The sequence below is a fragment of the Lissotriton helveticus genome, chromosome 4_1 (assembly GCF_964261635.1).
Source record: "Lissotriton helveticus chromosome 4_1, aLisHel1.1, whole genome shotgun sequence".
NCBI classification, from domain to species: Eukaryota; Metazoa; Chordata; class Amphibia; order Caudata; family Salamandridae; genus Lissotriton; species Lissotriton helveticus.
The window spans coordinates 1,384,255,658-1,384,399,836 of NC_136063.1; positions in this window are offsets into that span (position 1 = coordinate 1,384,255,658).

Sequence of the window (144,179 nt, forward strand, 5' to 3'; positions counted from 1 at the left end):
AACAATACAGTGGTTGCTCAAATGTTTAAATCTGAAAAAGCACATAATGTTAAAATATCCATTGTAACAATGAACCTAGTGCATAATAATTTACATATGCTACCTTTTAACAACATAATGTTAATAAAAAGACGGTTCTAATAGTGCTATACAGAGTTTGATTTAACCACGTTAATCTCGTACCCCATATGCAGTCTGTATATCATTGAAAAGAAGAATTAAGCCCAAGCACTGCAAATAGGCAACCTGTATCCAAAAATTCAGTGGTCGAATGCATCAACTACAAAGGTGCCAATGGCATAGATTGTATAATGCATAACATAAAAAGTGTATTACAAATAGTGAACCCAGTGTTGGATCCAAAATTAAACTATACCAGTGTAAACAAAGTTTATAAGTATGTGAAATATGTTGTTAAAAACAAATGCATAGATTCATATTAAAAGGAAAGGCGCTTCATCTCAATTCATTTGATAATGTGTTAAATGCTTGGCAAATCGTTTCCAAAATGTGTAAGATGGCAAATAGCAGATAAACATTAACACATGTATATTTTGCAAACAGTTGACACTCTGTCATGGGTTACTTGGGAATCTCCAACCAAACATAATGTATACAAGGAGTTGATTCATATACATGTGTGTAAGTCTTCCGTTGCATTCAGGCCCATCGGAGACTTGGTGTTCAGTTCCAGGATATATTTAGTTTCCAACATGCGTAAGGCACTTTCTCTGTCCCCACCCTTAAGTGTCGGCAATATACAGTCAATAGCAAAGTAGGAAAGAAGAGTATTGTCACTACCATGCTTGGTTTCAAAATGCCTGGCAACCGGATATGATTGATCTTTATTCGTGATTGCCCTGAGGTGTTGTAAAATCCTCATATGTACAGGTAACTTTGTGCTACCGATGTATCGGAGTGCACATGGGCATTCCAAAACGTAAACAACGTATTCAGTTTTACATGTAATACGCCGTTTGATTTTGACTGGCCGGGGCAGGAACGGAGTGGTGTATTCCTTAGTGTTTTTAGCATGTTTGCATGCTTTGCAAACAAAGCATTTGTAGAAACCCTTTTGTTTTGAAAGCCAGTTGGAAGGCTGCCTGATTTCAGAATTACTTTTTACTAAACAATTGCCCATGGATCTAGCTTTCCGAAAGGTCATTTGAGGAGTGCGATTGCTCTTGATTAATTCACCCCCAATGACCGGGTCCTTTAGCAATAGATCCCAGTGTTTCCTTAATATCTTCCTAATTGCACCTTGTTGTTTGCTGTAAGTGACAATGACTCTCACTTTGTTGGAAATGTCACTGGGTACAGTAGGGATTTTAAGGGTCAATGTGGTGTCACGAGTCAAGGACTCAGTTTTATGAATAGCTCTCTCAATAATGGAGTTGCTATAACCCCTTTGGAGAAATCTCTCCTTGCAGCTTTGCTGTGCTAGCTTACATTCCTCCCCATTGCTACAAATACGTTTGATCCTCAACATCTCCCCGATGCTGTTGATCAGATGTTGGGGATGGTGGCTGGATGCATGCAATATATGTAACCAAGTTGGGTTTTTGCCGAGTTCTGTCCCGTAGCCAGTTGGCGCGTGGAAGTGCCGGTAACCCAAACCGCACGTTTAGATTACAATCCAAAAGTCAATAAACAAGCACTCTCAGGTGTCCAAGAAACAAACCAGGAGTTTATTCAACCGTTACGCGTTTCGACACACGAAGTGCCTTGATTACACAATTAGGTTACTTCCTTACGACGTGTATATGTACAAATAGTAGACATAGAAGATTACGTTAGTGTCACTTGTTCACCACAGTGAATGTAGCGGCCATTTTGTAACATTGGATTATATCCTAAGGTAATGGGCACAATGAAAATAAATACCATCTGTATGAACACACTAGCAGCAAAGATTGTGTTCCAGTTACACATATCTCTAATTGATTCATGCTTAGTGCTGTGTTGCTCCTTTTATTGATAGGCCACACTACGATGAATACTCGCAAAATTTTCACAAACTTAGGCCCCCTCCTGTCTTGAAAGTTTTGGGATGATTCGTCAAGTGCGGGCCGAGAAAAAAAGGGGGATCCCAAAACGCGTTTTCCCCATGTTAATTTCCATAGGAAATTTTAGACAAAGCTACAGCCCGAACTGCTAAACAGAATTACACCACATTTGGCAAAAAGGCAGGTCTGGGTCCAGAAAGAGCCCTTTTCTTAATTGGTGTAAAACCGTTCAATAGTTCCTGAGAAATTACAAAAAGAAAAATATCGATATCTGAGCTCCGAGGAGGAGTCTCGACTCCTCCCGAGCACGAGCTGCACTCTAAGTGGCTGCCAACACTCCAAACCAGGAAGTGTTGGCAGCCATCTTGTGACTCGATAACCAAGTTACAAGAAAACAGTGAAATCAACATTAAAAAACAAGAAAAGGGGGCAGGGTAGAAACACCCTGACCCCGTAAGCCTGCAGAGGGGGTCCCACAGGGACCTGTAGGGCCAAAAAAGCATTATTATTTTTAAACAGCAGAATTCGCGCTGGGTGCGTGAATCCTGCCGATAAACTTTTTTTTAAATGAAGTGCAGGCTCCCGTGCTTCGTTATTATTGAGCCCCCGGGTGGGCGAGGTCCCGAGGGCATGCACAAAAGTAATAGCGGGGCCTGTGGGGGCCCCCGCAGCCCTGGGGACCGCCACCTCCCCGGGGCTTTATTTATGTTTTGTGCGGGGGCAATCAGCCCCCCCGCCGCCCCAGGGACCACCACCTCCCCGGGGCTCTCCTTTTTAAAAAAAACAAACCTGTGTGGGGGCTCAAGCCCCCCCACACCCCAGAAACCGCCACCTCCCTGGGGCTTTATTTATGTTTTGCGGGGGCACGCAGCCCCCCTCCCGCAGCCCCGGGGACCACCATCTCCCCGGGGCTCTCATTTAAAAAAAAAAACCTGTATGGGGGCTAGCTCCAAAGAGGTGCTACATTGCAGGGAGGTGTTCCGAAGCCATGCCCCTTTTTACACCGCTCTGCAAACGCGGCTTCTGGTGCACTGCTGGTGGGAAGATTAGGTCCTCTTGAGCTCTGAGGACCTCAGGACACAAGTGGCCTATATCGTCCGAGCAGCAGTGCACCAGAAGCTATGTTTGCAGAGTGGTATAAAAAGGGGCATGGCCTTGGCACACCTATCTGCAACACAGCTCTGTGGCACCTACTGGAGGCACCTGGTGGGTAGTTGTCCCCCAGGGAACCTTAGGATTCAAGGGGACTTAATCCCCCAACTTACAACGCGCCAGGGGGCACTTTTGCACAGTGGTGCAGGGAGGGGGCAGGCCTGGTATAACAAGTTAGCTATCCTGCTGTGTAAGACTTACTGGAGGTAACAAAAGGGGTAGTTGGCCCCCAAGGTTGACATTGGGGGCAAACTACCCCTGCTGTTACTTCCAGTAAATCCCACACAGTGGGATTGCTAAAAGGTGTTTGGAGCCACGCTCACCTTTCTCCACCACTCTGCAAACGAGACTGCTATGTTATAGTTGTTAGAAATTAGCATTTAAAAAAAAAAAATGAAATTCACTGAAAAAAACACAGGTTTCAGGGACAATATAGTTAGAAATTAGTATTTAAAAAACCTTACAAATTCACTGAAAAAAACACATGTTTCAGGGACGTTATAGTTAGTTGGACATTTCATTCATACAAAACCAGAGAAATTCCGCCATTATAGTTACTTCGGCTAACTATAACTCGTGCCCCCGCAATGCACTGCTGATGATGTCATATATTACATCTCTCATTACTTGGTCAGTGACATCACTGATGATATTACTGGTGACATCTCAAGTGACATCACTGATGACATCACTGATGACATAATCCATGTGATCAACTGATGCACCTCCTTACACCCTAATATAATCTTTGATACACCCACTCTAAAATACAGACTACCATTCTCGATACCATAGACACACTGATTCAAGTTAGTACATACACACTCACTGATTCCTAGGTCTACACACACATCCACTCACTCATCAATACAGCCTCTATCATATGCACTGATACACCCATACAGACACTCACGCACCGCCACTCACCCATAGATTTTCTCAAACACCTAGTCAGTCATGCAAAGAATCAATCACACTCCGATTTACTCACCTATACAGTTATACACACACCACCTCACTTATTCATACATATACTAACACATACTTACTCTCTTATACAATCAGTGACACAAGCACATACTCATCTATACAGCCACTCTCACAATCACTCACTCACTCTAACATATAGTCATGTATATACTCCAACACTCACATGTACTGTCTTTCACATATGTAGTTACTCCCACATATACCAATGAGACATTCAGTCAATCAGCAACACAGCCATGCACACAATCGCCCACCCATACAGCCTCTCACAGATGCAATCATGAACGCATACACCCAGGGATTCACCCACTCATACATCCATGCAGGAAGTCACATAGCCCCTCACCCACAACACACATAAACTCAGGCACCCATACAGGTACTCAGACAACCAATCACAAACCCATATAGACATTCACGTAGCTACTCAGGAACCCATGCAGCCACTTACACACCAAATGACAGACTGAAACAGACATTCACACAGATTAGTCACTAACCCATACATTCAGAAAGACATGTTTAATCACTCATTTATAGTCAGTCATGCACCTACTAAATCATCCATTCAGACACTCATACACCCACTCATTCTTCAATAAACCTTGCAATAGATATATATGAAACATATTCAAATTTTTCAGAAACACATAGTCACTGGATGATGACATCAGTGATGTCACTGACCATGTCATGAGTGATGTAATATTTTACATCATCGCATTTTAGGGGCGTGAGTTATAGTTAGCTGAACTAACTATAACGGCAACATTTTTCTGGTTTTGTACGAGTGAAATGTCCAACTTACTATAGCGTCCCTGAAACCTGTTTTTTTTCAGTGAATGTATATATATATATATATATAGTCCACCAAATTGCCCTGAAGCATTCCGAGATCACTCGACAAACATTCTGCCGTCCGGCTTAGATTCGTAGCATGCCTTCACACTTCACATTTCTTTAAAATTGCCGACGCGTTTCAGGGCTTTCACGCCCCTTCTTCTTGGGCTGCACAAAAGAAAACGGATGCACGCATTATTCTGTTTGCAGTTCCTTTTATTCATTTTCAAGCCCCTCAGTGGGCGTTAGCTAAGTGCACAGTCCATCTGGAGCATTGTGGGACTTAAAGTCTATAATGCGCATATATTTTCACTTTAAGTAAGCTCCGTTTGTCTTTTGTTATTTTCATGCTTTTACCTTTACCTTAAGTAGGTTGTTTTGTGTTCTGGCAGGCTTATAAGATGAGAAAGTTGTGCTAAGGAGCCCTACATGGTTGCGGACTCAAGCCTCGCCCCGCTGGAAGTCACGCTTCGCTTCCTGCATGCGATGGTGCTTCTCGGCACGGCCAGGCTGCCGTGTGTAAGTATAGTCCACCAAATTGCCCTGAAGCATTCCGAGATCACTCGACAAACATTCTGCCGTCCGGCTTAGATTCGTAGCATGCCTTCACACTTCACATTTCTTTAAAATTGCCGACGCGTTTCAGGGCTTTCACGCCCCTTCTTCTTGGGCTGCACAAAAGAAAACGGATGCACGCATTATTCTGTTTGCAGTTCCTTTTATTCATTTTCAAGCCCCTCAGTGGGCGTTAGCTAAGTGCACAGTCCATCTGGAGCATTGTGGGACTTGAAGTCTATAATGCGCATATATTTTCACTTTAAGTAAGCTCCGTTTGTCTTTTGTTATTTTCATGCTTTTACCTTTACCTTAAGTAGGTTGTTTTGTGTTCTGGCAGGCTTATAAGATGAGAAAGTTGTGCTAAGGAGCCCTACATGGTTGCGGACTCAAGCCTCGCCCCGCTGGAAGTCACGCTTCGCTTCCTGCATGCGATGGTGCTTCTCGGCACGGCCAGGCTGCCGTGTGTAAGTATAGTCCACCAAATTGCCCTGAAGCATTCCGAGATCACTCGACAAACATTCTGCCGTCCGGCTTAGATTCGTAGCATGCCTTCACACTTCACATTTCTTTAAAATTGCCGTCGCGTTTCAGGGCTTTCACGCCCTTTCTTCTTGGGCTGCACAAAAGAAAACGGATGCACTCATTATTCTGTTTGCAGTTCCTTTTATTCATTTTCAAGCCCCTCAGTGGGCGTTAGCTAAGTGCACAGTCCATCTTTCAGATGTGTGCCTTCCTGAAAGCTTTTGGGCATTTGGTGAACAATTTCTAACGGCGGCCTTCGTCGTAGGAGGAGCACCACCTCATTAATGTTCCAAGAGGGGCCGTGCCGCGGAACTGGTCGGCGGCAGTACGGCGCTGAAAGCCAAGTACGGAAAATCTCCGAGATATGCCAAATCCTACCAAGGACAATTTATGCTTTTAATTAAATACATTTCCAATAGAAACCCACTTAGGGAAGATATTTTGGCTCAGGAGTGGACTTCATCTCCCAGCGTGCAACACAATCCTAGCACTGTGCGGACAACGCATGCGTAAAATAGAAATAAAAGAGAGCCTATTCTAAGGAAGTGTAACAAGCAAGCCTCTGATGAGATGCTGATGGCATCGAAACGCGTCAGGCGACAACGGATAACTGAGGCACATCGCGGAGATCCGTCATTGCAGACTGGATGGTCGGCTTTCAGATGTGTGCCTTCCTGAAAGCTTTTGGGCATTTGGTGAACAATTTCTAACGGCGGCCTTCGTCGTAGGAGGAGCACCACCTCATTGTTGTTCCAAGAGGGGCCGTGCCGCGGAACTGGTCGGCGGCAGTACGGCGCTGAAAGCCAAGTACGGAAAATCTCCGAGATATGCCAAATCCTACCAAGGACAATTTATGCTTTTAATTAAATACATTTCCAATAGAAACCCACTTAGGGAAGATATTTTGGCTCAGGAGTGGACTTCATCTCCCAGCGTGCAACACAATCCTAGCACTGTGCGGACAATGCATGCGTAAAATAGAAATAAAAGAGAGCCTATTCTAAGGAAGTGTAACAAGCAAGCCTCTGATGAGATGCTGATGGCATCGAAACGCGTCAGGCGACAACGGATAACTGAGGCACATCGCGGAGATCCGTCATTGCAGACTGGATGGTCGGCTTTCAGATGTGTGCCTTCCTGAAAGCTTTTGGGCATTTGGTGAACAATTTCTAACGGCGGCCTTCGTCGTAGGAGGAGCACCACCTCATTGTTGTTCCAAGAGGGGCCGTGCCGCGGAACTGGTCGGCGGCAGTACGGCGCTGAAAGCCAAGTACGGAAAATCTCCGAGATATGCCAAATCCTACCAAGGACAATTTATGCTTTTAATTAAATACATTTCCAATAGAAACCCACTTAGGGAAGATATTTTGGCTCAGGAGTGGACTTCATCTCCCAGCGTGCAACACAATCCTAGCACTGTGCGGACAACGCATGCGTAAAATAGAAATAAAAGAGAGCCTATTCTAAGGAAGTGTAACAAGCAAGCCTCTGATGAGATGCTGATGGCATCGAAACGCGTCAGGCGACAACGGATAACTGAGGCACATCGCGGAGATCCGTCATTGCAGACTGGATGGTCGGCTTTCAGATGTGTGCCTTCCTGAAAGCTTTTGGGCATTTGGTGAACAATTTCTAACGGCGGCCTTCGTCGTAGGAGGAGCACCACCTCATTGTTGTTCCAAGAGGGGCCGTGCCGCGGAACTGGTCGGCGGCAGTACGGCGCTGAAAGCCAAGTACGGAAAATCTCCGAGATATGCCAAATCCTACCAAGGACAATTTATGCTTTTAATTAAATACATTTCCAATAGAAACCCACTTAGGGAAGATATTTTGGCTCAGGAGTGGACTTCATCTCCCAGCGTGCAACACAATCCTAGCACTGTGCCGACAACGCATGCGTAAAATAGAAATAAAAGAAAGCCTATTCTAAGGAAGTGTAACAAGCAAGCTTCTGATGAGATGCTGATGGCATCGAAACGCGTCAGGCGACAACGGATAACTGAGGCACATCGCGGAGATCCGTCATTGCAGACTGGATGGTCGGCTTTCAGATGTGTGCCTTCCTGAAAGCTTTTGGGCATTTGGTGAACAATATATATATATATATATATATATATATATATATATATGATAGCTCCAAAGTCCTTCGAAAAATACCCAGCCGGGCCAAACGAAGAAGAAATAGCACTCACGGGATTCAAACAGCTTAACAGCACGGATTATTTATTAGACAAACGCGTTTCAGGAAAACAAGTTCCCTTCGTCAGTGTCAACCTCAGAACGCTCATTCGCGGCAAAGTTTTATAATTGCATGCTGGGTAGTCAGAAATAAAGATAGGACCAAAGAGCCTAGACATAACAAGCCTTTATACGTGTATAGATCATGAACAGGGTATAAAGGCAGTGGAATATTTCCTGAATAAAAAACCGCTAAAAAATGCAATGCATAACAGAATGTTAATAGAACTAATCGACTACTGTTTGCATAACAACCTGTTTCTATTTCAGGAAGAGATTTATAGACAGCTAACGGGCACGGCGATGGGTTCCTGCTTCGCCCCCAGCTACGCGAATCTTTTCGTGGGCTGGTGGGAGGAGCAGGTAGCCTGGGCCCCGGAAAATTCCACATGGAACAACAAACTGATAACCTGGAGCAGGTACATTGATGACCTGTTCCTGGTCTGGGATGGGCCGATGTCAGAGGCCAAAGAGTACATAGAGTTGCTAAACAGGAACAACTGTAATTTGAAATTCACAGGGGAGATAAGTCAAGAAAAAGTTAACTATCTGGACCTAGAGGTAAAAGTACTAGATGGTAAAATTTGTACATCACTTTACCGTAAGCCCACAGCGGGGAATAGTGTTTTACACGCCTCCAGCAGCCACCCCAAGAAATTAATTAATAGCATCCCCTATGGGGAACTATTAAGATTAAGACGCAACTGTACCCAGGATGAGGAATTTGAAAGAGTGGCGAAGGAAAGCATAGCCAGATTCTCTGAGAGGGGCTACAAAGATGGTCTCCTCTATGAGACATTGAAGAAAGTTAAGAAATTGCCCCGTAAGACTCTTTTTGAAAAGAAAACACGTCCAGATAAGAATGGAAAGTTTCGCATGATCACGACATATTCCTCAGACTCTTCAAAGTTAAGGTCAATTTTGACTAAACATTGGCAGATTCTGAAAACAGATCAGATTGTTGGTCCCGACATTCCTGCCAGGCCTCTTATAACATTTAGGAAGGCGAGATCATTAAGAGATCATATAGTTCAGAGTCATTTGCAGCCAATAGTGAGAACGAAAGGCACACTGAAGGAGGCCAAAGGCTTTTTCCCATGTGGGAGATGCAAGGCCTGCATAAACAGTAAACGAACCTTAACTTATGAAGTACGAGGTTGTAAGACAGGAAGAAAAATAAATAAATTCATGTCCTGTCAGACGGATCATGCGGTGTACTGTCTGATGTGCCCATGCCAACAGAGATATGTAGGCAGCACAATTAATCCTGTCAAGTTGAGGGTGTTGGAACATATGCGGGCAATCGCTAATAAGGATTTTTCCTATCCGGTTGCCCGACATTTTGCCATCAAGCATCACAGCAACAGGGATCTTCTCAGGTTTTTCTGTTTAGATCATGTCCCAGAAAATCCACGAGGTGGGAACAGATTACAGACCCTGAGGAAACTTGAATCCAGGTATATTATAGACCTAGAAACGAAAGCACCTGGAGGATTAAATATGGGGGAAGAACTTGCCTCACATTTGACTTAATGTATATAGCTGTGACACATTATAATGCTTGGTTACAAAAATTCTGTATAACATCGGACTCTGGTGAGATCATGAAATGTCTGTGAAAAGTCTGGTAAATGAGTATTGAATATTTGGTGTAATATAATTTTGTAAATATCATTAGATTTTTGTATAATTTTTGGGTGTCTAGAATATATTGTAATTTCTCTGAAATTGGACAGTTGTTGCTTGTTTAGGCGGCCAATTGGGCCGCAATTGCCGATACACGGCAAGATTAAGAAATTAAGATAATATGAAATAAGAATGATCTTCGTTCCAATATAGGTCTATGTAAGTACACATGGACTAAGGCACAACTGTTCACAGTAGAATGTATCAATGGTGATTAATAGAGGGCTTATGTGCATGGAAGGCCGATTCACGGCATCAAAATTGTGTTAATACAAAGATGTGGGCTAAAATATCCGCTTTTGCCAATTTAAGGCTTAAATGTATAAATGAATTTAATATGTTATATGTATTCACATTGCACATTTCAAAATGGCGCGTAATTGCACAGCTCTTTGGTCCTATCTTTATTTCTGACTACCCAGCATGCAATTATAAAACTTTGCCGCGAATGAGCGTTCTGAGGTTGACACTGACGAAGGGAACTTGTTTTCCTGAAACGCGTTTGTCTAATAAATAATCCGTGCTGTTAAGCTGTTTGAATCCCGTGAGTGCTATTTCTTCTTCGTTTGGCCCGGCTGGGTATTTTTCGAAGGACTTTGGAGCTATCATTTATATCGCGGGACACCGCCGCGTTTGAAGCACCCGCTGTGGGAGTGACTCGTGTTACTGGTGTAAAGGAGTTGGATATATATATATATATATATATATATATATATATATATATATATATATATATATGTATATATATATATATATATATATATATATATATATTTACAACGAAAAGGTAGCCCCAAAGAGAGAAGCCAGCCGGCAGACCAGATAATTCCATTTATTGAGGCAGCATGCTTGCACGCAGGTAACACTGTGAACGACCGCTTCCCAAATATATATATGCAAATATATATATATATATATATATATATATATATATATATATATATATATATATGCACGACGACCTTTCCCGGCTGGTCCCAGTCTCAAATTACGGCGAGTCTGTGTGGGTGCCGGACACCCTATTTATGAAAGCGACTATTTCTTCCCACTTGCAGAGAAAATATCACAGACTACTCACGATGCTTCAAAAGTTTATTAGCACGAAATCAGCAGCTCACTGGTAGTGAGCTGCTGATTTCGTGCTAATAAACTTTTGAAGCATCGTGAGTAGTCTGTGATATTTTCTCTGCAAGTGGGAAGAAATAGTCGCTTTCATATATATATATATATATATATATATATATATATATATATATATATATATATATATATATATACATATATTACCTACTGGCGGTCGCCAGTAGGTATATATAGTTAGGATTTTTTCTCTATGGGATTTTTGAAAATTCTATGTCTAATAACTTTGCCGTTTGTGGACGGAATTGGCTGAAATTTTCAGGAAAATGGCACATTTTGTTTCTGAGCAGCCTTTGAAAATTTGGGGGGGGTTAGTCAAGGGGGGGCCGAGAAAAAAGGGGGGTCCCAAAACGCGTTTTTCCCATGTTAATTTCCATAGGGCGGTTGGCCTCACTTTTAGCCCGAACGGCTGAATGGATTTGCACGAAACTTGGCAAAATTGTAGGGACTGGTAGCCCGATGTGCCTTTTGTAGGTCTCAATATATGTGCTCCAGTGGATTTTGAGAAATTAACGTTTAAAAAAAGATATATATCTGTAACAGCGGACCGGGCAGCGGCCTAGGACGCGTACTTTTCGCGCAACGGAGCTTTGTGAAGCGAAGCTGATTGGTTCTCCGGCGTCTGTCAACATTCCAAACAGTCCGTAGTGGCCGCAAACAGTCCGTAGTGGCCGCCATCTTGTCTCTCGGTAGGATCGAGAGACAAGAGGAGGCCAAAGCGAAGGGGCAAATGACCATAAGGGGGAATAGTAGATCCTCGCTGACCCCCTAGGTTTGATGTGGAGGTTTTAAAAGGGCCCCGCGGGGCAAAAAAAAAAAATTATAATAATAATCTTACGGCTGAATGGATTTGCACGAAACTTGGCAAAATTGTAGGGACTGGTAGCCCGATGTGCCTTTGCTAGGTCTCAATATATGTGCTTCAGTGGATTTTGAGAAATTAACGTTCAAAAAAAGATATATATCTGTAACAGCGCACCGCTTCGCGTACTTTTCGCGTTACGGAGCTTTGCGAAGCGAAGCTGATTGGCTCTCCGGTGTCTGTAAACATTCCAAACAGTCCGTAGCGGCCGCCATCTTGTCTCTCGGTAGGATCGAGAGACAAGAGGAGGCCAAAGCGAAGGGGCAAATGACCATAAGGGGGCATAGTAGATCCTCGCTGATCCCCTAGGTTTGATGTGGAGGTTTTAAAAGGGCCCCGCGGGGCAAAAAAAATAAATAATAATAATAATCGAACGGCTGAATGGATTTGCACGAAACTTGGTAAAGTATTAGGGACTGGTAGCCCGATGTGCCTTTGCTAGGTCTCAAAATATGTGCTTCAGTGCATTTTGAGAAATTAACGTTCAAAAACAAGATATATATCTGTAACAGCGCTCCGCTTCGCGGAGGTAAAATTATATCTGTATTACCTAGCTGTTGCTAACACCAGTTAGCGACGGCTAGTAGGAGATAGCGACCATCTTGGGCCCCACTTTGCATGTGAGTGATATTTATCACTAATGACATGCAAAGTGGGCATGCCAAGATGTTAGCGACTGGAAACAGTCGCTAACATCGCTATCTCCTATTATCAACTTTTGGAAATATTCGAGATAAGCGCGAATATCTCCAAAAAGTAACAGCTGCCCTGAGCAGTTCTTAGCCATGTTATCCTATGGGAGGTGGATAACATGGCTAAGAGGATTAGCTCGGTAATGCATGAATATCGCTGAGTTTTCAGCGATATTAATGCATTGCGGTCGGTTTTTATCGTATTTGCGATAAACTTTGATAATAGCAAGGTTTATCTGCGATAATTTCTGACGGTAAAAAAATCTTTGCAATGCATCGTTAGGGATAAATATCGCTTAACTTTGGTAATATGCCCCAACGTCTGTTAACGTTCGATTCGAAGGAAATCAGGAAGTGTTGAAAAACATTGTCTGCGCCATCTTGTCTTTTTTCAAATGCCACACTTTTGTCGTGCACGGCAGCCATTTTAGATGCCTTGACCAGACCCACTCTGTGCACGCTGTCGATCCTTAGCATGGCTCCCCACCCTCGCAAGCATCTCCCCCAGGCAGTGGTCACCCCCGCTCTCTGTCTTATGCATGGGTAATAAACCTCCCCCCATCTGCGCTGCTCTTTCCTGAGAATCACACCCTGTGCCCGCCCGACACCTCCCTTTCGCCCTATTCACTACTGCACCCTCTGACACTCCTTTTCCTCTGTGTCCGATTGTCCAGGCTGGTCCTAGGGTATCAGCTAGCCCTGCAGATGTAGTTTATGGCCACAGCTGTAAAGATTCACCCCTCTTCAAAGGAGTTATAGTAGATCAAGGCCCACACTCGATGAGATCCGTCACAGCAGAAGCGTTGCTATTATCTGAAAACCATCCTGTATTGTGATTGGGGAGGGGACCGAGCGTGAAGCGGAAGATTCCAGGGATGACTCTTTGTACATCAAAGTTTTTACAATTATGTGTCACATTAAAAATATATAGCACTCCGACAAAGTAGTAAGATTATAAAACTTTAATAATTTATAAATATATACAAGAAAACAAAAATAGTAATAACATATAAACATTTTTAGGGAAAAACAACGAAGTAGCGGTCGGCTGTGCGAATAGTCCCAACGCAGCACAACGTCCAGATTTCCGGCGTGGGGTGGGTCATCAGTAACAAACTGTTGTGCGAATAGTTCCAAGGCAGCAGAACGCGCTGAAATCTAGATGACACGAAAGTGATGTCTAGTAAGTTGCCACCCAGCAAATAACGGCGTGGGGCGTCGCGGGGGTGGGTCTTCAGTAGCAAACTGTTGTGCGAATAGTTCCAAGGCAGCAGAACGATGGCACCAAGGTGATGTCCAGTAAGTTGCCGCACTGGTTTTGGTATCCTACAATGCTGCTCCGAATAACGGCGTGGGGCGCCCCGGGGGAGGCGGCGTGAACGGGCCTCTCCAGGTGGAGTGTCATCTGTTGTAGTGGGGCGCCCCTTTACCGTTTCAGTTGCCATTCCGTCCGTTTTTGGTCCACTGTGTCAAAAGCCGCAATTCAGCTGAGTTGCGCCCACTCTTGCGGTGCAGCGATAGGCGGCTGTCACAGGACTCTCAAAATGGCGGCAGGCTCTTTCCTTTTTGGGCCTGGTCCACTGAAATGGCCCTGGGACACCTTGGAAATCGGACGCTTGTCTGCTAGGTCTTGGACCCCATTCTCGAAAGCGTCCCCTCCGCCTTGAGAATTCATCAAAAGTTTTGGGGGCCCCGACTCCTGCAGGCTTCTGGTGGGGAGCGGCTGCCATGATTGCTCGCGGAATGACCACGACGGAGCTACGAGATGGTGGTGCTCTCATGCTGACGCCAGCTTCAGTCTGAAACATCCAGAAACAAGGTGGGGCTTTCATCGTTTGGAAAAAAAAAAAGTTTTCATCCAATGAAAAGTGTTGTTTTTAGGTCATATGATCAAGCCTTCCATCATTAGGAAACCAAAAGTAAAATGAACCAATGAAAAGTTTTATAAACAAGTCACATGACCTGTTATGCGGCATAGGGTATAAAATGCGGAGAAAATACGTTGGCACGTGAGGCGGCGTCAGTAGCGGACCGATGTGCGAATAGGCCGAAGGCAACACAGCGCGCCAAGATCCGGATGGCACCGAGGTGGTGTCCAGCAAGTTGCAGCACTGGTGTGGCCATCCTACAATGTTGAAAGTCGGCGTGGGGCGCCCCGTTGGCCTGTGAGTTTGCGTCAGTAGCGGACCGATGTGCGAATAGGCCGAAGGCAGCACAACGCGCCAAGATCCGGATGGCACCGAGGTGGTGTCTAGTAAGTTGCCGCACTGGTGTGGCCATCCTACAATGCTGAAAGTCGGCGTGGGGCGCCCTGTTGGCCTGTGAGATGGTGTCAGTAGCGGACTGATGTGCGAATGGGGCCAAAGGCAGCGCAACAATATTTTCTGACTGACACCACAAGGCGCTGAGATGCCAAGATCCGGATGGCACCGAGGTGATGTCTAAGTTGCGGACTGATGTGCGAATGGGGCCAAAGGTAGCGTAACAATATTTTCTGTATGGAAGATACCACTAGGCGTTGAGATGCCAAGATTCGGATGGCACCGAGGTGATGTCTAGCAAGTTGCTGCACTGGTGTGGTCATCCTACAATGCTGAAACTCGGCGTGGGTCGCCCCATTAGCCTGTGAGATGGCGTCAGTAGCGGACCGATGTGCGAATAGGCCGAAGGCAGCACAACGCGCCAAGATCCGGATGTCACAGTGGTGGTTTCATAGTTGAGAGGCACTTCATCTGCAGTGGGGCGCCGAGATCCGGATGGCACCGAGGTGATGTCTAGCAAGTTGCTGTACTGGTGTGGTCATCCTACAATGCTGAAAGTCGGCGTGGGGCGCCCCATTAGCCTGTGAGATGGCGTCAGTAGCGGACTGATGTGCGAATGGGGCCAAAGGCAGCACAACGCGCCAAGATCCGGATGGCACCGAGGTGGTGTCCAACAACTTGCCGCACTGGTGTGGCCATCCTACAATGCTGCGCCGAAAGTCGGCGTGGGGCGCCCCGTTGGCCTGTGAGTTCGCGTCAGTCAGTGGGGGCTGTTTGAGGATCTGACTGCATTGGAAAGCAATGTGATGCTGTGCGTCGCCCCCAAGATGGAGGTTCCTCGGCTGCAGTGGGGCGCCCCTTGGTGTTTCACTCGCTATGCAGCTGAGTTGCGTGCGCACTTGTGGCGAATAGGCCGAAGGCAGCACAACGCGCCGAGATCTGGATGGCACCGAGGTGGTGTCCAGCAATTTGCCGCACTGGTGTGGCCATCCTACAATGCTGCGCCGAAAGTCGGCGTGGGGTGCCCCGTTGGCCTGTGAGGTGGCGTCAGTAGCGGACCGATGTGTGAATAGGCCGGAACCAGCACAAGGCGCCAAGATCCGGATGGCACCGAGGTGGTGTCATAGTTGAGAGTTCTGAGCAGCGCTTGTAACACTGTCTGAAGCTTATTTGCACCTGCTGCAGCTTCACTATTGCCCTGGTGTGGCCTAAGATCGCCCATGACATAGGCGGCCACCTCCCGGGGTCCGGCGGAACTTTTTTCCTTTTCCTTTGTGCATCTTGTCCCACAATCCGTTTGACCTGAAGACACGATCAGGTCCCTGAATGTGTGCAGGGGGACGCTATTGATTGAATCAAAATGGCGGCTTCACACAAAGCTGACTCAAGCGTTGCTGCTGATGCTATACAGACAAAAACTGGTTTTCAGTTTGTACATTCTTCAGGATTTTTCCATCCAAGGCTGGTTGAGAGTTTGTATAACAATGGCTTCAGATTTTCAACATACTACTCTTCAACATTCTTCCTAAATGTAACAATGTGAGACTCACTAGGAGAACGGTGTAGTGAGGGCCACAAACGGCTGTTTGTCTTTCCTTTCAAAATGCTGCCAACAATATTTTCGGAATGGAAGACAACACAAGGCGCTGAGATTCGGTTGGCACCGAGGTGGTGTCCAGCAAGTTGCCGCACTGGTGTGGCCATCCTACAATGCTGCGCCGAAAGTCGGCGTGGGGTGCCCGAAGGGGGGGGGGAGGCGGCGCAAACGAGCCTCTCCCGCTTCTCCATGTGGAGGCAGTTCATCTGCAGTGGGGCGCCGAGATCCGGATGGCACCGAGGTGGTGTCTAGCAAGTTGCCGCACTGGTGTGGCCATCCTACAATGCTGCGCCGAAAGACGGCGTGGGGTGCCCGAAGGAAGTGTCCTTATCCAGGGCATTATCGCTGTATCATGTCCTCCACTAAAATGGCCCTGGGACACCTTAGAACTCGGACGCTCGATTTTTTTTTCCTTTCCTGTACATGCAAAAAAAGGTAAATGCCCGGTACGTTACACGCTTCATCTGCCACGATGAACTCTCCAGAGGAACCGAAAAAAAATATAGTTGTGGTAACTATACCATGCATCGTCATATGGAGAGGTGGCACCAATTAATTATAGTGCTGCATAAAAGAGAGATTTGGAGGAGAACCCCTGACCTGCTAGTACATTCATCAAAGAAGTGGCACTGAGAGCTTCAGAGGCAAGGGAAACGGTCCCAAATATTTAGAAGAACTTTGGAAAGATTAAAATGACATGTTTAGATTGTGGCAAATTAATTTCATGTGGACAGATGAGTGTTACTCTAATAAATACAGCATATGAACATCATCATAGTCGATGGTTGGTAGAGACATTTTGACTATATCCTGGACCTGCCCGTCCTCGCCCAAAATGGCGCCGGAATAAATGGGACTCGTAACTCCTTGTTGTGTACTGGTTGCAGAACCTTGAAATCACGAGATACGTATGCAGTTTTGAAGCACATGGCGGGCGGGGACGAGAATTGATTGAATATTTCGACATCCCTATTGATATTAAGTTCTGATGTGTTATTGATTACTGTACTGTTGAAAGTTCGAATTAACGTCACCCATGGTACTTGCCCGCAAATGTATATCTAGATAATTTTATTGTAACTGGCCCTGTCGTATTTTAATTATAAAATGTACGTCCACCGATTCCGTAACTGTTAGACACCTTAGTTCTTGCAACCTAATGGCCCGCCCGTTACGTTCCTCTACAGTGTAAATGTCTACTCATCACATACGATTACAGTTTGCTCCGTGGCCGGCCCACGTGGTTATAGGCTCGTATTTGTATAATGAAATTTTCACAATAAAGGTTTTTAAAAGAAAACATGGTAGTAGTATATACATTGGTAAAGTTTGTAATAATAGTCACTGTTTTAGAATCATTAAAAGGCAAGTGAAATAAAGCAGACCAATTACATGAAGGGTAAAAGGTATAATACGAAGGAACGCAGTAAAGATAAATGGTCAAGGGCTGTTGTGTTTTCTATTCCTGCAACATAAAGTGATCGATAAGAATCTCATATTCAGGCGTATCGGCGACTAAGACAGCAGGTCGACCCTCTTTTGCTCAACGGCTCCATCATGGGACGAAGAAACGCTCTTTTTCTCGAAAAAAGAATATATTTTACTTGCAGGACAGTTGTAAAATTTCCGGGAAAGTACATTAGCCTGGAACATTATAACATATATTTAAGAAAAAATAATGTTCGGAAGTAATGAAAAGCGTAATTTTTAGGTCATATGACCAAGCCTTTCATCATTACAATAAGAAAAGTAAAATGAACCAATGAAAAGTTTTATTAACAAGTCACATGACTTGTTATGCTTACGTTACGCGCTGCGCGCCCCGGATGACTGCCGGATGCGCTAACGCGGCGCGTCATATGACGCATTACGCGACAACGCAGGTCCAGAATATAGTCAAAATGTCTCCACCAACCAGCGGTCGGAACACAACCCCTTTCAGCAGGCTAAATAGTTCTGTTAAATGAGAACAGAAGGGACAGGCAACAAGAACCATCAGTCAAAGAGGGGAGGGCTAGTTCTTCTCTACCGGGTTACATTGGGGCGCTACCGGAACTGATCGAATTGGTAGTCTACAGTGTTTCTGGATGTTTCAGACTGAAGCTGGGGTTAGCATGAGAGCAGCATCATTTCGTAGCTCCGTCGTGGCCATTCCGCAACCAATCATGGCAGCCGCTCTTTATCGTTATTTTGGGCGGGGTGGGTGGCGGAGCCGAGCTGTTTTGCAGCCATCATTGTGTGGAGTTCAGTTCATCTCACTAGTTTTGTATTTGTCATGAGGGGTTGTTCCTAATGTTTCTATTTTAGCGAGGTCAAAAAGAGATCCCATTAGTGGCCTACTGATTTTGCTCGATTCCTTTTCTTTTTTTTTACACGATTTTTCGTTATCTGCAAAGACTAAACAGAGTATTGCGACTCTGTGTTTGTTTGTAAATAGAGAATGAACCAAAGAGAACTAATTCTAAAACAGTAAATACTTGGATAACAATCAATCAAATGGAGAGAGAAGCAGGCACGACGGATTACAACGGGGGCAAAGGCCTGCGTTAACTACCTTTCACTATCTGCAAAGAGAGAGTACTCCTAATAGAAATGAGGGGGGGGGGCACCATTCAAAGCAGATCAGTGTGCATAAACACGAAAAAATTTTCACTTACCACGTACTTGACATTCGACAGCTTATGATATTTGCTATTAAAAAACCATTGAAATTCACTGAAAAAACCATAGGTTATAGACCATATATAGTTAGGAATTAGCATTTACAAAACCTTGAAAATTCACTGAAAAAACCATAGGTTATAGACCATATATAGTTAGGAATTAGCATTTAAAAAACCTTATTTTACTCACACAAAACCAATGAAATTCCATATATAGTTAGTTGCACTAACTATATATCGCGCACCCGCAATCCACTGCTGATGATGTCACATATTACATCATTCATGACATGGTCAGTGACATCACTGATGACATCACTGATGACATCTCAAATGACATCACTGATGACATCACTGATGACATCAGTGATGACATCATCCAGTGACTGTGTGTTTCTGTAAAGTTTAAATATGTTTGATATATTGAAGAATGAGTGGATGTATAAGTGTCTGGATGAAGGATTTAGTAGGTGCGTGACTGACTGTATGAGTGAGTGAATAAATGTGTCGTACTAAATGCATGGGTTAGTGACTAAACTGTCTGAATGTGTGCATCAGTATGTCTGTTGTGATGTAAACTGCTGCATGTGTTGATCATTAGCTATACGAGAGGCTATATGTGTTATTGATTGGTTGCCCAAGTATTTGCATGGGAGATTGAGTTTGTGTGGGGGTGGCTGGGAGGTGTGTGACTCTGTGCATAGATGTGTGAGCAGTTGATTTACTAGGTGTATGAGTTCAAGAGTGCATGTGGAAACAGCTACATGGGTGGTTGACTGTGTGCATGAGTGTATTGATGAGTGAATGGATATCTGAATGCTACATGTCATAGTAAGTACATATGTAAAACACAGTACATGTGAGAGTTGGCATATATAAATAACTGTGCATGAGAGCCACTGAATGTGTGAGTGGCTGTATGGATCATTGTGAACTTGTATCAGGGATTGTATAAGAGAGTAAATATGTGTTAGTATATGTTTGAATAAGTAAGGTGTGTATAACTGTATAGTTGAGGAAATGGAGGTGAGATTGTTTCTTTGCATGACTGACTAGGTGTGTGAGTAACTCCATGGATGAGTGACAGTGTGTGAGTGTCTGTATACACTGAGTGTATCTAAGGTTATATTAGAGTCTGAAGAGGTTCATCGTATTAGCACAAGAATGATGTCAAATGAGATGTCATCAGTGATGTCATTTGAGATGTCATCAGTGATGTCATCAGTGATGTCACTGACCATGTCATGAATGATGTAATATGTGACATCATCAGCAGTGGATTGCGGGTGCGCGATATATAGTTAGTGCAACTAACTATATATGGAATTTCATTGGTTTTGTGTGAGTAAAATAAGGTTTTTTAAATGCTAATTCCTAACTATATATGGTCTATAACCTATGGTTTTTTCAGTGAATATATATATATATATACATATATATATATATATATATATATATATATATATATATATATATATATATATATATATATATATATATATATATATATATATATTTACGGGATGGTGGTCCCCCGGCATGCGGGAGGGCTACTTGCCCCCGCATTTTTATCATCAAAGCCCCGGGGAGGTGGTGGGCTTGAGCCCCCACACACAGATGTTTTTTTTTTTAAATAGAGCCCCGGGGGGTGGCGGCCCCTGGGGCTGCGTGGGGCTGCATGCCCTCCACAAAATATAAATGAAGGACGGGGGAGGTAGCGGTCCCTGGGGCTTTAGGGGCCCCCGCTATACATTTTCTGCATGCCCTCCAGGGGGCTTAAAAATAATGACGTGCAGGAGCCCGCACTTCGTTTATTTTTTTGGACCCGATTTGCGCACCCAGCACGAATTCAGCTAGTTTGGTTTTTTTTAAATGCTTTCTTTGTCACTGGGGGTCACTGGGATGTCTGTACCCTGCCCCCTTTTCTTGTTTTTCATCCTTATTTCTCTGTTTTCTTGTGACTCGGTTACCGAGTCACAAGATGGCTGCCAACACTTCCTGGTTTGGAGTGTTGGCAGCCAATCAGAATGAAGCTTGTGCTTGGGAGGGTTTGTGAACCCACCACGGCCGTAGATATTGAAACATTATCTTTTTCTAATTACTCAGGAACTACTTAATGGATTTACACCATTTAGGAAAAGGGGATCTTTCTGAACCAAGACCTACCTTTTTGCCAAATTTGGTGTAATTTCGTTCAGCAGTTCGGGCTGGACCTTTGTCTAAAGTTTCCTATTGAAAATAACATGGGGAAAACGCGTTTAGGGACCCCAGTTTTTTCTCTGCCCCCGCTTGATGATTCACCCTGATATTTTCACGGCAGTAGCTGACCAAAGCCTCCACTAGTTTTGAAAATTTTGCGAAGATTCGTCAACCGGCGCCAAAGTTATTGGGAAAAGAAAAAAACACTTTTTGAAAAGAAACAAGGTCCTAAATACAACTACATACTGGCGACCGCCAAAAAGTAATACATATATATTCTGATCAAGGCTGCAGGTCGGTGGCCGAAACGCGTGATGTGGACCTGTTTATGCATTAAATAAACCTACAATTGTACCTGCTGCTGTGGTCTGTGCCTGTGTGCTTCTTGCTGCCTGCATCTGCTACAGGATTTGTTGCTGATGTATATATATATATATATATATATATATATATATATATATATATATATATATATATATATATATATATATATTTACATATTTACATCGCACACAACCTCCTCAAAAGAAGAGGCAGAGGCCGCAGTAGGGGAACCATGGGGGCATCTTTATTTCCAACTTGTACATAACGGCGAATGCATTTCGGCTAATTGTAGCCTTCTTCAGGGCCAGGGTTTAACAGGAGGTATAAACGCCATCATTAATTTGAAGGTCCTGCTACATTTCAATAGGTTGTGGTCCGTTCCGCCCCCAAATTTGTGCCTTCGCTCACCAATTGCTTTCCACTGGTTGCATGTGGACTGCAAGTCCCAGAATGCTGAGTTTTCTCTGGTACGTATTGCGGGGGTGGCCAAGTGGTTTTGCGGGATTCAGGGCACTATGATGACGCTGCCACCACTTTCCTGTATTGTACTGAAACTCCGGCGCCCCCTCAGGTCCCCAGACCGCATCAACCCCCAAAAGTTCTGGAATATTATCGGCGGGGGCAAGTTTGGAAATCCGACTCGCCCAACGTGTAGCCAATGGCTTCAACACCGCTCCTTGTCCTCCCGAAGTTGGTGGTGAGCCTTGGTCCATCCAATTACTTGGAACAACAAAAATCCGCAGCAGCAGATACCAGTGACAGCCAGGCCAACTTGATGATGCGGGGGCCTCTGTTTGCGCATCTCTGGCTGACGTGCTGGAATATCACACACAACCTCCTCAAAAGAACAGGCAGAGGCCGCAGTAGGGGAACCATGGGGGGATCTTTATTTCCAACTTGTACATAACGGCGAATGCATTTCGGCTAATTGTAGCCTTCTTCGGTGCCAGGGATTAACAGGAGGTAAGAACGCCATCATTAATTTGAAGGTCCTGCCACATTTCAATATGTTGGGGTCCGCTCCGCCCCCAAATTTGTGCCTTCGCTCACCAATTGCTGTCCACTTGTTGCATGTGGACTGCAAGTCCCAGAATGTAGAGTTTTCTCTGGCAGGTACTGCGGGGGTGGCCCTGTGGTTTTGCGGGATTCAGGGCACTATGATGACGCTGCTACCACTTTCCTGTATTGTACTGAAACTCCGGCGCCCCCTCAGGTCCCCAGACCGCATCAACCCCCAAAAGTTCTGGAATATTATCGGCGGGGGCAAGTTTGGAAATCTGACTCGCCCAACGTGTAGCCAATGGCTTCAACATCGCTCCTTGTCCTCCCGAACTTGGTGGTGAGCCTTGATCCATCCAATTACTTGGAACAACAAAAATCCGCAGCAGCAGATACCAGTGACGACCAGGCCAACTTGATGATGCGGGGGCCTCTGTTTGCGCATCCCTGGCTGACGCGCTGGAATATCGCACACAACCCCCTCAAAAGAACAGGCAGAGGCCGCAGTAGGGGAACCATGGGGGCATCTTTATTTCCAACTTGTACATACACAAATATCTGTGTATGTGTGTGTGTGGGGGGGTGTGTGTGGGTGTATATGTGTAGGTATAGTATGGTCTGTGCTTTCATAGGAAAAACATGTTTTGGTTTATTTTTGCTTATCAGTTACTTTCACTGTTTTTGTCGGTGAATTTCACAGGTTTTTAGAAATATATATCATGGTGTTATCAGCAAAGCTAACCATAACTCCACTTTAACCTTTGTTTTAGTCAGTGAATTTCTCAGATGTGTTTGATCATATTCCACATGCAATGGAATTTTAGAACTGATCCTCTAATATGTCTAACCCACACTGCACATGGACTTTCGTTGTATGCAGCTGGGAATAGCTTCTAGGTCACTTCCCAATCTGCTACAGATAGCCAACCCTTGATGTGCATGCCTTTAAGCCATATGAAGCAGAGGTTGGCTACAAGAGATGGCCTATGGCCAGCCCCTACACCTCACTCTCCACAAATGGCCAACTCCGCTGTGCACAGCTTTAAGGGGTACACCAAGATTGTTACCTTCAAAACTGTCCATCTCTCCATAGAAGGACATACTCAACTGCACATGGCATTCGGTCGCGTGCAACATTGGTTCATCACAGGACTGCCTCAACCTCAATGTTTAACCATTGGCCACTGCGCATTGGCTTCCGACTTGTGAATTGGGGATTGACTGAAGGGTCTAGCCTCCACCCCAACGCTGTGAACAACCCGCTACTAACAGCTAACCCATGCTGGACACAGTAGGGGTTGGCCGCAGGACCAGGCCTCTGGCCAAGTCCTGTCTGTGTAAACCCACCACATGCGGCCTGTTTCCTCTGCACTTGGCCTTTGTGCAGCATGGTTTGCATAACCTCCACTGCTCACATACTTCACATGTCTGCAGGAGAGGTTGACATTGGGCCTGGTGTCAGGTCAGAGCATGTGCCCATCCGACCATGGCTGGAAAATCAAATTGTGTTTTTCAATTGTTTTGTGGTTTTTACGTTCTTATAATGGGGCCCTTTTTTTACTTTTTATGCTTAGAAGGTTTTTATGTTGAGGCAAGTTTCCACGAGTCTCAGTGGCCAAATGCTGTAAATCTGATGATGGAGGCATCATTACTGTGGACATCCTGAAGTATTATTGTGCTTGTCACCGCCTTGTCACTAATGAATGGATGTTTTGTTCCTAGGCAGATCCATCATAAATGACAGATAGGTTGGCCCTGGTAGAGGTTAGCTCATTGCAGTCTAGATATAGAGGTCCGCATCCTAGGCACACTCCTGCATCCTCTGAATGCAGATCCGTTAATGGGGACACACTTTGTGCTATTCGGTCGAGTTACAGTCTGACAGCAGAGGCCCCGCTATTGGTCAGAAGGTGTCTTCTTGGGTGGTAGTGCTTCAAGATTTTTCAGAGTGGGACACTATTGGTATCCCATGGGTAAAGTAATTAGTACTCCAAGCTCATGTATGTTTTTCAGCTTGGACTCTATAGGACCCAATTTAGAAATTTAAAGCTGAGACATGAAATCTCCCTGTACCTGCAAGACTTAGACATTATCCATGAATTCAACCTGCTAGAGGCAACAATTTCAACTCATGAATTAGGGGAGCAGGTGATACCTTAATTCTACAAATCAGATGCTATTCCAGCTTTTTAAGTGACTTGAGAGTTAGATATAGGGGCCATCAGAGGAAGAATAAAGGGACACTTTCAGCCAAGATTATCAACCATTTTGCTCTAGATTTGCAACACAAAAATTATGCAAACCAGGCCAAAATGTTTGGGGGGTTTACTTTCCCGTGCAATACTTGTTCTGTGTTAGAAAGTTTCCTGAAAGTAATACCAAGCAGTGCAAAGTGTTGTTTTGCATTACTAGGAATCAATCGGGCATTCCATGTGTGGTACATGAGTGTTCCCATGCAACCACAAACGGTTTTCAATGCAAATCCTATCTACTAGCAAAATTAGACTGGGTTTTGCACCAATAAATAATGCCATTTGAAAGCATGTATTAACAAGCATTTGCAATGCAATAGGTCTCGCATTAGGCAAAGTTTGAGCTTTAAGTATTGTAAATGGCATTGGCTATTTTTTTTTGCAGTAGTTACGTTTTGTTTTTATAAAAAGGGACATATAAAATATGTTGCATATTGACATATAATGATGCAGCCCACCTATGACTTATGCAGCAGCAAAATGGAGCAGCATTGAGATCAGAGTGCAGCTCTGGAGGCCACATGTCCACCCACATAAGAAATGTTAGAGGTTGTCCACTGACAAGTTTCCGAAATGGCGCCACCTCCTCTTCGTAACTGAATAATAAACAGATACAGAAAATACACACCACAAGCACTGCAATTTGGCAGCTGCGGCGTCTTCTGCATGATTATAGCCCCTCCCCTCCACATAATTCATCACTTGCCAAATAATGTATCACTTGCCACATAATTCATCGCTTGCCACATAATTTATCACTTGCCACATAATTCATGACACATAATTTATCACTTGCCACATAATTTATCACTTGCCACATAATTCATCGCTTGCCACATAATGTATCACTTGCCACATAATTCATCGCTTGGCACATAATGTATCACTTGCCACATAATTCATGACACATAATTTATCACTTGCCACATAATTTATCACTAGCAAAATAATTTATCACTTGCCACATAATTCATCGCTTGCCACATAATGTATCACTTGCCACATAATTCATCGCTTGCCACATAATGTATCACTTGCCACATAATTCATGACACATAATTTATCACTTGCCACATAATTTATCACTTGCTCTACAATTTGCAGATTTTAGCAAAAGCAAACATTCCTTTGTATCTGGAAAGGATCAGAAGTTACATCCTTACGGTTCCCCTACTTTCACTTATTGTAATGCCGTATTTAAAGCACATGCATGCATGTTCCCGTCCATATAAATCCCATTTACGGTTTCACCCATCTTATAATATTCCGACTGCGCATTTTCTACCTGGTGCGCCATACTCTAAAATCAATCCTTTGTATAGTTGACACTCCCAATCCATATATCTTAATACAGACATAAACACGTCATATTGTCAGTTGCCCCAACTCACGTTATTGTTATCTACCTAGATATAAATGTACACGTTCTTTCTGTCACTGGTATTAACGGTTTTCCCCAACTCTCTTTTTACGAACTGCACATTTGTTTGCTCCCAATTGTCACTATTACCTTATGTAAGTAACTTCCGCGCTATATAAAAAAAATGGATAATTAAATAAAAAATAAATACCGCAAAACATCCTCGTTACTCTGCCGGCCTGCGACCAGGAAGTCAGGCAGGCCGGCGCGACAACAGGAAACAGGAAGTAGGAGTGCGGGAGCCTACCCCGCCTCCCACGGAAGAGCCGGAAGAGCCGCGATTGGTTGCAGCACCGGAGCAGGCAGGAGCCTACCCTGCGCCCCGGTGCCGAAGAATGGAGGAAGAGTCCTGCTGCCGGTGAGTGGGGCTTCGCTTTGTGGCTGGCCTGCGAGGGCGGGAGGGGGGCATGTGTGGGCGCGCGCGCGGCGGCGGCCTGTGTATGTGTGTGAGCGTGCGTGTGTCTTGGAGTCTGTGTGTATGCGTGTGTGACTGTGGGGGAGGAGGGGGTTGCCTGCCTGGGTGCCTGCGTGTCTGTGTAAGTGTAAGTGCGAGTGCGCGCGCGTGTGTGTGTGTCTGTGTCTGTCTGTGTGCATGCATGCATGCGCGGTAGGCTGGGAGTATGGGAGGGCGGCGCAGGACGGAACGTGCGCGTTCGCGCACACCAATCCAGCCTGGACTGCGCTCGTGCACCTTCTCGTCCGTCCTTCCCTCGAGACAGCTAACTATACGTCTCCAACCCTGGAAGCATCCTTTGGATGCTAATTCCAGGGCGAGACCTAAAAAGGGAAAATGCATTTATTTCTCCTAACTTTTCCCAATGTTCATGTTTGCTTCATTGTACTTTATTAATATATGGGTTGACCCAGTTAAAGTTACGGGGACCTGGGTAGGTTACGTTAGTGAAAAGAGAGGGGTCCCAGTAGCAATGGAACATATAATCACATAAATGAAAAATAATCAAAGAAACATGACTTGAGTCCACACTGTTTACTTCACAATGGGAATGCGTATTGAATATGCGGTATCAATATACACAATAGTAAATCAATAATTTACATGGTGCCCCAATTACAGTAACGGGGAGGGGGGGGGTTGGTGTTGTGGTGGTTGTGGGGAATTCGTGAGGGAAAAAGTGAGAATTCCTTAAGTGACAGTAAAATCAGCAATTGTCAATCGTTAAACAAGGTTACAAACTATGTACAGTGAAATGAGACAAAAATGTTCATAGGATTATTCAAAGACTGCCATACTCCAAATATTCCTTGCTGCTCTATGACAGTCATCACCCTCGAGCATTACGGGACAATTTGCCCTTCGGGCAATTTCTACGCCTACGCCGTAATTGCTCCATGAAAGATCACTATTTCACTGAGTCCGAAGAACTCCAACAGAGACTTCTCAGTAGAGGCTACCCCAAACAACTGGTCAAGCGAGCAAGAAAGAGAGCCTGGTTCTACCCACGCGAGGAGTTGCTCATTCCTAAGACAGACAAAGATGAAACGGAACAGAGAATGGTATGTGTGACAACCTTCAACACAAAAAGTAACAAAATAAAACGGATCATTAACAATCATTGGGAACTGATATCGGATGACATCCAACAAAAAGAACCGCCATTACATGCTTTTAAGAAAGCAAGGAGTGTCAAAGACCATGTGGTCCGCTCTCTCCTCAAAACATCGGAGGACCCTACCATCAACACGATGTGGAACTTACCCCCAATTCTGGGTCATTTCCGATGTGGTGGATGCAAAGCCTGTGACAGCACAATACAGACCAAAGAATTTACTTATCATCATCACAAAATTCCACTCAAGAGTCACACTAACTGTAACACGGTCAATGTCATTTACGTCATCGTCTGTCCGTGTAATTTGATATACGTAGGTCAGACCCAGCAAAAGGCCAAAACCAGGATACTTCAACATATGAGCAGAATCCGTTGCCAAGTTCAATCCGCACCCTTGGTTGACCATTTCTCCACCGCAGGTCACTCACCAGAAAGTTTGAAGTGGGTTATCATTGAAAAAGCCTCTTTGGGACCTCGGGGTGGTAACATCTCTAGCATCCTCAACACCCGGGAACTCAAATGGATGTTCACTTTCAACTCGATTGAATCAGGGCTGAACGAACAGGATAGTTCTTTCTCGCAACTAGCCACTTTGACTTGAACAGTATCCAAATTCGATGCTCAGTGGCCTTTACCCGCATGCGCGAGGTACGCCATCATCGTATAAGTCTGTACAATGTCCCATTGCAATTGTAAAGGGCCTTTACCCGCCTGAGTGAGGTACGCCCCCCTTCTATGTTGATGTATATTCGTTATTACGTCTCAATTTGAGTGACTTTAACTTTTTATGTATATAGCAGAATGTTGTATCTAATTGTATGTTTCAAACTAGCACTACTCTTATTATTCTTTTTGGAAATGGATGGTTTAACCATGACTAGATTTATGTATAAGCAATCGTTTTTTTTGTTTTTTTCATTGGCCTTGCTTCAGCCCTCAATTAATACCAACACAAGCCTGTCCTCAAACTCATCGTTGCAGACGATTCTCATTGGCAACGTTACTCCTTGCATTCACTGTGAGCACGTCCAACCAGTGTAGTCTCATCCCGTCTGTAGCTATCCACCTTTAACGAAGTATTTCGACTATATCCATGGCTTCCTCGTTGCTAAGCAACCTCTTGCCATTCCCAGCCCTTCCATGTCACGTGACGTGGTTGCCTCGGTGATATTAACACACCCGGAACCGGGCGCAGCCACTGTGACAGCCTGCCGCGATCTATGAAGGATTCAGTCCAAGATCGGTAAGCCGCCGTTTGGCGCTCCTTGACTCCCCTCATGTGCATGTAATCCAATAGGTCTGTGGCACGACTAGTAATGCCAGCACTCTATGCTCCTTAGATTCCCAAAGAGCAAGGTTTTGCCCGAACTGAGACGGACCCACCTTCAAGCCGGACGTTTTCACACGACGGCATTCGGGTGAGTGTAATTCCATCTGCATGCCCGTCGCAGTCTTAGTCCACCTGTACCTCTAGGTTGTCTGAGTGTGCTTTCACTTCATTTTTCTAGAACCGACCAATCAGAGTATTTGCAACCCCAATCCTTACCGACACGGACCATTCTCTAAGCCGGACGTGCCCACACGACGGCGCACGGGTGAGTTTCTGTCCATCCGCTTTATCCGTGCAAGTCTAAGTACACGTTTCTCCTTAGCCTATTACTATGTGCCTCCGCTTTAATCTTGTAGAATCGACCCTCGAGGGTAATTCCTACTCTGATCCATACCAGCAATATATTCACCACTACTGTTACACGTGACGGTGAGTCCATCTTCACCATTATTCCATTTTACTTATTGTTTAGTAGCCCTTGAGCGCTCTATATATTTTGGACATACTTACTCCACAGATCTACCAGGGACACGTTGTATATACCAGACTTGGTCCTGTCTCTACCACCTCTGTGGTAAGTTATAGAACGACTTTGATATTGTGATATATGTAGGCCCTATATAATCCTTAGCCGTAATGGCCCACGTCAATACTGAGCAGTCACCATTTCGTGTTACCACCCACCTTGTTTGTTGTGGCTTATCTCCATGCGCGAATGATTAGTCTACCTCCAACATAATTGACACCAATCTATTTTATTGCATTCTTAATGATGTCACTGTCCCAATAATCTGTATGGGATCGTAACTAGTGCCTTGAATTCTACCCCTCATGGGGTGATGTGCTTCGCTGTCTATTCACAATTATCTACAGGGACATGTTTCCCGTACTTACGAAATATTTTTATATATCCAATAGGGTGTGTGCCCCTCCAGTCCTGATGAAGACCCTACGGCAAGATAACCACTAATATCTGCACCTCTAAGGGTCGAAACGTCGACATACGTTTATTTTCCATCGTCAACTCCACTCCCCACTATCCTCATTAATTGAACTATTTGGAGTATGGCAGTCTTTGAATAATCCTATGAACATTTTTGTCTCATTTCACTGTACATAGTTTGTAACCTTGTTTAACGATTGACAATTGCTGATTTTACTGTCACTTAAGGAATTCTCACTTTTTCCCTCACGAATTCCCCACAACCACCACAACACCAACCCCCCCCCCCCCCCCCTCCCCGTTACTGTAATTGGGGCACCATGTAAATTATTGATTTACTACTGCTTCATTGTACAGCACACATTCGAAGTGGGAAAAGTGTTCAAGTTTGTTTAGCCATAGTATTTTGTATAGGAAGGTCACCCTTGCAATACAAAATCACTACTCTAGACTTATGCAGACACCTTTGCACTATGGTGTGTGCGTGTGTGGTGCTAGGCAGCCTAATTGTGCATCAGCGCTGGAGAGAGAGCAGGATAGTGCCATATCTCTGTAGATATGATGCTTCCTGCTTTCTCCCTCTCATGCAACGCAGCACAGCAACTTTCAGACATTCATTGTGGGTAAAGTGCTTGGAGAGCCTGTATCTCTTCCTCCTAAAATAACTCCTCTTCAGTCACTTGGATGCAACTGATACATGAAATGAATCCTTAATTTGGGCTCACTAATCGTGCAGCTAAATATTGCTCAACATTGGAGGGCTTCAGATCCCTCCACTCTGGAGGGTTAGATCCCAGCTAAGAGCAGATGCAACATTGTAAAAAGGCCTATCTGTGAAGCCTAGGAATAGACATATATTCACAAAAAGATTTGATGTCAGATAGAAGTGAGTGTTTTGCTGAAACTGTAGCCTTAATGTACCAGGTCAGCAAATGGGTGGGAAAATGGTGTGTTCTAGTTTGCCTTTACTGGTGCCATTGCCCTGTAATATAATTTGTTGTATGTGTAACATATCTTGTGTTTTCCATTGTAATGCATCAAGCATATGAAAGTCTGTCATACAGACTGAAACATTTTCTTTTGAACACAGAAATAGAGTAATTGTGTGAAAATAATCATGGACATATTGTACATAAACGCATTTTACTTAACTTTATATGTTTGATCAGAAAGTATAGGTTAATATATAACTGACTGAATTAAGTATATAATTTTTAACTTCACTTGTATTTGTGTCATGTACGTAAAAGATGGCTAATTCATAAAATGTATTTCTTTCAGCCTTGATGAAGTGACACAATGCTGATAAAAGCGTGTAATACTTGGGTAAATAATATATTGATGGTGTATTCCATCTTCCAATGGAAAGTCTCAATTTCAGATATTTCTAATGGGAGGAGTTACATTGGTGGCCTTCTCAGGTGACAGTTTAGTTGTGGACCTCACAGTTCTTAAGCATTTCCTAATGGCCCTCCAGTGTGCTGCGCACTGCACTACACTACAGGAGCAAGGGCTGACTTGCACCTTAATGAGTGAGCAAAAAATGGCTCCATTCTCATATGGTGATCCCTCAGCGTCTTCTCAAGCATCCAGTTTAGCATTTCCACCCCTTGCCTCTTTGTGACTCTTGCTTATGAGACAAACACAGTTTGCATCTCACAAAACAGAAGAAACAGTATTGTTGGGAAAAACTGTTGCAAGTTTATTCATACTTTACTTTATGCAATACACCCATCCTGAAACCAATTTAGCTTCACTGGGATCACAGTAAAGTACCATTTGCCATCCTGTACCTTTGCATTTGAGTTGCGGCCCATCCACTTTTGAGTTGCTGCACCCGTACCACCACATAGCAAATTAAGGCCAACTCCCATTTGGCAGGATACCAACTGCCCCTTGCAGGATAACGGGGTCACTGTTGCGTTCTCATGGCCCCCTACGGACAAAGGATAACATAGTTTGCAGCCCCATATCCATCTTTTTGGGTTATTATTTGCTTTTTTACATTATGCTAGCCTAGTTACTCAGCTTGCAATGCTGTAGAGCAGTCGGTAGTCCTTACTTCGTACAGTGCATGCTGGGTGGGTGGTTAATTCCTCTGCCACTGCACATGCCTCCAACCTAAGCGAATAAGAAGTCATCCACCCGGGTTTGGGAGCTGACCTCTTGTGTTGGCCGTGGCTAGCATGCTTAGACTGGGATGTACATTGTTACAACGCATGCTTTTACTACGCATGCCTTTACAACACAGGTTTTTCAACGCAAGTTGTTACAACGACTTGCGTTGGGGGGTGCTGGATAGTGAATAGTTTAATTTACTATTCCAACTCCAGTCCCCGTGGATAGTAGGGAAGGTGTTGGATAGTAAATTAAACTATTACCTATCCTAGAGCGCCCCCAGCGCAATTCGTTGTAATGACTTGCGTTGAAAAACCTGCGTTGTAAAGGCACTGCGTGGTAAAAGTTGCGTCGTAAAGGTTGTTTCCCTTAGACTGGAATCCACTATAAGTATTCTACTCCCAGGCAGTCGAGAAACACTAAAAGGCTGTCCCTGTTTATGTCCCCCTGTGGGCTACGTAGCCATCCATCTAGTGTTTACACCACATTGTCTTTCTTGCTTATGCAACAGACACAGTTTGCATCTAAAAAAACAGGCCACAATCTATTTGTTGGGGAAAACAGTCACAAGTTTATTTAAACTTTGTGCAATACAGAGGTAGGGTTGCCTAATGGGCAATCTGAATATTCAGTGCTGTTTAGGACTAACTGCTGACACCCATCCTGAAACCGTACAAACCCACAGAGTATCCACAATTTAACAGTCTTGGTAGAACTAAAAGCAACCTCTTCATGCACAGCACAGAACATATTTTAAACAATAATTTCTTGAAAACTGCTGAATGGATTTACACCAAACCAAGCAAAAGCACTCCCTTGAGTAAAGTTCGACTTCTATTTCCAGTTTAATATAATTCTCCTCAACTGTTTCTTCTGTGTTGAGGATAAGAGAATCCTATAGGAGTTTAAAGGGGAAATGCCACTTCTGGACTCCTTTTTTGGGCAGCCCTTTGATGGATCTATAGGAAACTTTCCAAGAAAACCCCTAAGTGGATGATCGAGTTTTTCATTAAAAAGTTTATTGCAGGTTTGACAAACAGTGGCAAAGATATCAGCAAAACAAAAATGACTTTTCAGTAAAATGTCTGTACTAACCATAACTATACAGGAGTTCTTGACACTTGTGTAACGTATGGATGAATTGCATGTAGTATGAGCCAGAATCGTGTTTTCAAAAACACTCTTGGTGCAATGACTGGATTTTGCGAGATTAGCATACAGGAATTTAACACTAAATATTATACAGGCCTCTATATTGATATCACACACAGAGACATTTGAAAGTAATACTGTGGTGATTGCTGAATATTCATAATTCTTTCTGTTTCTTGAGCACATCTTTATAACTGCATATGCTGTTACATCAACTTAGCACTTCTGAAAGTGCTGTTTGATGATTACTCTTTCACATTACATACTTCACTTTCAATATTTTTCACAGCGGTCTCGCGAGAAATCATTTAGTAAAATTTGTGAATATTATGCATGTTTGTGTTACATGTAGTGATATCGGGCTTAGGTAGCAATTCACCTTCTCCAAGTTTCCATGGCCATTAAAGATGTGCAAGTTTTTGTTCCAATATTTAGAATTAAGCCTTCTTCCTTTCCATGGTTTATTACTGAAGCTAAGAAAAGATGTGTCAAATGGCAAGCTCCATTTTCCATAGTAACAGGCGAGTTTTATCTACTTGCATTGTATTTGGTAATGATTTTGGTCAATGTAGGGTCCACCCTTATTTAGACACAACCATCATATGTAACGAGTAAGCAATTATATGTTCATAACTGGCATTTTATTCATTGTGTGCCTTAACTTTATTAACATGTGTGAAGCATTTAAATGTAGTAATGAAGTGTAATCATTTTAGGGATTAGAGAGTTATATATGTGTATACAAACGTTGTGGGAAAGTGTCTCTTTTGCATGGATAGCCCCCCTTTTTGCCTGGTTTTGCTGTGGTTTCAATTATACCGCACAGGTTTCCTGCCATCCAGGACCCCTGTACCAGTGCTTTTTCCACAAAAACAAATCCCCAATTGGTACTTCCACCCTCCCTGTAAGTACCCAGTAAATGGTACCCTGAGTACGTAAGGCCTGGGAGCTGAAGAGGGTCCCCTGGGACCCCCTCACTAGAGCCATGCGCTGTGAGAGAGAAAACAACAAAGTCGACATGGCACCCTGCCTGCGTGCCATGCCAGCCAGCACTGCCTGAAGCCATAGGTAAGCCACTCCCCTCGCAGGCCTCACAGCCTTAACACAGGGTGTACTATACCACAGGTGAGAGTGTAACTGCATGAGCAGCTATGCCCCTACAATATTAGGGCCCATTCCTTAATATTGTAAGTGCCAGTGGAGCCATAGAGAGTACATGGACTGGAAACCGACTCCTCGAGTTCCCCAGCACCATGATGGCTTCACTGAATGCAGGCAGGAGTGTTTGGTATCAATCTACCACTCTCAGTAACTCCACACTGATGCCAGTGTGGAATTTATTGAACCATGTACCCAAAGGCCACCTTAGGAATGCCCTCTAAAAACCTGCCAACCCTGGTGTGTTCTCTGACCGGCTGTAGGCAGCCAGCCACCACCAAACATGTTTCTGGACCCCTGCGTACAGAGCCCCTGCTCTCTGCGACCAGAAACAATGCATATCCTGGGCCGAGGTGTCACACCTCCTCCACGAGGATGGGCCAGTGCTCGAAGAGGGAAGCTTCAAAGGACTGCTGCCTTTGTAATGCGATCCCCACCCTCTGTTGGTAGCAGTGGATGACAGCCCCTGGGTTACACCCCCACTTTGGGCGGGAAAACTTAAGAAGAATAGAGGGGATGCCCACCTCTGCCAATTCCACCCCTAAGGTAAGGAAGGCGAGGTGAAGCACGTCTTCAGTCTCTGCCATTGCACTCAGTGTTGGTCTGAGACACCCAAAGACTGTACTAGAATTTAAGTGGCACACTGCCTGTTATAAAACAAGATACATTGTTAAACGTAACAATGTGCCCAACCGCACTCCTTTGTGAGACGAGCAGTCTTCAATGATTGTAATCCAAAATTAAGTACTAAGTATTCCCAAATAAATCTGTACACGTCCAAACAGTCTATGCGTGTTTAATCTTCAACAATGTTCAACTATTTTAACTGTTACATCACAGTTAGGCATTCAATGGCATAATTGATGTAATTCAATTTAATGCGGTGTGCTGTCCAAATGATTATTCAATACGAATGCAATCCCAATCCCTATGCATTTCGTGCTACAGCACTTCGTTAGGGGAAATGCATTCAGTCGGTTTACAGTGTTCAATCATGGGTAAGAGTCTCGGGTAAGAATCTCCGTGCTCTTCCGCCCTGGCTCGGTGTCGAGTGTAAAACACTGCCTGTTATACCACCTAACGGTTTTCTTCCACAGGATAATATTGAACTGTTCTGAAATTGCACTGTCGACTTCTGACCTTGAAAAGTTTTTTTAATTGAAAGTGTACTCACCTGATTGCGAAGACGTTGGTCTTGATATAAAGTACAAACAACGTATATATTTTTTCCTAAAATTTGTCTTGATCTCCTTCTTGACTCATGTGTCCATTAGTGATCACTGTTGTGCAATAAATGTCTTACACGCCTAAGGCTGTTCGCCCACACTACCACTAATAGAGCACTTTGGGTTTTACATTGAGCCGTGTACACTTTTGGTGATCCCCTCAATCGATCTGGGATGGTAAAGCGGTAAATACTCACTTGCGAGGGTCTCAAGGCACTGGGAGGCAGGAGGGGCGGCTCCATGGAGTGCTGGGGTCACCTGAAAAGACAGGTCTTGTGGTCCTTCCTGAACTGGGGCAATGTGGGAGATTGCCAGAGTTGGAGGGGGAGGGTGTTCCAGGCTTTGGCTACAAGATAGGTGAAGGAGAAGGACTTTCCTCCTGTTCTAGTCTTGCTGATACGTGGGATGGTGGCCATCTGACGTAGGATACGTGGAAGGAGATCTCTGTTGAGGTATGCGGGTCCGATGTTGTGAAGGGTCTTGTATGTTTGGGTGAGGAGTTAGAAGGTTATTATTCTTTCGACTGGAAGCCAGTGGAGATCGTGGAGGTGTTGTGACTGCCACGGGGATGTCGAGGATCAGCCTGGCTGCAGCATTCTGTTCAGTATGGAGTTTGCAAGGGATTTTTTTGTTGATTCTGGTGTAGAGAGCGTTGCTGTAGTCCAGTCTACTGCTGATGAGTGCGTGCCTGAGAGTTTTTCAAGATTCTGTTGGGATCCATCTGAAGGTCTTTCAAAGCATGCAGAGGGTGTTGAAGCAGGTCAAGGAGACTGCATTGATCAGTCAGTTCATTGTGAGCGATGAGTCTAGAATGATGCCGAGGTTCCCTGCGTGGTCCATCGGGGTAGGGGAATTTCTAAGGATGGAGGGCCACCAGGAGTCTATTTTATTTGTATTTGTTTCTTTGAAAAGTTTTATATAGCGCTGGCTAGACCTGGAGGTATCAGAGTGCTTTACATGAGACAGGACATTGTTTCAGAGCATTGTTACATAGTTACATCAGTTACAGTTACCAGTACATGCTTAGGAGAAAAACGTGAGCTTACACAATATTGTAAGATATTAGCGCGTAGCATATCCAGGACAAACATCAGATGGGAAATGGAAAGTAGTGGGGGGAAAGGTAAACCGGTCAGAGGAAAGCAGACAGAGTCAGGTAGATCTGAAGGGGGAAAGTACTCCAAGAGGAACAAAGCAGTCAAGGCAGTCGAGGAGAGAGACAGATAAAACCGGGAAGACCCGTGAAATACAATGTCCGATGTCCGGCTGGGTATGTGACGGCTGAGGAGGTGACCCAGAGCCAGGCTCCGCTATAGCTGCATAGGACAGCTTGACTGGACAACGTCCAAGGGTACTCGGGCTTCGCTGTTAGTAAAAACAGTTATAGTTTCAGCCCGTGGGGCATCGGAATAGTTAAATAGAAGGCCATTCAGTCGCGATTATAGGGTTAGGCGGGACAGCGGAAGGCAACACCTGGGACACTGACGATCGTCTGAAGTGATTCAGAACTGCTGTTAGTCGCCATCTTAAGAATAGGCAGGTTGGCAGGCAGGTTGGCAGGCTGTAAGGTAGGCTGTAAGGCGATCATTCAAGCTTCCAGGGGCTATTGTACAAGAACAATGCTCTAGAGCCCTCTAGAAATTTTGGGGTCAGGCTCAGAGAATCCCACTTACAAGTAGTAGCCAAATTTTTATAGGGGATTAATTTAGGCACCATCAGGTCCTAAAAGCTCCCATTGGGATCACTGGAGGCTATTTTCTGCTTCCCCACTTACCGCCTCTGAAGCGCGCCTGTTGTGATCTCAGGGGACACTGCAGGTCGGGATCGAGTGCCCCTCCCCCTCCAGCCGCAGCCGTGCCGAGCGGGTAAACTAAGCTGTACAATTCCCTTCTCCGGTGTAGACCCCTTACATTCTGTAGTCTGAGCTGTCCAGTGCCCCTGTCCCTGTTCATTAAGCCAATCCAGGAGGCTCTGTGCAATGTAGCACTTGCCAGGGGCTGGCAGGTGTTTCTAGAGTGGAAGCTCTGTTGGATTGCGCCCCGGGGTCTCCAGACCAAGCTCTTTGCCGGCTCGCTGTCTCCTGGTGCGCGTAGACACTAGAGGTCTCCGGCTTCAGTCATGTGAGCTCCCGTCCCAGCACATATCCACATCGCTCTGTAAACCAGTCTCACCTTATCACATACCGGTCACGGGGGGTTGCCGCTTGTCGGGTGTAGCGAATTGTGACCCTCTGATTGTCAGGGGCACCTCGTAGCCCAATATTTCAGGTGCGCCGATGGCAATGAGGGAATACTATAGACTATCATCGCTGAATTAAAATCACTCCGATTGCACTTCTCACTAAAGCTTTTTCCACATTCTGTGCAGTGGAAGGGTAACTCACCAGTATGGATTATCAGATGTATGAACAGTTTGCTTGCTTGAGTGACTTTTTCAACAAATTATGTGCCCAAACAGGGTTTCTCAGCAGTGTGAATTTTTCTCACATTTCCCACGCTAAATCTGCCTTGACAAATTATGCGTCCTCCAATGCTGGAAAAGACTTGTGCTTTGATGAAAGCTTGGTCCACATTTTGTGATTTATATAGTTTGTCCATATATGGATTATTTGGTGGCTCAGTGGTGTACTGTTCAGAGAAGAGCATCCCCACATTCTGTGCACTCATAAGATGTCTCACCAGTGTGGATTTTTTGGTCTACCAACACATTGTAAGAATCTTTTTCAGCATTCTGTACACTGTAAAGGTTTATCACCAGGATGGATTCTATGATATGTTAACAGTGTTCTCTTTGCAGTAAAGCTTTTCCTACATTCAGTACACTGATAGTGTTTTTCACCAGTGTGGATTTTCCATGTCGTTCCATGTGGAGAGGGTGGAGCCAAGGAAGAGGAATTCTGTCTTTTCTGAGTTGAGTTTCAGGTAGTTGTTCTTCATCCAGGTGGTGAGAGCTTTCATCCCTTCTTGGAAGTTGTGTCTGGTGATGTTGGGTTCGTTGGTAAGGGAGAGAATCAGCTTGGTGTTGTTGGCATATGAGACAATGTTGAGCCTGTGGTTCCTGACGATGGTTGCGAGGGGGGTCATGTAGATTTTGAAAAGGGTGGGGCTGAGAGAGAAGCCCTGGGGCACCCCACAGTTGGTCTCTGTTGGTTCTGAGAAGTAGTGAGTAAGTCTGACATGCTAACTCCTGCTGGTGAGGAAGGAGCCTGCCTAGTCCTGGTGCACGGTAAAACCACCCAGTGGTAATTCTATATACAGAGCCAGCTTCCTACAAACGTTCCGATGAAACATGTAATGATGTGCTTTACTCAAGTTTGACAATTATTCGTCCAGTTCCACATTTGTATGAGACATTCATGTATTTGAGTTCATATTAAATGCTCAGCTAATTTACCCTGACTACAGTCCTCCATTTAAATGTGTTTTGCATTGCCAGCATTTTCTTTCTTTCTTTGCAGATGAATTATCATGATTCGCGTTAGTCAGAGAAAGGCTTATTGTTCCTATTAGACTGCTGATAGTGAGGCTTTGAGGAAAGAACTTGACAGTGAAAATGGAGAATTAATGGTCAAAAGAGGCCTTTTGTTCATCATGTACCAGGACGTAGAGATGTTCAAGGTTGAGAACTGCAGTACAATACGATGGGAAATTGGAGGAAAACGGCAGATGCTTTCTCAATTAACAATTTAGTTGGTTCCTAGTGGTGAGAAGGGAGATAAGGGTGTTCTCGAGTCTCGTGTTACATCAATGGTGTTTTTACAGTTAGAAGGGAGAGATTTCCTTTAGACATAGAGCGCTACAGACGTCTCAGCTTGCATTATTCTTGCAAGTGTGAAGCTCTATGTTAAGCATTTATTTCCCTTTTCCCAAGATTTCTAATGAAGTCTATTCATGCTGACAGCTACTATGCTCCCTAAATAGAGACCCTAGGTAGATGAACCCATATCTGACTTAAGTTTAGAAGAGAAAAGGAAGGTTTGTTTACAGATGTGGCTATCACAATTTTGTATCTCATGCTAGTGTGACTTAACTTACTGAGATATTATCAGCTTATCTGTTGTTTTGCTGTGCTTACTGAAATGGCTTTTGGTTTGCTTGTATACTGGATTGATTGGTGATCTATAATAAATCCCTTTAACCTTATTTGGTGATTCCTAGTCCTTATTGTGAGACACACTGGCTTCACAGGATAGAAATGTATTGTTTATGTCTTCTCCCTCACAGTGCTTGACGTCAACCTACAAGGGTCCATACGACCAGTGTGAAAAAATCTTTGATGACTTTACTAAGAGATTGAAGTGTAAGTACCTATGCACTGGCACTACTTTAAACCTAAAATATTCAGGAAAGGGTTCTCAAATAAAGTATCGATTTCACGAGTTTTAAGTTTAGTCTTACAATTTACTATAAAATGTGTTCTGAATTTCTACAAGGCTACAGACCTAGGTCTACGTGAATAGCTTAATATGTGTAAACACAACCCTAAATTGGTAAAATATGCAGCTGGTCAGGGGTGGGATATCAGACAGTTTTCAAGTATGGGTAAAGATTTGGTTCGTCACATCTATTTCTTTTCCCCACATGAAAAATACATTTTCATCTGCATAAATCCCTTTGTATTCACCACTTGAATATATGGAGGCAACTTTCCATACTAAATCTGAACATTGTCGTGGGTGTGCAATTTGAGTGTGATAAACCTTTGGGAATTTTTGATGTCTTCCCACATATTCGGGACATTTTGGATGTTCACAATATTTCCGATTGCCACCCCGATGCACCCTCTTGAAAAACTCTATTTTTCCACACCGAACTCAACATTTTGTGATGGCTGTAATCCTGCCTTACTTTTAGAGTTGGTGTGGTCCTATTCCATCTGTGAGCATATATTCAGATTATGATTTGATGAATCAGGATCTGACACTTGCACAACAACATTTGATCGCAATTTACATAGAAAGTGGGTGAAAAGTTGACTTATTAAGAGGCATAACGACAATTAATGTCTCTTCTTTTGTGAAACATGAAACACAGGATTTGCATTTTGCAATTTAAGGTATATTCAATTAAGCAATGTGAGGGTCTCATGTACAAAGATTCAAAATAAGAAATTGTAAATTGAGACTGATCACAGTTTTGCAATTCGCAAATTCTTATTTGCAATGTACTAAAAGAGATTCTGTAATAACAGTCACAATTTGCGCACCAAGTTCTGCAGAGTGGATTTTTATTTTGTGAACCGGCTTAGGTACTATGTATGTGTAGGTTTCCCTAGATGCTAGGGCCCAAAATCCACAGACACCCAAATTGCCAAATAAAGGGTTGGTTTTCAGTTGAAAAAGGTGCTGTGCTCATGTTGGGTTTTAGGCCATTTTCTGTTGAGGGGACTAGACCTATCCATTTAAGTGAGGCACCATTTTTATCGGGAGACTTGGGGGAATGCTATATGGTTGGAAATGTGTCAGTCCCCTGAGATGTCAGAACTTTCTGTCAAAGAAATGTGGGAAAATTTGTGTTTTAGCCAAAGCTTGAGGATTGAAAAAGTTCCTGGTTAAAATGACCTGGTGAGAGCCACACAAGTAATGCCACCCTGGACTCAACCGGTGTCTAGTTTTCAGGATTGCTAGGTCTCCCTAGGTATTGGCTCAGCTGGGGCCCAAAATTCACAGCTACTCAAATTTGGAACAAAAGGGTAGGTTTTCAGTGGAAAATGGTGATGTTTCCTTGTTGCATTTTAGGTCCTTTCCTGACGCAGAAGCTAGGCCCACCTACACAAGTGAGGTATAATTTTTATCGAGACACTTTAGGGAAAGCCTGGTGGTAGGAAATGTGTGACTCCCAACAGAACCTTCCATCACAGAAATGTGTATTTTTATTTGTGATAAATAAGACATTTTGCAAAATGAATCATATAATGGTATGGGTACCCACACATTCGGGGATGTACAAATTTTACTACTTTTCAAATCAGCATCTAGTATAAATTTCAGAAATACATAGATTTCTTTGATAACCATTTTTCACTATGACTCGGAAGAGGGGGTGGGTGGATTGTTTAATCCCTCCTGTGGAATTGGCAGACTTTCTGAATTTCTGCATTACTCTTGTAACGTGGAATTCTGGCCAAATTCCGCCAATTTCCGCGTGGCATATTTTTTTCCCACAAGGCTATAGAAATGCGAGTTGTCAAGCACGAGCAAGATTTTCTACTGCGGGCAGTCACAAGTGGTCGTGGTCAGTGGGTTGCCTATCGAGTAGATTTGCTGCTGCTAAGGTAGATTTGTTATTAAAGCAGTAAGAGAATCAACTTGAATGGTCGCTCGCTCTTGCACCCAGGATGGTGCCATTTGTGCTGCTTTTTCCGCGCTGCTCGTAGTACCAGCACTACATTGTAGTACGAATGGCGCAACGTGTAGTAATCATAAATATTAATTTTTTAACAGGGTGAGGGTCAAAAATGAAGAAGCAGTGCAAAGAAGTTAACATTTTCAACTGAAAATGTCAGGGGTTGTGGTGCAAAAGAGCAGAGGTACAGGTGGCACCTCCAATGAGAGGCAGGGCAATGGGGGCACCCATGTACGAATCTGGAGCACACAGGGCATCTATATGGGAACAAGGCTTCTGGAGGGTACCTCCCATGAGAGGAAGGGGCATGGAGGTACACTACTCGTAGACAGACATTGGAAGCCATGATCAATTCCTTGTCGCGGTTTTCCCAAAACAATAAAAGAAAGGACACAAAGAAGAGCTGCTAGAAATAAAAAAGGTATACAGGGAAATGGGGGAGGGTGGTAGTGAAAACGACAGTGGTGGCAAAATTACCTTAGGGATACACGCCAGGGTTTAGAGGGTGTTGGTGAATTCCCACAGTGAAATGGCCGTATATTGTTTCTACAGATTTACTATTTGAAAAATGATCCATTGCACATAATTTCAATGTTCTGTACATGTACTACAATTATTCTAATTGTGTGATGCACAGCCATTCCATGACTGTTGATTACATCATTTGCATAGACTGTATACAGTCTGAACTTTGTCCAGAGATGTGAACATCTTCAAATTGTGTAGAGTTTATGCCTCTCTTTGCAACTATACAATATTATGGGACATATCTGGTCCTGTTCCCAACAGCATTTATGAATATGGGAAGTTTTACTCCAGGAGTACTCTTTAACATACTCTCATATGCCTTTGTTAATAGGCCCAGAAATGTTCAAATACCCTATTAAAAGATGTGCAAAGATGGAACAGTTCTCTTTAATTGTACAACATGCATAACATTTTCCCCAAATATTTATATTTTAAGAACATGTGTAAGAGTACCTGAAAGAGTACTATAGGAGTATGTACTCCAATGTACTTTTCCGAAGAGACCCCATTATTTCTACAATTAAATGGATTCAGACATTTTTGGCTCTATTCATTTTTGGTCTTTCTTTGCATTCATATGTTTCTTTCCTTCTTGACCTGCTACAGTGGCTACCTGTGCAAAGCATGTCCTTTTAGAGCCTTTGCTAGTTCACTCAGCCTTTCAACACACTAGCCCCAATTTCCTTTAAATATGTTTCCAATACCATGCTCTACAACTCTCCTTCAGATCATCCTCTCTTTTTCTTCTTAGATTCTCCCAAACAGAACAAATAGGGTAGAGAGGCCAAATTTTTTCCTATATGGCAATCAAATACTGAAACGATCTCCCCCTTATTCTTCGCATGATAGGTGCTAATTGTGCATTTTGCCAATTATTCTAAACCTTGCTTTTTTCTCACAGTCTGAAGTTAAGTCCTTTGTCTTCGAAGTTTTTCATTCAGTGCATTCCACCAAGGGCCAGGATACTCTGCTATCATAATCAGAAAGTTTGTTCAATTATTTCTAAAAAGGTATACTAGACTGTAAAATAGGTGTGGAAAAGGCACAGTTCTTCAGAGTCTCATTTCTGGCTGAAAAATGTCTTCACTTGGTGCCCGATTCTCAAGAAAGACCTTCTAGGTTACAGGACACATGCATGTCCAGATTTGCCTCCGAAACAAGCTGTGTAAGGAAGGTACTGGGCTATGGGAACGTGTGACATCAAAGGGGCATGCTATATGGTGGCATGTTAAATCCAAATGACAGAGTAAGGGATTCTTTTAAGGGAAGATGCAGAATGCCTTGTTATTGGTCTTTCAGAAGGTGATAGCAGAGTATTGGGAATGGTACCTGATTTAAGTACCCTCTACTTTCTCATTTTAAGGGTGTGTTCCCAAGCCAACAATGGCATGCTGAGATTCATATGAGGAGGCCCTTGAACTGACATACCTTAGGAAAGGGTTTAGCATCTTTCAAACTCTTAACTCCAGGTCTTTTCCAGTGAAACCACTTCAGTGGAGCTCATCTTTCCATTTTGGAATTACAAAAATGTAGGGGAAACACAGTGTGTATTTCTTAACAGCATTGTCATTTGTTACACAGATTTTCCTAAGTACTCTGGGGCATATTTATGGGAATGGTGGTGCAGGGCAGCGCAGCAAGTTACCTTACTGAGCTGCTATGCATCACGGGGAAAAGGCAGCAATGTGCTATATTTATCTGATGATATCTGCATTCCTGTCCTTTCCCCCTGCACTGATGCCATTTTAGCAGCCGAGTGCTAATGCAGGCACCCTTGAGCATGGTGCAAGGGTGCCTGTGTTGTAGGCAGGATTGCTATTGTGCATAAAGGTGTACCTTTCTGCAATAAAAAGATCAATTTTCCTCTTTCTACGTGTGCTGCATAATGCAGCAGCACACATAGAAAGAGAAAAAAAACGAGGAGACATACAAATATTTCTCCTCGTTGCACCTCCCCTTGGGGAGGCGTAGCATATTGACACATTCCCAGGTCTACCAATAGTGGTAAATCTGGGAAGGTGCTAAAACCCATGGGTCGATGCCCGGGAACACAAGCGTTCCACCCATGGAACGCCTCCCTGGGGCAAAGTAACGCAATGGAGCAATATGCGCTGCGTTTCGTCAGTCTAGATTTATCAAGCCACTCAAGGCCACGTAAAGTGCCCCTTACTGTCACATGAGAGGTGTTCCAAATGGGAAATGGGCAGGTTTAGTGTGAGTGGATTTTTTCGCTTTACATTACGTTGGCAAAATGATCTGCCAAGTTAACACTCTTCTTACACATTTGAAATAAAATGAGGGCAGTAAAATGCGTAAAAGTAACATTGGCTACTCACAGGCCTTAGTAACAGCAGAGATGGGGTAGAAAGTGTTGTATAAACCACGCTATTTCCTCGCTGTATATTCACTGACATTATAAATATTACCTGGGGAAAATATGTTTTAATGATACATATGTGACTTGGTCTGGTGTTACAGGGAATAGTGAAGTATACGAGATTGAGAGAAGACTGCATGTAGTTGAAAGCAGGTTGAAGGCAAAAATGTAAACACACTTGTCAAATTGAAATATCACATTCTGAAATGCCTTACTAAGTGCAGCTTCTCGGGAAGGAGGGAAATGTTCACATGTTATCAAAAATACATAATTGGTGAGTAACCGCCGCTTCCACTTACCGCCACCACCTCCATGAACATGTATATTAAAATCAATACATAAATGGGAAATAAAATGTTGTCTGCACTCACGAGGTGGAAAACAAGGTTGGAAATCTACATAATGCCGAAGAACAGCTCTCTAATTCCCGTCAGCTTTTATCATTCAATCAACGAGTTTGTATGCACCAAAATTTCATGCAAATTCCCCCCTAGCAACAGCTTTGCCCTATCAGGGCCCTCCACGCACAGTGCAGCTGCCAGCAAGCTATGAAAACGACTTAAGTAGGTCAGTCAGGCCTGTATTTCTAAAAATGTCACGGTCTAGTAACCCCACTGTCCCGTCTGTCTGCCCTGCCCCATAATAACCTCAATTGCCTGATGACACAATGACATACTACCCTGTTAGAAAGCAGTCAAATCATGCTGCATTTATTCTGCTGCGAGCGTCACTGCTGGAGGAAGGCTCCTTGGAGGGGCAGCATTAATCAGGCAGCCATTCATGTCCACTGGCACTCCACTCTGGAGATGGGTCTTGCATTAATGACCAGCTGTTTGAACTAACACAAACGAAATAACGTCCGCCCGCAGTTGGGGGCAACGAGTAGGCTATTTTTTTTGTTTTATCTAACAAAGCACATCAACTAAATACGAAACATAAATAACAGCTAAATACGAAACATAAATAACAGATGATAGGACTATATCATTTTTGGAGCTTCCAACAATTAAGTAAAGATATTGTTATTTTTGTTTCACGCAATGGAAAATAGAGAGCTGTTAGCACGTGCGTGGCATGCGTTCCGCTCGAGCCGTTCATTATTTATTCCTCGGCCGCGAGATCAAGGGGCCTCGCGACGCGTCTGAAAGATGAGGTCCTGCCGTTGAGTCAGGAACAGAAAACGAAAACAGGACTTGTAGGGACGGCGCATGCGTACAACGATTTAAACATATAATGTACCTTGAAAAGGTATTTATTCAATCTCCATATCACGCACCAACCTGAAAACTTTTGAACATATTTCGTGCTAATATGCGGTACAAATGAGCCCTTAAATTCGGAGCTCTTTCTTGTGGCACCCAGGGTCGGAATGGGCATCTAAGAGCAGCACTGGCGAAAATGTCCAAACCAGTCCCACTCCCTTCGTCTTCTCACGCTCTCTCCTTCTTCCAATCAGTCCATTCTCTCTCCCTCCTTCTCTTCACCCTCTCTGGTTACTTTCTCTCTACCTTTCCCTCCCTCTGGTTCTGTCTCTCCTGCAGCCTTCCCCTGCCTGCGGCAATTAACCTCAAGAAGCTGAAGGAAGTGACAGAGGCGCCAGGAGAGGCTTCAAAGGGCTCCAGCCCACTGGGGAAATGCCCCGTGGAATAAAAGGCCTGTCTGCCCTGCTAATACTCGCCCATGTTGTTCCTCCATGCACGCCATCAGCCCCGCCCCTCGACCCTCGTGCCCTCGTGGCCCTTCTCGACTGTAGTGGAAGTACCAAGCTGTGGTCAGGTAGCAATGTTTAGACCAGGTGATCTCAGGACACAACGGGTCTGTTAGAAAGGCGATACTAAAAAAAGCAACCCAAAAAACTCACATGCTCACATGTAAATTGGTAGTTGTGCCACAGATGAGTCAACTAGCTGAATTAATCTGTGCATGCCATCACTTTCCATAATCAGAAGAAGATGTAATGAGATCAATAGCCAGGGTTGGTGGGAAAATCAAAGTGGCAACAGAGGGTGAGGTATGCTGCTCCGTTGGAGAATTCAGGGACAGTGCAAAGGGCACTTCTGAGAGTGAGCAGAAACCTCAAGCCTGGCACCCATATAGGATGTAATTAAGATACATCATTGCAACAATGTGCGGAGCCACTGAGCTGTCTTTGGTGTTTACACCTTTACAGCATGGCCCCCGATCCTCAAAATGACATCCTAGACCCATATTGTGAAGCAGAACGTACATATCTTTGCATTTCAGTGTCATCACCTGCTGTGACAACTATCCTGCACTTTGACCAAAGAGCAGTGATCAATTAGAACCAGTGGTTTCCGGTGCTCAGCACCAGCACTTAATTGTCTACACCAGTGTGTGTGACAATCTGCCACTAGGTAGCACAGTCTAGCTAGTTTAGAGATGACCACAGTAACAGTTAATTATTAATTCAATATACATTACAAATGACTATTACCTACTGCCTATGCCATTCTTATAGCTTTGGGGACCTGGAATTGTCCAAATTGTCACACTTGTGGGAGTGTGATGGATAGTAGTTGTGTTGTTACTATTACTGGCAGCTGCAATGTGTGGTGCAAGCTGCAGTGCAAATTAAGTATCAAAGAAACACCAACTCAAAGCAGTAATTGCCATGTGCATGTTAAGTTTCCGTTTGTTTCCAGCCTGTTAGACCTCTCTACAGAATTGCCCATGACCAAGTCACATGGAATAACTGAACTCCTTGACTGCACTCTGTGGGTCAACAGTTTCTTTGTATATAGATAGTGAATTTAGCATAATTGATCTGGGCTAATCCAATGACCAGAGGTGAACTGGGATACCTCACTTAGCATGACGGGACAGCTCGAGCACCGACAGGATGGACTATTCCTCATGCAGGAGGTCCTGTGAGGGGTCAGCATGTGTTTACCAGTTGACAGGGGGTGAAGGACTGTAGCACAGAAACATGTTTTATTTTTAGAGATGTTAATCATGAGGAATGTGAACACCTAAAATGAAAAAGCCCTAAGGTAGCAAGCGACTGCCCCGAAAGCCTGTAATGCAGCCAGACTATCGGGCTTTTTCAAATTTGAGTTAATGATCATTGTGCACCTCCAAGTGATGCTTTCATTCTCGATGTTCTGTTGGTTAAATACATTGTCACACAATAATAAGCCACATATGTATTGCATGCAAATATATATAAATGTATAGTATGAACAGATAACAATTACCGCATGCCTGGTGTCTGGCCATTGACCTACCACTTGTAGTAAATGAAGACCTTACTTAGTCCATGGCTTCTCACCAGCTTCTACTGCCCCATGTGATTTTTAGATCTGGCCTTGTAGCCAGGCTCATCTTTTTCCCCCAAATGAATGCATAATATACATACTTACATAGGCTTTTGGTCATCAGGCTTAAGGTTCAATTGTCATTCATATTTTATCTACCAGAGCATACTGCATTGAGAATGGGTGGATCCTTTAACTCTGATTGGATGAACAAACACTGAGCACATTGTTCACATCTAAAATACAACTGAATCAAGGTGCAGCAGCAGTCCGCACAGGTAAGGGCGGTGGGGGGATTTCTACAGACGACAAGGAAATATTAATTATTTATTTCGCTTTCCCTCGTGGATGTCTATTGAATCTACCCTCAACCCAGCCCCAACGCTCCTACCTGCACGGGCCGCTCCTGTCAGAGTGTGCATTTTAATTTATTTTTTATATTTCCTACAGGTGCTGGCAGCATAAGCTATATTTAAAGGTGGCAGGGCCAAAATTTTGCTCAGAAGCCTGTGAATGTTCCTACTGAATTTCAAGATGGTTTAATGCCAAGGCTGCATACTCCGGATTTCACCTCTTGCTTCTTTAACCGCATGCGCGCTGTGGCTATTTTCGCGCTCAGCTCGTCATCAGCGTGCGAGCGGCGCAACTGATGACGAGCTGAGCTCGTCATCAGCGCCAAAGGGGTTAATACAAGCCATATACTCCCTGCCTTTTTGCCTGACTCTCTCAGGCTCTTTCCATCACTGCTTTCTTTCTTTGTCACTGGTGTTCTTTTTTATCTTCCTTATTTCCCTGTGTATTTTTTCTCTTCATTTGTGTAAGTCAAAGTCTGATAAGGAAAAGTAAGTGCCAATACCCAAAAATGAGGGCTCAAATTAAGCACTGGCATCGGGTGACAGTTGGATGGTTGATACCCTTTTCATCTCCTTTGTAAAGTATCTGTAATAAAGTGACACTGTACCTTTGTTGCTGCCTGCAAATTGAGTGCTTCAATAGGTGTTGGTTTATTTACAAACAATAATGACATTCATGGCACAACTAAAAGGGTTGGTATTTAAAAAAATCACTAGTAAAGCAGGCGCACCTGTTTTTTGAGCTTGACACTTTTAATGCATGCACATGGCAGCCACGTTTAAATTATAGCATATTTTCTTTTTTCTTTTTTGCTCCACATGCGTACAATAAAAAAAAATATATATAACAATCTTAACCGCTTGCAAACCCAAACTTCTTGGCCTTGCCAGAGCTTGTTACAGATGCGGCACGCTCACTTTTATTATCTAGATTGCGCCTTCTCTAGTCAATATCTTAAATGCAAAACTCATGTTAACATCCTTACTGAAACCTTACATCCTCCTCCAGGCGTCCGAAAGTGCACCTATATAAGTGATTTTAATTACTTCAGCACAAATTGATTTATTGACAATCCCTCATTAAGTACAAATCTTTCAAATGTGAGGGACAAGGACGAATATAGTAGATGTCAAAATACACAGGTAAAACACAGACTGCCCATGCCTCTAAACACAACAGCACCCTAATCATAGCCTCTAAATACCAACCAAATACAAAATCTGCTGACTTGTATAAACCTTCTGCAATCTCTTAGGGAAATGAGATGGCAACTACTGCTTAATTTATATAGGTAGTTGCAGATGGTGGCACAGGCACCCATTTTTTGAGACCAGAATATATTTTTCTACATTAGACTTTGCCACAAAAAAAAGAGAAAGGAAGAAAAGGGAGGAACAAGGAGTTAGATAAATATCAGAAAACAGAGACAATGGGAAACAGCAAGGAAGAACATCAACAAAGCCAATAGGTCTCACCAGCGGCGGTCACCCAATTTGGGAGGAGCAGGTCCCCGTGCTGTCAGTGCAGCAAAAGTGAATAATAAAATGGCAATTAAATGAATTACCATTTTATTTTTTACTGCTCTCAGCCTGCGCAGTGTTTGGGGGTGGGGCCACTGCTGCTGACTGACAGCAGGGGATTGGTGCTCACTCCACCAGTGTAGAGTGCGCATGTCACTTTGGCTGGCTGTATTGCGACGGCCAGCCTGACATCCGCACTATAAACCACTCCACACAGCTGTCTTAAACAGCTGGGTGGAGAGCAGGCACAGGCCCCCCCCCGTGCCTGCTGGAGTGTTGAGGTAGCCTGCTCCAGCCAATCCTGCTTCTGCTCTCATGCTGCTCATCTGCAGCATGAGAGCAGCATCAGGATTTTGAGCTGAGGCTCCAGGAGGATGCTCCCTAACTACAATCAAGAGGAGGAAGCGCGGGAAAGGTAAGTATGTTTGCTATTTTATTTGTACTTTTGGCCCACTGAAAGGCACTGTGAGAAACTCGCATTGCCTTCAGCCTTAATCCCAGAGCTCTCAGTCCAGCCCGTTATAAAATCTGTTAAGAGCCATAATTGAGAGCTTTGGAATTAGAGCTTAAAGGCATTGTGATTTATTACAGTGCCTGACACTGGATTTGGTGCTCGGCTCAATGACTCTCCACTGTTGAGGGTCACCGCCTGCCACTGGGTCTCACCTTTAAAAGGTAAGCGCTGACCTAATGACTTTGCCAATACTTGTTTGCATTGGTATTCCTCTGCACTTTGTTTTTAATTTGTAATTTACCCTCAAAATGGCTGTTTGTCATGTTTGGAGAGTTAATTAAAATGCTTTTTGCGTAAAAACATTTAAAGATGGCCACGGTGTGTGTGCACGTGTGCTAATGCACTGTGATGCACCAGCTGCCATTTTGGCATTTCTGAAACATAAATTACAGATAAAATGCACGCGAGAGCAAAAAAAAGAAGCAAGCACTCTGGTAGCAAATTGCAGCTACCAGGCCCTCGAAAAAAGTAAATAAATAAATGAACAAAAATCTGTGACATGGAGGGGCTGAAAGGTAAGGGGAGCAATGGACAAGCAAGTTGAGCAGCCGTGGCCCTCAGGGAAAAAAATGTAATTGAAAAAATTAAACAGGGTGCATAATTGGGAGCCACTGCACGCAGGAGGAAAAGCTTAGAGAGAATTTGGAGTCAAGGATAGTAGGGAGAAAAAGCTGTTGAAGAGAGATCAAGAAAAGAAGACATACTCCCATGGAGTGCTGAAAAAACACTAAAACAATAATTGACAAAGCCAGTATGTTTCACCGATAAAGCCCATTAGCTTTGCTAACGTCTTTAGGGATGGTACATAGCTTTACAGCAACTGTTCAGCATGGCTAACAATAAAATAAAATAAAAGCAATGATGGGGACACAGCATTATTTTATAGGTGTGCTTAAACCTTCAACGCACATTGCATGCACCTGGAAAAGGACACTTTTGTTTTACTGATTCAAGATGAATCATTATTATAACAAGTAGCACAAAAGCTTTTTTTTAAATATAGTGTGGAAAAAAAATAATGGGTAAGTGAGTTGTGGAGTGGTTTAGGTAGTTGGTGAGACTGAAGCAACATGCAGGGTGGGAGGAGAAGCAGCAGAGGCTAGCGGTGTGCGATCCATCTTGGTTGTACTTAAACGGCTCCCGTGAGCCTTGAGCTGACGAGCTCTTGGAGGCGCACCTGCGCGCCGGAGAGGCATCAGAGGCTGTGACGGTTACTTGGCGGCCTTCTCATCCACCCCAAACACTGCTCTGCTGACGAGGGAAACTGTCCCGAAACCCGAGCCATATCTCGGGTCCAGAGATCTTGGGGATAACGAGTAACCACTCGCACCAACTGTGGTGAACTACTTTTTACTCGTCCATCTACATGCACTACATGTACCAGAGTGCTAAGGGGCGACCCGGAGGAGAGGCTAGCGGTGTGCGATCCATCTTGGTTGTACTTAAACGGCTCCCGTGAGCCTTGAGCTGACGAGCTCTTGGAGACGCACCTGCGCGCCGGAGAGGCATCAGGGCCTGTGACGGTTACTTGGCGGCCTTCTCATCCACCCCAAACACTGCTCTGCTGACGAGGGAAACTGTCCCGAAACCCGGGCCATGTCTCGGGTCCAGAGATCTTGGGGATAACGAGTAACCACTCGCACCAACTGTGGTGAACTACTTTTTACTCGTCCATCTACATTCACTACATGTACCAGAGTGCTAAGGGACGACCCGGAGGAGAGGCTAGCGGTGTGCGATCCATCTTGGTTGTACATCGGATAGGGGAGAAGCATCATGGCGGTCAGGCAGATGGAGAGAAGCAGAACAAGAGGAAGAGAACATGAGCGAGACAGAGCAATTTGCAGTATCAAGGGGCAGAAGTACACAGGAAAGAAAAAGCAACATGAGTGCAGTTGGGGGAGAAAAATGCATGGGAATAGAGAGTGAGGAGAGAAAATCACACAAAGGCGACAGATGGAAAACACATGCACTCTCATGTGGAGTACTTAAACATAAAGAAAAAAGTAAGTCCCTAAAAGCGGGCTGAAAAAGCACAGTAGCTAGCTACTCGAAGTGATGGTAAAGAGGCTACGCTGCACAGAAAGGCAAACACAAGATTGATAATAAAGCCATCAAATAGGAAGCAGTCAAACAAGAGTGGCAGTAAAGCCCACCAATGGTAAGGAATGGGTGGACTTCAAGTCACTCTATGTTCTTGGTCAGCTCACAATATGTATTTTGCAACTAGACAGCTTGTGCTGTCTATTAGGCTCAATCAAAAAACAGCTCTCTTATGTCAGCAGCAGGAAATAACTTATCCAAGCAGAAGCAAAGTAAAACAGCAATGCTCCAGTGGTGTGACAAACACAAGAATGGTAATGAAATCCATTGAATAAGGAACAGAGAGTTGAAGTAGATGAGGTAGCCATCCAACCATAACCAACACAAAGAGACCTCTGTATTGTAGACAACTGATCTTCAACCACAGTCTGCTAATGCCAAAAGCTGTCTCTGGGCGAAACCTAAAAAACAACCTTTAAGAGTATGATAAGCAGAGCAGGAAGTGTAGGGTGATGGAAAAAAGAGGCATGAGGTAAAATCCAAACCAGGCAACCTGGGTATTACGCAATCACAGCATTCAGTGGTGCTGGTGGAGGACTCTTAAACAAACTTTGGCCCCACTACCAGGGCATTAAGTGGGATGAAAAAACTGGGGGTTTTCAAAAGGGGGTGGCCAATGTAATTAAGGGCATGGCTTAAAAACAAGTAAACTAAAAATCTGTTCTTATAGCATAGTGTGCCACCCGACTTGTATTTTGCTGTTTATCTAATTGCATCCAGATATATGATACAAGTAATATCATACCTACAACAATTCAGGACTATTGGCTTTGTCAATGGTTGTTAGTTGTATAAGATAAATAAGCAGCAACTACGGATTGTATATAATATTGACAAAGCTTCCACTTACAGCCCTGGTGACACCGCGCCAATTTTGCTGCTCCAGAGTTTAAAAAAGAGAAGCGTAATCCAGGGAGAAAATGACTGTCTTCAAAGGATTTCCCTTCCCCTACAACGCTCACCTGGCATGACGTCATGTCATAACTTCTCCACTAGTGAGAAGTGAGCAGTGTGAGCACGCACACATCGATGAGCCTGCTGTCACTGCAGTCCGGTAAAAAACAGAACACCTGTGCCAGGGCACAAAACAGAGCCCGATAGAGACCCGTTTTGAGGCCCCCTTTAAAAAACTGCCGGTGCACAGCACTGGTGAGACCCAGCCCACTGCACTTTTGTATGTTACGAATTAAGCACACACCCAACCTTCACCTGCAGCCATCCCCAGGGCACAAGTCCCAAAAAAAGAAGTGGGGTGACGCTGACGTCATGACAGGAAGTGACGTCACGAAAGGTGGCTTGCACCGTTAGACTCATTGCCTCCCCTCGCTCACCCCTTAGATGCGATTGCATCAGAGAAGCAAGCGCGTGAGCAGCGTTCTGAATGGGCTCCAATCTCGCCCCAGAGAGGCCAAAGAGTGAATGTGTCGAGCTCCCAGTAAAATAAGTGGGGGGACGCCGTCCAACCGCGTTTCACCCCGACTCGACCCCTGGCCATGCCTTCTTCATCGCTGCGAGGCCACCCGACCAACAGTTTTCGCCGTTTTCCGGCTTCAGGGCCCATATACTTTTCAAATCACCATATACATCGATCAGGTGACTTCACAAGCTCTATCAAGTTGGTGTGTGTGTGTTCCCTGCTACCAAATTTCGGTGCACCCGACTTACCATCCACCGATGCGGGTGCCTAATGACCACAATGAATCAGGGAGCTAGCTGTAAAGGAAAGGCAGCAAAATACAAACCCAAACCAATAACATTCAAATACTGTTTAAATGACCACGGACAACTGGAAGTTTTAAAATGTTTATCTAAATTTCAATATTTTCTTGCATGAGGTACAGTAAAATAAGGCAATCAATAACCAAGATAACGTAAATCACATAAGCATGAAGAAATAATGACAGAGTAATCATCAAGGTACTAAATAAAATGTAACGAGAAAAGATACTATGTAAGTCAGTATTATCTAAACAGGGATAGGCTAAGTGTGTGTGACTATAGGAGAGCTTATAATGAATAACATGCTTCACTTAAGGTGAAGGGGCCTTTGAACAATCTAGGCAACGAAGTTCTAGACCATATCAGGAAATGACACACTGCTATGCAAAATATAATTTCTAACAAATGAGAAGACATAGGAATAAACTTTATGGAAAAAATATAAATGACTTTCAATAGTTGCGGAAAGGCATGGAAAATATAACATATGCAATGTTGAACTTTATTAAAGCAAAAGTTAGAAATTCAGAAGGTGCAAGAATTTCAAGAGGTTCAGAGCAATATTTACCTAGAAAAGTGTGGAAACCAAACCCTGGCCACGGGTCAGTTAAGGACAGGAAACCCTCAAGGAAGGATACCCCTCAAAGGACAGCAGGTGCAGAATGGACACCCAGGATAGGACAGGATACCCTCGGAATAGGAATCAGGACAGGACCCTCAGGACAGGACAGCAAACCCTCAGGACAGGACCCTCTTCAGGACAGGACCGGAACCCACAGTTCGGAAGCAACGCCTGCGCTCCACCCGCTCTGCAGCTATCGATCAAGACCCCGATTGGGTCTGCAAACTCCCAGCTAAGTGCTTTGCCAGCACTTTAAGGTTCAGTAAAACCTTAGTCTATGGTCAAATTCGGACAGAGTGCTTCGCAGCGCTCTGTATCTTCAGTCACCTATTGAGTGCGTTGGGTCAGTGACAGGTCAGCTAAACCAGACAAGTCGGACGGTTCACTAGGTGAACCCAGGGTAGATATACAGTTTGGGGACAGTGTACCACCCCCCAATGTTGCAAAGTGTCAGAATCCCTCAATTTCGATTGGTCCTAAGGTAGGGTTTGGGTAACACACCAATCACAATACACGATTTGAAGCCTTCATTTACATATTTGGGTACCGCCTAGCAGGTTTGGGGTTCCCATGAGAAGTTACACGGCAAACAGTAGCGCAATATTACAATGTATCATATAAGGAGCCACATTCGCTGTTCTCGCAGGGCAGAGGTGACTTTCTCAGGAGCATCTCGCCCATCACTGCCAACTGGCTATGTTCCATCAGCCAAGGTCCCTCGTGCTGCCGAATGTCGCACAGGCGCAGAAGGGACCTCCAATATGGCTCTCCTCTCACTCAGACCCCCATTTCCCGCGGTACATGAAAAGTAAGCGAAAACAAATTAATACATAATAATGTCATTATGAAAACACATCACAGGGTTTGTACTTTTAACTCATCATCAAGAAATAAACCTATTGCATCTAAATGTTAGCTACATTGATACAGACACAAGAGCAGTGGCACGAGCAGTACCACATGATAAGCACAGCTATGATTTACGCATGCGCATAACTTTCCCTCCACTTCTGCAGACGCGTCAGGACACGTGAGTGTGGCTGACGCATGCGCAGTAACTAAAATACAAGCGGCGGCCATTTTTTAGGGACACGGATTAATTCATTAGAAATACACATAGGCAAGCGTCTTAAACTTTACTCAAACTTAATATAAATGTTAGTAAGACGTACATTTATTACCTTGTTATACATAAACGAGGTTCTTGATTTCGGCAAGCCGCAAAATATGCGAAGCTTTGCTTCATCAATCCCCTCTTTGATGATATCTACTATCATCACAAATTATAATGGAACCAGATGCCAACTTTCTTTCACACTTTATAAAGTTCTATTTCTTCCAGCAACCGTTCTAACTTTTCTCTTTCAGTTTTAGCAGGGTGAGAAGTCTTCACCTTTTTGTATATCTGATCATTCACCTCCTCTAATTCAATCTCATCCACACTTCGTTTCACCCCTCTTGCATTTACCTCGTGCTTTTTGGTGCGCTTGCGGTATTTACAGCATAAGAAAATGGAAAGTATAATAAGACCTATAATACCAATGGGCATCAGAATTTTGAATAATAAGCTTTTACCTATGCTAGCAAGCCAATGACCTACATTTGAGAGACCATCTACCAGTCTCTTCCAGGCACTATCAACCTCGAGTGGTTTGAGTTCCTTTGCCAAATTAGTAATGTTTTTCACATATCTTTTGATCTGTACACTTTTATCCGGAATATAAGTGCAACAATGTTGCGCCTTCAACATCCGGCAGACTCCGCCCTCTTTCGCTAATAAGGTGTCAAGAGCAAGTCGATTTTGTAAAACCATTGATCTGATCGCAACCATTTCGGTATTGACCAGCAGAAATCCATGAGCTGTTTCAGTAGACAGCACATCTACTATAGTAGACAATTTGCAAATTCTGTGAGTGTTCAGAACCACTCCCACTCCAGGTATCAGTGCACTGAAAATACTACCCATAATTTCACCTATACTCTCTCTTTTACTACGCACTAAGCCATTAGTATCTTCATTGCTTCCAGCTTTTCCATTCACATGGTATATTTTCGGGAAAACAATGCCAAAGTAGCAGCTTCCATACCAGTGATCCGGCAATTTGAAATAAGCCTTGTCCCCACAAATATAATAAATTCCAGGAAACACAGGCTCTGACCCATTTTTGAAACCCCAACCCCCAATTACCTTGTAATTATGTTCGCATTCACTGGAACCAATGAAAACATTATTATAATAGCTAGTCTTCTCGCGGTGAAGACATAGCTTGCCTTTCTTTTCAAAATCCAGCAACAGAGCAGGACCCGCTCCACCAGATGATGTGCCTTCCATGTTTTCTGCCCACTTTGGCTTTTTCTGACTTTCGTCATTAGCCTTCTTCTGAATTTTAATTCTCCTTTTCTCTGCCATGTTCAGGAACATCTTTTCCTGCTCACGCAAAGAACAAGTCAAGTTATCTCTGTGTGCGTCTGCTATGTCAATGTTCCCTATAGTCAGAAAGTAGTCTCCCATATATCTTATGGTGTCAGTTTTGGTATGTACAGGATTCAAGTTCCCACGTATAGGAAGTTCAGAAAAGATCACGTCATTGTTAGAGTAATAATACTGTAACGGTCCCCTTTTGTAAAATAAACTAGCTAAAATGCTACAGGAAATTCCATATGTCAATGGCAGATGATGGTATGTCACGCCTTCAGCCACAGAAGTAGGTAGCTTCATGCAGACATAGCAATCTTCAATTTCCATAGTCTCTACATAGTGTATTAATAAGTTTGCGAAAACATTTAAATGTGTCCTGTTCTTCATTCCATGATAATGTAGTCCTCCCTCATCTGATGCTTCTAAGTCTCGTTTAGTTTGTCTCAATGCTCTCTCATGTCTTTCTACACTCTGTGTTGTTAGCTCCTCATTGTCAGTATTTACAATTTCAGTAGGGACAATGTTAGTATCTTTACTTACAGCAAAGGGAATGAAAATTGTTAATCCTATCCAGATAACTATCAGTACTACTACACTACATATACACACCTTGCAACACGTCTTAAAACGGCTGCAACTAGGACTACCATTCACTGTTGAATCAGACATTTTAGCTCAGAAGGAGTGTTCTCACCCCTCTTTTTAGCTTTTTACACAACTAGCTTACTTTGTGCAAATTCACGGTGGTTCGTCTTCCTCTTCAGCTGAGTACTCTGGGACAGGTTCTCCGTCGCTCACGTCAGTTATATCAAGATCTTCAAGTTCTTCCAAAACCAGTGTCCATTCAGGAGACTTGTACTTTTTGTTTTGTCTTTTTATTCGCTCACTCCTTCTTTTGGAAGAGTCTTCTTCTTGCTCTGCTATTCGAGCACTTCTTCTTGCCTCTGCACGTTTTTCTTCCACTGTCTTTATCCTTAGTCTCAATCTTTTTACAAACCTAGGCTCAAGGTTGTTTCTTTTCTTTAGTCTCTTAGTCGGTACTTGGGCTTCACTTTCTTTTCTTATTTTCTTGTTTTCTCTATCTTGTGGTAATTCTTCTCCACTTTCTTCTCCTACTTCCCTTATCTGGCTAGTTCCAGGGCTAGCATCAAATTCTTCTGCCTGGTTGCTAATCTGGCCTTGTTCAGGAATATTTTATTTTTGGCTTTCGATGGTTTCTGTTTCCTGAACCCGTTCTTCTAACCCTCTCTGATCCTGTTCAAGCACTTCGATCTCTTGATTTTCTTCTGCTCGAACTATCACTCTATTTCTAATCTCTCCCTTATCTGCATCAGGTGTTCGCGGTGGTGTATCGAATACCTGCTCTGTCCCTGTCTGACCTTCTCCTTCCTCAGTTTTGATTTGAATCTCAAGTGGCTGAGGTTCTTCGCCTGTGCCTTGCTTTTCCTGACTAGTCCACTCTCTACCTTCACTAAGTCGTTCTCTTGTTCTGATAGGATCTTCGGTCAGATCAATCATCGGTATCCATTCTTCTGGCCATATGCTTGGCAGCTCGTCTTCAGCTACTCCTGGCTCAGTTTCCTGGACCTCTTCAGCAGGCTGGATTCTTGGCAGTTCGTAGTCAACTACTCCTGGGCCAACGTCTGCTGTTCCTGCAACCTGACTGGTGCTGGGCTGCTCGTTGTCAGTTGCTTCTGGTCTGGCTCCTTCAGGGTCCTCTGCTGGTTGCCCTTCTTCTTCAAATCCTCTGTCTGGCAATACCTTCTGGGTGTGTCCAGCGTGGATCCACTGAGGAACACCTGCGACCTTTACTGCAGTGGTTGTCACCAGGATTACTTGGCGTTTCTTTCCCCACCTTGGTGCCAGACAGCTTGATCGAGTGTGCTTCTTTATTTTGACCCAATCTCCTGGAACCAAGCTGTGGAGAGGAGTCGTTGGATTGAGGATGCCGTCGTCTCCAATCTGGCGAGAGATAGAACGCACTTGGTCACCCAATCTTCTGCAGTATTCAAGCACCAAATCATCAGTAATACTCAACAGTTTGCTTCCTGGCACCCATGCTTGTCTCATCACTCTTCCCATAATGATTTCATGGGGACTTAGGCCTGTCTTGCGGTCTGGAACACTTCTTAGTCCCATCAGGACCAGGGGCAGGGCCTTCACCCAGGTCATGCCAGTAGCATCTGTCAGCTTTGCTAGTCTGTTTTTGATAGTTCCATTTACTTGTTCCACTATTCCAGAAGCCTCTGGGTGGTATGCACAATGGAGTTTCTGCCTTATTCCGAAGGCCTTACAGAGTTCAGCCAGTATGTCATTCTGGAAATGTCCACCCTTATCTGATTCAATAATGCATGGTATTCCGAACCTAGGTATCAGTTCTTTTAGTAAACACTTCGCTACTGTCAGTGCGTCACTTTGAGGAGTAGGGTAAGCTTCTACCCATTTTGAAAATACGCAAACAATGACAAGGACATATCGTTTCCCTTCACAACGGGGCATGGTGATAAAATCAACCTGTATTCTTATAAAGGGACCCCCTGATCTCCCAATCTTGCTCAGTTCAACCATTGTCCTCTTGCCTGGGTTCATCTGTTGACATGACAGGCACCTCTGGCAGAGGGACTCTGCTACCTTCCTGAACTTTTTACTGTACCAAGTCTGTTGAAATACCAGAATCATGGCATCCCTACCAATGTGTGATCCTTCATGTATTAATCTTGCCATTGTGCCAAGCAAGTGTCGGGGTAACACAGGCATACCAGTTGGGCCCAAAATCACACCATCCACACGTCTCGGTCTACACCCATCCTCCTTCCATTTCTCTCTTTCTTGCCAAGGAGCCGACTCCTGCCACTCTCTCACCTCATCCCATGTAGGCACTTCCTCAAACACCTGAAGCTGGCAGCTGGTTCCTGGCCCCCCTCGTTTTGGATTTACCATATACCGATCTTTGGCACACCATTGAGCCACTCGATCAGCATAATCGTTTCCCAGTGATACTCTGTCCATGCTCCTTTGATGAGCAGTACATTTTACCACTGCCAGTTCTTTGGGCAACTGGATGGCCTCTAAAAGGTCATGAACAACCTTTGCATTCCGAATGGGAGTACCTGAGGAAGTCATGAATTCCCTCTGTAGCCATAATTGGCCAAAGTCATGCACAACGCCATAACAGTACTGACTGTCAGTATACACTGTTATGCTTAAGTCCTTCCCAATTTTGCAAGCCTTTATCATGGCTATCAATTCGGCTACTTGTGCAGACTTGATGTTATATAGGTAACCTGCTTGTTCAATTTTTGTGAAAGACACTACTGCATAAGCAGCACTCAAGCCTCCTAATTCATGTCTCAGACAGGAACCATCCACAAATAGTTCTTTATCATGCTCAGGCAATGGTACTTCTTTTATGTCTGGGCGTGGCTTGGTACTGAACTCTGTTAGGTCAATACAATCATGTTCATCATCATCCCCACCTTCCATTTCCAAGGGGTCGGGGAGTAAGGTGGCAGGGTTCAGAATACCGCACCTAACAATGCTTACATTTGCTGCACCCACAAGAATCCTCTCGTATTTAGTCAGCCGACTAGGGGTGAGATACTGTGTTTTAGTTCTGGTCAATAGAATTACCACTCCATGTGAAACATACACGGTCACAGGATGTCCCATGACAATGGACTCACTCTGTTCCAAACTTGCACAGGTAGCAGCTACTGCTTTCAGACAGCCTGGTAACCCAGCAGCTACTGGGTCCAGTGTGGCAGAGAAATAAGCCACAGGCCTTCTGGTCGTGCCATGTTCTTGAGTCAGGACAGACAATGCGCAATTATCGCGAGTGTCACAAAAAAGGGCAAACTCTTTGGAATAATCTGGCATTCCCAACGCAGGGGCGGTACACAGACAGTTCTTCAATCTTGTGAAAGCCATTAGACTTTCATCGTCCCACTGTACAACATCTGGCATTCCTCTCGTGGTCATTTTTATCAAGGGCCTGGCTAAAGCTGCAAATCCCAGAATCCACTGTCTGCAGTACCCTAATACCCCCAGGAACATTCTGACATCTTTTTGAGTACGGGGCAACTGCATCTTTTGAATTATTCTCACTCTTTCTGATGTGACTTTTCTGACACCCTTTTCTATCTGGTGTCCTAGATATTTCACTGATTTCGCACAGAACTGTAGTTTGTCAGGGGCCACTTTATGCCCTTTCTCACACAGATGATTTAGGAGGGCAATGGTGTCAACTACACAGTCCCTGTGACTTTTAGACGCCAGTAGAAGGTCGTCTATGTACTGTACTAACACAGAGTTCCCAGGTAAGATCAAAGTCTCTAGACATTTTTTCAAGATCTGATTAAAGATAGAGGGGCTCTCTGTATACCCCTGAGGGACCCGGTTCCAACAATACACGTGACCCTCAAAAGCAAATGAGAAAAGAAATTTGCTGTCGGGGTGCAGGGGTATCGAAAAGAATGCATGACACAAATCAATCACAGTGAACCATTCAGCATCCCAGGGAATCTGGTATAGTATCACTGCAGGGTTTGGGACAATAGGGCAGCAAGGAACTACAATTTTGTTAACCTTTCTCAGGTCCTGCACTACCCTATACTTGCCACTAGGCTTTTTGATGCCCATAATCGGTGAGTTACATGGGCTGCTCATCACTTCCTGTATGATGTTTCCTTCCAATAATTTTTGGATTTCCAGAGTGACACCTGCTTTCACTTCAGCATTCATTCGGTAGGGCCTAGTGTTAGGATATACTGCATTGTCCTTGATGGCTATCTGTATGGGGTCCACATCTTTCATCAAACCCACATCTTTTCCAGTGAAATCCCACACTTCTGGCTTTACGGCTTCCTGGAGTTCTTGGGGCAAGTCCTGCAGGGTCAATCTTTTAATTTCTGAGTCAGGTCTAAGCAACAATAATTTATAAATGCCGTCTTCATCTGGGGTCTGTATTTCAACACCCTTTGGTGTGCAAAAGATGGTACAGTTCATTTTGCACAGCAAATCACGACCCAGTAGATTCACTGGACTGGTGTCACAGACGACAAATCTATGCATCTGTTTAAAATTTCCAATTGAAATCTCCATTGGTTCGGTAACAGGAGTACTAATCAATTGATTAGATACACCCACTACTTGGATATTTTCTCCCGAGAGGGGTAGGTTTGGAACGTCCACTGTTCTTACAGTAGAACGGGTAGCGCCAGTGTCCAACAGAAAGGTGACATCATTTCCGTCAACCTTTCCTTCAATATATGGTCCAGACTGGTCTACCGGCAAGGAAGCGCCAAGTACGCACTCCTCGTCCTCCCCTCTCAGGCCCCGTCAGTCCTGATCATTACAAAGGAAGGTATCATTCAGCAGATACTGCGAAGTTGCTGTATTTCTGTTCTCCCCGCTTTCCCAAACCTCTATCTCTTCATCCTCTGCCTGTCTTCCCCTGTATACCTGCTTGGGTGCTCGAGGCACCTGAACTGTTTTTACCTGGGGTTGAGTCTTTCTTGGTCTTTCTTTCTGCGTCTGTGGAGTTAAATCAGGAGTTTTCTCATTAACATCGACTAATTGGGGACACTCGTTTCGCCAGTGTCCAATTTCGCCGCACTGATGGCAGGGAAATTTTTTCATAGCCTCTTCCCTGCTAAATTTGGGCCGGGGCTTTCCTCCACCCCCTCCCCCAGGACCTTTGTTCTCAGCATTTTTAACCATGTTACTCAATTGTTTTTCTTGTTGTTCTGCGAGCTTCACCTGAGCCCACATAACCTTCTCCTTAAGGGCCTTTTTCTTTTCTGCCATCTCGTCCTCGCAGTACTTAGCGTACCGCAGGACCTCATCCATTTTCTTAGTATGCCAACAGATTTTATTATCTTTTATCCACTGACAAATTTCAGGTCTTAAACCATTTACAAACCTGTAAATAAAGTGCGTCATATCCTTCAGGTCGATGTTGTCAATACCACTGTATGTTTTAAATACCTGCAATAACCTCTCATAGAAGGAGTGCACTGTCTCGTCCCTTTCCTGTGTTGTTCTATCTATTTTTGTCCAATCAGTTTCCTTTGCGGGCACCTTTTCTTTCAAGTGCTGAATTACCTGCTCATATTTTCGCATGACATCCTTTGATGGCTCCCCTGTTTCTTTATTTCTTGGGTACTCCTCACTCGGCCAGTCTATGTTTATTTTACACTGGGTCCATAAATCTACTGGAACCACAATGTCGAAAAACCCATCCAGGTCTTTCCACAGACATTTCTGTACCTTCACGAACCTCTCCACCTGCCTGTACCAGTCAACTGGTTTCTCTCGTAATTTTGGAAAATCGTTCGTGAAGGACACAATATCCTGCCTAGACCAGGGGACATGCACATATTTTCCCCCTGGAACTTCGCGCATGGGGCATAACTGCTCAGGTTTTTCTACCTCTCTTAAAGCAAACTCGGGAGTCACTTGTCGGGAGCGAACCTCTTCCCTCTTTTTCGCCCACCTGCTTCTCCATTTTTCCACATCTCCCCATTTCTGCAGTACCCCCATTAATTCTTTAATCTGCAACTTCTTCCCTGCCACATTCAGGTGCTCTATATCTTTGTCTGAGAAGTCTGCTCTGTACGGTTTCTGTAAGGGCTTGGATTTTGAGATATCTACCCCCATACTAACTGCTGTTTCGGTCAGTTTTTCGTGGAGCACTCTGGTGTTCCTTGTAAAGCTTTTACATATAAACGACAATTCTTCTTCAGAGTAGGTATTCAATCGATCCAACCCCACATTTCCTGCCATTAATTCTTCTATTTCGACCCTCAGCTTGTAGAGATCTAAAGGTTTTGTTTGCGGAGTCTGCTTCTCTAATTCACGACTCCAACTCTCAATTTCATCCGGAGTTACCAGAGAGACATTCCTAGTACCTGTTGCTGTCTCTAATTTAATTTCTTTTGTATTAAAAGGGTTATACCTCTGCTGTGTTCCCTTTCCAGTCTGTTTGTTTGGCAATTCCAAAAACGCAACTTCAGACTCGCACTCACTGGACTGATCATCTATAATGATCGGTTCCTGTCTCGGGGTTGCCATGACTGGGGTCATAACTGGAGTAATCGGATTTCCCTGACCATTTCCATATAACGGGACCACCGGTCCAATAGTTACTGGAATAGTCAATGCCTCAGGACTGGTATTTAACTGAGAAATTTTCTGAATTATTTCTGTTCTTTGTCTAGCTAGAGCCTCTTGCTCCTTTTCCATTAGTACCCTTCTTAGAGTTGTGTCATGTAATATCTGGGGGGTCAATGGAGGAGTAAAACTCGGGGCAGTAGGATGCGTTTCACTTGGTCCTCCCCCATAATTTGGTTTCGGGAATAAGGTTCCAGTATTAAAGGACCTGCGTTCTTCCCCATATGGAGGTTGAACAAAAGGCAGTCCTGAATTCGAGGGTTTCTCTTCGCTCTCATACAAGGGTCTGGGAAAAAAGGTTTTCGTACGTGAATATTTTTCTTCCTGACTTGCGGGCACTTTGGGATATATATCCCTTGTTTCCGTCAGTTCGGGTTTTTCAGGATAGGGCAATACTTGACCACCCCCTCCCAGTCCCAGGGACCTGTCTTCTTCTTTTAGGAAGTGGCGTCGGGGAACATCTCCTACACTGGAAGGTCGGGTTCCCTCATTGTAAGGTGGCGGACTTCTGGTACAGATGTCATCTATCAGTTCATCATCTGAATCCCCCAGGGCCCCCCAATGCTTACATTTTTCAGTACTTTTCTCACCCGCTCCAATGTTATGACATGCAGGCATCATGGGAAACAGACCCTCAACAATCATGCTCTGCCTCCACTGTTTCATCCTTTTATCCCTGGATTCCTGTTTCTGCCTGGGGTACCACTTGGTCAAACCCTTGTCCATTCGGGGTCTTTCTCTTTCAAAAGCCTCAATCTCCCATTCCTCTAATGCCTCATACTGCGTTAGTCTCGGTCTGGGATGCAGTTCATTCATTCGGGTTCTTAAATTAAATAAGATCCTACCATTGAAAGTACCATCTAACGGAAAAGCCAATACTCCGTCATCTTTTGTGTACTTCACCCAATTCTCCAGCCACACACAGGTATTGTACCCTCGGTCAAACATCATGAATGAGGCGGGAGTATTGGGTGCTGGGACAAGAACACCTTCTCTAGATTTAATTGGTTTGTCCGTTTTAAAATAATTTTTCACCTTACTTACAAGGGACATTTTTCTCTTGGTTCCGTACATAATATCGTATCTGTTAGCCTTCCACTGATCCCTTTCAAATCCTAGATGCCTTGGATCAGGTCGAGTCTCTGTAGTCCGCGAGTGCCACATACGACTTCTGCGCTAACTTTGTTTACAAACTACCTCCAATCAGAACGCGCTTCAGGAAATTCGTGCAACCAATGGGTGCGCGACACAAAATAAGCTCCGCCAATGGGTGCGCGGCCCCTTCGTGAGACAGTTCCCACGCTCCGGCGCTCACCCCTCCTTTACAATTTCAGCTCCGCTACCCGCCCGCTGCTTCTACCAATCCCAGCGCGGCACAGAGTGGCGTCAGAGACGCTTCGCGACTGACTCCCTCCCTTCACAAGGTAACGGAAACTTTCTTTCCTTAAAAGTGCTCAGTGCTTGGTTATTTTACAACAAATACACATTCGCCACAGTGCTCAAGTGTCTAGACAGAGAAAGAATTCTTTTACTGCAAGTAAACTACTTCCATTTACTTTTCACGCGCTGCGGGCAGATCTCTTCCGCCTACCCTTCACTCTAGCATCGGTGAACCTGTTATTCCCCTAAACTCATCCACTTCTTTCCGGGATATATTCCGAGTTTAAGGTTTCTCAGCGGACCCCTCTGCTTTCACGCTAGCTCCGAGGAACCTGCTACTCTTCCGATGTGACCCTTACTAGGTTACGCCACTATGGGAATTTTGCCAATGAACCCCGTTACTGTCATTTATTCACACATGTATTCAGAAAACCCTAGTTAGTGCTTCCCGGTTATCCTAACCTGCACCTAACTTTCCTCGAACCTGTGACCTCAGGACAATGGATTCTATTCACCACTTGCCCTTTCAATTCCCCGGGGAGTTCGGACAACAAGAAACAAGACGGTTGACAATTGCATGGATTAGTACATATAACAATATAAGAACAAGAATAATAACAATACAGTAATTCATGAATTATTTTTACAAGATATTATTCGTGCGTATTCACAAGAGATTGATCAGGTCTCTTTAGAACAGCCGCTCTTTTAGCAGCATTAATATAATAGCAGCTTCCGACTTAACTAGTCCAACTAATCCCTGCCTTACTTTCAACTAGTCCCTAACCATCCTCTAGCTACCAGAAAACTGATAGAGCGCGCGAGGCCACCCGACCAACAGTTTTCGCCGTTTTCCGGCTTCAGGGCCCATATACTTTTCAAATCACCATATACATCGATCAGGTGACTTCACGAGCTCTATCAAGTTGGTGTGTGTGTGTTCCCTGCTACCAAATTTTGGTGCACCCGACTTACCATCCACCGATGCGGGTGCCTAATGACCACAATGAATCAGGGAGCTAGCTGTAAAGGAAAGGCAGCAAAATACAAACCCAAACCAATAACATTCAAATACTGTTTAAATGACCACGGACAACTGGAAGTTTTAAAATGTTTATCTAAATTTCAATATTTTCTTGCATGAGGTACAGTAAAATAAGGCAATCAATAACCAAGATAACGTAAATCACATAAGCATGAAGAAATAATGACAGAGTAATCATCAAGGTACTAAATAAAATGTAACGAGAAAAGATACTATGTAAGTCAGTATTATCTAAACAGGGATAGGCTAAGTGTGTGTGACTATAGGAGAGCTTATAATGAATAACATGCTTCACTTAAGGTGAAGGGGCCTTTGAACAATCTAGGCAACGAAGTTCTAGACCATATCAGGAAATGACACACTGCTATGCAAAATATAATTTCTAACAAATGAGAAGACATAGGAATAAACTTTATGGAAAAAATATAAATGACTTTCAATAGTTGCGGAAAGGCATGGAAAATATAACATATGCAATGTTGAACTTTATTAAAGCAAAAGTTAGAAATTCAGAAGGTGCAAGAATTTCAAGAGGTTCAGAGCAATATTTACCTAGAAAAGTGTGGAAACCAAACCCTGGCCACGGGTCAGTTAAGGACAGGAAACCCTCAAGGAAGGATACCCCTCAAAGGACAGCAGGTGCAGAATGGACACCCAGGATAGGACAGGATACCCTCGGAATAGGAATCAGGACAGGACCCTCAGGACAGGACAGCAAACCCTCAGGACAGGACCCTCTTCAGGACAGGACCGGAACCCACAGTTCGGAAGCAACGCCTGCGCTCCACCCGCTCTGCAGCTATCGATCAAGACCCCGATTGGGTCTGCAAACTCCCAGCTAAGTGCTTTGCCAGCACTTTAAGGTTCAGTAAAACCTTAGTCTATGGTCAAATTCGGACAGAGTGCTTCGCAGCGCTCTGTATCTTCAGTCACCTATTGAGTGCGTTGGGTCAGTGACAGGTCAGCTAAACCAGACAAGTCGGACGGTTCACTAGGTGAACCCAGGGTAGATATACAGTTTGGGGACAGTGTACCACCCCCCAATGTTGCAAAGTGTCAGAATCCCTCAATTTCGATTGGTCCTAAGGTAGGGTTTGGGTAACACACCAATCACAATACACGATTTGAAGCCTTCATTTACATATTTGGGTACCGCCTAGCAGGTTTGGGGTTCCCATGAGAAGTTACACGGCAAACAGTAGCGCAATATTACAATGTATCATATAAGGAGCCACATTCGCTGTTCTCGCAGGGCAGAGGTGACTTTCTCAGGAGCATCTCGCCCATCACTGCCAACTGGCTATGTTCCATCAGCCAAGGTCCCTCGTGCTGCCGAATGTCGCACAGGCGCAGAAGGGACCTCCAATATGGCTCTCCTCTCACTCAGACCCCCATTTCCCGCGGTACATGAAAAGTAAGCGAAAACAAATTAATACATAATAATGTCATTATGAAAACACATCACAGGGTTTGTACTTTTAACTCATCATCAAGAAATAAACCTATTGCATCTAAATGTTAGCTACATTGATACAGACACAAGAGCAGTGGCACGAGCAGTACCACATGATAAGCACAGCTATGAATTACGCATGCGCATAACTTTCCCTCCACTTCTGCAGACGCGTCAGGACACGTGAGTGTGGCTGACGCATGCGCAGTAACTAAAATACAAGCGGCGGCCATTTTTTAGGGACACGGATTAATTCATTAGAAATACACATAGGCAAGCGTCTTAAACTTTACTCAAACTTAATATAAATGTTAGTAAGACGTACATTTATTACCTTGTTATACATAAACGAGGTTCTTGATTTCGGCAAGCCGCAAAATATGCGAAGCTTTGCTTCATCACTTAAACATAAAGAAAAAAGTAAGTCCCTAAAAGCGGGCTGAAAAAGCACAGTAGCTAGCTACTCGAAGTGATGGTAAAGAGGCTACGCTGCACAGAAAGGCAAACACAAGATTGATAATAAAGCCATCAAATAGGAAGCAGTCAAACAAGAGTGGCAGTAAAGCCCACCAATGGTAAGGAATGGGTGGACTTCAAGTCACTCTATGTTCTTGGTCAGCTCACAATATGTATTTTGCAACTAGACAGCTTGTGCTGTCTATTAGGCTCAATCAAAAAACAGCTCTCTTATGTCAGCAGCAGGAAATAACTTATCCAAGCAGAAGCAAAGTAAAACAGCAATGCTCCAGTGGTGTGACAAACACAAGAATGGTAATGAAATCCATTGAATAAGGAACAGAGAGTTGAAGTAGACGAGGTAGCCATCCAACCATAACCAACACAAAGAGACCTCTGTATTGTAGACAACTGATCTTCAACCACAGTCTGCTAATGCCAAAAGCTGTCTCTGGGCGAAACCTAAAAAACAACCTTTAAGAGTATGATAAGCAGAGCAGGAAGTGTAGGGTGATGGAAAAAAGAGGCATGAGGTAAAATCCAAACCAGGCAACCTGGGTATTACGCAATCACAGCATTCAGTGGTGCTGGTGGAGGACTCTTAAACAAACTTTGGCCCCACTACCAGGGCATTAAGTGGGATGAAAAAACTGGGGGTTTTCAAAAGGGGGTGGCCAATGTAATTAAGGGCATGGCTTAAAAACAAGTAAACTAAAAATCTGTTCTTATAGCATAGTGTGCCACCCGACTTGTATTTTGCTGTTTATCTAATTGCATCCAGATATATGATACAAGTAATATCATACCTACAACAATTCAGGACTATTGGCTTTGTCAATGGTTGTTAGTTGTATAAGATAAATAAGCAGCAACTACGGATTGTATATAATATTGACAAAGCTTCCACTTACAGCCCTGGTGACACCGCGCCAATTTTGCTGCTCCAGAGTTTAAAAAAGAGAAGCGTAATCCAGGGAGAAAATGACTGTCTTCAAAGGATTTCCCTTCCCCTACAACGCTCACCTGGCATGACGTCATGTCATAACTTCTCCACTAGTGAGAAGTGAGCAGTGTGAGCACGCACACATCGATGAGCCTGCTGTCACTGCAGTCCGGTAAAAAACAGAACACCTGTGCCAGGGCACAAAACAGAGCCCGATAGAGACCCGTTTTGAGGCCCCCTTTAAAAAACTGCCGGTGCACAGCACTGGTGAGACCCAGCCCACTGCACTTTTGTATGTTACGAATTAAGCACACACCCAACCTTCACCTGCAGCCATCCCCAGGGCACAAGTCCCAAAAAAAGAAGTGGGGTGACGCTGACGTCATGACAGGAAGTGACGTCACGAAAGGTGGCTTGCACCGTTAGACTCATTGCCTCCCCTCGCTCACCCCTTAGATGCGATTGCATCAGAGAAGCAAGCGCGTGAGCAGCGTTCTGAATGGGCTCCAATCTCGCCCCAGAGAGGCCAAAGAGTGAATGTGTCGAGCTCCCAGTAAAATAAGTGGGGGGACGCCGTCCAACCGCGTTTCACCCCGACTCGACCCCTGGCCATGCCTTCTTCATCGCTGTGCGGTCCAGCTTTAGCCAGCACTCCTTGCCGTTGGAGGCGGGACGAGGGAGCACATGATCTGGTTGGCTGTGATTAATCGTATTAGACTGACCTTTTGCATTTCTGCACCTTGAGTGAACGCATATACCGCATGAAAAGTCCTGATCATCACATCTATCAAGCTTTGAACCGCCTGTATCCAGGATTTATTTAAACAAAAGTGTTTGTGTTTATAGCTTTTGAGTCCCTTTTTGCACCTCATTGCGCACTCCTATAGAACCTACATGGTTGATCGCACCACGCGGCAGCCCCGTTTCCCACCCCCCCACTAGACCACTCGGCTGCCCTGATTCCCACCCCCCACTGTGTAAGACTGTTGCAAATTAGAACTGAGGTGCTCGCTACATTGCTGGGGGGTCTGCCCTTCACCGTGCTGCTGCTCCGCAGAGGCAGCAAAGGCGTTTTCTATGGTAATTTAATCTGCGTTTTTCAAGACGTTGGCCTTTTTCCGTCAGTGACGGTGTGCCCTCTGACAAGTTGATAATTTTGCCTTCACTTATGCAAAATTGAGCACAGTCTTATGCATGTAATCTATCGTAGCTTGATTTATGAACAGGGAAGCTCTATTAATCTGTTTGTCCTTGGCTGTGAGAGGCTCTCTGTCTCCAGCACGGCTGCCTCCCTTCTGCTCTGTCTGCCAAGCGTCGCGCGCGGTTATTCTTGGAAAGATAGAGTCGCTGACGTAACCATGATTCCGCTGTAATTGCACGCTGTTGACATTTCGCCTATCTCTCCGCAGTTCTCAAGCTCCGCGCGTTAAAGCCTCGCGCCCTTCCCTTTGCTCGCAGCCCCCTACTGGTTGGTGCCTTGCTTCAGTGATAAAGCATTGGACGGAGAGAGAAGGCGGCGGGAAAGTGTCACCCTCACAGATTTTTTTTTTTTACTTGTTGTTTATTCAGAAGGAAAACTGAGACCAGCATTAAACCACATTTTTTTGGTCGGTGCAATGCTATCATTCGCCTTTGGAGGAATGCTTTTCAACGGCCGTGCACGTGTATTTTAGACACACAGTGCAGCTTTTACCAGCAGCCCTGGAAAGGCCACCTCGACCTCTTGCAAGACAGAAATCCTTGGGTAGATGTCAGATTTATATCCGTATTTTAGGACAGTGCAGAAATTGATCTGTTTTTTACAAAAATATATTTTTATTTTTTTTACATTAAAAGAAAAACATATATTATAGTGTCAGCGATCAGCCATTCAGACGTATTAGAGAAAGTACTGAGTAGTGAGGAATGAATAAGCGTGCAGAACACAGTGACTAATGGGAGGATGCAAGAGTATTTTAATTTGCATGTTTAACAGGGACCATGTACCTGATGTCTACTTGTTTTCAATGCATTAACATTAATCTGTTTCCTGACAAATCCCTTCCAGCTGCAAGCGCTGTCTCTCTGCAGAGAAGCATGTAAATGGAATGCCTTCCTTGCGGAATACCAAAAGCGCCTGCCTCTACACCACCCGCGCAGTCACTCGCTTATTCTTCGAGCTGTGCATTTCTTCTCTCCTTGAATGATGCTTGCAGGATAAGTAAAGCAGAATCAAATTGAAGCAATCTGGTTGCGCGTGGACCTCTGAAGCTGGTGGCGGTTAGCAGTCGAGCGATCCAACCGGGGTGTAAGTCTTTGGATCCGACTGATCATAGCTGCATCGACGACGTTGAGTAGGCTACCATCGTTTCAGCAGCCCCGTCTGACAGGGTTGGCAGACCGACTGAGGGGAACGCGCCGTCCTTCTTCCACGCCAGGTAGAAGAGTGAGTGCTTCAAGGAATTCATTCAGAGGAAAACCTGAGACCCAATCACAAAGCGTGCACTGACCAGTTAAACGGTGTAAAGCGGAAGCCACAAACATAGACTGCCGTCAAGTAAGCAATCAAAAGAAGCTGGAGATGTTATGCTTAAATTCAATTTTTTCTTTTCATGTCTGCACATTGATATGTGTTTGGATGCATGAGTGTGGGTGAGTGTGGGGATATGTGCTTACCAGCGCGTGTTCGCGTGAGTGCATGAACCTTATAGAGCTCATCAGAATGTCAGGGCTACTGTAGTACTTCAGAATGTTGGTGCAGCAACTGAGAACATGAGTATACTCACTGACTTCAAGGTAAGGACCAGATCCCACTGCTTGGTCTCTCTGTCCAGACCTTCTTTTTAAAGACTGCCATCTTGTACCAGGACGAAAAGCATGCAGGACCTGGTTCTAGTGCCACTTGATCCTCTTCTCTCATTGCTTATCCTTTTCTCCAATGTGCTTGGTTTTGTTTTCTTCTGGCTCTGATGTTGACAGAAGAAGCCGCTCGAGCACAACACCGAAGAAAAACCTTGATGCATCGCAGCAAATTTACCAATACTTATCCTGGGGAATAGAATTGTTACCGCTAAAGCCTCTGCCGCTCATTGGAGCACTGTTTCCCTTGTGCTGTTTCCTTGTAGATATGCAAATGCACACTGCTCCTTGTTCAGTTCTAAATGTCTCGGTCAGCCTTATACTGATCTTTGACTTTTCATCGTTCTTCCTTCGCGCCAGCCAGATTCTGGGAAAAAAACTGTAGGGAGATAGCATCTACTCTTACTCCCACCCTAAAGGTGAACTAAGATAGAAAAAGGAGCCAACAGTATTGCATTGATACATCACCCAGAGACGAGGTACTCCCCCAACTGCTATTGCATTTGGCATGCAGTGACGGACATGATAGAAGTGAACATTACAAAATGATGTAGATACAAAATTTAAATGTTCGTTTTTTCAAGCTCATCTCCTTTACCTTTGTCTTCCCTAAATTCCCTATTTTCTTTTTTAACTGTGTTCATTCATGCTATCTGCGCATCCCGAGCCCAAATGCCGCTCTGTGCTGTGGGACCAGCACCCTTTGGAGAGTCATGTCAGGGAACATGAAATGGTAGCCCTGGTGGTCAACCTTTTTACAGAGGATATACCATCAATATTTTTATACATTTTAAGCAAAGCACATGCTCTCACTGTAATGGCGGGAAATAATTTCCTTGTCTTCTTTTAATGCCTAGGCAGTACAGTCGCACAGCATTCAGAAGGCGCGTGGGATGCTGTTCCAGAGACAATAGCTGGATGGCAGCAATATTACTTCTTGGCAGCCTCATTCTGAGCTGATTCGACTCATGCGAATTCCTAAAAAGCATACGACATGCCTTTATAGCGCAAACCGTCTTGGAAAACCAATTCCATTATCTTTCCCTTCAATCTGCTTCCAGCCCTGCATTCTGAATAATTTATTTTCGCCTAATAAGATATCTGCCGAGACTGTTCCTTCCTCCCCTGGTTAGTGCCACAGGCTATATGTGCTAAAGTGTAGAATGTGTCCCAGAGCAATGCTGAGGCAGGCTTCGGGTGGGTGGGTCGGGGGAGGAGGAATTCATCATGCTCGCCACTGCCTGTTCCACAATACAACCCCTTCCTGCAAATATCATTAGCTGGCACAAGCAAAGAGGGTTTGCACTTTATTGAACATGACAGTGTGTTTATATGCATATAGGAACTGGAAATCGTTCCCTTAAGTACAGAAAGTTGTTAGCACTACACCGTAGCAAAGAAAGGACACACTCTGCTTGCGTTGTGTGAGAATGGAAGAGGGGACATGCAAGAAAATGCACTTTGATTGTTTTAGTGAGAATTTGCCCTCAATCTTTACATTGCTCTCCCCTGCTGCAATCAATACTCCCTTCCAGGCCTTCCGTGGACAGCCTTGCAAATCATCCATATTGCCTGTCAGTGTAGAGAGGCTAGGTGGGGTGTCTGAGAGTGTGGCATGTGTGGGGTTTGCAGCAATATCTTGCAGGTCAGAACATTTGATTGCCTGGAAAAAGCATGAAGTGGGCTATGGTCAGAGTCCCCAGGTGGAACATAACCACCCAAGAGACAGAGTTAACCCAATGGGCCCAAATAAGGAGCAAAAACATAATTCATGTGGAAACTCATGACAAAATTGTGAAAACTGAACTCGCCGCTATGGTGAAGACCAACAATCATTCAAACAGGACAAGCAAAGTACGGAGGCAATGATTTTGTGATTATAAGGCATGCACAGAAAATCAAGAACTATTACGAAAGGCTAGCCACCACCAGCCCCCATTGAATAATTCAAGATGTGGACTGCACTTGTAGAATTGACCATAGATGGGAAGTGGTGCTGTTGCTACACGTTCTGTCCAGCAAGCGAGTATAAGACTCTATGCACCAATGTGGCAAAAAGCACACAACCTGAACACCGCAACATCCTGCAAGCTACAGTCCCTGGAGAGCACAGCGAAAACACAGTGGATTTGTGCGTATGCCTTTTGGGCACCCGAAAGCTGCCGGCTGTCTCATCTATTGTGCATATTTGTGAACCAGTTCAAAAAAGTTACATCACAATGTTGAAGCACTGTGCATATGTATGTTGCAAGAATGTGATTAAATGCATAACTAGTGCAGGTGCATGCATTGGCCTGCAAGGGAGGCCAGTCAGGTATATATTGGCAGACATGATGTATGGGTCAAAAAGCCATGGACAAGGTACACACTGGGAACAGGAAATGGATCACCCTACCTAGTTCAATAAAGGAGGAACAACATGACCAAATTGTACACACGAGGTTCACACAACTTCCTACATATGAACAATCCGACTCCTGCTGATCCATGATACCTGACGCTGAACTGACACACTCTGATTCCACACAGCCATATACAAAGCAGGGTAACTTATGGGAACAACTGCTGTGGCTACAACAAGTAAACAGAATGCAATATGAAGCAAACTAGCAGGACATAAGCTAAAGGATGCCATATCCTATGAATGGACCTATCAGTGACAGACTGCAAACAGTCATAAACACCTATGGCTGCAATACAGGTTTCTCACCCAGCATTCAATCAATTAATCAGGGTTTATACAGCATAGCTAATCACCCGATAGGGTATCCAGGTGCATACTCCTGTTGATTAGGAAAGAACAAACAAGGGGACTATGATGGTATGTTACCACTCAAACTGGAGAAGGATAGTGTTGTAATCTATTGGTATTTTCCTCCTTGTTTTACCCCATCTTTTCTACCTCCTTGGTACCTTCCTCCTTCGTCCCAACATTCTATCTCTGCCTCCCTGGTTTCTTCTGAGTGTTCTGAGGGACTGGGATTAGGTTGGACTGTATTGGTGGTGTACTCAATAAAACTTAAAATATCTTACCTGCTTTTGACTTTGTAACACATAGCCAATCCGAATCGCATTGATGAACTTTTCTCCCTAAATACACATGCCTCCTGTATGTACAAAGTCGTAAAAGCGCCCCAATCATAGATAACATCAACACCTGAACTACAATTTGCACTCAGAATCCTCTGATAGGCTACTGGAAGTGGCGTTCCACACACAAAACAAGACACATACGCATGTCCAAAGAGGTCAGCTGTAGCCGCTTTTGTGCCAAGTGGCAAACCAGAATGCAGTGCACATCACATTCATGCAGTCCTTTAAAGACACAAATTGCCAGAACCAGTCAAAACCTGCCAACACATGCAACGCCCACTCAGTGGCCACGGAGTGGCAAAGTGCCTGGTGGGACAGCAAAATAGGCATGACATTAGAGGGGAAGCTCATCATAATCTGGGGTAAATATCATAGCAGCCACACATTGTACAAACTCCATAACAGCATAGTCCCACGGTAAACAGGGCACAAAACAAAGCAAACACACACCACAAGTTGGCGAACATGTAAACCTATCACAGCTGCCCTGAGTTCACTGATGGTGCTACAAAGTTGGCCAGTCCTTCACAAAACACCATGTTGGGTCACTGACCAGAGCAACCGTGTCAACCACTGAGCACACAGAAGGCAATAAAGGATGCAAAGGAAAATCGTTTAGGAGGCAAGCCCGTATCTCCTTGCAGCCCCCAAGAGTCCTGCCACACTGCATGTGCAAACAAGGAATCCATACCTTCAACTTCATGTCTTACAAGTCATAAAAGGCACCCTGAAGATGAGGTACTGCTCCACAGGGGCTGGTGGCAAATTCGGAAGTGCCACTTTACCGGAAGTTAAATAGGCCTGCCCACACTGCTCACAAGAGGGCCGTGATACGCATCTTGACAGGAGCAGGTGTACGAACTTCCAGTGCCGCCTTTTCCATTCAGCCAGACGAGCGTGCCTTAGGCCTGAATGGCTCTTTTACATGAAGGGGAGCTCCCATAAAGGAGCCTCGCAAGGCGATGAGGGTGTGTGCTGCTGCCGACACAAAGGGGTTAGGGGTTCGCTGACAAGATCCATACATCAGAGGGCAGGTTCCTGCCTTTCGATCCGTGCACCTGGCCTTGAGCCTGGGGTTAAAATAAACAGCAGTGATCAAAGGGCTCTGGCGGCAGCCGGCGTCTTCAGGGACTTAATAAACGACGAGCACGGATAGATTAAAGCTGGTGTACGGTAGCGCCGTGAATGGCTTTCTGTTACCCGATCCGATGGGCATTTACCTCAAAGCTGGTGCATTTCCTGAGGCAATCTCGCTGAGCAACCTGTCAACGCCGGAAGTATATACATGAACATCAAGCGTGTCTCAGCTGAAACGGCGACTGAAACTCAGCCTAACCGGGAAACATGTTTCCTCTGAATTTATAAAAGAATGAGGCGCTAAGGGAGCTTTGTGAGGCATCTGAGCGCTATGTTGTGCAGCCAGGCATTCACTCAATAAGACACACGAGTTAGGTCCTAGCAGGTCTGTTCCATAAGAATCTTTTTATTAACTCCATTGACAGCGTCAAGAGTGCTTGACGTGGGGAGGAAGTGACGATCATGCGCGATTGTAGATAAGCCACGCCCGATCAGAATAGCACGTGCCACTCAAGAAAGAGAATTGCAGTTTTGTAAAGAATGAACTTCAGGGCCTTTCCTTGGTAGCAAGAGGAGAGGACAGTTCACATTATATGCCCATTTGCAGCTAACTCCAGCCCTGGTGCCAATAACTGTGCTGGCACCCCGACTGGCATAAAAGCCACTGACTCGTCACAGGACACACACCCCTGGTTGACAGTCTATACAGAGAGGTCACAGTTAAACTAACCAAGGTGTTTGAACCTCACTTTCTCAAACCTAGCGAGGAACCGTGTGCCGTGGTGGACATTATAAGAAAGCACGCAGTACTGTGCAGGACTCTTCGTGGCCCTACATTTAAACCCTATTATCACACAAAGGCATACCATCTATTTAATTCAGAGCGGGGGTTACCACAAGATGTGCTAAAACTTTGCACATTTGTGGAGAGACTTCAGATAGACGATTGTGTCCTTGGTGAAGGTCACGACCCTGGAAGTTTAAAGACATTTTGGTGACAGTTCATATGAGACAGTGCGAGACTGCCAAGATGGTTCAAATCCTCCTTGAGAAACCCTATGAAGAGAAATGTAGTGGAATGCACTTTCTAGAACAAATATCTACTTCTAACGTCACTGAAGCTCCTTTAGAAAATAAATACCTCACGAGATCGGCACAGTTTCCCTCTTCCCCCATGCACATATACCACTGCTGACATGCCAAAGTAAGCGGCTTGTCCAGAATTGCATTCTAGTAATAGTTGTGCAAGTCCAGGGCTTTAAGTGGGATGAAAAACTGGAGGGACTCTCAAAGGGGCGTGGCCAATGTAATTAAGGCCGTGGCTCGAAAACCCTTAAGCTAAAAATCTGTGCTTAGCAGAGTGTGCTGCCCGACTTGTATTTTGCTGTTTCTGTCATCGCATCCACAACAAGTAACATCATAGCTACAACAAGTCAGGACTATTGGCTTTGTCAATGGTTGTTAGTTGCATAAGATAAATAAGCAGCAGCTATGGCTTATATATAATGTTGGAAAAGCTTCCACTTAAAGTCCTGGTGACACCTCGACAATGTCGCTGCTCCTGAGTTTCAAAAAGAGAAGTGAAATCCAGAGAAAAAATTACTCTCTTTAACCGCATGCGTGCGGCGGCTTTTTTCGCGCTGTGCAGCTTTTTTAAAAAAGCCGCGTTACATGACGAGCTGAGCTCGTCATGAGCATGCGAGCGGCGCAACTCATGACGAGCTCAGCTCGTCATGAGCGTGGAAGGGGTTAAAGGATTTCCCGTCCCCTACAAAGCTCACCTGGCATGACGTCATGCTGTAGCTTTTCTACTAGTGAGAAGTGAGCAGTGTGAGCACGTGCACATCGATGAGCCTGCTGTCACTGCAGTCTGGAAAAAAATGACCGCCTGTGCCAGGGCACAAAACAGAGCCCGAAAGAGACCTGGTTTGAGGCCTCCTTTTGAGAACTGCTGGTGCTCAGACGCGGCCCACTTAAAGTCCTGTGCACGCCATTGTTTGGGGTTGTTCATGAGCTGATACTCAACTTGTAAGCACCTGTGTTCTATAGGTGATGCACGGCTGGTGTGGGGCCTTGAGGGAGTGTGTTGGGATGTGGTACAACTTTTGCAGCTTAGGACCCATGGAAAGCAGAATGATATACTTTCTGGTAGTGCCTTTACCTGTTTGAGAGCAAAGTGTGCCTGTTGTTGCATTACCATGAGCAATTGTAATGGGGTGTCAACAGGAACTGTTCTCTGCTGGTCTGCATGTGAGGCCCCTCTGGCAACATTCGAGATGTGGCAGATGTCAAAGAGAGGTACATGCTCTGTTTCAGGGTGAGGTACACATCTGCCATACAAGAGGCTGTCCAGATTAGGGCATCAAAGTGAGAACATGGAAGTGGTGGCTCCTCCACAATGGCGGAGGAGAGTCGGCCCACTAGCTCAGAGCCTGCAGCTGAAAAAACAACAACAATATTTTAGTATTGTTTTATATTTCAGCTGCTGGCTGAGCCAGCCTGTGGGGATGGGCCGGGCCATAGCAGATGGAGCAGAGTGATGTGCAGTGCTAACTGTACATGTCTGTTTGGCCGGCCGTCTTAGCCGGCCAAACAGACATGCGCAGTTAGGTTTTTCCAACTCAACTGTATTGCACAGTCGTGTTGGAAAAACAGCACAGACTCCCTGTGCCTGAGTGACACTCAAGCCACTCCCCGCGTTGCTCTCCTGCTACATGAGAGCAGTGCTGGAATTTCACAGGGAGTCTCTGATGCTGTCCCAGGGGCTGCTGCGACCAGGAAGCAGAGGAGCACCGAGGCGCGAGGCAGCAGAAGCAGCATCATTTAAGTTTTCGTTTTTTATATTATCCCCCCACGTTTCCCTCCCGCACTCCCCCAGCGCCCCTCCACACGCCCGTGACTGTTTATGTGCATCAGCCACCACTGCAACATGGTGGTCAAAAGGTAGTCTTAGAACTGGAAGAAAAATGACAGGAATGCCACGGCCATGGTTTTTTACATGTATGCACTTCAGCCCTGAGTTGCCCAATTTTATATGTCCACTGTATGTTGACATTTGTGTGACCACTGCTCATGACAATCATTCATGTGAACTGGGAACTGGGTTTAGTGGATGACAATGAACAGCTATGGTGTAGGTCTGGGGTCTGGTGGGGTGCACCAAACAAGTCGGGCTTGGATACACAACTGCTGTCTTCATACCCGTTGACGCAAGCTTGGCAGTGATGGCAGCATCATTTTCAATTACAGATACAGCACGGGACCGTTGTCCCCTTCCCTTCATTGAGTGGTCGAACACTTTTTCTACTCATACTTTATGCATCACTAGTTCATGTGTATGATCATAGGAGGTCGATAGTGGTGTGAATGCTGAGAAAGATGAAGATTGGTGGTGGAGGAAGCCTGCCAGACTAGCATTATGAATTACTGCCATTCCTGAGACTTTTGTAAAGCACCAGACTCTGAAGTATGGGTGGATGGGAATACGGTTCCATTTAAAAGTGCATAAGTGACCATTGGTGGGGTCCTATTTTTAATCCTTCCTGGCACACTCCCATTACTCTGGATAGAGGGTGAGGGGGGAGGTGGAGGCAGCAGCCTCTTTTGTATAACAGGATGAAGCTTTCAAATCAGAACATGCCTTGTGTTCACCCTGAGGTGCTGCTCTCAAAAGGTTGACAGACATCAGTCTGTGCAAATGCTGTTGGGTGCACTCCTTGGAGACTCTTCGTGTCAGCCTGCTGCATCGTCACCTAAAAACAAAGATTGTTTCTGCTCTGAAGGGGAGTGATACACAAAGTAAGGGCACTACCTTAAACCAATTCCAGAAAAGAAGCCGAGAAATCAACAATCCCTGTCTGGAAAAATAGTATAAGATGTAGGCTTCAGTCAGACACAAATCGTTGCAAGATCACTCTACAGAAAGTCAGCGAAATATTTGTGATTCAGGGCTGTTATCGCTGACAGTCTGTCTCCTGAAGTCTGCAAGGACTTGCTGGAGGAGAGCTGGTATCTCTGCCTTACGAGGAAGACTTCCTCACCTACTGGGGTCAAAGACAAGGCCAGGGACTGGTTAATCTCCTATCTGGACAACCGTCAGCAACGGGTTTCACTCCCTCCCTTCAGTTCAGAGGAGCGGAGAGTAGGACAAGGAGTACCTCAGGGCTCAGCCATCAACCCTATACTCTTTAATATTTACCTCCGCCCTCTAGTCCAGCTCATTAAATCATTTGGGATCTCCGCATTTAACTATGCGGATGATACCCAGCTGGTCTTTTCACTGGAGGGACAAGATGCAGTCCCATTGGAGACCTTCCACCGGTGCATGCAGGCTACAGCGGAATGGCTCCGCTTGAACTCATTACAGTTCAATGGAACTAAGACAGAGGTCTTGTACTGCTCTAACGACCGAGTTCCCCGAGATCTCCCAGACGATTTCTGGCCTTCGTCATTTTCAGAGATGGTGTCAGCCGCACGATCGGCACGTAATCTGGGTGTCATTTTTGGGCCCAACCTGCAGCTGGATCTGCACGTAAATAAGACCACCTCAACGTGCATGATGTTGATCCGCATGCTGCGCAAGGTCTTACCCCTCCTCCCTGAGCAAGCCAGACCCGAAGTAGTGCGAAGTACCATCCTAAGTCGACTCGACTACTGTAACGCACTACTTCTGGAGGCCCCGGTAACACTTCTGGGCAAGCTCCAAAGGGTGCAAAATATGGCTGCCAAACTCGCCCTCTCCCGCCCTTATTACAGCTCTGCAACGGCAGCGCTACAGGAACTCCACTGGTTGCCGGTCCATCTACGCGTTCGCTACAAAGCAGCGTGCATTGTGTTCAGGGCTATCCATGGCCTGGGCCCAATCCCTTTGCAGAGAATGTTCGCCTGGTACCTTCCATCCCGAGCCTTACGCTCCTCTTCATCCAGGCTACTAGTAGTTCCACGTTTCCAGAGAGTGAGGATGGGTGGCCGATCGTTCAGAGTAGCGGCGGCTAAACTCTGGAACTCCCTGCCAATATCCCTGAGAAGTCTTGAGGATCTTTTAGCCTTCAGAAAGGCGTTGAAAACCTACCTCTTCCCTAGAACAGGCTAGGCCGCTGAATCTGCTGGATCATGGGTCGAAGCGCCAGGATGCCCTTGGTGGTGACAGGTTGCGCTATATAAGTATACCACAATACAATACAATACTGAGAGAGGGGTGCGGAGGGAATCCGTGCTGGATGAGGTCTGACCAGAGGAGAATTCCAGCTACAGCAGCCTGGCAGACACACTTCCCGGCAGAGACTGAACGTTACATAAGCAACTTAACTCACATCTACATCATCTGTACTGCTTGCAACTGAGGAAGTGCCCTATCACCATAGTGGGTGCTCCCAATAACTTTTATGGGTCACAAGAGTTCTCAGTCCTCTGCCACAATCCCTAACCATATTTTAAAAGAAGTGAATATCAGTATGCCCTCAACCTCTAACGTCACATTCATAGCCAATGGCACCTACCTGTATTCTACTACCACCCAAATTACTTAGAACTTTGGAACCAGTGTGACTTACTCCTGAGTTTCCAGGTGTAAGTCGCACATGCTCATGGAAAAAATGCTATGTGAAGTAAAGACCATATTTATCAAAACGAAACGAAGCGCAGCAAGTCATCTTGGGAAGAGGTGTGGCGCCGCGGCTAGGGCGACTGACTCCGGAATCTGGGGATCACGGTTCGATCCCCGGCACCGGCGGCAGATTAGCCCAACACCATGTGACTCTGGGCAATAGCTGGCTTAATCTTCCCGACGGCCCCCAGCGCCTAGAGACCCTTACGGGTGATTGTGCGCTATACAAATGTGGATTATTATTATTATTATTATTATTATTTATTATCTTGCGGTGCTGCATTACATGGAAAGGTCAGGAATGCACTGTATTTATCACAATATGGCTCATTAGAACAATTTCCCAGGGTTGTTACACAATGTGTTGCCTAGCGCCATTTCAGGCACCCTAGTACCATGGTGCAATGGTGCCTGCGTTGCAAGCAGAATTGTTTTCGTACAGTCTACCAGAAATGGTAAACCTGTGAATGTGTCAAAATCCATGGGTGTTGCATTGGCACAGCCACCCAATGCCCATGGAACCCTCCTTGGGGAATCGTAACGCAATGCAGAGATTTGCGCTATGTTGTGTTACTGCAGATTTATTAAGCCATTCGGGGCCATTCAAAGTAGTTTTGTGTGGCTTAATAAATCACATTTTAGATTGTGCTGCGCTTGCACCTCATCGCGTCACGCATTTATGATGAATCTGCGTTATCGTATCTGAATCGCTGCAGCCTGTGTGTGGCAGCTGGTTGTGCATTGCCCGTGGCCCCCGTGCGCTGCTCCTCTAGTCTTGAGGTGGTAGCAGCTGAGCTATGCCATGGCCTTCTGGCAGGCAGCTCACTGCTCTGCAACAATGTATCTATCTCATGATGAGATTCCTGTGCTGCGTAGCTGATTCAGACTTGGGCTTCATGAGACAGCCAGGCCCAGTCTGGCCCAGTCTGGCTGCACGAGATGTTGAAAGGGGACTTCACGTCCTACTGGGGGAGATAAGTTGTGAGAGGGCCTCAGCTGGCTACTGGTTTTCCGCGGGTGCCGCCAGCCGCAATCATCGTGCTCAGCAAGCAGCGCTGCTGCTTGAACTAGCCTGGCCAGGCCTCCATGGACTGAAACGCGCAGAAGATTGGGAAACCTCAGGGCCCTGAAATCGACTATCCCCAACCCTGCACTGTATGTGGAGACTGTGGCTTTGCCCGTAGGAAGCACGCCTGGTGCGTGGCCTCGAAACCTTTGACGTGGTGGAGGCGGGTGGAGCCGAATGGGAAGGGAGCTGCCTGGAGCCTCAGAGGCCCTCGGGGATGGCTGGGCCTAACAGTAGCTGCAGAGAGTGCAGTATAAACATTCCAATTGATTACCTTTATACCAGACAGTAGGCTTTACATTCAGCTTGATTATTGGCTGCGATTGAGCGTGGAGCTGTGGTTGATTATTATGGCCGCTGCCCATGGCGGAAATTCCATATTGCTGAGACAACGGACCGAGCCTGCGGTCCAATTCAAGTGGACGGTACTGAAAATGTTACAAGTAAGTATCCAGCCACCACAGTACACAAATACTATGATAGCCACACTTATATATGCCTGCTTTATTCTTATTCCCCGCCACTTGTAATTTCTCTAAAACATGCATGTTTAGGATGTTTAGAATTACATTTAGGCTACTGCTGGTATTCCTGCCATAGGCAGGGTGCCAGCCTCTGTAGCAGTTAACTCTACTTAGCACGATATTCTGTTACCTTTTGGAATAGGTATTTTCCCTTGTTTCTGGACTGTACTGACCGGAAAATTATAGGTGTGGTGCCGGTGTCACTTAGTTCACTATACCCAGTGTTCAAGAGTTATGTGTGGGGTGAGGTGCTGTATGTACATATGAACTTTAATAGCACATTGCTTATTTTATAATGCAATTGACAATCCATGACAGTAATTTAAGTAGGCGGCGTTAAGTTATGATAATTATGTAGGTTGAGCAGAGTGGACAGAGCTTTGGGGCAGTGTGTTTGGTAAATTTTCAAGCAAGTAATTGATAGCTTTACTGCAAGTGGCCCTGGAATTGTTTTTCAGATGTTGGCAACTATGAAGTTAACAGAAAAAAAACGTACATCTTTGTTGCTCTGCAAATGCAGGCTGCACCTGCAAGTAAATGAAAACACTGCCGTTAGTTGTCATCTGGTTGTCAGTAAAAACAGCCAACCTTGGCATATTCGTGCACGAGCTGGGACCGCGTCACTACCGCTTCCTGACTCACGTTTGTTGACGCAGCGTCTTCTGTTTATTTGGTCGGGCCTGGGCGCGTTTCACCTCGGTTACTTTCCAAGTTTCGCCCTGGCACTTTGCTTAGGGAGCGTCGCCCATCCGAGGTGGCAGGGCTGTGTTTGTTCACCTGTGAAAAGGTTTGGCCTTGGGCTTCAGCCTCACCGCCAGGAAGCCAGTTCCCCCGGTGCCAGTTATGTAAACAAAGACAGGGTGGCAGGCCTCCAAGTGTTACAGGAGGTCAGCAGGGCTCCGTCTGGATCCGAAACCCGCGGCGCAGCATGGAGTCATATGACTGCGCTCCCTCTTCTCCTTGCATTTTTTCAGGCAGCCTGGCAGCCGCGAACATCATAAGCAGATTGGAGATGATGAGGCCCTGCCACGTGAAGAAAGAGCAGATTGTCATTATTCACCAGCGCGCAGCCAACGGTTTTCAAATCTAGTTCTGGAAACTTCGATTTGAGGGCAAAGCAGTTCACCAATCTGCTGCAGAAATGAGGGGACACGTCATCGGCGACCAATCTGCAAGGCCCTTAAAGAAACAGAATTCTACCTCAACGGTGCTTCAAAGGAAGGTCTGGAGGTAAAACAAACTCGTTTCATTATAGGGATGAAAGACGGAGGAAATGACGTCGTTTGAATACGGAGGGCCTGAAAGCCAGCAGTGCTGGAAATGAAAAAATATATTTTATGTGCAAGGAAAACGTGTGGGTCTATTAAATGGTCTCAGCGATTTATACCCTCATTATGACATGGGGTATATTGGCCTGAGCAATAACACCAAGTCACAATTATGAGTCTTGGAGTCCAGAAATATGAGGTACAAAAATTCCAGACAACAGGCCTGACAATTTAGATGTAGGTAGCAGGAGCTGTCTGCAGAAACATTACCCGGGTCCCGCGCACTCTATACAGTAGTCTAATGGTGATACAGTCAGAGCCGGAATGGGAACTCAAAGCAGCCCTGCCAGTTTAGTCGGGCCAGGGAGGGAGGAAGGGGCAGGGCTTTAAGTGGGCCGGGTCTGAGCACCGGCAGTTTTGTTTTTGGGGCCCTCGAAACGGGTCTCTATCGGGCTCTATTTTCGCGGGTGGCAAAAGTAGTCCTTTCTTAATTTTTTTTTGGTTTAGACCCGTTTCGAGGGTCCCAAAATAAAACTGCCAGTGCTCAGACCTGGCCCACTTAAAGCCCTGGTGGTTGCTGCTGCGATGCTCTCTCAGTTAAGGGTAATGAATGATGCTACTGCAGTGAGAGCTCAGTTAGTGGAGGTCACGGCATGACCACGACGGCATGACGTCATGCCAGGTGCGCTTTGTTAGAGGAAGGGAAATCCTTTAAGAGAGCCATTTTCTCTCAGGATTTCCCTTCCCTCTTTCCAGCGCAGGAGAAACGTTGTTGTGGGGCCAGCGTGGGACCTTCACTTTTTCCAACGCAGCAGCAACGTCGTGGTGGTGCCAGCCTGGTATGATAAAAAACTGAAGTGGCATAGTACCCCAGGCAGCCTGCTCCAGAACGACCTACACGACCTTCACTTAATGAATTGGACACCGTATTCGGGGAAATTAGTTTCAGCATTTCTCACCTGTGGAGCCCCATCCTTGATCAGTAAGTGAATTGGGTTATCCCCACAGTTTGATTACGATCGTCCATCATTGTTATCTTGCTGAGAGGGCACAGCTTATGGCCCTGTTTTCTCTTTTTTATCCATTTGTCTACCATTTTAGTAGTGTTCTTTTTCTGTTGAGCTTTTCTTGGCGGCATAAATCAAATATGCAAATAAGAAAAATGCAACCCTCTGCAAACTCGCCTACAACTTGAAAGATTCTGGGGCTACAGCCTCACATCTTTTAAGGTTTTTACTACGCTCCAACAAGTGGTTCCACTTTTATGCCATCCACAACATTGGTTCCAGTCACTGATCAGCCTTAAAACGCTCTTGTTCCACAAGCACCTTAAAGGCCTATCATCTTGAACATTCCAGATGCTAGCATACATACTCACTCCGGCAAGTGAGAACACTTTTGTTAATTGTATAAGAAAATGTCCTCATAGGAGGTGTGTGGCCAGGACTTTAAGTGGGTCGGGTCCCTCTGAGTCTCAGACCGGCTAATAATTAAAAACAGAAATGAAACGGGTCCCTATCAGGCCCTAGATTGATTTCATTATCTGTTCTGGCAAATAACACTGATGGAGTTTTGAACAATTTGTGTGAAAAAAATGTTAAAGTAATCCATGGCACCGATTTACTTCCTGTTCAAATTTTACACGTTGTGCGTAATATTGCACTCCCTAAGAGTGTCAGCTATTTTCAGGACGTTGTTTTTCTGTTTCTTCTTTGGATAGCTTATAATTCTTGTACAGAACACATTTTGAACAGTCGCTTCCAAGAGTTTATAACGAGCACGGATTGAGAGCCCTAAAGTGGAGGCTGAAGGCCTGTTTGTCTCAGTTTCTGACAGTGCCTGTCAGTGTGTCAGAAAGATGTTCAGAATACACGATCATCCAATCCTTGGCCTCTCTGACAAGAGTATAGAGCAGTGATCACAGATTACAGTTGCAACTGTGCGTGAAGGAGGTACGCAGATGTCAAAGTATTGACAAGGTGAAAGTAAATGAAAATTTTCTGTTTACACTGGCAGTCGGTTTGCCCTGTAGTTTTTCGAATTTGAACCTCCCTGAGCCATGTCAGGTGGCGAGCTGTAGTGCACATTATCTTTCCAAGATCGTGCTTGTACTTGTACAGATGCAGTTACTAATGCCTGTGTTTTGTCTACATTGGAACACGTGACTTTTGGGATTTCACACATTTTCCTGCGGTAAAAGGTTTTTTTAGCATTGTACAAACTTCAGAAAGAACTTAGATAAAGGTTTATGTTGAGCCAAAGATCCCCTCTATATTTCCCAAAGATTTCTTAATGCTTACACTTACATGTTTTTAAAGTGTTTGGTATGTTTATGGCTTATACTTAATAAATATACCCTTTTGCCTATTTTATTATCCTTTGCTGGATGCGACTTCATGATTTTCTTAAGCACACAATACTAGTGATCTTGATTTAGACCACGCCCCTACTCGGATAGGCTCCACCCCTTTAAGAGATTTACCACGCCCCTTTTAGAGCACCCCCAGTTTTTTTTCCCATTTAAAGCCCTGGGAAGGGGCCCAGGGTGGAACACTGCTGCTTTTGTCACTGGGGGCCCATATTGTAGCACCACTGCAAAACCGTCCCTCAGTAACAAAACCAGCCCTTACCCTTCCAGCCTCCTGAGGAAAGGCCCGATGCCTGCTATGGCCAGCCCAGCCCTGGATACAGTGATCCCCCGGACAAGAACAAGCCTGCCTTGCAACCCCAACTCCACTCCATTCACCATCAGTACCCCACTGACAATTTTTCACTGTGGCATAGTTTGCATCTGCACATATCATGAAAAGGGACAACACAGCAACTTCCAAATATACTGCTGCTGGCCACATTTTACGGTCTGGCTTGACAGCACAGCTGTCACCGGACTACTATGTGAGCACCACTAGAGAGCAGCTTTGGCTCTGCCCACAAGTTGGGACCCAGGAGTACATGTTTTGATTGGGCAGAAGTAGTGTGCTCTCACAAAAAATTGCTTGTTCTCCACACCGCTGTGATCATTTTGTATATTTATCCAGCTTCCTAATCTTGAACTTTCAGGGCACATACATAACACTGGAATTGCTATTAAAGTGTCTTTAATAACAATAATGTATGTTGTTTTTCGCTGGTAGCAGTAGAGATGGGAGGAGAGCACTCATGTACCTATAGGGTTTTAGGCTGCCTTGACTGTGCACCTGTCACCTGACCCTTTAACCTACACCAATTTCATTCTAGAGATGTTTGCTTCCCTACAAATATATTTCTACTTCCATATTTACTTGTAATGCTTCAAACTACCATATAACTTTCCTTTAAAGCCATACCCATCGGCATTGCTAATGCTTGTTATTTTATTAATTGGATTGAAGGCTATGAATTACCAAAAACCTTTGAGATAGACCAATGAAATCCCTTCAGTACCCTCATTAGTGAAACGTTAACAGTAATTTCTTGACAAGCTAACAGTCATGTCCTAGAACGTTTTGTTCCAGTGGAAGTGATTAAATATGGTCGCTTTCCTTCTTTCTTTTTTACTGTGAATCATTCAGAAAAAAAGTGAAAAAAATGCACAACACTTCTTCTTTGGATGCCATTATCTTTTTCTATTCCTGTTGCTGCTTAGTAATTGTCTGTGTATGAGTCTCAGCTCGAATAGCAGGTTAGTTAATAATCGGTTGAAGTGGAAAGTAGTACGTGCTGCGGGCTGAGACCAAGGGGAAGAGGTACTCTGTGCTGCTAAATCCTTCCAGCATAGTCTTAGTCTACTTTGCGAAAAAGTTTTTTAATCAACTGGTAGTGCATGCAACTTCAATAAATTAGGTTGTCACAACAAGCACCATACCTAGCTAGCTGTAATGCTTAAGCACTCCTTTCTAACATGCACCGGCACATGGCTGAAATTATTATGGACTGGCAAAGCCAATAGGTCAGTCATTCTCCACCAGCCTTTTGGCTTTGTCAATGTGTGTTTAGTCATGGTCTTTGCAAAACTGTATTGTTGGGAAAGCTGATGGGCCCTCATACATCTTAAAAATAAATAGGTAAAAGCAAAGATATTTTTTTGTCTCAAAATGCCCACATTACCATTGTAGTCACTGCCACTTATGGGAACTATTTTGTGTGTGTATTATGCTCCTTATTATGCTCCTTGTGAAAGGACAGAATGCCTTCATCGGTTGACCGATAGCTGTATTACAACTTTGGTGGTAGGAACGCAATTGCACTGTTGCAACCGCCAAGGATTCATGTTCCCTTGCATTCCTGCGGCGATCAGGGGCTCACAAATTTCTGGCAGTGCCAATGCGGCACCTCCATGTATATTACGAGTTTCAGGACGGCCAGCAGTGTCATGGAGGGTCTTTCTCCATGAAACTGCTGGCGGTCATGAAACCAGAAGCGTCAAACTCATAATCAGGCCCAAACTTCCCGTTGTGCTGTGTGTCTTGGGTATGTACTCATGTTGTCAAGGATAGGAATGAAGATTTCATAACCTGATAAATGCCAAAAGCTTCAGTAGGCTCATTGGGTACTACTCTGCAAACACTCCATCATCAGCTATGCCACAGACCTAGTGCACTTTCCATTGGGTCCTTTCCTAACCATACTTGGTGCTGCAGTAATGTTCCATGGGTTTCCTAATGCCGTGCTGCCAGTGAACACAGCCTCATATGACATAAAACTCCTACAACTGAGAGCCCTTTTCCAAATTTGACATCAAAGTCCATGCGCTCTAGCAAACCATAGAGAGGCTCCCTATCAGACTAGAGCCAGAGGTATACCAACTTTTCTCTCTGGTGCTATGCATTCAACTCACAGATTCCCACATGGCCAACTCACTATCCCCCAGGCAACCAAACACAGGCACTGTCGATTCAAGCACTGGTACACATCAGTAGGCAACTGCATAGCCTTCTCACTCCTTCCACGCAACCAAGAGAAACCTTCGATCAGCCGACCTCTCACTGGCCACCTTCCCACGCATCTACAAGACCAGAACGGGAGGAAAGTCTTCTCCTACCTCGAAGCCAAGATCTGGAACGACCTCCCCCTCCACCTCCAGCAATGCCGTACAATGCTCCAGTTCAGGAAGGACCTCAAGACTTGGCTTTTAGGATGACCCCAGCATCCAAAGGAGCCCCAGCCCCTAGAGACCCTCGCAGGTGAGTAGCTGCGCTTTACAAACCTGTTTGATTGATTGATTTACTCTAATGACAACAGACATCGATCCTTCATTACATCAAATGCTCTGTTTCCAGGAGTCACTGAGGAATGCCATGTACCAACCGAGGCCCTGCAGCATTTTTTTCATTGTAAGGTTAACATGTTGCAGACCACACCAAAATCCTTGCCAAACATCTGTCTCACTCCTCTCTTGCTCCCGAGTGCCAGCTCTTCCACATTGATATGAGCCTCCTGGATAACACCTGCCGATACGTCCTCTACCACGAGAGAAGCCTGCTCATGTATAGTGTTGCTTCAGGAGAATGTGCAAGCTATACAACCTTTCTGGCATAATTGCAGACTTGCACTATGATACTCTCGCACCTGGGCTCAAAGGTTTCTTCCAGCCATAGAAAAACCAAGACCAGGACATTTTTCAATTCACAAATGCACAAAAGGACTCAGCATGTGAGCTACTCCTTCTTCACACCTTTTGTCACCACCGCTTCTTTTGTATTTTCTATGACACCTTTTGTGCAGTCTGTGCCCAAATCATCTATGGCTGTAATTCAACAACCCTATGACATTTCATTCTGGCATGACTTTCACTCACTGACATTCTTGACAGCAACTCTGAACAGGAAGTAGCACAGGCACAGACCACTGGCATTGCATTGTGTTCCTTCCACATGGCCCTCAAGAAGCAGGATTTTTGCCACTTTCAGGACAGCCTGATCCACACCTCCATAACATTTGACAATGGCCAATTGTCCTCAACCTTAGAAGCGAAACCGCTACCATGGTCACATCCCAGCAATCATCTATCTGCTGGGCCTCACCTGCGCACAACATGTGAGACCATTGACAGACGCGACAACACCTGCTGACTGATTAATCCACCGCACCTCATCACACTGGCCAGTCAACTCATGTCATCATCATTCAATTGTACTGTATTCTCCCTCACTAAAAATAAAGATTGTAGCACGAAATGGCTTTGTATTATTTATAGTAGGCACATATCTTAAAAATAATAGTATTAATTGCCACATTAACGATCACGCATCCACAAGCAGAGTTGATACAGGGCCACCGAGGGACCTGCCTGCCAAAACACAGCAACTCAAACTTTGATTTATTTCTATTTTTTGTAATAAAAAAACATTATTAATTCACAACAATGTCCTTCTCCTGGTTTAACCTTTCACGAAAATACGTGGAGTTCACGACGCTGCTGAATCCCACACAGAACCGGAGCAGTATTTGAATAGGGAATCGAAAAACATATTTTACCAGAACGAGTAAAATTGACACATTTGTAATCACACGAGCCCCCAGGCCACGTGCAATCATCAGGGAGAATCGGCGTGATTGCCCGAAATATAGCACAGCTGCATTGTTGCAATCAAAACAAATGAAGGTGATTTTCTGATGGGCATTCTTCTGGAATATTCCATTTCAGACTCAGCTGCGGCTAAATAACGCCTGAGGGAAAGGCAGCAGCTACCTCTGGTTTCACAAACTGTCTACCACCACAAGGCGAGAGGTGTGTGTAGCTCTGAGCGTAAAACATGCAAAATAATTTAGGGGTTGTTTTCAAGCGCGAGACTATTTGTGTCTGTTTTGTCATTCATTGCTGGAGCCCGATACTAGCAGCACTGAGTAAATGCTCTCTGCTCAGGGAGCTGGTTGTCAAAAAGCTAAATTATCCTATTCAGACGAAAGGTGGGCGCTCTTTAGTAGCAGCGAGGTAATTTACTGGGATTAAAGCGCGCGTTTAACTCCAAAAAAGTATGGCGCTGAATTACATACATTTATTGTTACCAGACTCGTTTTAACAACCACAGAAGTATGAAAAGTTGCGCGGACGCCACAGGATTGGAAACTGTAATCATGGGGGGTCATTAAAAAGATACTGGTCTACTGAGCCATCCGACCCAGGTTTAAATAAGATGGTAACATTGAACCATGTATGCCAACAGACCCGATTCAAGCGGTAGACTCCCGATCTCTTAAGCCAAAAACTGCTATATTTTAACAATCTTCCACCTAACATTGCCTCTGGTTAAATGAAAGTGAATGAATGAATGAATAATAAAATGTATAGCTCGCTTAGGTACTCCTGGAAGTGCTAAGGGAAAATAATTTACAGACTCAGAGAACCGTGCCATGGCGTTAAAAAGCCATGTTTTAAGAAGTTTACTGAACTGTGGTTCCTTGCTGATGCTGCAGAGCTTCAGTGGGAGATGATTCCAAATTTACGCTGCCAAAAGAGAAATGAGGCACCCCCTTTCTTAATCTGATTGATTTTGGGAATCACTGCAAGCAGAGCATCAGATCAATGTAGTACACGCTGGGGGGATAGTGTGTAAACCTAGCAATGAGTTATTGATAGGCAATAAAACACTGGGGCGGGAGGTAAACTTTGCTCCACCAGTGGAGTTTGCAGAATTGTGTCCTGTTCGCGCCCCCGCTTGGAGCATAGTAAAAACTCCACATGGAGGATTTTTTATATCGTGCATGGCTCACCAACGTTAAGTTGACAAGCACGAGCGAGAAAAAAAACAAGTGCTAGACATCCTCCGTGCAAGATTTCTTAATATGGGCGGTGGCAGCAGGTCATTACTGTTTGCGTTGAGGAAGTTGCTGCTCGCGTAGTGAAAGCTGCCACTTGAGTAGAAAATCTACTTGAGCAGGAGAAAGAAGTAGCGCCCTCTGGCGCACTGAGTGGTCCAATTCTAGCTGATTTTACAGCGCTGGACAAGCTGAACAAAGTCCTGTGCACTCATAACAGAAAAAACAACAATGTGTAAGTCAAAAGTTCTGCAGATGAAAAAAAAAAAAACGATCCAACTTCTGTTGTATGTTCTGGGATTAATGTTCTCCCTTTTTAATGGGTCATCAGATATAGGTCTATACAGCCAGCCGACACGTGTTTCATTGTAGACAAGACAAGTTCTACAAATCTTCAGGGCTTATTGGCTGAATCCAAAGTAAGAAAAGCCCAGTTCCGGTGATAATTCCAACCCGGAAGGGTAACCGAGTTCTGTGTCAAAGGGTTATTTGATCAGATTAAGTAGTGCTCGAGTATCCGGATACAACGCCAGTTCACCGATCACCTACTACGTCGCTCATCGTGAGGGCACACACTCGTGCTCCATCGAATATCTACTGACCTATGTTTCGAGATACCTGGCCACCCTAATTAAGGTGCAGACACATACCGTTGTCATTATACTCGGAATTTTGAATACTGGCGTCCCTATATTTAGCGTTTCTTTCTAATACATGCTGATATTCGAGCACTACTTAATTTGATCGAATAACCCTTTGACACAGAACTCGGTTACCCTTCCGGGTTGGAATTATGTGGAGTAAAACTCTGCAAGTTCCACACACCACTATAAAACACCAGATGAGCAAATACCAAAGATTTACACAAAATCCTTTTCCTGATTTACAAACAATGGAAAGCAGTAAGGTGATGAGAAATATGGTTGCTGGGAGGAATTTTTAACAACAAGCGGGCAGCTATATGTTGTACAATCTGTATCTGGTTGATTAATGAGGCTGGTAAACCCAAGAAGAGAACATTTGTGTAGTCCAATCTCGAGGTAATCACAGCATGGACCACGGTTTCCCTAAAATTAAGCGGTAGGAGAAAAATACATTTTGTTAGTGACCGAAGCAGTGCAAAGAAAGAACTCACCACTGCGGCTACCTGCAGCTGAAATGAGAGCTGGCGATCTAACGTGACTTACAAATTCCTAGCTACTAAGGCAGGCGTTGAAGGATGTGACATTGATACTGGCCAACATTTCTCCCTCCACAGATGGGAGAGACCCAAGCAGCAAAATCTTGGTCTTGTCAAAGTTCATTGTAGTTTGCTGTCCCGCATCCAGTCCAGATCGAACATGAGAAACAGTTAAAACTCCTGAGCGATAGGGGCTTTGGGCTTATTTATCAATGTGTTGCATCACCCTCGAGCAATGGGGGGCGCAAGGGAGATGCAATAGTAAAGTAGGATTTATCAAGCCACAAAAGGCCACCTTGCGAGGCTCAGTGTGGCTTGATAAACCTAGAGTAATGCAAAGCATCACAAATATCTGTGGTGCGTTACTCAGCCCCAGGGATGTGTTCCCATGCATCCACCTATGGATTTTGACTCATCTCCAGATTTACCAATGCTAGTAAACCTGGGAATGCTTCAAAATGCTATGCCTCCCCACGGGAGGTGCAATATCTTTATTTTTCCTCCTTAGTTCCTTTTTCTAAGTGTGCAACATTCTACAGCACACTTAGAAAGATGAAAATACCTCTGAGGGTGACCCAATACTAAAGTAATATTTAACAAGCCACAATAGGCCACCCTGTGTGGCCCTGCATGGTTTTATACATCTAGAGCAACACAAAGCAGAACAAATCACTGCATTGCGTTACTCTGTCTCAGAGAGGCATTCCATGTTTGAGCATTGGTGTTCCCACGCATCCACCCATGGATTTTGGCACATCCCCTGATTTACCAACATTCTGCAGCACACTTAGGATTGCTTTTGTACAGGAAGGTGCCCTTTCTTACTCAAAAACAATCCTGCCTACAATGCAATGCAGGCACCCTTGTACCCAGGACTTTAAGTGGGATAAAAAAAACTGAGGGGTCTCTCAAAGGGGGCTTGTCCGATGTAATTAAGGGTGTGGCTTAAAAACACCTAAACACCTAAGCTAAAAATCTGTGCTTAGCATAGTGTGCCGCCCAACTGTTATTTTGCTGTTTCTGTCATTGCGTCCAGAAATATGATACATCAAGTAACATTATAACTACAACAAACCAGGACTATTGGCTCTGTCAAAGGTTGTTAGTTGCATACAATTATTAAGCAACAACTATGGCTTTGTTGTATATAATATTGAAAATGCTTCAGTTCTGAAATTATGAGACTGAAAGAACTCTTGCACCATAGTGCAAGATTGCCTGCATTGTATACATGATTTTTTTTGTGCAGGTATGGGCACCTTCCTGCACAAAAACAATCTCCCGAGGCATTTCCCTCTTTCTATGTATACTGCAGACTGCAGCACACATAGAAAGAGCAAAAAAATGAGGAGAAAGTAAAATGTTTCTCCTCGTTACACCTCCCCAGGGAAGGTGTCACATGTTGGCACATTCCCGGGTATTCCAGTAATGGTAAATCTGGGAATGTTTCAAACTCCATGGGTTTTGCATAGGAGCAGCCACACACCACCTGTGGAGCACCTCGCTGGGATAGAGCAACACAATGCAGCGATTTGTGCTGCATTGCATTACTCTGATATTATCAAGCCACTCAGGGCCACACAAGAGGGCCTTGAACAGCTTGATAAAATGCATCTTAGGGGTTGCGTCACATTTGCTCCACGTTTCGTAGTGCAAAAGCAAGGCAACCCCTTGATAACTATGCCCCTCTATGTTGAACTTGACTATATCAGGAGCTGGATTTTATGATATGCACAAATGATGGCACGCAGAATGTAATAAGATCTCGTTCTCTTTTTTGCGCCAGATTACAATGTCAGAAAAAAAATTGCCAGTGCTAAGACGAATTGACCATTTTCATCACCAATTGTTTTAGTGAGCAGTTCGTAAATTTGGGGCACTTCGGCATTCAAATCCTACATTGCATTTATGACTCTTTAAAGCTAATAGCCATACTTCCAATCTATGTGTCATCCAGTTTTATGAGGCGGATGCTATGATGCTGTACTCCAAAAATAAACCTCATTATTAGCAGTGATAAAAAAACACATAATGAAGTCAAAGTAATTATCCCCATAAAATTCAAGCATAAAATGAACGATCTCGTGCATTTTGGTGAGTGTGTGCCCTCTATCCTCCTTCCAAGATTTTTAGGGACAAGTATTGGCAGATTTAATAGGCCTGGCCTTATTATATTTTTTGTAAATGTGCAATATGACAGTGACAAATATCCCCAAAAATATTACAAACAAAGTAGTGGACCAGCAGCCCTGGCACTGAAGTGCCGTTGATTTTTTTAGGTAACCATGCGGCAGATTTATCTAGGTGTTGCGCAGAAATGCAAAGCCACGCAAAGAAGTGCAGAATCTTGATTAAAAACTTAGGGCTGAATGTATGAGGACCTAGTGTCACTTTTTTGATGCTCCCGTAGAGCAATGTGCTGCAGCATATTTACAAGGCCATTTCAAGTCACTATGCCTTATAAATATGTGCCCCTTTAATGCAGAGCACTGCGGGGAAGGGGTGTTCCATTGGAGTTGCTGTGGGTGTTCCCATGGAACACCTGTGGAATCAGACCAATTTGATTTGTCAGTTATGGTTGTGTGTGCAGGGGTGTGGGGCGGTAATAATCACCCCATAGGCCGCACAACACTCATTACATTTGGGTGGAGATGCCGACATTGTGTACTGGGGCTCCACTGCATGGCGGTGGGCTCCGGTTGCAGTGGCGGGACCCACCTCTTTGAGTCCACTTGGACGAGTGGAGAGCTGCAGCCATAGCATGGGTGTCGTACTGGTGCTCGTCTCATAGGCGGCTGCTAGTCAGAAACTAAAGGTGACTGACACATGGTTGAAAATGTTTACTAAAAACCCATGTATGTATGAATATCTGTGTGTAGCTTTGTTGCAAATGCTTTGGGATGCATGAAGCTGAGGATACTGTTAAGTCTGTTTTTAGGCTAGACCTAAAATCCAGACATAAGACCTCATCATTTCTGTCCATAAGAATTCTAGTAAGGGCAACCCGGCCTCTTTCAGACAGTTATTTTTTTGTTTGCAGGAAAACGTTCCCAGTTTCTGCTAATAAATCTGGAAAATAGAGGCGATACACAACAGGTTCTCGGAAATTACGTAAGACAAAACGTGTTTCTTGCCTTTTAGTTGATCCAAACTGGGAGTCATTTTTGGTGTTAAATCAGTTAAAAGAGACACACCCCGACAGGAAAAGCAGAATTTGAATAGTAGAGCTATTAGTGATTTGCACACTAAACATTGGGATATTAACAACAATAAGCAGCTTCAAATACATTTTTGTTATTCAAAATATGCTGATGCCTGTTACTGAGGGCATATTTTCCACCATTTTAATCTGAAGAACAAAGGGTGGGATGTCTGATCACATACTTTATGCAAACAATTGAGCACAGCATGTAATCAGGTCCCAGAACTTAGGAAAACAGAAATCACTGTTTAAGAAAGAGCAGGGCTTTAAGTGGGATAAAAAAGTGAGGGGGCGTCACTAAAGGAGGTGTGGCCTATGTGATTAAGGACAAGTCTTCAACACGTACACTACATTTGTGTGATTCTCATAGTGTGGCACCCCACAGGGATTTCAGTTTCTCGCTGAGCTTTTTGATAGTCCTTCCAGATATATAACAACTGGAATACACCTTAAGCCAGCCAGGCCTATTGTCTTTGTTTTTGTTGACCGTTATTAACTGTTAAAGATAAATAAGTAACAACAACCATTTGTTGTAAATAATTAACATTGAAAAAGTTTCAATTCTGAAATTGTGAGAGTTTGATAAACATGAGTGAGGACTGTGGAAGGGGCAGTGGTCTTCACTTCCATTATTATATTTACTCTATGTTAGACAAGTACACCCTTTTTCTCATCTTGTTCTTCTATATATCTTACACCTCATCTCTTTCCTCTCCAGCACCCTCTTGTAACTCTCTCCTGAATGCATTACATTGCAACGCTTTCATTTAATCACCCCCCCCCCAACACACGCTCATCCTCTCACCTGTAGCACTCCATTTTCATTTACTTTTGCTGTGTTAATATTTGGATAATTGTGTACCTCTATCACACACATTTGCACAGACTCACAATTGCAACTAAAATACATGACCATTGCTCTGTGTTCTCTGTATAGAGGCCAAGGAAAGGATGATCATGTATTCTGAACACCTTTTTGACCCACTGAGTGAGAAACTCGCACTGCCTTCAGCATCAGCTCCCGAGTCATTACCCGTGGTGGCGACTCAGTTGAAAAGTATGCACTATACAAGAGAAATATGCCACACACAAAAAAAAACAGAAACACAACATCTTGGAAATAGCCAACACACTTTGGGAACGCAAGATTGAGAAAAATGTGAGAAATATAAATAGAAACTAAATCACTAACATGCTTTACTTTAACGTTTTTCACATACATTGTAAAGTAAAGTTAAGGATATGAATATAGGGTTCAATAGGACCCGTTTTAAAATTAATGTCTGTTTTTAATTACTATCGGGTCTGAAACCTGGAGGGACCTGGCCCATTTAAAGCCCCCGGGAAAGAGTCCAGCCTAGTAAGAAAGTGATAAAAGCACAATCATTATTTTAATAGATTTTAGGGTTCAAAGGTGAAAACATGAAAGTAGCCTGACTTTATTCAACATGCAAGCAAAATAATAGTGTACTTTGTTGAGAGTGGCTGTTGTCTGAACTAACTAACTCTGATGAGTTGTCAGTTGTATTATTTCACGAAGATCATAGATTCTGGTGGCAATGACATCACACAACCTTTGATCCTTTGTGACACATCCTTTGATTCAGTGAATGAGCTGTTGCACTTTTTTAACAGAAATATCTTTATTGAACACGCAAGACTGCATCATGTTAATCAACATTGACGGATATTAGTAACTACTACTACATTTGGCTAATGGAAAATGTATGCCTTTTATTAAAAGATAAAAATATAGCCAAATGAAATTATATACAACACTAAGCAACCCACTGTAGGTGCAGAATAGTAACTCAAGGATGGCAATTGCTAAATGTAGCTGTCCCTAGAAGGCATCTCTCTCAGATATGTTATTACTAAGGCTCCCTGTTTTATGTTTTTACGGATTTTTACAGATAAATACAGACAGAAAACATTGTGTTTTCTGCCTGCATTTATTTTTTAAAGTTGATGAATACAGAAAATTGTGCTTTCTTTTAAGGCACTCTATGTACTATCTTTCATGAATTGTACCCAAACAGCTGAGCAGATGGACAGCATGAGAAATTAAAAAGCAGGATGAAATTTGTTTAAATAATGGCCTATACATAATTGTGTGGTATAATGCTAATATTTAGTGGATGTATTTGTAATATTTAGCAGCTTAAATAGACGCATCACAAAAGAGATCAAAGGATGAGTACGTTTTTACAACTTCATTTATACACAAAACACAAAATAAATATGGATAAATAATGATAAAATGTCCCAAAAATAAATATGGATAAATACAGATGGAAATGTTAAAAAAATAAATACCATAAAACCGGAAGCCCTAGTTATTACTGAGCATGCACTAAAGCATTCGATAACTGTTGTGATCTACATTTCAGACAACAATCGAAGCTTTTTCTCCCAAGAGCTAAAATGGTAAATATGAAAATGGTCATTCAATTGTAATAGTAAACAATTACCTTCTAGCACAGGATATGCTAGTAGGCTAAGGAGATGATGGAAAACAAGTTGACTGGAAGTGGGCCAGAACCATTCTCAGAAGCATTCTTTATGTGTTCTATCCTTTGCTAAATTGCTAACTGGTATATTTTCATATCCTTCCAAAATCTCATGGCCATGCGGTTTGAATCATGTCTTTGAACTGCATGTACGTCACCTTTTATCTACCAAATGAGACCTATTATATCCAACTTCTTCCATCCAAACACTCCAAAAGGTTCCCCAGGCACCGGTTGCAAATAGAAGTTTGCATCTCATCAGTAATACCAAACACTATACAATTTCTGCAGTACAATAAAAAACAACCTCTGTAGACATTTATTCATTGTGGGTTTTAACAACCATACAATGCCATGCATGCACAAATGTATGTGCATAGTGTAAATACAGTTCTTACTCAGGACACAAAATCTACATTTGCTAGCACTAGTAACTTGTACACCAAAACATCTCAGAAATAGTTCTTTTAAGCTGAATTAATTTTTTAGTTCTTAAAAACAGCTGCATTTTGGCATTCGAATTGTGAATTAGATGCCAAAATGTTTGGCTTGTTCCACTTTAAGACAGAAAGACACAGATGGGGAAATTTACAATAAAATGTCAGAGTGAGGTGTTACTCCAAAAATGGTAACGCCACGTTGCGACATTTTTTTAATGCAGGGATGCGCCGTGTTTACGAAAATATAGTGCACCCCTGCGTTTCCCCTATCGCTTGTGCTAAAAAAGCCGCCTTGTGTCAGTGCAGGCACCCTTGTACCATGTTGCAAGGGTGCCTGCACTGCAGGTGTGATTGTTAACATAAACAGTCTCGAAAGGCAATTTGCTGTTTCTATGTGTGCTGTAGAATGCAGCACACCTAGAAAGAGCAAAATACGAGGAGAAATTAATGATTTCTCCTCGTATCACCATCCGGTATTAGTTTTGGTGCTGTTCCATCCTTGTAAATGTGGGGTAGCGTCAAAAAACAATGGGTGTTGCGGCGGAAAGCCCACTTCAATACCCATTACACACCTCTTTCACGCTAAGTGAAGTATGAAAAGGGATTTTATTTACAAGGGATATTATTTACAGTAAGGGTTTTAAAGACGCCTTGTGAATAAGGAGAAGGGGATATCGCCACCAGAATGTCACTTTTTAGTGACCTTCTAGTGGTGATATCCCCTTGTATATAAGCCCCAAAGTTTGAAACGATACGTTTTTGGTTTTAAAATGTGCACCATAGAATAGGTGCAAAAAGGAGTGGATCACTAATTACTGCTGCAGAAGGTAATGCTTTGATTACTTACCGGTATTTCCTTTGCTCTGATTCCATTTTCGCATCCCACTCCTTTTGACCCTTCATAATGTGTGCCTGGCTTCGAGTGCAGTCAAAAGGGCTGCTTTGGTAGCTGTCTCAAGAGGTTTCTGGGTAGATGAAGTCTTCAGAGGCGCAACGAAACTTGAGGGGTCCCTTGCAAAGAATCTGGTGGGGGTGCCCCACGCTCCGAACCTAGTCAGGAGCTCTGAGACCAGGGGCCTGCCACCCCGGCACAAGGGCCTCCTGGAGCTCTAGCCCCACCCCCTGCACTGTAGGGGTTGTAGGGGCTATTGTTATGCCACTGGTAGTCTTTATAGCCACACCCAAAGGGGAAGGAATGTACATTTTCTTTCTTTTTGCGACGTAGGGGAGCGCCAATCTACAGGATTTTGACACAGCTCATGACATAAGGACTAGGACAAGGAATTAGAAAAAGAATAATGGGATTGCCGATAAGCAATTAAAGCATTACAAATGCCTCAGATGAGCCTGGGATTCTTATCACACCCAAAAAAATCCAGTACCACATGGTTCAGAATTTATCTGTGGTAGCGGGAGATACCACACACATCTGTATTCCATGTCGCACTTGTAATGAGGGCTTCGGACTGACCACCAGCGTCCACACAAAACACCCTAATGAAGGGATCTAAACAGAATTTTACTGCATTTATAAACCTAGCTACTCAAAGAAGACTTTGAAAATGGGATTGTGTCGTCTCCGGATGAACACTGCAAGCTAATAACGCCAGGAGGACTCAACCTCCCCTCTGTTTCTCCTCCTTGTCCCTTCCCACCTATCCTCTGTTAGAACTCTGGACTTGCTGAAGAGCGTCATTTAGTACTGTAAACACCAAAAATAAATGAAATAATAATAGTTACAAATATTAACACAACAAAATCAGTCTTAGAAATGTATGTATATGCTCTGACTATATATCCATATGTTAATATAACTGAAATTGTTTGCTTCTGATTCGCAATAGCCTTACAATGGGTGCTTTTAATTTTCATTTGTTGGCATGTGAACAAAAGAGTATGCATATCAATTTAGAAAATGACTCATCTGTATCAAAATTTAAAACACGCCCCAGCAAACCCAATAGGACTTGCCTTTGAAAGATATTAATTAAACATTTGGCTTTGCCAATGCTTTTTGCTGACGCTGAACAGACTCGGCAAAAGTTTAAAAAAAATACATGTTGGAGATACTGAATAGCATTGGCAACAAGAAATAGAAAGACAAAATGACGAGCTGCACCATCATGACGTTTGCGTGCACAAGTGTCACCATGCATGCGTAGGTCTGTATCATGACACTACAGTTTCTGTTTTGTTTTATTTTTAATTTACTATTCCAAAAGGGCAGACACTGCTCTTGGAATGGTAAATTAAAAAAAAGTTCATGTAAGCTCACAACAAAGAAAGGAGTGTCCTAGCAGCAATTTGCAGATGCTCGGCACTCCAAAACAAACAACAGGAGGGGGGCAGGGAAGGAATGGAGAAACGGGGTGGGGTGTAGGGATTAAAAGCTGAGTAGGGCAAAGTGGAGTGAGGTACTCAGAAAAGACAAGCTTGGGAGAGAAACGGAGTGAGTGTAGGGTGGGGATGTGAAAATTGAAGGTGCCTAAGGGGGAGAGAGGAAGACAACTCCTGAGCTTCAATTAACTGCTGGAACAAAACCAAAAATAGTTTTGTGCTGACAGCTGTGGAAGCATACAAGACATCCAAAGAAAAGGATGGCAATGAAGCTATTGAATAAGAAGTAAGCAAATGATAATGACAAGAAAGTCAACCAATAAGAATCAAGAGGCTGAACACGAAGCCCACTGCATGTATCGGTATGGTACACAATTTGTTTTCAAACAAAAAACTGATATTGCATCATCTTTACATGCGAAGTCTGCAGACTTCAAAGTGATCTAGTAGATTACATGTTAAGCTGGGGAATCAGAGTACCTGAGTTCTGGCCCCATCTTCCCCACTTAACGAAAATAGGTGATGTGTGCCAATCAGTTTTTGTCGTGGTCCTGGTACACAGTTCCTTCTTCCGCTGAGTACTGGAAGCACACAGAAGCAAACCAATTCACAGTGTGAAAACACTTTAGGTTTAGATGTTTCTAATGACATTGTTCCACAGACTGTTTGATATGACACTGCGCAAACAGTTGAAAAGTGCCTGGAGTGCCTGCATGATTCTATCAAAGCTATTTGAAATTGGCAGCATTATTTTTCTGTAACACTTTTGCATTTCTGCTCATTTTGAATGGCTATTTTGTATGCTGAGTGTCGCATGTAACACTACATCAGTATTTTTCTGATCATAATTAGAATTCTTCCTCCTCTATTGGCTGTGCATGTCCATATTCATCACTCACCTTTCTTTGCATGGCTCATTTGATGTAATGAGTTTCCTTTGGGAATGAGAATTGCAATTTGTGGACTCATCATGACGGCACAGTGAGCATGCTGTCCATGCCCGCACACCTGCACCCACTCCCTCCATGCCGGTGGTCTACACTAATAGATGGTGCTGCCATGTGAAAATTATTAGAGCCCTAAGATTAGGCTTGTGTTACTCTCTGAGGATTTACACATCCTGGAGGTCGGGCTAGCTTCAATGTCTGAATATTTGTTTGCACAAATACTGTCTGGCATAATTTGGTGTCCGAAATATTATTTACAAATATTGCTCTCTGTCAGGCTATATTTTAGTTAATATATTCGGTTACCCTACCCCATGCTACAACAAGGTTTTGTAACACTCTGGCAACCACAAAAATAAGTGTGTTTATACCCTACGACGTTTCTTCAGACAACTTAGACTGCAGTAGGCACAGGTGTTTTAGTGTGGACATGGTACTAAAATGTTATGCCACGAATGACATGTTGGTGCTTGCACATTGGGGTTTTGGGGGGGGTGGGCAGAATGCCCTGCCCTCACAAAAGTTTCAGGCGGGTGGTAGGGTCTAGGAGCGAAGGGTTGTAGTATTGGACTTGGAGCACGCGGCGGCGGTTTCCATGACAGTGATATGATAGTTAGAGTAGGTGCCATTTTAGAATTTGGGTACACCCCTGCTGGTAAGGACTGTCCTTAGTTTTTTTCCAAATAGCTATTTGGCTGGGATTTGTGACTGTTCTTAGTTTTCAAGTTAGCTATTTGGTTAGGAGTTGTGCATTTCAGGTCCAGCTTGACTTAGAGTAGGGTAGGTTGGTTGTCTAACGACTCATCGATGTCCTTGCCTGACAGCATCAAGAATGCCTTGCAGGTGTAGCGGGGATCCAGCAGGGACGAGTTATTGGCTGAAGGTGCTCTGCAGCAGGCAGGCAGCCCCTATATGGAGCACCCTAAGAGGGGGTCCGCAGGAGGAACTGGTAGTTATGGCCTGCTTGCCTTTGTCCCACAAAGTTATCAGAGGTGTGCTAAGATCAGGGTGGGCCCCTAGGAGGGGAGTGGCATCGCTGTTGCAGGCTGCAATGCCCCTCAGGGCTGTTATGGTCAGAAGGGGCCATCTAACTTTATTGGGAGGTCGAAGTTCATGTTGGTCTTACATCAGGGGCAATGCTTGCGGGACTACTACAAATATAGGTATGAGTGCTCAAACTGAGGTGGGAAGCACCCTCTCATGCAGTGTGGTCCCCAGGGAGGAAAATGTGGACAGCAGGCCAACAATGCAGGACAGTGGACAGTCTCTAGCAACCGCAGGAGGAATCAGAGTCCCATTGGAAAAGGTACATACACCAGTTAAAGTGGACAGGCTGCAATTTTGGCTTGGATTGTTGGGTACGTACAGAGAAAGGGAGTTGTTGTTGGCAGGTTTTCAGTTTGTTTTTCTTCTTTGATACAATGGTCCTGGGTGAGACAGTGGGTGGATAACTTGCAATCAGTAAAGGGGCAGGAGGAGTTGGTGTTCAGCAAGCTTTTGAAGGAGGTAAGGCAGGGAAGGAAATCATGACCAACTATCTGGATGTGTTTTTTTCATGGTGGGAGCTATGCAGTCCAGGGACTGCCAGGAGAGTTTGTTGTTGTTTCAGGAGTTGATGGCAGACATGGGTGTCTCATTGGAGCATGAAAAAACAGTGGCTCCGTTGCTGGCGCTTACAGTTTTTGCTAGGTTACTTGAACTTCTGGTGTAGGGCTGTGCGATCTGGGAGAACTTTCTACAGGAAGTTGGGTTGGGTTTTGGCTGGCTCATCTCTCCCACACCACCGTGTGAACCGCTAAGTGGTGGTGAAGGAGGATCTGCGCCTTTGGAGAACTTTACTCTGCGAATGCAATGGTATTCCCATGCAAGGTTTGGGTGAGCAGATTGAATGGTCAGGCAACCTGTTTCCTGGTGCAGTAGGCAGACATGGTTTTGGTATCTTTTGGCAGGGCCGGTGGTGTGCAGAGGAATGGCCAGAGGCATAGAAGAGAGGGCGGCAGAGCATTGCTTTCTTGGAGGTTTTTTCACTGGTGGTTGCAGTTAGTCAATGGAGCCACCACTTTGCAATCAAGATGGTTCTTTTCAATGTGAACAATATGTCTTTGGCGAGTATTGTCTACAGCCAATCCGAGTGGGACCCCAAGGTCTGGCAATTGTTGCAGATTTTTGTGTTGGAGTGCTTGCGTGTGAACGTTAGTTATAAAGCACATCATGTTGCTGGAGTCAACAATGAGATCACTGACGCTCTTTCTCTTTTTCTGTGGACGAGGTTCCATGGGCTTGCACCATGGGCCTACGAGATGAAGACAGTGAGGCATGAGATGGCATGAACTGGTGCCTGGACTAAATTCTTTGGTGAAGTGCTGCCCCTGCCCTGACATCTTGATTTTGCACTTAGGAGAAAATGATTTAGTCAAATTAAAGGGATGTGCGCTTGTAAAGTATATGAAGCAGGATTTACTGTGTTTAAAAGTATCTTGGCCTAGCACAACAGTGGTTTTCACAGAGTTGATATCAAGAAGAGTTTGGTGAAGGGTTAAGAAACCTGGGGCAACAGACAGAGCTCGCAGAAAAGTTAACAGGGAGTTGAGGATTTTTGCAAAGCAGAATATACTTGGAACAAAGCGATATCAAATGTGAGATGGCGTTTTTTAGAGGTGACCGGGTATATCTGTCTATTTTTGGTACTGAGTTGTACTTGATGCAGATTCAGGGTGTTTTGGCAGAAATGCTTCATTTGCCAGTAGTGTTGTAGGTTAATTTGGGCTGGGGGAGGGGCAGGGGGGCAGAAAAATTCAGGGGGTTTCTGGTGGCGGCTTGGTACACAAATTTTAAAGTTATTGCAAGAAATGTTGGTCATGTTCAGACCCAGCTGAAGTTTCGGAGAGGGGTGGGGTTTATTAATGGAATGAGTTGACAACAGTAATGTATGCATGAGATTTGAATGAGGGGAGTTGAAAGAGGAGAGTTGTGATTGGATTTTTGATAGGGTTCGTGGGGAAGGGTTGCTTAGGGGAGGGACTTTTGGATAGTTATGAAGATGCATAGTGAGGCCACATTGATGTTAACATGTAAGGTTTTAGAGCCAAGTAAATACAATTGAGCACCTGTTTCATTAAAGCAGCCTTTATCACACTACTACATAGTGTGTCATTCTTGAAGACATCATCCCACCCAATGAGGTTTTAGGGGGGAGGAGGTGGGTGGGCAGAATGCTATACCCTTCTGGAATTTTCAGGTGGGTGGTAGTGTCCAGGAGCGTGGGGCTCTAGGATTGGCCTTGGGGCGCTGGCAGGGTTTTCCATGACATTTAGTGATATGTCAGTTAGAGTAGGGTGACATTTTAGAATTTTGGGTACACTCCAGTCGGTAGAGACTGCCCTTAGTTTCTCCCTACCCACCCTCCCTGATATTAGTTTAATGAGGCAGGTGTGTTTTTTGGAGGCTGGTTTTGCGGGCATGTTGCTGATGAGCTGGTGGGTGGCGGTTTGGTACACAACTTCTAAAGTTATTGCAGGAAATGTTGGTCATGTTCATACCCAGTTGAAGTTTTGGGGGAGATGGAATTTTATGAATGGAACGAGATGGCAACAGTGATGTATGCATGAGATTTGGATGCGGGGAGTTTGAATGAAGAAAGTTGTGATTGGATATTTGTAGGTTTCGTGGGGAATGGTTGCTTAGGGCAGAGGAGAGGGGCTTTTGCATAGCTATGAAGATGTTTAGTAAGGGCCACATTGATGTTAGCATTTAAGGCTTAGAGCCAAGGTTTGTTTTATAAAGTTGAGCACCTGTTTCTTTATAGCGGTCTTTTTCACTCTACTGCATATTTAGTCGTTCTTGGAGACACCATCCCGCCTGAAGCTTAATATGACTTTTAAGCCTATTCAATGCAGTTGCAGACTGAGGAAACTTAAATGAATGTGGGGAGGTGCTAGCAGGCAGGAGATGGTCGGGTTGGGGGCAAGGAGAGAGAATAAGGGAGCCAGGTATAATTTTATAACATGACATATAAAGGGTGCGCAAAAGAGTGAACATTCCAAGCGCTCCCTCCACTCAGACAATCATTCTTAACAAAAACCCATGGCATATCACAGCTACTATATACTTTCGAAATTATGAGATCCCGTAATTTACAGCCTATGTAGTAGTCATGGTTGCTATGCCAAGGGTTTTTGTTAGGAATGATTATTTTATGTTAACTAAAATGACGCAGGCGTTTTCTACCTCTAGGGGCAGATTTATGTTAACTGGCGCATCCCCAGGGATGCGCCAGTTAATGTGCGCCACAGTGCGCCACAGCTCCGCCACCCATGGTGCGCCGCATTTACAATGCTTCAGAAAAGGGTGTTTCCTTCCCAGTACAAGAATTGGCTTGGTAGTTTGGTTTGCCCTGTTCCCATCATGCACTGGGACAGGAACAGACTGATTTGCATATAGCCAAGTTCTGAGCTGGGATGGTGCAGTGAGCTAAAAAACGGTGATGGATCAAGCCCTGATCTTTGGACTGGGTAAGAGTGGTCTGCTTAATTCAGGCACTCTGTTCATCACCACCCCCTTTTCTGAAGCATTTACAATGCGGCGCACCATGGGGCAAAAACGGCACAGATGCGTGACGCATCTGTGCCGTTAAGGTGGCGCATTGCTGGAGTTGCGTCGCAAGCACGACGCAGCTCCAGCAAGGCTCGGGGGTGCCCCATCTTAACAATGCTGCGTCAAGATCTACGCCTGCTTCAAGCAGGCGCAGGCTTTTGACGCAGCATTGGCCAGAAAGTGACTGAGTGAAATCTTATAGATTTCACTCAGCCACTTTTAGGAGGCGTTCCTGCGCAGGAACGCCCCCCCCCTGCGCAGGAACGCCTTCTGATGGCGCAGGGCTTTACAACGTGACGCATCTCCTAGAGTGGTCTGCTTAATTCAGGAACTCTGTTCATCACCACCCCCTTTTCTGAATCATTTTGTCCACCATAAGCGTGGAAGGGTATACTCAGATATGAGTCCCTTGCTCATTGCACCATCAGGATTCAAGCAAGCCGGGCCGACGAGGCTGAAATGCCAGAAACCGGTCCCCGGTAGCTTGTTTCCTTCCCAGTATAAGAATTGGCTTGGTAGTTTGGTTTGCCCTGTTCCCATCATGCACTGGGACAGGAACAGACTAATTTGCATATAGCCAAGTTCTGAGCTGGGATGGTGCAGTGAGCTAAAAAACGGTGATGGATCAAGCCCTGATCTTTGGACTGGGTAAGAGTGGTCTGCTTAATTCGGGCACTCTGTTCATCACCACCCCCTTTTCTGAAGCATCTCCTAGATGTGTCACGTTGTAAATAGGGCGCATTGTTTGCGCTGCCGTTGCGTCAAATAAAGTGACGCAATTGCGGCGCAAAGAGGCGCAAGGGCCTCATAAATCTGGCCCCTACTGTTTAGACGCAGCCGTAAGCACTGGACGCAACTTCCTGTTCAGCTTCGAGCATGCATCGCGCGACCCTCAACCCGACAGCCCTCTTATTTACTTCTGTCACCATTTTATTGTCTTGCTTTATGATACGTTATCGCGGGCCCATGTGTTGTACATGAAATCATAATAATGAAAAAAAAGGCCCTGCGGCTCTCGTTTAAAAATGCAGGTTGATCCTCACCGGCTTTCAAAAGCATTTCTGCAGCATGCTTCTAATTAAGATAAGGTTATCATTTTAAGTTATACCAGGAATGCAATTAGAGCTTCTACTGAGAACTGTAGCAATCAATTTTATACAAATTATTCAGGCCCAGGAAGGTAGTATGTGGTTTTAATAGGACAAGTGAGCGAACCGTGGTTTATTAAAGATAATGTAGATCCAAATTGCACCTGAGCACAGCAGCCATAACCTATCATTGAGCAAGCGTCCACGCGCCCGCGCTAAAGCCTTTCATCAGCCGGGATTAAATCAAACACATTCGGTGTTTTCAATTATTCAATGACAATTATTGCTTTGATCCTGAAAGGATGGGCACTCGGAGCGTGGGCCATTCGAACGGGTACCGGAGTGCACAGAGAAGAAAAAAAATGGTAGCATTAGTAAATGTACAAGATAAGGAAAAAATTCAGAGAAAACTATAAACTAAGGCAGCGAGGGGAAAAAGACGTTTTTAATGCAGCACACCGACACTTCTCCCCTGTGCAGCCTCCAGCCGTAGATTTAATGGCGGTGGTGGTGGGGAGGGGCCACATTATTATTCTCATCATTTTCACAAGAATGTGGAGGGGGTGATGAGGAGAAGAGGGGGGCAGTAGTGTTGTGAAGATATATACCATATGGAATGTGCACTAACGGAGCTCCCTTGGTCTAGCGGCGGAACTCTGGGGCATATTATCAAGGGGGTTTATCTCCGCTTTTTTGGCTTTAAAAGCCAAAGAAAGCGGAGATAAAATTATCTCCCTATTACCTAGCTGTCGCTACAGCTAGTAGGAGATAGCGGCCATCTTGGGCCCCACTTTGCATGTCAGTGATATTTATCACTAATGACATGCAAAGTGGGCGTGCCAAGATGTTAGCGACTGGAAACAGTCGCTAACATCGCTATCTCCTATTACCAACTTTTGGAGATATTCGCGCTAAGCGCGAATATCTCCAAAAGCTAACACCTACCCCTGAGCAGTTCTTAGCCATGTTATCCAATGGGAGGTGGATAACATGGCTAAGAGCATTAGCTCGGTAATGCATGAATATCGCTGACTTTTCAGCGATATTCATGCATTGCGGCCGTTTTTTATCGCATTTGCGATAAACCTTGGTAATACCAAGGTTTATCTGCGGTAAAAATCACCGCAGCTTAGCGGTAAAATTTTCTCTCTAACCAAGCAATAGCGATAATTATCGCTATTGCTTGGTAATATGCCCCTCTGTTTATTTAGAATCTATGAGAAAAGGTGAGATTTTTAGGCTTATATTGGAAGCAAGAACTGGCCTTAAAAGTAAAATTTAGGGGGCATATTACCAACGATGAGCGATATTTATCGCTAACGATGCTTAGCAACAAATTTTTTAACGCTACGCATCGCCGGAAATTATCGCAGAGATAACTTGCTATTAGCAAGGTTTATCTCAGAAGTGATAAAAATCCTCGCGCTAACTGCCAAATGAGAGATTATCGCTGGAAAACCAACGATAATCTCTCGAAGTTTGGCGCTAGCTTGATGATAGGGGCTCACAAACTTAGCCATGATATCCACCTTCCATAGGATATCATGGCTAAGTCAGGAAAATACCAGGTGTAAAAAAAGCAGTGCTAACCGTGGTTAGCGCTGCTATTTTTATCACTAACAGGGTTAGCGAAATCCTTGATAATAGGAGAAATGCCGCTTAACAACATTTCTCCTATTATTTTTCTCTGGAACGCCCCCTTTGCATCTCATTAGAGATACAAGGGGAAGCGTAGAGAAAAAGGGTGCTAACATGCGAATTTGCTTGTTAGCACCCTCTTGCTGATAGGGAGATAATTTTATCTCCGCTTTCTTGGCTTTTAAAGCCAAAAAAGTGGAGATAAATCCCTTGATAATATGCCCCTGGGCTTTTTAAATTTCTAATTACAAAATATGATGTCCTTCTATTGGGATGCTGGAAGAGAGAAATAGGAACGTTTTATTGCTTGGCTACACTTATATGGCGACCACTACTCACAGACAGTTGTTAATTTGTGAAACAATAACTGCCAGGGCCGTGTCAGGAGGAGGACATAGGAGCTTGCACCATCCATTGCCCCGGCCAGCTACTTGCCATCACACTCCTACATGTGTGACAATTCATACTATTCAGGATCCCCAAAGCTATAGGATTGGCTTTGGTGGCATGTATTAATGAGTGTTAATGTATATCAACAGCGCTCATACCGAAATTTGGCTGACAGCTCCACCCTGTGGCAGACTGTCTTAAGCTCCGTTGCTAAGTTTAAAGTGCCAGCGTCATGCACCAGACACCACCGGCTCAAATTAAGTAGTGCTCACAAAAGTCTCCTAGAGCTGGTTTTATGCCTAACCAAGCAATCAAATCATCAGTTACTGCCTGAAGACCAGGGTAGAGAAAGAGGTTCATGATGAATGTAGGGGAAAAGAGCCCCAGAACCTCAGCTCTTGTACTGGAAAAGAGTGGCTACCACAAGAGCTAAGGTTGAACATAGGACTTTATTTTACTGGAAAGGATGCAGTGGTTGGAGAAGGAAAATGCACTTGATATGGTTGGGGTGATTTTTATGGGCGGGTTGGAGGATGTTGCAGGTCACGTTCTGAGCATGGCACAGTTTGTTCAGGAGGTATTTAGGTGACCCTATGTGAGGGACTTTTACCATAATCCAAACAGATATTTGCACCAATGCCCACAACCAGAGCCTTTTTATCAGCAAAGAGTAAGGGAAGAAGTAGCTTATGCCTGTTGTGCTACAGAAAGTGGCTTTTCGCCACCACAATCACTTGTGGGAGAAATGAGGTTTCAACATCCTAGACAAACCCAATCTTTCAGTTCTAGTGAAATTTTGGCCATATCCAGTGGTCAAAGTGCATTAAAAAACGTAAGGTTACTGTGATGCTGTGCACAATGGGGGTGGGGTAAGTAAGCGTGGGGGTGGGGTCAAAGGCGTGGCTAAAATAACAATATATTCTGTAACTTTGTTCGGTCTTTTACCTTCAGGTATGTACATATAAAATAGCATACAGGTTAAATGTCAAATAAATGTAAATTAAGTTATTCAGTGGGAAATGCATACTTTATGAAACCTCTATTAGTTAATGCACTGCAGTGGTCTTTGTCTGTAACTAGAGAGCAGTGACATTAAAACCTGGTTGGAGCAATGGAGAATAGTTAGTAGCGTAACACAGGCCCCGGCAGCCTAGGGGCCTGTGTTACGCCCCTTTAAAAAGCACACAATTCATAGCTCAGCTGGTAACTCCTTATCAATACGATTCAAAAATAATAAATCTGTGTCATCAGGAAGTGTCAAGTGATTCCATTAATTAAAGTCAATACCAGCTTCTGAGCTCCTTTTGCATTGCATATTAACCAGTTGTGCACATTTAAATGTTTTCCAGGCAGCAGGCACCTTGGCAGGAAGGCAGTTTAGCTGTCTGTTCCTTCCTCAGTTTCACAGCACAAGAGACTCCCTTCTTTATGCTTCAGCGGAAGCATTTCAGCTCTTGGAACTAACTGTCCCGGGATGGTTATCTTTTCACAGAAAGTGAAGCAACTGTTCTCCTTAATTTGTAAAATTGATGGGCACATCATGCCCCTCCGACCCCACCCACTGCAACCACTGGCCATATCCATTCTGTGGTAGATGCCAGGTGTAGAGACAGGTGGTGGCATAGTAGAAGCATTTATATACCTAGGTATAAGCCAGGTGCATGGCAGAAAAAGTCTGCCTGTGATCCATCTCTATTTTTCAGCCCTACCTAGTGAACTTATTGTGCCTGAAGCTGGAAAGGCCTTTAGTACAAGTGGCGAAATTGATGTGGCAGCTGTGTCGGCCACTTCAATTACGACAAATATGGAATCTCCTTCTCCGCTCCCCGTGTATAGAATTTGATTGCGGCATGAAGAAGCAGACTTGTGCTATCATTGGCAACTCTGGCCCCTCCCTATGCACCACGCTGTGGGTAGTCGAACAGGTAGTGGGTTGACCTATGGCTCTCTAGAATCCTTGGACTTCCTGGCTATTGACAGGACCAGTGCTGTGAATGGATCTTCTGACATTGCATTGGAAAATTATGGGGGGTGAGCAAACCACAGTGTTATAGGGATTACATTAACAATGGAAGGAAGGAAATGAGCGCAATGATGTCCATGGCTAACTTGTTCCATGGTTTGGTTGGTATCTTGACTGGAGAGAGAGGTGCCTTGTGAATAGTTTTCGACTTGTCACTCTTAGCACAGCTCATGTAGTCCTTGACTTGTTGCTCCGTCATGACATCCATTTTAGGGAACCAGTACGTCGCCCTGATTCTCTGTTTCGTCGTGATGCTGCGCCCCAGGTGTCCCTCGTGCGCCAATTCAATTATTCTCTTCCTGCGCCCTGTGGGAGGTATCACCCTTCTTTGGCGGTAGACCTTCCTCCCAATGATACTCAACTCGTTCCTGACGTCCCAATATTCCTTCAATTCTTCCTCGAGTGCCGTACTCTTGTCAGGCCATCCCTTTATTATGGTATCTCTGAGTTTGAGTATTCCCATGTCTTCCTCCATTAATTTATCCCATTCTTCTTTTGTGATGGCTGGGTTGTCTACCGCCATGGTTTCTTCCTGAACAGCGGACTGAAGAGGAGATCTTGATAGGTAGGCTGCAATCATATTTTTTGCCCCAGGTACGTACTCCACTTTGAAATTGAAGTTCTCCAACCCCAATATCCACTTACTTATACGTGGAGTGCAGTTTTTCATTCCTTTCACTGTGAAGATGGAGGTTAGGGGTTTGTGGTCAGTCCTGATGGTGAAAGGCAGACCCCATAGGAAAAATTTAAAATGCCTCACTGCCCAGAAGCAAGCCAGGGCTTCCTTCTCGATCATGGAATAGTTTTGTTCTGCGCTGGTGAGGCATCTGGAAGCAAACGCTACGATCTTTTCTTACTTTCCTTCCTTTTATATGCGAGTAGCCCCCAACCCTTTGTTCGAGGCATCTGTGGTGAGGATCGTTTTCTCCTTGTTGTCGAATATCCCGAGTGCTTGTGAGTTCAATACTTCTTCTTTTATTTCATCCATGGCAACCTTATGTTCTTCCTTCCAAACGAATTCAGAGTTCTTCTTTAGGAGACTACGCATTGACTCACATTTTGCAGCAAAGTTTTTGATGTATTTGGCCATATACTCCATGAGCCCCAGGAATGATTTAAGTTCTTCTTTGTTCCTCGGGTAAGGGGCATCCTTCACTGCCCCCAACAAGCTGTTTTTGGTTCTGAACCCCTCCTCCGAAATCAAATGTCCTAAGTAGTCTACTAATGTTACTCTTATTTTACACTTGTTCCTCTGTACCTTGAGCCCTGAATCGGCGAGCTTCTGGAACACCACCTTGAGGGTACAGTCATGTTCTTCTACACTGCGGCCATACACCAAGATGTCGTCTTGGAAACACATCGACCGATCTACTCCTCTCAGTATTTGCTGCATTATTTTCTGGAACACCGCTGCAGCTGATGCCAGTCCGAAAGGCATCCTCCTGAACAAGAATGCCCCTTGGGGAGTTATGAAGGCGGTGAGTGGTCTGGAATCTGGGTGGAGATCCACCTGGTGATATGCCATTGAAAGATCAATCACACTGAAGTACTTCGCTTGTCCCAAAGTACTGAGCATTTCGTTAATGTTCGGTAAAGGGTGCCTTTCCACCCAGATGTTTTCGTTGAGACTGCGAAGGTCTAGACATAACCGAATGCCATCTCCATTGGCTTTGGCCGCTAAAACCACTGGGGCCAACCATTTTGAGCAATCCCATGTCACACAATTTGTTCAGTTCCTTTTCCAAAGGTTCCCTCATGAGTTGTGGTACAGGGCGCAATTTGTGGACCACAGGCTTGGCATTTGACTTGAGTTTGATCTTATGCTGGAATTCGTGTAGGCAGACAACTTTCTCTTGGAATAGACCCGGGAACTCTTCACAAATGATATCGCTACCCTGGACTCTTTCTGTGAGTAATACTTGCTCCCTGCTGTTAGGGTCTAGAATGATGCCTAAATCCTTCTGCTGCTGCCATCCCAGCAGGTTAGATCCAGACTCAACTATGTATATCTTGGCATAAGCTTCTCTATTCTTGAACTGTATTCTCATTTCCTTCATCCCCATGACTGGTATAGGTTCCTTACTGTAGCCCGTGGGGGAAATGTCAGGTTTCTGTAAGGAGGTCACCCCTTGTTCTCCTAGACTTTCATAATCTTCCTTGTTGAGTAACGTGAAAGGGGAACATGAATCGGCATACATGGTCACACTTGTATTGTTCAATAGAACCTCACACTTGGGATAAATGGCATTGACAGAACCAACATTGCTTTTGAGCTGCAGTACAAACTTTTTCTCACCAGCTATGACACATTTAACTTCTTTGTTGCGCCCATTCCCCCCTTCTCTACCCCCTTCTCTCATGTGAGGCTCCCCTTTCCTGCAAACTCTGGCAAAATGCCCCCATCTGCTACAATTTTTGCAGGTAATGTTCCTTGAAGGACACTGGGGAAAGTTAGGAAAAATGATTGCTGCTACCGCCTCTAAAGCACTTGAGGTGGGTTTCTTGGTTGCTAGTCTTCTTACTCACACTTCCTTTATTTATTCATTTGTAAACATCTGCTTCTTCATCACAGTCATTGACAGTAGCCACTACCTCACTGCTAGGCTTCATTTCCTGTATACACTTGGCAGTGTGTTGAATAGACTTCGCAATCTCAACCGCTTCCCTTAAGCAGGGGTTCTTGGCTAAAAGCTTTTCTTGAATTCTAGGGTTGTTAGTGCAACGCACTAATTGATCCCTTATAAGGGAATCAGTGAGATTGCCAAATTCACACAACTGTGTAAGTCCCCACAAGGCAGAAATATAATTCTTGACAGACTCTTGTTTCCCTTGCACTCTGCTAAAAAACGTATGACTTTCTAGTACCACATTTATCTTATCTCCAAACTGCGCCTCAAATTTTTCTACAGTGCACATAAACAGATCGACATCTCCTACTTCCTCCCTCCCCACAGGTTCAGGCAGTGTCTCATATATTTTCGTTCCATGGACCCCTAAATTATGAAGAAGGATATGTTGTTTCCACAATGATGTAAACCTTTCACCTCCAATGGCAATGATGTAGGATTCAAAAAGTTTGAACTATTCCTTCCAGCATATTTCTGGTTCCCCTATTTCATTGAGGAAGGGGAAGGGGGGTTGGCTCCTGCTCGCCGCTGCCATCATGGATGCACAAGGAGAAGCAACTGGAGGAGTGCCCCAGGACGAGTAGGATAACTAGATTGGGGAACACCTCTACAATACACCTGACACAACAGTATAGTGAGGGGAATTGTACCAAGGAGGCAAGGGATGGCTCAGGGAGTGAAAACACCAAGGAAACACTAGGAACCAAGGAACAATTTGTGAAGCAGTAGACCCTCTGCACTATAATGAGTTGTATGTGCAGAAACCAATGTAACAATAATCACCTTCTAAGTCATACAGGATGAACATGCACCCGCCAAATTTGGTGCCCCGAACACTCTGAGCATGCAGGAGGATGTAACCGATGGAAGCCAGCCACTGTGGAGGAAGCAAAACCCACGGGAATAAGGAACCTTCCCCTGAGGAATGTAACCTGTGTAGAGCCCCCCTAAAGTCAGGCAATTGCCGGAGAAGCTGCAATACCCCCGTGAGTAACTGTCTACAGTACCTTGAGTCCAAAAGTCCAAACTCTGCCAATACAGCCGGGAAAACGTAAAGGTCCGTTGTCAGTGCAATTCTATCTTGCTGCACCAGGAGAAACAAAAATAAAACCAAACACAAAAAAATATCCTACTCTCTAACAAGTCCGTGTGGAAAGTGAGGCAAAACTTGAAATGACCACACGAGTGCACTGGGTGCAAATTGGAAATCAGCCAGTGAATCCTTCCTCACACGAACGCTGACAGGAACTGACAGGAAGTTCACCAGGCGAAGGGGAACGACTACTATGCTGCAATGCTCCCACAGCCGAAAGCTCTAAAATCGGCGAGGCGTTTTGACGAGGGCACCCGCTAAGCGCCCCAGGAAACCACACAGGAGGCCGACAGGGAGGCCAGAAACGGGAGCACTGATTCGCCGCAATGACAGCGGGAGTGGAAATGCAGGAACCCGACAGGCAGCCTTGGACGGCACGCAGATGGCTGGCAGGCCCCAACCCACCGCAGGAGAAACTGAAGAGGGCCCCCCTCGCTGGACGCCACCAGACGCGGCAAACAATCACCTGGAGAATGCGATGAGGGAAGCTCCACTTGAACGTTCAATGAAAGGAACGCCACACACCGCCACACAGAGCGCTCTGATGCTTGCCAGGAAGGGATTCCTGACACAATTTCCCCCATCGTCACCAGCGAGGACCGATGACCAGCAGAGGAAATCCAACCGGGATGCACGAAGAGCTCAGCTCGCGCCACAGGCAACAGGCTCCAAAGGTGACAAAGAGAATCTGACAGGAAAGACCAGAGCGGCGCTCAGGAGATGGAGGAGGCAACCCACAGCTGGTTAGCCCGAAAAACTCCTTCAGGGAACACACGCAGCATGATCAGTCTCCTCAACTCAGCATTCCCTCACCAACAACAGGCTCATTTCCCCACTGAGATCCGATGTGAGGCAGGAAACGCCACCGTGGGTGCGCAGGATGGCACGGTTTCTCCTTCGGAAATACAAAGGTCAGAATGCTCTGTCCACTGAATCCTCCGTCGATAAAGAACGATCACTGCTTTCACATGAGGAACTCCACAGGAAAACACGGAGGCCACTGAAGGAATGGCAGCAAATGGATATGAGAGAGTACTCAGAGGGGAGATGGTCACAACTGCCGCCTTCGCAGTGTGTCTCGTCACCAGTGTTAGAAAGAAGAATGACACAGGAAATCTTCAGCAGCAACTTTGTTGACCCTCCACTCTCCACTGCTAAGCTAGCTTCACCTCGAGAGGATCCAACATTCTAAGGTGAGCTCTAGTGGGGCATACCAAAATACACGGGCGGGGGAGGGCGGAATGTACCATTGTGAGAAACTACAACAGTTATCTGTAATGATTTTAAGTAACCATACAATAAACTTCAACTTGGTGTGTGTCATGGAGGAAAAGATAGAGGGGTTGTCAGGCTAATTTCATAAGATCCACAAGCAGTCAGCAACTTGGCAGCAGTTGGATGGCAAGGGCCAAGTGGCCAATATTTCCTTGCAAGAGATGGCAGATTCTTGCAAACTAACCTACTGGCAAGTCTGTCAGAGATGGACTAAAAATGTACACTACAAAATATACCTTAAGAAGAGGTGGCCAGCTCACAGTGTTGGAGGTCCATACTTCATTTTCCGCAGACTCATTCACAGGAGCAATAGCAGATATGAGAAGAGCCTGTTGGGTACTTGTGAAGGGGCTGACTAAGTAGGGGTGTGCAAGGCCTGTAGACACCCCTCAATAATGGTAAGAGAAAGTGATACAGTGAGCAGTACAGGGGTGTTTGCAATAGATTTTGCAGAAAACAGTAAAAAAAAACACTTAGAGTAAGTAGCATGCCTGCCAATGTGGGGACAAATGAAAATAACTGCATTCTCTTGTTTCCAGATTTGTGCCAGGATACGCTGGATGAAAAGAGAACTGATGGCAGTTAAGAATGAATTATATGTGAAAGTGGAAAAGAGCCTGTGCACACGTCTAAATTCTGTAGTAGAGTAAGTACTCTGTCTGTGGTGATCCAAAACACATATATTCGTAATACAATTACTCTAAGAAACAATAAACATTTCACATGCATATTCATTTTAGCCCTGATGAAGTCTTGGGTTCACCCCCAGACGAAACACGTGTTGGCTGGGCAACCTTCCAAGATTAAAGAAGAACATAAAAGAACTTATGAAATGTTTATTGCTTCTTAAAGTATTTGCATTACATATATGTGTGTTTTGCATCCCCACAGACAGAGTACTTACTCTACTACAGAATTTAGACGTGTACACAGGCTCTTTTCCATTTGCACCAGGCCTCTGGTCTGTAATTTAGGGGGTTCTGGGTCAACCCCTTCCTGTTGGCACCATCCAAGATAAGATAGAAGGCGATTGGCGTACATGTGGTGGAGGCGCCGTTCTTACTACCTACCCACACACGCCCTGGTTCTAGTTTCATATATGTGAAAGTGGTTTAAAAAGGGAAGAAATAGATGTTCTCATTAGCCGAAGTAACCTGGTCATTCTTAATGGGTGGTGCGAAAGAGGGATAACTATTTTTGGTGCTAACTTTTGTTCTCTCTGTCTGCAGGACTCTTGTCTCAGGGTAAGTTGCCGGGAATGGGGAGACAGGGTAGTGACTTCTATGGGGATAGTCATCTGATAGGATTTTAGAACAAGAAGTCTTATTTTCTTCACAATGTAAGTTATCTCTCCGCTCCCTCCTTTCTTACCCATCTTATCTCCAAATGGAACAGCTGGATAACCCCAGTGAGTAAATTGTATGATGTTAAAATCTCTACAGCCATTTTATATGGCGCGGATCTATGGGGCCACATGGACTTGTCTAATCTGTTTAAAACTCAATGTAGATTCCTTCGAAATTTGGTGGGCCTCCCACAGTCTACACCCTTGCTCCCCCTCTGTTTGGACCTTGGTTCCCCACCTATTAATGAGATGGCAAGATTTAGGTTAGTGGCATTGTGGAGACGGATATGGACATCCCCAGATCTATCCCTCTTTGCAAATGAACTGTCGGAAGTCAGGTCTATTAGGGGTTCAGGGAAAATACCATGGCTCTCTGCGGTCAAATCCATTCTTAAAGATATGGGTTTGGAACATCTCTGGACATCCCCACAATCTAACGTTTTCCCACCCAAAGACGAATTTAAATCATTATATTGGGCCACTACCCGCCTAAAAAGAGTCCTGTTGTCCAACAAAAACGGCCTTACAGGCAGGTTTTTAACATTCAAACCTGACCTATCGAGAGAGCCATACTGGGATGTTATATCTCGACCGTTAGATAAGAAGCTGTACCATCAGTTTAGAGTGGGCGCTTTGCCCTTAAACATCTTTCTGAATAAACGGTCCACAGGGATATCGCCCTACTGTACATGCTGCCCAGGTCATATTGAATCAGAAGGTCACTTCCTTTTTGCCTGCCCAAGGTACGGAGCACCCCGAAAGAAATGGTTAAAACCTTTGTTCCAAAAATTACCATTTAAAACAGCGATGGAAGCCATACGGGTGCTCAGGACCAATACTTCAGAACTCTTTGTGGTAACTTTGGCAAAGTATTTGGGATGGGCTTGGCTTCTAAGGCTAAAAACCATCATGCCTTAGCGCCAAGTACAAAGGTTATTTTGCAATTGGCCATAATCTGTTTAGTTTGAGTATGTAGCTGCTAAATCATTCTACGACTATGTCTCATCATCGGCGTCCTTTGTTCGCAATTTTGAACTGTGATGTTGACCTTTTTATGCAATGATTTTTATTCTTATATAAAATATTCAGGTCTCTTTATTCATCAATTGAAATTTAATCCTGTTTTATCCATTTGTCATGAAATGTTTTTTTTTTTTTTTTTATATTTGTATATTCTTGTTCTTTTTTTTTTTTGTTAGTGTTTAAATATCTTTTATAGTATTGACTTTCTTTGGATATTCTAATTGAATTGGTTATATTCTTTTGTATTTTAAATGTGTCTTTTATGATTTGCTAAAAATCGAAATAAAGACTTTAAAACCTGAAACCTGAGTAAATTGTAAATGTTGACCCAATATGTTAACATTAGCTAAAGTTATTAAAGCATTGTGGTTTGGGACTTTGAATAGCCTGAATGTCAATCTATTTTGCACTAGTATGGTTCTGCGCACCTCCTTTGATTGTAGGTCTGTGTAATAAACATATTTTAACCTATATGATACTTAAGAGTCCTAAAGAAAGCATCAATGTCACAGAATTTCAGAAACTACCAGTTACACACTGAGGGCTTGATTACGAGTCTGGCGGACCATAGAGTGCCAGACTCAAGGGGGGCACAGCGGTGGCGGTCTTCTGACAACCCTATTACAAATAGGGCGATAGGACCGCCATTGCCCTGCCCCATCCGCCAGGGAACCGCCATTCCCTGGCAGTGGTGTGGGGGTGTAGAGGCAGCAATATGCTTGGCGGGACCGTTCGGTCCAACCAACCATTTTACAAGTTTCCTCTCCTCCATGGTTTTCATGGCAGTTCCTCCTCTGAAAACAATGGCAGAGAGAAAACAAAGGGGGCCCTGTAGGGCCCCCTGTTGTCTCTGGGCTATGGTGTGCATGCAGACAGGCACAATGTGTGCCCCCCTTTGTGCATGCCCCCAGTTCGTGCACTGCATGGATTTTACAGTCTACGCCGTGCAGGAAATATTTTTGGCATTCCCATTGCGGTGCCCATTTTCTGAGGCATCGCCGTGGTAAAGTAAAACAAAAAGCCCGCCAGGCACGAGAAACACTCGTAATCTGGTGAGCGGCCTGACCACAGGTTTGGCAGCACGTCAGCGGGGCAGACCCGGCACCGCACCTCCAAACTCATAATTAGGCCCATAATGTTCATCCTGTGATGAGATATCCTCGTATTTTTGAAGCCCGCAAAGCCACTTTGAGTGGCTTTGCGTGGCTCCAAAAATCTGGAGTAACACAACACAGGGCAAATCGCTGCATTGTGTTACTCTTGCCTAGGAAGGTACTTTGCGTTGGTTTTACCATGCAACTTCCAAGGTTTTGGACGCATTCCCAGATTTACAAAACCTTGTAAACCTGGGAATGCGCCAAAAAGATACGCCTCCCCAGGAGAGGTGTAACAAAGAGAAATATCTTCATTTTTTTTCGGTAATTCCTCTTTCAATGCATTCGGCAGCATACATAGAAAGTGGAAATAGCCTCTCAGGATTATTTTTGTGCAGGAAGGTGCCCCTTTTTGCACAAAAACTATCCTGTTTGTAACTTAAGCATCCTTGAACCATGGTGCTGGGGTGCCTGCATTGACGCTACGCAGCCCGTTGTGTGCCAATGCAGGGGGAAAAAGTCCGGAATGCACCGGATTCCTTAAATATGCTGCATTCCTGCCATTTCCCAGTGAAGCAGTGCAGCGCAGCAAGGTGATTTGCTGCACTGTACTGTGCCACTTTATCATAAATTCGCCCCTTTTGTGTACTATTATACCTCTTTTAGACACAGTATTTGCAAAGGTAATAACATTATAAAAATGTTTGTATCACTGAATTTGACAGACTTGCAGATGGATATTTGGCAGATTGAGTTAATATGTCTGCCACAAATATGTTCTTGTTAGATTGATGATAATCATAGGCGTCATCTATAGTTGATGAACTGCCACTAGCAATTCATCCATGAGGCTGGAATTAAACCAATAACAACTATTTCTCTCACCTTGAGTACCCTCTATTATTTTCAGTTTACTGAAAAAACTACTCATAGCATTGTATATAATGAACCTGATTACAAACAATTGCTATCAATGGACATTGACTTATTCTTGTGGTACTCCTGGCCATGGCCAGATTGATGTCCAGTGAAATAATCTTTGTTGATATCTCCTTCTCAAAAACCTCATGCTCCACAAATGTCCTCACTACCATGCTCCACGAAGGCTCCTCTTCTCTCCATAGTACTTCTCTCACAGGTATTTCATTTTTATAGTGTTACACATATCAGTGTAGGGTGTCAGAGCACTTTACTTCACACATACATTATACAGAGCCAATGAATCATATGTGTGTAAATCAGTCTGTAGGAAATGTTACACAAGAAATGAGGATTACACGGTGTAGGATTCACTTGTCACCAATACTAGTAGGTAGTATATTTTAAAAGTGTTTGGTCTGGAGAAGCACAAACTCAGGATTTAAAACATACCACAGTAGTGGGGGTTGGCTTTACAAATAAGAATGTGTTCCTACCCATATGAACCCCTTTTTAGCAACATTAGGATATCCAAAGACGAAAAACATGACATTCTGATCTATATCTTGCAATGTGCATGCAGCTCTTTGATGGCAGTTCATAGCTCACTGTGCTATATTAGGGTTGTAACTTACAAACTACAAAGTAACAAAAGGATCTCTTGAAAAAAGACAGAAATCCACTGAGCTACCACAAAACACAGTTCGGTGATTTGTGTGGTACCCTTTCTTTGCAGCAGGCATATTAACCCTCTGCACCACTTTATCATGAGTGGAAACTGCCAAAAGGCCTCTCTCCAGCAGGAACATTCCTCTCCGGAGTTATCTTGACATTTTTATTGCTGCCTGAAACCTGCAGCAAAACCTGCAGGACACTGGAGGAACTCTGCAGCAGTTGCTTTTCAAACTTGTCTTATTTCTAAACATGGTGCCCCCTCGAGGTTGCACCACCCTAGAACTCTCCTCTCTTCTGGCTTACTCTTGAATTTCAAGAGTAAGCTGGACTACTACTGCATTACTCCTCGAATTCTGAAGTAAGCTGGAGGCCTTCTAGAGTAAGTTACAGATACTCGTAGCAAAATCTTTGTGAATCAGACCCACAGTGTTCATGCCTGTAAAAAAGGAAGCACCTCTGTGAACCAGCTGCTTGGGCTCCTTATGTCTAAATTTACCTCAGGCTACAATCCAGACTACTTTGCCAAGATGCTACATGTAGCAAGAATGGAGGGGTGGCTAGCTACGCTGCTGTGCATGAGTCCTGGACTTCATGAGTAAAACTGTAGGCTGTGCAAAAGTACTGCCCACGGATTGGTACCTCAGAAATTATATTTTCAAGCATATTACTTAGTCTTTTTTATAATATTAGACTTATTACTGTCTCTACTTCATTTTACACCACTTCGACTTTTTCACCTGATGCTCCCTCTTCCTTCACCATGTTATTTATATTCTTTTTTTACTTTCTGGATGTAACCCTTTTTTCCTTTGCCTAGCCCTTGTTTTTTCTTTTTCACTCTGCCCTTCACTGTCTTACTTGGGTATGCATTTCTGTCTTTTCTTTCGTCTCTTCCTTTCTCCCTTTTTTCTTTTTCCCTGTCCCTCCCTCCTCCATTTTTTCTTGTGAGGGAATCCCCTTCAATCGCCCTTTCTCCCTCTTCTATACCATTTTTGTTTTCTGTTGTCTGATCACTTTATTTCCTCCTTTTCCTGATTTTCGATTTGTTTTGTTGAATGTTATGTCTTGCTGATATTGCAGTTATAAGGAGCAGCTTGTTCTTTCACTCTGGTTGCCTTGTGTTATAGGCACTACTTCCTGGATCCTCTTTGAGAGGATCAAGACTGTACACAATATCCCTTAGAGAGTCTTCCCTCAGAAAAATGAATTCCAGAAAACCATTAACTCCTCAATGGGTACTCATGAATTCTAGTGGTAGGCCACAAACTGCGCTTCGCTGATAGAGTTCCGAGTTACAGCAAAACTCAGAGAAACCACTGCGTGAAGGAGTTTTTTTTTTGCGTGCGGTTTGCAAATGTTAAGTTAGTGAACATGCGCTAGAATTTACCTCCCCTAGCATTATTTTTGGAGACTAGAACGCTACTCGATGAGATTTTATCAACTCGGGCAGTCGCGGCAGTTTGCGACCTTCGCGTTGAGAAGGCTGCCACTCGTGTAGTCTACTAGAGCAACAGAAAGAAGGAATGCCCTCTGACGTGCCACAAGGTGTGGTACACATTGATTGTGCAGAATGGTACTAGCTACGCGCGCTAGAAAATCAGCACATGCAACGCAACGTGCTGAACTCCGCCCACTCGTGGAACTCCGTGGAATCATGCAAAATTGTTATGTAACTGGAATTCCGCTGAGTGAAATTTTGCAAGTTCCACCCGCCTGTATTGCATTCCACTTTCATTCGATTGGAACAATAATCAACCGATTTTCATCCTGACTCCAGGTGAATGAAAAACATGATAGTAACTCAAGAGTCTCAAGAGACAATGGCTACCATTCTTTCCCTTTACCTACCATTCACGTCTCCTGGAGGCTATACTTTAAAACGGTAAACAGTCATAATATCGATTCCAAAATATAGAATGGACATAATATCGAAGTAAAAATATAGAATGGACAAAATATCGAATGGACACAATATAGTTGTTAAAAATATCGAATTTAAGGTAAGTAATATCGATTTTCAAAATATAGAAGTCAAAATATCGAAGTATACACTATAGGCATTAAATATATCGATTTTTTAATAATATCAATTTTTTTAAGTGTTTTGTATGTTAGTATATGTGTAAAAAGGGTATATTAATTTTTGTAATGTATGTTTAATGTATTTTAAGTAATGAATTTTATGTTATTTAATTTTTGCGTAATTTAATTCTGTAGCGGGTTGTGGGTTTATAGGGGAATAGGGTGGGAAGTAATTTAATTATATTAAATTAAATATTAATTTTTAGCAATTATTATAAATTTTTAATTACATTTTGCTTTTTAGTTCTGTAGCGGGTTGTGGGTTTATAGGGGAATAGGGTGGGAAGTAATTTAATTGTAATTAATTAAATATTTTTATTTATTTATTGGTATTCATTTTGAATGTATTGTTATTTTTTAATTGGTAATTAATTTTTATTAATTGCCAATTAATTTGTATTAATTGATTAATTGTTAATTATGTTAATTTTCTAAATTTATTTTCTGTAGCGGGTTGTGGGTTTATAGGGGAATAGGGTGGGAAGTAATTTAATTGTAATTAAGTAAATAATTTGTTTCATTTATTGGTATTGATTTTAAATTTATTGTTAATTAATTTTTAATTGGTAATTAATTTCTATTAATTGGCAATTCATTTTTATTAATTGGTAATTATTTTGTATTAATTAAATATTTGATAATTATGATAATTGTATTAATGTATTTTCTGTAGTGGGATGTGTGTTTATAGGGGAATAGGGTGGGAAGTAATGTAATTGTAATTAATTACATATAAAAAATACTTTTTGTGTATTGATAATTAATTTACTGTTAATTTTTAATTGGTATTAATTTTTATTGTTAATTAGTTTTTGTTATTGAAAATTAATTAGTTGTTAAATAATTATGAATAGATTATTAATTTTTAATAACTAATATGCCGTTGTATTTCTAATCAATTATTACATAATATTAAATTGGTAATTATTTCAATTAATGTTTTATTGGTATTGATATTTAATCTATTTTTAATAATATATTAAATCATTACTTGCCCTACTGTTAAACTCACTGGAGTGGGAATAGTAATTTTCACCCTCCCGCTATCCAACGCTTTCCCTACTGTTGCACTCTCTGGAGTGGGAATAGTATTTTTTACCCCTACGCTATCCATCGCTTTCCCTACTGTTGCACTCTCTGAAGTGGAAATAGTAATTTTTACCCCTACGCTATCCAAAGCTTTCCCTACTGTTGCACTATCTGGAGTGGGAATAGTAATTTTCACACTCCCGCTATCCAACGCTTTCCCTACTGTTGCACTTTCTGGAGTGGGAATAGTATTTTTTACCCCTACGCTATCCAATGCTTTCCCTACTGTTGTACTCTCTGGAGTGGAAATAGTTATTTTTACCCTTCCAATATCCGGCGCTTTCCCTACTGTTGCACTCTCTGGAGTGGGAATAGTAATTTTTACCCCTACGCTATCCAATGCTTTCCTGACTGTTGCACGCTCTGGAGTTGGAATAGTAATTTTTACCCTCCCGCTATCCAACGCTTTCCCTACTGTTGCACTCTCTGGAGTGGGAATAGTAATTTTTACCCTTATGCTATCCAACGCTTTCCCTACTGTTGCACTCACTGGAGTGGGAATAGTATTTTTTACCCCTACGCTATCCAACGCTTTCCCTACTGTTGCACTCTCTGGAGTGGGAATAGTCATTTTCACCCCTACGCTATCCAACGCTTTCCCTACTGTTGCACTCTCTGGAGTGGGAATAGTATTTTTTACCCCTACGCTATCCAACGCTTTCCCTACTGTTGCACTCACTGGAGTGGGAATAGTTTTTTTACCCTCCCGCTATCCAATGCTTTCCCTACTGTTGCACTCTCTGGAGTGGGAATAGTAATTTTTACCCTTACGCTATCCAACGCTTTCCCTACTGTTGCACTCACTGGAGTGGGAATAGTGTTTTTTACCCCTACGCTATCCAACGCTTTCCCTACTGTTGCACTCTCTGGAGTGGGAATAGTAATTTTTACCCCTACGCTATCCAACGCTTTCCCTACTGTTGCACTCTCTGTAGTGGGAATAGTATTTTTTACCCCTACGCTGTCCAACGCTTTCCCTACTGTTGCACTCACTGGAGTGGGAATAGTATTTTTTACCCCTACGCTATCCAACGCTTTCCCTACTGTTGCACTCACTGGAGTGGTAATATTAAATGTTACCCTCCTGCTATCCTACGGTAAAATATTGTACATTTTTTATTAACAACTTAAATTAATTATATCTTAATTTTAAGGTTATTTGATTATTTTTAAGTATGTTTTAGTTAATTATATTTATTATTTCATTAATTTTAAATTACTTTTAAGACATTTAAAAAAATTCGATATTTTGACTGACTATATTTTTCACAGACTATATTTTGGATTCGATATTTTTGTACTTACCTGTTTGTAGATAGGAATTCAATATTTTGGCATTCTATATTTTGGTGACTATATTTTGGTAAGTCTATATTTTGTCATTCTATATCATGTCAGTGATCCCTTTAAAACATTATCTTCACCCTGACACAATCTATAAGCAAAATGATGGAATCACTAAATTACTGGTTTATTTCCATAAGATTAAGAACTTTTTGCAGAAGGCTGTGCTAAAAATACTTTTTTATCAAAAATGAGGTGATAGGCTGACCCTGAATCCATTAGCACCTTAAGATCACACTCACCAATGTTGGCAACACAAGTGACTTCCATAATTTAACACCATTTATGAGAGACAAGAATAAGGTCCTTGAGGTCTATTGATTGCTTGCGAATGTTCCTCGCATTTTGTAAATGACGACATTTCGGGCAATTCTGAAAACATGATTCACAGTGAAAGCCTACTTGGCATTAGAAACATAGCATTGAATTTCACACATGAAACCTACAATGCTACTGTCCATGTTTTTGAACAACCTGCTCTGCTTAACTGTTGTCTATAGTAATTGATGTTTCTTTTATTATCGTTGGAATTATCACTGTTCTAGAGCTGCTGCACTCTTTCTCAAATGTCCTTTCTTCTCAGTGGATCCCCCCTCTGAGTACTGCCCAGAGCTTCTTAAAAACTTGGCGTTCATGCAGTTCACAATTTTTCTTGGACCTTTGACATTGTTCCAGGATGTACTATTAAAGTTCCCTTAAGGCAGCAAGTTTGCTCTCCCCTCTACTATCAGCTACTTAAGCCACAGAGATGCATTGGTATGTGCTTTACCCAATGTTAATCATGTTCTCAAAATAGTCCTAGAGTTTACTTGCTCTTCTTATGCAAGAACTGAAGTATGTACCCTCATCCCCCAATTATCTGGCTCTGATGAAAGTCAAAGCAGTTTGAAAATCAATACCATAAGAGCAGTTCCTTCTTACGCTTAGGCTTTCACCCTGTGTCCTTGAGGTACACCCATAAAGTACATATTTACACTGAACATAAGTAGCATCTGAAAGGACTGTCTGTGATTGGCCAACATTTTTATGATGAAGTTCAGATAGAAAGCAAGGCACATTTGGCAATGTAATTAGATAACACTAACTGTACCCTTAACAGGGCTAGGAAGTAGATCATGTTCTTCTGGTCTCCAGAGAGTAGTGGCCATGCAGCACTGAGTATGAGATCCGTATGCAAATTTACTGCATTGAATATGAGGCCACCCAACTCCTACATACCTCAGTATACATGCACATAAGTCTCATTCCGAATTACCTGTGTTTTGTGTGTGTGCACCCAGGCCACGTTATTCCAGACCACGAGTAACGCATGCTCGCACCAAAATTATAAACTTAGTTTCTCCCAGGATCTCTGCCAGCTGAGGCTTCCTATCACTGGACACACAAATATCTTGTGTGCTACGTTGTCTACATGGGTGCACACTCAGACAGTTCAAACAATTCACAAATAAGCAGAGTTGTAAATATACGCCCTGTCTTAATATTTTGAGGACTTGTTCAGCCCTCTGAAGAGTAGCAGCATGCCTGCAACCTCTACCTCCAGCCACAGCACAGACCTTGGCCAGGGTGTCTACCAGGGAGCACTACTACCTTGCACTGAAACACTGTTATTTGGAAAACTACCAATCAGCCGCGGCCGGTAGTGGGAGTACCGGCCGGGCGGTGACATGGGGAGCGGGAGGGGCAGGGTGGGGGGTAGTAATGTATGGATTCCGGACCTTAACAGGTAAGTAAACATGAAAATAAATAAAACGAATTTCGTTGCGCGCACTGCATCGCATTTGGTGATTCGTTTTATTTATTTTTATGTTTACTTACCTGTTTTGGTCCTAAATCCATACATTACTACCCCCACCCTGCCCCTCCCCCTCCCCACGTCACCGCCCGGCCGGTACTCCCACTACCGGCCGCGGCTGCTACTAATAGACAAATGCCCCTCTGAAATTCTCTGACGGGGTCCCCTACTGTAACACAGTATATGATGGAGGCAAAATGGAATAAAGGATTCTCTTCCAGAGACGATTGTGGTAGCTCATTGTTGATGTAGAAAATACAATCTGTTGATGATGAGCCAGACCTGGCAAACTTGTCTTTCCAAAAGAAGGCAGTAATTCTCTTGGGAGGTATACAGCCGCCAATTGACTATGATGGAATGTTGACTTCGACCATTAGGAGCAAAAAAGTAATGTTGCTGTATCATCTACAGAAATGACGGTGTGCTTCAATGTTTGTGCATCTGTGCAGAATGTCCTCCAACATTGGGAATAATTATGAGGCTGCCCACTCAGGTAAAATAAAGTTAATTAGATTGCCATATAGTAGCAACTCTGATCCTTGATACTGAGTGTGTGTCTGTGTGTAATTATACCATATACCATGGATTCCTGGTCTGAAATCTATCTTACTCTCAGCTGCAAAAATGCTAACCATTTATATTGATTGCCAGATATATTCACTGAATGATTGCCAATCACCTGGAATAACCTACAAAAAATGGCTGCCAATGTTACTTAAGTCATTCAAGAGGATTCACATGAAAGTTCAGATTCAGGCCTAAAAAAGGTTTGCAAAACATATCTTCAAAAGAATGAGTGACTGTAGGGAGGGATCAACATGTTGGTGGGAAGAAGGTTGAGGGTCATGAGGTCGGAGGGTGCATACAATTTGAAGGGGACGATGGTCAGCATAGTTCATTAAATTAGGTGGTATAATAAACCAGTGGGTGAAATCTCCTCCAGGATGGACCTGTATGCATTCTGCATATCAAAAGTTTGAATCCACGCAAGGATGACTCACCCTTTCAACCTTCATAAGTGTAAGAAGAGGAAAATCCAGACGATTGATTTTATGCGAAGTCAGGAGAATTCTTGAATGTCAAATGACTCTTCAAGCTTGTTAGGGCCAGCTCACCATTAGGTAAAGGCCTAGCTCTTCGTGATTTGCACTTAACATATCTTTGTGTCACTGCAAAAATATCTGTGGAAATTGAAACTAATTTGTTTTGATTACAGTAAATTCGCAGAATGGGGGATGAGACGCACAGCAAAGGTCTACATGTATAGTTTGTAGTGATTATGCCCTGTATTGTGTACTCTTTATCATCCGTCCTTTATTGAAAATAGTTTTTTTTGTTTGTGTGTTCGAAATGTGACCCCTAACGTGGGACCATCGTCAGTGTAAACATGTGCACTCTCACTGTGGAGTTTGTCCTCCTCCACACTGCTTTTTTCTATTAGAACTTACAATTGGTCTTCAGTTTAAGACTGTATTTTTCATCATTCAATGTATAGCTCACTTTTTTCAACCAAATGGTTTTAATTGTTGTAAAATTTAAACCAGTTTTTATTATAGCCTCATAGCCCACCATAGCGGGCTATACCGGCTATTAAAGGTCCGCTGCAGCGTTAAAGGCCCGAGCCGAAGGTGAGGGACTTTAACAAAAGCAGCGGGACTTTAATAGACGGTATAGCCCAGCTACGAAGGGCTACAAGACTATTAAAACATTCTGCCACTAGAGGGCAGAATGTTCTAACAAATAAAACAAAGCCTTCAGGGAGCTCGAGGAGATTGAAATCACCTCAGGCTCCCTGAACCCTTTCTTCACAGCCACAGTGAACACAGAAACATCGGAATGTTGGAGCTCCGGGCTTATACAAGCCATTATAAACCCGGAGCGCTCCACTGTTTTCAATGGAGCTACCAACATTCCAATGTTCTGATATGAATGAATACATTGGCTACATATTTAGACATATGTATTATCAAATGAATATGCTTACCTATCCATGAATGCAAGATAATTACTGGTAAAGGAACACCGTTTAAGTTGTGATCCTATAAGGAGGATAAATGTTTCTGTTAAAAATGAAAATCTGTAGTGATCCAACCACATGGGGTCGATTCCGATCCAGTAAAATCCCCGTCCGTACGATTCGTATCCGGAGCCGTTTCCGTACGACTCGTACGGACGCCGTACGACCGGACGATTCCGATCCCGATCGTCCGACCCGGGCGCGATTCGTACGGTACACGTCGATTCGTACGGAAAAGCGCACGATCACCTACACACCGTACGGCGCGTACCCCCCATGATCGCAGGGGTACGCGCCGTACCCCTGTGATCATGCGGGGTACGTGCCGTACACCCAGCGTACATGGGGTACATGCCGTACACCCCACGTACATGGGGTACGGTGCGTACCCCATGTACGCTGGGTGTACGGCACGTACCCCGCATGATCACAGGGGTACGGCGCGTACCCCTGCGATCATGGGGGGTACGTGCCGTACCCGGGGGGGGGGGGTTCCGTACCTGTTTCGGCGCGAACTCTGCGTTTACGACTGTTTTCGGCTCCCGTAGGAAAAGGGTCGTACGGTGCGTATCCGACACGAATCGTACTTGCTGGGTCGTAAAAACCAGCCGCGAACAGTAGTGATGTCGTGTACAGCGGGTTCCGAGTGAGACTCGTACGGAGATTTGAGTCGTACGGAGTCCTGTACGACTCGTACGGAGTTCGGCTCCTGGTACGGATCGTACTTCGTCGTACGTACGGGACGTTTACGGGTACGATTCGTACGGGGAAAAAACGCTCCGTACGACGATTCGGAGCGCATTTTACCGGATCGGAATCGACCCCATTATGTACCTCAACTGTAAATCATTATGAAATAAATAATGGATGAAACCACCTGCCCCAAGGGGAAAAAAATAATAGCTTCACCATTTTATATATGCTGAAACATTTTTATGACATAAAAGAAAACTGTAATTTTTTTTAAATTACTTTTTTCAAAGAATTTGTGATTATGCAATCCCTTTACTTGTGTTTGACATGACACACTGTAAGGAGCAGTGCCTGTATTTCACATTGGTCAAAAAAGTGGTGCAATTGCGAGAATGACTTTGGAAAGACCCTTCAACATATACAATAGTTTCCTGTTCTTTTTCTAGGATTAGATTAATTAGAACCCAACCCTTAGCTAATTAATTTTGGTCCAACAACAGAAGTACGTGAGATAGAGTTAAGATTCTTTTGATGAATATGAAGGTGCTCTTCTTCTGTTGCATGTTGATTTTTGCTTATTTTTACTCTTTCATGTTGGGATGTCGTCACCACTGTACGTTTCGACCCTCATAGGTGTTCTATATGAAGAGATCTTCAGTAGGCCGGAGGTCTCAAATATCTTATGTCTATGGAAAGTTCTCCAAGGTGTCTTTTTGTTTCAGCTTTTGTCCAGTGGGAGCAGTTCTGTTCTGGGAGTCATACTCTGTAATGTTTCACATTGATTTTGAAGCCACCTGTGTATTGCTCTACTTTAGCATTTTCGCATTGCCTTAGGTTTTCAGCAGCGGATGGCAGGTCCCTCACCCCCTACCCTACCCCCTGCAATTGTTCACTTTGTTGGTGTTTCCACCTCCAGCGTATGACAGCACAGTAGCCAAACGTTGAGTGAGGCGAAAAACATGTGATACCGTAAATACATTACAGTGAAGTTGACTGGGAGCCCACCTTTCTAGAAGATAAAGAGAAATCAGACAGGAAAGACCAGAAACACAAAGTAGCCCACTTATAAATCAATGATATCAGCCCCTTAACTAGGGACTTCTCCCGAAATGCATTGGGGCACAGGGGAGTTAAAGTAGAGATGTTAAACACTGAAGTGAAAAGAGACTATAATGAATTCATGTGAACTAGAACACTGACATTTTATGTGATTATAAAAGAACATTCACAATATTGACTGAAAATAAAAATTGAAGTTTCAGTTTTACACTAATTAAGGATATGTGATGGAAAAACAGAGATATAAAGTAAACTGTGTTAGCAGAAACGGTGGGGGATTTTATGATTTCACGTCCACACCAACCACTATACAATTATTGGAAACGTAACTCTAATGACGGACCCATAAGTCTTATCTTATTATTTCTTTTGTTATTTCATAATATGAATGGTCAAACACAAATTAGAATGTCACCTCTTAGTTCACAATGTTACAGGGTAAAATCACAATAAACATAATACAACTTATTCCAAAATACATCGAACAACAGATATAGAGGAGAGAGAGAGAGAGAAATATCAGGTGCAAAGATAAATACATAAGATTATCAGTTCTGATACAAACCTTGAAAATCAGAAATACTAATTCACAGAGTGCAATTAGTCTGAAAATCTAACCCCTCGACCGAAAGGGTATAGCAAAAGCTACAGCACCAGCCAGTGATGTGCAAAGTCATTTAGGTAAGAGTCTCAGCAGGATTTGCAAGAAATAAGCCAGCCAGAGATTGAGGATTAGCATGACACGTCACACCCGCTCTCAGAGAAATGGGGTCGGGAACGGACTCTCCCAGTTTTTATCACGATCTTCTTTTATATAAGTCAAATTGTTCTATCTCTAATAATTTGTATCATTCAGGTTTTCTTCTTACATTTCATTGGTCAATCCACATGAGGTGATAGTCTTTCGAGCTTACTATGTCAAGTCTCTTAGTAAGACTATTATAAAATTTACATTACATAGGCTTGCAAAGATGGAAAGGAAATCATTGCTACAAAAAATATGTACTTGTCCTTACTAAACTACTACTTGTTACAAAGGTTGAAAGAATTATACTAAAAGAAACATCATCTCTCATCTACACAGGAAAAGCCTAGACAAATTCATTCAGAAAAAGACTAATGTTCAGCATCCTAGAAACAATAGACACATTTGAAGGGGAAAGGCACATCCTCTAACATCATCCAGGGCCTACATTATTTTAGCAGAAAGGAAATAACTTCTAAAGGATTCATAAAGTCTTTCACGAAGGAAATATCACTTTGTTCAGAACTGGTCATATTTTCTGCATATTAGGAGACATGAATCACATGCGTTAGATAGGCAAAATAAATCTTCATTAAACATGTATTAGTAATTGTCTATGTTTCCAAGCATTATGCAGGCTACTTGTTTCTCGTTGTTTTCTGAACGACATCTCTCTCTTTTTCATTACGTTTGAACATTTTCCATTTTCTCTACACTTAGGAAATAATGTCGAGTTTTCCTCTGCACATTTTCACGTTTTACACTATGTATTTTCCATGTTAGTAAATCTCAGAATTAGTACATTTTCCTGGTTAATTCACACTCATGGACAGATAAGATTGAGCAGATTTTATTTGTAAAAATCATGGTCCATCAGTAAATTGTAAAAAGTACAGTCCTAAATTGATGCTCAATTGTTAGTTCCAACAGAATATATCAGTGCAAGAGGAGAACACAATCAACAGTGGAGTGAGCATATCTGTACATCTTCTACAAGTATATTGGTTCAACCCTAGTACACCCTAGTACACACTAGGCAGAATGTCTCAATGGCTTGAGGTTGCGGCTACAAAGGAGTGAATCAAACATCCAGATAACAGGTTCCAATCCGATTAAGATATTTTACAGGGAAAAGTACCAGTTGCCTGGTCCTTGTTGAACCTGCAAGGCACGGGTTCTAAACCATGTAACATAGTGCAGTGGGTAATGTAATAGCTGTAGTGCAGATAAGAGCTTGCATTTCCTATAAATTGACTCACAGGATTAAGCCATACCCTACAGTGATTTGTGCGTAAATTATATGTCATGTGTTCCAGTCCTTTCATGATAGTTTGGTAGGCTAAGGTCCCATTACCTGCAGTTTACAATATCTGGAAAATAACTCAGGAGGACGAGTACCTGCTGCAGAGAAATGTGTAACCTGCCTGGCACATGTAACAATTCTATAAATATTGGTTTGTTGGTTATTGCACCTGTCGCAGACATTTTTGTTTAACAGTTCGGTGACTGTGTTTAATTAACATAGTGACTTTCAGTTTTCTTCTCATTTTTAGGTCTGACATTAGTTAAGAGATTTTGACTTTACTAAAGTTATGCATATAATTTACTTACCTACTTGTGGCAAACCCTCCTCTTCTATTGGACTGCTTTCATTGACATTTATCTACTGTCCACCATGTCAAACAAAATGGGGCAATGGGTCAGCTCCAGGCACGGCCCGTGCCAGGCGTTATACTGGGGCGGTGACGTCAGGCAGGGGAGGGTCAGGGTGGGGGGTTGTAAAATGCGGGATATGGACCATTAGAGGTAAGTACTGATAAAAATAAATAAAACGAATTTCGTTGCCCACGCTGCATCGCCAAATGTGATGCAGCATTGGCAACGAAATTCGTTTTATTTATTTTTATCGGTACTTACCTCTAATGGTCCATATCCCACATTTTTCGACCCCCCACCCTGACACTCCCCTGCCTGACGTCACCGCCCCAGTATAACGCCCGGCACGGGCCGTGCCTGGTCAGCTCACTTAGGCCATTGGCTAACTTCAGTGTGAGTGACAACATTCTGCTCTTTCACAAGAAGTATGTAAACTCAAAAAGATGTTCTCTTCAGTGCCACGACCTACTATGGCAATGTGTGCTTTTTGAGAAGAAGAAATATTTTTGCTTTTTGTCAATGCTTTTTTTAAATTGGAGAGGGCCTCGCAGTTTCCCCAACAATAACGTTTTTAAAAAACCACGACACTAAAACAAGCATTAGCAAAGCCCAAAGACTGGCAGCTAATGCAATACCTATTGACTTTGCCACTACTGGTATTCACTAGCATTAATAAAAAAACACCGACCGGCCCAGTAAAATACTGGCAAGGTGGCAACTCTACTCCCAGGCTATCAATGCATCTACCCTAATTGGTTCTTCAAAGCCAAACCCTCTGTCCTAAGCTGTAACCCCTGCCCACTCCCAGCACTCCTAATGACACAGCGGTCGCACTGTGTAACTAAAGGGTTCTCTATGGCCCTGCAGTCTGTTGTATCGTTCTGTGTATCCAATTCATGTGAGGCAGCCATCGCCCCACGTGACCTTTTCGATTTCACTGTGATACCCTTGTCATCAAAATATGAACAAGTAAAAATTGTCTGCCTCTACCAGACGGGAATCTCTCCCCTACTTTGTTTCATTGTTTGGACTGTCAACACTGGAAGAGCTTTGGTGAAAACTTGAAAGGAAGCAAAGTGTCTGGGAAGACATTACTCACAAAAGTCCTCTTCAAAGTGCTATATTCCAGAAAGCGCTCTGCCCATAGACACACAAAACACAGCCTGGGGCAGCGAAGCGGTTTTATTTTGCACTGCAAGTTCTGACACATAGCTGGGACTAGTAGACAGAATAAACGCGCTCCCGTCTACCATCTCTCACGTGAACTTTCCACACAGCAAGGTCTCTAATTGAGTTGGTGATCCTGTCTCGAGATTTTTTTCTGCTGAGTGTGCTGCGGCTCATCTGTCTGCTGTCGGGATGACCTACTGTACATGTCAGGAGCTGTTCACAGCTCATACTGTATGACCTTTTCATCCTTAATGATGCCTCTGTTAATAATTGGATTGTTTCTTGTTTCCATCTGACAGCCCACTGAACATTTTTCCAACTCCTGGAAGTCACACTTTTTAACTCCTAAGGAGCCTTTGATATATATATACTAGATAGTGTAGCATGAGTCCCATTCTAATGTGGCTGGTCCTTGAACATTGACAGGCCCTATCAGAATGGGACCCAAGCTACTAATCATTCGAAGTTACCAGGCCGGGGTATAGAATAAATCCTGGATCTTGGATTACTGGGTCCAATTCCACACGTTTTACTAGATTCAGGGCTCATTTACGCAAGCGTGTTTCTCGTGTTTTTAGCAGGAGCAACAGTGGCGGCTCCTCCGCTAAGGTGAGGAGAGTCGCCTCGCTACTTTTCTTGCAGTGAAACAAAGGGAAAATAAAATAATAACTTGCGTTATTATCATTTTATTTTTTCATACTTACTTAGCTTTGTGTGAGGGGGCAGGGAGGAAGTGGTATGCAGCACGCTCCTAAGTGCGCAATGACTGCTTGGCTGGCCCTCTCGGGCCGCCCAAAACAGTCTTGCAAACTTCACATGTTCTCCATGCAGGCTGCATCATAGCCTATGTGGAGAACATGACCAGGCCTCCAGTCAGTGTCTGAGCACTCAAACGCGGCGCTCAGACCAATCAAAACGCTGCTAAAGCAGTGTTGTGATTGGCTGACTGGGAGCCTGGCTGTGCTCCCTGTTGCCGAGCGAAGGAGGGGAGACGCGGCAAGGAAGAAGGTACATTTTAATTTTATTATTTTCTAATACCTGCTCCCCCGTGTCCTCACCCAATCCCGCCCGCATCCCTACCTCTGATCAGTGCCGGCCACTGCTGACGAGGGAAATGTGTGTGCTGAAACACGTTTAATTTTCCCTGGTGCATTCCGACACCCAGTAAAACTCAGGAAGGGAAAGACAGTATTCCTTGACCCCTCTGGGGATACCTCTCCACTCAACTCAATAAGGCCCTCAAAGACTCTCATTGATGGTTGTTCAGAATATTCTTCGTGATTTCTCCACACCCAGTATTACTGCTACCATGTGCTCCAGTATTTCCTGAAAAGGTGAATTTACATGGATTAAGATGTGTTAGTCCGTGTTTCCATGACCCTTCATGCTACACAGGTCTTTTGGATGCTTTGAGCACTCAAAATCCCAGTGTGACACACCACACTTTTAATCCGAGTGGGGCTGTTATTGGCTGTGACTGTCCCCATCCTGTTAACAGACGCAGGCCGAATGAGGTATTGAGAGGGAGATTTACTAAGATTTTACGCTGTGTTTGCGTCTCAAAAGTGATGCAAATCGGCGCAAAATCTTGTATTCCAATTTACATTCAGCTCTAAACTTGTTTATTGCTGGAAATAACATGAAAAAGTAACGCAAAGCATTAGAGCTGCTTTGCATTACTTAGCCCCAAGGGGGCGTATCTTGGGTGATGCATGGGCGTTCCCATGCAACCACCCAAGGTTTCTGAGCCTAAACCCAATTTACTAAAGAAAGAAGACAGGGATTAGCATCAGAGAACAGCACCCTGTGAAAGTAGACTCAAAAAAGGAGACATGCTTTCATTTGTCCTTCTTTTTCCGACTTTGTATATGTTCTGTACTGTACAGCACACATATAAAGTTAGAAAAGGGTTGCAGTCTGTCTATGCATGGTATTTTATACTGGAAGGGTACACTTTCAGCATATAACCTATGCTAGTCTCACGGAGCCACCCTTGCACCATGGCGCAAAGGTTTATCAGTGGCACAGGGAGGCTGATTTCCATACCGGCACTAGGGAGAGGGGAGGAGAGTGCCATTTTTCAATTAATTTGGTGCTCTCCTGCTCTCTCCTTCTCACGCAGCGCAGTACAGCATTTATGGCTGCTGCACTGCGCTGTGTGAGAACTTAGTAAATCTTGCCCTAAGTATTTTAAAACTATTTCAAGCACGACGCTTGGCGCATTGGGTTGTGTTTGCTTTTGTTGGAGGTTATAAGGTTAGTTTCAATGCTCACTGTATAATTGATCTAAACATTATGAAGGGGAAATATATATAGAGTTAGCTAATAGAAGGTAACTTATTAAACAGGAGGCAACTAAAGTTTGAAAGAAATATTACCCCTAAGTAAAATAAATGTGTAAGGAAAGGTTGTTGACTTACATGGGCTTCAAGATACATGCTTTGTACAGTGCTCTACAATACATTTTCCAAACTGCTGGTCTGCAAAACTTTCTGTTGGGCTCGTAGTGTAGAGAGAAGAGAAGAGCCTGCATGCACCTCTGATAGTGTCCATGCCCGTTTGTTTGGGAGCTTGTGAGGACCAACCGTCCAGGCTTCTTCCTTGAATGCCCTGATGAGAAGACGGCTGTGAGACTTCTTTGTGAAAGCCAGGACCCTATGGTCCATTGGGACTTACACATAAGCAGTATCTGGAATACAACAAGTGGGAGTCCATATTGCCCTCACAGATCTTCTTAATCCTGTTGGCCTTGGGGTTATATGGGGGAACAGCCATGACAACGCGGGGATTACCCCGCACTACCATTACAACGCGGGGATTACAACGAAAGTACTTTCACTGGAGGGCGCTGTTGGATAGGGAATAGTTTAATTTTCTATCCAACACCTTCCCTACTGTCAACGTGGGCTGGAGTTGGAATAGAAAATTAAACTATTCCACTATCAGGCGCCCTCCAGCGAAAGTCGTTGTAACGACTTTCGTTGTAATCCCCGCGTTGTAATGGCATGCGGGGTAAAAGCCCACGTTGTAATGCCATACAACCGTCATATGTAAGCACAGATGATAATGCTAAGATCTTTTCTCACTCACCCAGAGAATATCCATAGGAGATGATTTGTAACTCCATGAAAATGACATGGTACACCCCCTGGGAAGCTCTCCTCACCCTAAGAGACAGAGAAATAACCTTACCAATAACAAGTGTGCTTACATATGACCGCAATGCCAACATGATCAAGAAGATCTTTAGATCCCACTGGAAACTATTATCGGGTCTCAATGTTCCAGACTCCTTGTTTTCATTCAAAAAAAGTAAAAACATTGAGCAGCAACTGATGCATGCAGCAAGGAAAGCAACATGAGATGATCTATTACATTTACTGGGTTTACCATATTTACAGGGAGGTCCAGCTTTAGGGCTGTGCGACCGGTGCAGCCACACATGGCACTGTCTTTGGTGTGAGGTGCTGTGTTTAAAAATAACTTTTAGTTTAAAAGCACATGAAATTCCTTGTGTCTAGCAGTTTTCAGGCAACAATAAAAATGTCAAGATAACTATGGTGATTAATGTTTCTATGGATGAGAGATCGGAATTTTGTGTAGTGTCAGTTTTGACTCATCATGAAGTAGCAGGGAGGGTTAACATACCTGCTACAAAGAATGTGTACTATGCAGATCACAGAAGTGAGTGTGAGAGTGAACTATGAGTGGCACTCAAATGAAATGCCTTTCAGAGAGATGAGGGGCACAGTTGGAGAATGGTAATGAGGGTATTCATAGAGAAGGAGTTCATGGGGGGGCACCACAAAAGACTGTTGCACTGGGCGCCACAGCACTAAACCCACCGCAGTTTTACAGGGTCATTACAGGTGCAGGGGCTGCACCACCAACCAATTAACAATGAATTCAAAATAACTCAACATTAATGGGACTTCTGTCATTTAGAAACAGTTTCCAACTGTAATACCGGAAATGTAGTGTATTGTATCTCATGCGCATATGATAGGTTTTATATTGGATGACCCAGCCAACCAGTCAAAAATTGTATCCTGCAGCATAGTTCTAGGGTACGATGTAAGTCCCAAGGGGCCCGATGGTACAACATTTCGAGATCTATCATCACTATAAAAATGAGACAAAATGGTCTGTGATTTGGGTGCCCATGTCTGATGTAAGGGTGGGGTTTCCTGAGAATGGAAGGGAAGCTAGATTCATTGAAAGATGTACATTTGCTGGCAATGGGCTGAATGAAAACGAAAATGATGAAATATGGATATTACTTCATGTATAATGTCACGTTTGCAGGCAGATTGGCTTCTGATAAAATGCAAAAACGTATGTACATATAGTAAATGGCCTACCTATAACGTATGCTCAAGTGAGTGAGCATTAAAGTCTATATAACGCACATGTATATAGTATGGGTCAAGATGTAATATAATGCGTGAGATAGGTGTAGATATCTCTTGTTATACTGCAGATTGATTTAGTAATTAACTGTCAACTTGATCTGTAAAATTTGAAGATGCTTCTTTTTGGAAATATTGTGAAAAGAAAAAAAGACACATCTGAATATACCACCCACATTTGTGCTCCTCTGGATAACACCTCACGTTCACTCTTTACACACTTTGAGAACAGATGTTGTCCAGTTTTTCAGTCTGATGGTCTCCAATCTTGGTGCCTTAAACTTGTCCAATATGGCACGCTTTTGCATGCAGTCATGTGCAGCTCGTGCAGACTCCCTCCTTCCCTAAGCACTCTGGGATTAAGTTGGGTCAAGCTTGGTCCCTTGGCCTCTGAACATGGGCGAGGACGCCCATCTAAGATGGCACTGGTGGAAGGCACAGTCAGTTGATATGATTTTCCGCCCTCCAAATAAATAGGAGAGTAACATCAAGCCTGGATATTGATACAGTCGATACTTGATAATTGATCTGTGTGGGTTGATCTAATTGAATTTTTTCTAAAAGGCCTCCATGACATAAGCATTCTCTGTTTTCAGCCAGCATAGGTGGGAAGGCATTCACCTTTCCCTGCCGTTGTCCGTCCACCTTCTTACTTGCTAACTTTTGATTCCATAGATTGGTGTGCAGCATACTCTGGAAGGGACATACCAACTGGCAACAGGTACTGATGATTTAGTGGGAGCATTGCCTCCTTCTCCCGGATTGACCCGCTGCGGGCACGCATGGTTTGTAAGCGGTTCACCAGGTGTTTCGTTTAAGGATTTTTCAATGTCTGTTGGATGACGAGCACTGTGGTTGGACACCTTGATAGCTTTGTACGGAATGGCTGGTCTCATTGTAGATGCAGTTTTATTGGTGCGCGGGCTGAGCTTTCCTCCAGGGAGGCTTTTGCATGCTTTCGCCCATACATTGTCACATGGGTTTTGGAGGCTGTCTGCAGTCACCCCAGCATTTTGAACACAGAAGTTGTATGCACAGGGCATGGATAGTAGGTGATACTCACATGGACTAGATTTCTTAGTATTGGGGCACTTTATAGATATTTGGCATGTTTTGTAAATGCCATTTTAGCTCTATGCGAACATTGGTGATGTTATTCTTTGTTTTCACTTTAATAACTGTGTAGGCACTTCACCTTGTTGTTGTCCTGAGGAGGCCCTTATACATGGGCCCAAACGTGTTGACATCTGATCATAGGAACATAACAACATAATCTTAGAAACATAAAGCATATATGTCAGGATAATATTATACCACCATATTTGGCTGTTCATGTACCTTCAGGACTGGTTGCCGTGTGTGACTAATAGGCTGGAGTACATGGCGAAATAGGAAAGCGAGCGCCTTGGCATCAAATGATTTAGCAACAGGAATAAAGTGTTGTTGCACTCTTTATGCAAGCTTAATTTTTGATTATAGCTTGATTAAATAAATACATTTTCTAGAATGGATCGTGGTACATGCTGTAATAATATACTATACGTAAATGTTAAAATGCTTTGATATATGGATGCAAGAGGATCTGTGCAACACAATTTGAAAACATACTCTTGGCTGAATTATGTTGCCTGTCTATAAAATGGTAAGATTGACCAAATAATTTGTGAATTTATACCTACAGGGAACACCTTTTTTGTGTGGAGGCAGAGCTTATAGGCAGCCGGCATCTACAAAGAGAAGAAGGGCTTATCAGAGATTCCCTCCCAGAATGGCTATGAAGCAAAACATTCTGGCCAGTGTATGGAGTACTAGAAATTTAGAAACACGTGCAATAGGCCCCTATGGAGGCAGTGAGAGGACGAATAACAGCCACATGGGACTTCCAGCACCAGTGCTGTGACAACGGTAAGGCGTCTGTACCACCAGGCCACGTAGTTTAGGCAGTTTGGGATTCACTCTACAGTCCTGGCAACACTGGGACCGTGCTTTGCAGGGGCACCCAGTACCTGATACCTCATACATAACTATAACACATTTAGACATCGGATCACTTCATCGCACCTTTAGCACTCTCAAAGACTAAGAATGAAGGGAAGATAAGCAGTGGGGAGCAGGCATTTTAAGCCACAGAGTACCATATTTGGATTTTTTTTTTTTTTTCTTACTGGACAAGGGCATCCACAATAGAAGGCATTTTTAGGCCAATAGACTGTTAAAGATCCAAACGTGGGGCAAAGAAATCTAAGGAACACGTGCCTTTTGCAAGCTGGTGCAACAGTTACAATGTCTTATTTTTTATTGCAATTCTACACGATAAACCAAAGAAAAATAACATGCCACTGCCTAAAAATAGTAGCCATATCCTTGCAATAAAACCTATAAAAAAAAACATA